The sequence below is a fragment of the Acanthopagrus latus genome, chromosome 9, assembly GCF_904848185.1.
Source record: "Acanthopagrus latus isolate v.2019 chromosome 9, fAcaLat1.1, whole genome shotgun sequence".
Lineage (NCBI taxonomy): Eukaryota > Metazoa > Chordata > Actinopteri > Spariformes > Sparidae > Acanthopagrus > Acanthopagrus latus.
This window is the reverse complement of record NC_051047.1, coordinates 18,822,426-18,966,604: the sequence shown is the minus strand read 5'-3', so window position 1 is coordinate 18,966,604 and position 144,179 is coordinate 18,822,426. Positions and strand designations below refer to the sequence as shown.

Sequence of the window (144,179 nt, the reverse complement as noted above, 5' to 3'; positions counted from 1 at the left end):
CTGGCACTCAGTGAGCCCTCTCCCCCCCGTGAAAAGCTCTTCAGGCACAACAAGAACCTATTGAAGCACGAAATTGCCCTCTTGACTTTCCTTTGAGACCAAAGTTAAAAAAAGCCATCGTCAGCCATGCTGGAAGTGGACAAGGGGAAAGATATGGAGGGAGGGAGACAGAAGTAAACAGAGTTAGTAGAAAAAAAAGAAGTATTAAGAGTTGGTGAGTTTATTCTAGAGAGTGGTCGGCTTGCATAAACTGAGGAAACCTTTGTGTTACATTGGGGATATTAGACTGAGCTGACACAAGTAACTCAGCCTAGTGTCAAGACGCCTGGAAGAGATTTTCTGTTGTTGAAGTCTCTCCGTGTCATCAGCTTAAATCAATATGTTGTGCTGCAGTAGAGAGGGGATTAGATCAAATGGAGCTCTGGTATGAAGCATGGACATAAACAAAAAGAGACAAATCCAAAGTTATAGGATGACTGAGTCTCGGAGATACACTCAATAAAATGGAGGTCCACGAATGAAATAACTAGCATTTTAGCACTAAATGCAAACGTATCATTGTTATTTTATAAGATATTAAAGGAATTTAATATAAGCAATTTAAAGTTTTAAGCCTAAAGAGTTATTTATTGATTTTGCATAGCATTGTCAAACTCAAGGACAGAAAAAGTCCATTATAAAATGTTCAGGAAGGAGGAGGTTCATGAATCTGCCGCAGAGAATAAAGTTTTCCTCTGCACTTCATCTGAAACTCTTCTTCTCCTAAGTGGCGATAGAGCGTGTATGACCACCCTCAAGAAACTTGTTGACCATCTTTGTGCGTGCTTTTGTTCTGTCTTTGTTCTCTGTGGCTTTTAAAGTTTTTCACTAATCAAAATGCAATAGCTATATATTGTTTTTAACTTAGTGATATTGTTCAGAAGAATTAAAGATGTACCGACCAATCTTAACTGTCTTGAAGACACATTGCAAGTTCATCATCAAATGTTATCCCATTGCTCGCCAAGAGCTTTCTTAAGTGGTGTTTTGCTTCATTTCTTTGCTGCTATATGTGGTTCCTTGCCAGGAGTGGGTAGGTAGAATATGTCCTCATTGCACCACTACTTCGTCATCTTCTCATGTTGGACTGAGGGCAGACTTGACCCTACAGTGACTCACAATTACCTCTTGCAATAAAAAGTGTGATTACGAGACGGAACAGGCCGAGGTTAGCTGGTTAGCATGCGAACAGCAGATATGTCTGTACCACAATACACGCCATCATTTTTCGATGTATTTTTTTTAATAAATAAAACAATGATAAATAAAAAGGTATGAAAATATATCTCTATTGATAAACTGTGTTTTGGATTCAGCTTTGTTTGGTTAGATTCAGTTAGATCATGTGTCGGGGAAAAAAAAACATTGGCTTTTATGATCAGCCACGTCACAGCCTTCATTTCCTTTTACACTGGAGGCTTCAGACAGACATGCTGCCGGCATCTGAATTGCATTGGGACCAAAATCAGTGGCCCACCAGTCTGTTGCTATGGTAACCCCTCGCTTTACACCATTTTGGGTTGCCGGCTGGTGTCGTACCAAACGGCACTCCTGCTCTCTCCGTGCCCTCTCAGTCCGTCTGTGTGTGTGTATGTGTGAGAGAGTGTGTGTTTGTGTGGCTGTGTGTTGACTCAGGGCTTCCAGTCGTAGTCTCTGCTTAGAGAGGGAGCGTCCTCAGCTTCAGTCTGCTTGTCATACAGGTAATACGTGCTTTTACTTAATCGGTAGAGTGTGTCTGTGTGAATGAAAATACGCAGATGTGATGTAACCGTTCTGAAAATCGGCGTAGCTTTTTGTGCGTGTGGTTTATTTTCCTGTCAAAGCCAATGAAAGGCGGTCTGCTTTGTCATTTGACATCACTCTGTTTCAGAAATGCTGAGACAGACCAGACAAGGCTAGTGTCATTACAGCCAGCTAGTTCTGTGGACGTGACAAGGTCATTTTTTACAGTGCTTTTGTGTGGCTATTGTGCGTTTTTCTGAATTGGTTCGGAAGATTAAAAATCCACAATGTCTCGTTGAACCCCGTGCCCTCGCTGTCTCGTTTGAATGTCCCTGCATGTGTCTGTCTGGAGGAGACTGCAGTCTGTTTTTATCCTCTCAAGGCGTATGCATGAAGCCTGTGGGGCAGTTCTCCCTTGTTCTCCTTTTTTAAAAAACATTTATCTTCCGATACAACTTGGAGACTAAAACACGTTAGTCTTGAATATATTGTTCATTTATAAAGTATTTATTATTCTCTCATCCATCCAGACTCAATTCACCAGAATGACCAAGCAAAAACATGCAGCTGATGAAAAAGATATTTGCATATCAGCAAAACGGCATGCCACGAGGTCGAAGGAGCTGCCTGAAGAGCTCAGGGACAAGATTGTGTCGAGACACAAGCCAATGCAGATGGAAAAAATTGTAAATTCTGAAAATCTAGATCAAAATCCAGACATGAGACTGTAACCTCAAGACGACTTGAACAAAGAAAACATTTTCAGAACACAGTGAGTCAGGATCAGTTCTTAACCAGCCACATATTTTCTCTCTTTAAACAAAATCTATCTTGAGTCTGAAAACATTTAAAGATAAAATAGATTAAAGCTGCAAGCAGCGATGAACAGACCCCCGCAGTCCACGCGCATTGGGCATGCTGCTGTCGGGGCTTGTTCATGCAACACCTTCCATTTAGGAAGATGGTACTTTATCATTTGGTGTTCTGCTCCTGCCGGTATTGAATAATGTATGCTGAAGTCAGAAGCACTCCCTGTAAGCTACATAAAAAACAAATAATGAGAGGACTACACTGTGTGACCCTACAGACTCGAAAACAGAGATTTGTATTCTTTAGCAAGGCAGCACTGCCCTCTGGTGGAGAAAGCCTGAATGTACAATGAAAAGACAGTGAAGCTGTTCTTTCGTCATTTAGCAATAAAAGCGCAATTCTTTTGATAACTTTTTGTCAGGGATGTCCACAGACGCTTCATGCAAAGTTTAGTGCAAATCGATCAAATTGTCTAGGAGGAGTTTGAAAAAGTTTTTCATTTTTCGCGATTTTGCGAATTGAAACTAAACTGAAACAAAATTGGGCATGGCCTACATCACACAATTCAGCTGAATTTAGGGAATATGTAGACATGAGGTTTAAAAATGTGCCAGTTACTTGCCAAAAATGCTTTTGTGTTGATTATAGCGTCACCTTGTGGTAATTTTTGGTGTGTGCGTTACAGGGGCCAGTCTATACCGCCCCATAAATTTCATTCACATAAGTGTTATGGTGTGGGCACAGTGCCGAATATTTAATTAGACTGCCACCAGAGCGCCACCTAGTGGCGAATCAGTAATACCTTCATTAGCTGTCCTCAGGAGGGCATTAGCAATAAATGATGAACTGATGTAGAGATATTAACTATTTCCATTTAAAGAGCGCCACCTAGTGGTCATCAGCCAAATTTTGCACAGAGCCTCAGGGGTGCATGTGGAAAAAATCACCTGAGATTCATGTCAGTCGGAAAGACCAATGTGGAGATATGTAACACTTCCTGTTTTGAGCAAAATGTACAGGAAGTTGTTCTTTAATAACTTGAGTATTGCCCTGCTCGGGCCCTAATTAAAAAGACAGAGCATTTGAGCACACAGTACAACTCCTCCTCAAATGGCATAATGCTGCATTCACCTGCTCCTCGGCTGGTCACATTTCCCAAGTTGGAAAGCTGTTTCCAGTATTTGAGTACAAAAAAAGAAATGAAATCAGACAATTACTAGACAATACATGACTTTGGTCAATGTTTCTTACAAACAACCCAATGGTTATTTTTGTATGTGATGTTTCAGCGCCATATGACGTCGCCTTGGCAAGTTGTGTACCAAAATTTCTGACTTTCCAAGTAGTTGTTTTCTGACTATGGAGGGCGTTCATATAAAGTTTCAATTTCCCACATATATGCTATAATGTCGATGTAAATGTTGTAAGTGTGCATTGGCTGGGTAGCAGGACTCTCCCTTGTTGACCATTCCTATTCAAGACCCAAGGACAAGCACCAGGCTTTGAAGCAAATTGACATATTGTCCAGACTGTGTAATTGCAACGTCATGTGATGCACTCAGGCCCCAGAATAACTTTTCCCATAAGCGTATTTTTCATGATCACTATTTGATCCACATGGTCCAACAACAATTACCAAGTCTAGAAGAGCCTCATGATTTAATCATTTGAAACCTAGTCAAGTTAAACCCTGAAGTTAGCTGGCTCAACTAGCAGAAGTTTCTAGAGTGGGTGCCACAAGTGATGTAATGTATTTTAACTTCATTCTTTATCTTTTTTTTCCGCAATTGTGTGCTAATTTTAGAAATTGCCTCACCATGTGTTTACTTCTCGCTTTAAAAAATGTGTGAGACATATTATCGACATCCTAACATGAGTCCACCAGTGAAGCATCAGTTTTAAAACAACAAAACAAATGCTTTTCAGGGTTGAAGACCATCTGAACCGCAAAAGATCTTGAAGCCATTTGGTCTACCCACAGACAAGGCATTCATTTTTGTCATGTTGAACTGAACTGTACACACATGTCTGCAGGGTTATCTGAACCTAGGTTTGTCTGAGGTCACAACCATTTCCTGCGTTTGGCAGTGGCCCCTTAAGCCGCTCTATATTCCAGGATGAAAGAAAGGGGTTTTGCCTTAAAGCAGTGAATAGGTGCTCCACATTCATTGCACTTTGCTGTTGAAAATTGGAAATGGCTGCATTTGGTAGGTGAGTGGGTTGTGTTAAGTGTTCCCGGAAGAAGTGTGTATGTGTGTAATTGCATGTGTGTATGGCAGCCAGCTTGTTTGTGCTGATATGTGGGCGACGCTGGATAGAAAGAAGGTCCTGAAACAACAGCAGAAAAGCATCACACTGCCACCCGATCCGACATAACCACTGATTCTATGCAAATGGAGGGTGGTTTGATTAGGACTCTACGGTCCCTCCTTGCATGTGAGGCAATATTTGAAATAATTCATACATACAGATGAAACTTTATTGTTGTCCCTGCTTTGCTGATGACCCTGCTTGGCTTCAAATTTGGGGGAAAATCCACAGAAAAAGCTACCTACTGTTTGCTCTGAGTAGTTATCAGTTTGAGCCTGAAAAATTAGATCTTTCCCCAGCACTGCTGGACAGTGGATTTCTTTGTGAAGGACTCGGGTCAGATGTTCTGCGACAGTCCAAAGGATGGGACTTTATGCACGTTCTCGAGTGCCTCGTCTCAGTGCCTCCCTCCGCTAACAGTGGCTAATGTTTGTTTAGACATGCAGTCTGCTAACACGAACTAATGATAAGCTTCCAGTGCAACACAGACGTTCCATGGAGCCCTGAGAAGGCAATGAAAGAAGATGATTACCACGAGTCTCTTCCAGTAAGCTAGGTTAGCTACGATGGATTGCTATATTACCTTAATGTTTGTCAATATACTGAGATCTTTTCACCTAATTAGGAGAAACTGTAACATGTACACTGTGTGTGTAATTTTGCACTTCCATTTAGTATGTACATAATTATTTGGTCAGTAAATCCGGCATTCTCAGAAGCATTGAGTCCATCTCTTTACAGATCAAAAAGAAAATGTCTGATTTTTTTTTATCACACACTTTTATTTAGTCCAGGTGTAATTTTTAGTCTTCACTTGTTTAGGAATGCTGAGTTTCCATGGTGACACTCAGCCTCCTCCAGCAACCATAGCATCCCCGCAGTTATGGAAACAATTTCTGCTCCCTCATACTGGCCTCCATCTCAGGTTTTGATGACATGATTCTAAGGTACATTCATATAAAATAGATGGAAGATGAAATTTCATCGATAAATTTCAAAAGTGTTGACTGCGCCAAATTCTATCCCACAGCTTCTCATTCTCACACAGTGATTTCACAGATTGAAACCTGGAAGGTGCCCATTACAACCACAGTGCCCTAATGCACTATAGCATCTGGGGATCTGCTGCACCTTTTCTTCCAGCCGATTTTGAGATTTAATTCAAATTAATTCTTGGAACTTTCCAGCTTTGGCCTATTCTTTAAAGGAATGTTTAATAATCTTAAAGTTGACTTTGCGTGTGTTTGTGTGTTCAGAGCAAGTGTCGGCGCGGATTGTACAGGAAGTGACAGCAGAGGCAGTTGCAGTGCTGAAGGGCGAACAGGAGACTCAAAGGCTGCCATCAGGTAAACCATGCAACACACACACACACACACACACACACACACACACACATACACACACACTCTCTCTCTCTCTCTCTCACTTTACCTCTACCGGGAGGCTGGGGCTTGTCTTAGCTTTGCGTTTGAGATGGTACATTCTGGATACATGACTGATGCTGAATTGCTGCAGATGCTCAAAATCTTTTACATTGTTGATTTATATGACTTGTAATGTTTTGTCCTTTTGCAGTTGAAGACACCACAAATTTGCCTCCTTCTCCACCCCCGTCGCCTGCTGCGGAGCACTTTGGTCCTCTGGAACGAGGTAGGCCAAGAATATAAGTGTGCTTATAAGAGTTTTTTGTCTCTGGTGGAGGAGAGTGTGCTTTCCTTCTTTTCCATGACTGAGGCTTCTGGACTTTTGTGATCGCCACCACATCGGGGTACTGATGTGGGTTTGCTCTGGGTGTACTCTTTAATCCCCCCTCTCAGGACATACACCACCTACAGGGACAAACCACAGAGTGGTGCCCATTCAAGAAACCTGTACACACCAGAGTTGCTAAAAGCAGGAACATGTTCTCCATTTTTCAGACATCCGTTTGTTCTAAAATCCTGCTTCCTCCTCCTCATGTACACCTGGAACAGATACAATCTGTATCTTCATCATCATCGACCATTTATCTCTAAAAGAAAAATGCTCACCTGCATGACCACCTTGTTACAAACAAGTGTGCTCTTTTTTATCATCCTCTTCTTCCATTTCCCTTTCTAATGTCCACACATCGCTGTCCTCCCACACACTAATATGACAGCCAATTTAGGTAACCCTCCAACTTCTTGTTGTTTGTCTCTTTTGTTGGATTATGTCTTTAGTTTTGCACGTCTGATCATGGTGTTGTGTTTTCTTGTCATTGTCCACTGTCAGTCTTTTTTGTATGTGTTTGCCTGTGGCTACAGATCAGAGGTTTAGCTTTATCAGCATCACAAGAGGACATGGCTGCATTCAAGCTAAAGTCAGCATTTTGTATGAAGCCAGGTTACAATAAAAGTTAAGTTGAAAACAGAAATTTGCCAATATGATGAACCTACTGCAAATTGATTGATAAGCTAGATAGCTGACCTCCAGACTCAAACAAACGGATACTAATATAGCTAAGTGTTAGCTAGCCATCTGATGTAACAATGATGCTATGCTCATAATTTACTGAAAACATCAATAATGCAGAGTTAACATACACAACACAGCACAGGTCGGCAAATTTCATGGCAAGGATGTTGTAATTAACAAGCAATATATATGAAAATTCTTTGAAAGAAGAAAGAAGGAATTAAACAGCTGATAATGAACTGGTTTCTGCTCAACATCATGCCATTTATTTTCGCACAAGTTTTTGTCAAGTTAAAAGTGCACTATGTAACATTTTTACCAACTTAAAAACAGAGAGAGTGCTCTCAGGACAGTTTGCACGCACTAACATGAGTTAAATATGTACTTTAAAGCCATATCTTTAATATGTATGTGTGAAAATCAGAGCAAACAAGCTTATATTTTGACGTGTTATCGGATTTGGGAACAAAAACAGCACGTTGCCCATCTGCAAGTCCTTTAGTTCAACAATAAAGGTCTCAGAAAAAGTTATGTAGTGCCCCTTAAGCTGGCATGATCATCAGATATTAGTCAGAACGTTGTTGGAAAAACAGCTGCAACAACTCACTGTAATTTAGTGGCCTGCTGAGAGGAAGAAAGACAGAAACTGATCGAAATTAATATTACATGACCAGCAGTTAAACAGAAACCAGTTAGAAAATGTTTTTATTAACTGCTTGTAGGAGAATAGCTGAATATCATTATTAGAAAATGTTGGTTATTTCCAGTACATTTTGTTGTAATCATTGTGGTAATTTTCTGGTTTTGTCCCCTTAGCACTTTGATCCAGTTCGGTTCTTCAAGTTTGACTTTGATTGCTTTTGATTTGATTTTGCTTAGAGCAATGTAGGGATTTCTGTGCAGCTGCCTGTAAAAACGGTTGACAGTGTAACGACATCAGTGTGCTTCATGCTTGTCCTTTGTTTACATGTCTGCTCGGTCTGAAGTGGCTGGAATGTAATGAGGAGAGTGTGTAGGTGGGCCAGCCATGCACCAAACACAGATGGTCAGTTTTGTTAAGAAGTGAGTTGAGGTCACAGGAGTTCCTCCAGAAGGTGACTGTGTTCTTGACCATGTAGAGTGGTTAGAGATGGTGAAAATATTACTTTTTGCTCCAAAATGATGATTAGTTGGTGGGTTTCACTTGGTCCAGAGGTTTGGTTAAGAGGTGGTATGAGGGTTAGTTTGTGTAGTGGCAATGGCAAAATCACACTCTGCTACAATTACTGCTTTATTAGTAGTATAAATGGTGTAAGAAAGATATTTTAAATTACTTTTTGCGTTGTATGTCTCCTACTTTAGTATTGATACCTTCCTCAAATGCAGGATGTCAGTTTTGTTTGTTTCAGAGTATGGCTGGCCCCCAGAGCTTTGTCATCTTTGAGTTGCTTGTCACTGTCTCCTTGTCAGTGTCCTGTGTGTTATGTTTCTCTTGCTCTCGATCAAGCTTTGTCCTTTTCCTGCATTCCCCTCTCTGGTGACTCTCTCTGTTAATTTGTCGTCTCTTTTTTGTTCTCCTCAAGCTTTATCTCCCTTTTCACAGCAAAAAATTACCATCTTAAAAAGTCAATTAAAGATTTATATCATAAAGAACATTTGATTATTTGCTTTAAAGAAATGACAGAAAACAGCTGCCCTCCAATCAGTCAAGCATTATAGTTATATAGTTATGAATTCCAAGGTAAAAATAAATAAATAAATAAGATAAATGTATTATTTCGTTGTCCCAATATACAATATACTATGTTACCATGATGCAACATTTGTTTGCTTTCTTCTTCTTTGAAAATCACAGAACCCCACAGATAAGTTATAAAATGTTAAATCACCTTTAAGATGGGCATTCTTTGGTGAGTTTTCCATCATCTTTTCTTCCTTCTTTTCCTTTATTTTCTTCCTCCTCTTCACTCTCTCTTTCAGTCCGTGTGTCCAGATTTCCCTGCAGTTCTTCTCCTTGTGTCTGTCTTGTTTGTAGATGTAGGGGATGAGGAGGAGGCGGGGCCTCTCCGCCGCTTCCAAAATTCTCGGGAGAGGTGCAAGTTCCTCGCCCCCTCCATCTCAGTTTCCGTGCCCGAGGACGACCCCTACCACTCCGACGAGGAGTACTATGAGCACCCATTGTTCAGCCCAGAGTGGACGCACTCGGGCTCTCGCCCCACAGGGCAGGCCGTGGCCTTTAGACAGATTGAAGGTGAACCACGCATGGTTCCTCTTTGCCATTTCCCTCCCTCCATTCCTCTCTCTCTCACACTCTTTTTCTCTCCTTTCTCTTTTTAACACCAATTTCCTTCCCTCCTCTGTGATTTGACCTCCTCCCTCCATCTCTCCCTCCCTCCGTTCCTCCGTCTCTTCGTCCGTCAGTTCCTTCTTCGTCCGTCAGTTCGTCTCTTCGTCTTTGTGTGTGTTTGTCTGTCCATGTGATGTTCGTTTGCTCAAAATCTGGGCAATTTCATTATTGTTTAACAGTCATATTTCTTTTTTCCATTTATTTCACCCAAAGCCATTACTACCAGTGGTTGCCATGCCGTAAAGTCCAACACATAGCAGTGATGTCTCTACAAAAGGACAATGCTGTAATTGTCATTCACCCAATGGACATAACACACATAACGTACAGTTGACATTAGTCACCAAGACTTCTGGGACATGGGTTGAGGTCCAGATGGCTTTCATGATTATCTAAGAGATACTGCATGATTGATGATCTCCATGCACAAGTATCCTCTATACCAGTCACCTTCCAGAGTTGAGTTCATTCCTCAAGATGGCCCCTCACCATGTCAGACCCCCTACAATCACCCTAAACTTGGCTCACACATTCACTATGGCAACTAGGAAGACTTTCATCTCCACACACTCCACAAACAAGCACAGAACCTTCCATGTTATTGTCTTCAGTAGCACAAGATACCGTTTCTTTTAAAAAGTGTTAAACCAAATATGTGGAGGAAACCTAGGCCCTCAATATAGTCACTTTAAGGAAATTCCAACACTTAACATAGCCTGCTATGTTACCCATAAAAATAAAGCCTTTGGCTAGTCTGCTTTGACAGTGGACATTTAGGGCCCGTGTCCACATAATGTTTATGTGGCAGTGTGATTAGATGCTCTTGAGAGACGAGGAAAAAAAGATGCTATGTTGGCATTGACTGACATTGGCTAATGCCATGGTAACAGAGGGCTGGCTACACAGCTTACAGTGGGTAGAGTGATAAAAGCACAACACGCAACAGCAACATTCAGTGTCCAGCAGTGTCTGACAAATTGACATTTCTGTCTCTGTTCAGTTTCTATCTGATAAAGTTCAAGATAAACAAACACAGCCAGAACAAGCTTCTCCAGTATTTTCTTGTTTTCCCAGGTGACAGGTGACAAGTCCTGCCCAAGCTAATATATGTTTGGTTGCCTGAAAAAGAGTGTTGGTGATGCCACCCGTGTCTTTCTGAAAAGTTGAGAGATTTTCAGCCAGAAGCAGTTGGATGGGCCGAGCAATAAAAGGCGGACTACCCTGAAAAATGATGCTGGGTATATTACTGCTATGCTGTCTTGTCATTGGCAACAACGGAAAAAAGACACTGGCACCCAGAAAAGAAACGTTACATTGATACAGATCCTTATACCACAGCTTTCTCCGAAAGCATAACCTGGTAGAATTTAATCATTCAAATTCTTCTGTTTCTGCACAATTGAAAACCATGATGTGGATGAGACTTAAGATGCAAAGATGTATTAATCAATCTCTAAATAGCTTTTTAAAAGTTTTTATTCAATTAAAGCAATGACAAAGAGGAGATAAAAAGCATTAGTCTTGAACTGTATGAATTCCATAAATCAAATGGAAACAGCTATGTCACACACAGCAACAAATAGAATTTGTGTAACCTAAGCAAGAGCATAAACTCATACACAGCAATGGCTCCTGAAGAGCAAAGCTTCACTTCATTGACTGTTACATGGTCAAAAAACCAGTCCATGCAGTTTTGAGAATCTGAGGCACTCTGCTTTTAACTGTACTGGACTGAAACACTTCATGGTCTCCTTTTCTAAAGAGCCAGAGATTTCAGACGTGCTCTTAGTAGAAGTGCTTCTACATGAGCGCAAGGTTCAGCCTTGAAGTGTTGCTGCTTCATTGATGTTGCCATTTTCCTGAAACAAACTCAGTCATCAATGATGGTAGGTCAGTCTGGGTTACAGGCATGGTGTGTGAAATAGAAAGTGGAAATGATAATGTTTCAGAAATATACAGATGGTATTGAAATCGAAAAAAAAAACAAAAAACAATCTAACCAATAAATCCTACAGTTTCCTAGCATACTGGATATACTTAGCACCTAAAGTAGAAACAAGCAGAACTAAAAACCACATACACAACACTCTACTGTATGTGTAATGTACCTATATGTGTGAACAGACATACACTTTAGGTCATCTTTTAGCAGAGCTGAAAGTGTCCCATCATAAATTGTGTTCTCACATAGCCCAAGTCTGTGTTGCCTGTAGTCTTAATGTGTCCCCCTCTCACCCTGTTTTTGAGAAGAAGAGACCATGGAGGCTCTTACAGCTGAATACGAGGAGGAGGAGGAGGTGGAAGAGGAGGAGGAGGATGAGGAGGAGGAGGAGAGTGCAGAGGCAGCAGAGTCCGAGGCAGCTCTTGATGAGCAGCAGTGGAGCGGGGAAGAGCCTGAGCTGGACAGCCCCCAAGCTGAGCCCTTAGAGCAGGCAGAGGGCGTAGACGAGGCCCAGGATCTAGACCTGGAGCCGGCTGAAGCAGCTAGTGCTGCTGCAGAGAGCTCTCTGGAAAGAGAGGAGGAGGAAGCAGAGGGTGAGGAGAGCCCTGAGACAGGTGTGTCCTGCCCTCTGCTCTCCCTGCCTGCATGTTACTGCATTGTACACCCTATAAGAATGCCAGATGTGTCAAAAGGAACTCACATAACATTAGCATTATAATCCAGGTGGAATGGCAAGTAATCCTCCCCGCGCTCTGCTGTGGCTGCAAGGCAACACAGGCTTGTTGGTGAAAAGAGTCACATTCTTTTAACAGAACCTGGTTTTATTCTGCTATCTTTGCGCTTGTATCTTCTTTTTTGTGCTGTGGTTTTCTGGGCCGGCCATTTTGTATTGGTATGATGAAGTGAAGTGTTGCTGAACATGAAAGCGCTTCTGTTTACCGGCTAGGAGCTAACAGGTTTCTTATTATGTTTGCACATGGCTTGGTGCTGATGTATCGGTGCTATGCACTTTTTTGTAACCATGAATCATACCGACTTAACATGGATCTCTCATATTTTTGTCTTTAATTGTGTTTCCTAATTTGCAGGGGATTTTGTGTTGGCTGTCTCATGTTAAGTGTGGTGTAGTGGTCTCATCAAATGCATCATTTTATCGAATTTAAATTCATTGGTTTCTCGTATGTTCCGACACTTTTAGTGGCATTTCTCTGTCATTTACATATAAGCTATATTGGTGTAAATATTTTGTGTATTATGCAAGAATAATATTAAGATCGAAACATAATTGGATGTTAATGAAACTTTTTGAATTTGGTAGATTTGAGACTTTTTTGCCAAATTCTCTTCACATTTTACAAAGAATGACAGAAATGCTATTCTTTTTGTATCTGATGTTCTCAAGAGTCGCATGTGTATCCATCCCATCTATTATTGCTTGTTTCCCATAAATCAGCATCACAGTTGCCTCATGCCGGTTCCGTCACATACCATGTCATACTATCATCCATCTGTGACTTGGTGAACTCAAACCCGCCGTACTTCTTCAGTGATGGCCGTATCATTGTGCCGTAAGTTTCCGAGGCTTTCCCAGTCCCTGGCTTATTAAAGATCTCACTCGCAGCATGCCAAAGCATTACTTCTCTGTGGTGATCAAAACAGCCAACTTACAGATGTTCTTTCAGCTTTGAAGATGGACTCAGACAAGCAGGGCAGCGAGAAAAGTGGTTCCATGAGCCCAGACAGCATTGGATCGGAGAAACGCCCAGAGGAGTTTTTTGAGCCCCAGGTCCAAGGGTTCTTTGCTGGGGAACGAGTTGTGCCAGAGAGCCCCACCATGGATATGCCATCATTTGTACCGCCTAGTGTTGAAAACCAAGCCAAAAAATCCCCCACCAAATCACTCACACTTCAGCCTACGTACGGTGAGCCGATCACGGTGTCAGAGAAACAGGCTTCAGTCGAGGTGGTTGAGTTCAGCAGCATTGGATCTCCATGTGATTTCTCTGCAATGGGAGACAAAGTTCAAGGAGGAGACTCAACGAGAGATGCAAGAGACAGATCTGGAATGTCGGCATATTTTGAAACATCAGCCATGGAGGTTGATGAAGCTCCTCCATGTAAGGGTGAGGGTTATTATGAACTGAGCAGAGCTGGTGACGAGAAGAGTGCAGTTGATTCCAGATCTCAGGAGATCAGCTACAGCACACTAACTGAAGCCCAGGATAAACCAGAAACAACAAAAGACACTAGAGTGTTCACAGTCCCTGACAGGAGTAATGACTGCAGGCTTTCTCCTGGTAAACTTGCCTTAGAACAGAGGAGTTACTCACTTAACATCACTATTGGAGCACTGGATCAAAGTGGCCAAGGCAGACCTAGGAACTTCTCCCCACTAGCCACAGATATCATGTCATACACTAGTGGAAGTTTAGATGAGTCAGCAGACTACCTCCCAGTCACTACACCCTCTGTTGATAAGCCTCCATCCTTCCCTCCCCTGATCTTAGAGACTGCAGCTTCCGTCACTTCAGATTCATCATCTCCTCCTAGGACCACTGAGCCAGTGTCGAAACCCAGCCCTGAACCAGCATCACCAGAATCACCACAGCCTAATAAGGGCACATATAAAAATGGCACAGTGATGGCACAAGACTTACCTGAGATGCTGGACCTTGCTGGCACCCGTTCCAGACTTGCATCAGAAAACAATGACCCAGAAATTACCAGAAGAAAGTCGATTCAAGCTGATGCTCCTGCCTTCGCCGATGACCCACTGGCTGGCCTTGTTTCAGGGGAACAGAGTCCCAGAAAGAGTGACAGCCAGCTGGAAGAAATGGGCTATTGTGTCTTCAGTGAATATTCAGGGCCAATGCCTTCTCCTGCAGATGTGTTCAGCCCCACAGACACTTCTGCACAGGTCTTCAAACACTCTGTCTTGGAGGAGAAAGTGGCTGAGCAGGCCAGGAAATTAGCGGTCAGAGACACATCTGTGGAGGACAACATCCAGCCATCAGGAGTAACTGATGTCAGTGAGGAGAAGGACCAGAAACAAGCAGAGAGAAAAGACTCTGAAGTTGAAGAAAAGGGCAAAGAGGTTGTGGATGATCAGCTGAATAAAACTGTAATTGAGATGCCAACTGTTCAGCCGAGTGAGACATTTGTAACACCAACAGTCACTGTGACTCTAGAAGAAGGCGGGAGGTCAGATAGTGAGACTCAGCGACAGGCCAGCGGGGAAGGCTCAGCGTCAGAAACTGAGATTGCCGACTATGAGAGGCAGATCCGCAAATTGGAGATGGAGGGCAGGCCTCTCAGTTTGGAGGAGGAGAGAGAATTGCAGGAGCTCAGAGAGAAGGTGAAACTGGTCCACCAGGAGGCCTATGAGGAAGTGGATGCAGAGGATGTGTACCAGCTGACTGGCGTGGCCAAGGACCGAATTGCCAGGCCTGTCAAAACATCACCTGCTTCGTCCGTGGAGAGCAACATTGATGATGACAAGCTTCTCTCCCCAGTGCTCTCACCTTCCAAGCTTAAACAAAGAGAAGTCTATGGCTCCCCCAAAAGAACACCCTCACCTGTGTTAGGAATAAACAAAGAGGAAAAAGAGAAAGAGGAGTCAGAAAGAAAGATGAGGGAAGCGCAAGAAAAGGAAGCAGCCGAGAAGAAACTGAAAGAAGAGAAAGAAGAGGCTGAGAGGAAAGAAAAGGAAGTGAAAGAGAGAGAAGAGAAAGAAAGGAAGGAGAAAGAGGAGGCAGAGAGAATACTGAGGGAAGAAAAAGAAAGGAAGGAGAAAGAACAGAAAGAGCAGGAAATTAAAGAGAAGGCAGAGAAAGAGGAGAGAGAGAGGAAAGAGAAAGAAGAGAGAGAGAAGAAGGAAAGAGAAGAGCGGGAAAAAATGGAGCAAGAGGAGAGAGAGAGGAAATCACGGGAGGAAAAAGAAAGAATAGAGAAGGAGTTGAGAGAGAAGGAAGAGAAAGAAAAGCTAGAAAATGAACTTAAAGAGAAGGAGGCGAAAGAAAAGCTAGAAAATGAACTAAAAGAAAAGGAAGAGAAAGAGAAGATAGAGAAGGAACAAAAAGAGAAGGAAGAGAAGGAGAAAATAGAGAAGGAACGAAAAGAAAAAGAGGAGAAAGAACGTAAAGAGAAGGAGGAGAAAGAGAAGACGGAAAAGGAGCAAAAAGAAAAGGAGGAAAAAGAGAGGATGGAGAAGGAACGTAAAGAGAGGGAGGAGAAGGAGAAGATAGAGAAGGAATTGAAAGAAAAAGAGGAGAGAGAGAAAGTGGCCGAGATGGACAAAAAGGTTGCTGACAAGCCTGTTGAGAAAGAGGAGCAAGAGGAAGACATGTTGGATAAAGCAGGGGCAGCAAAGGAGATCCTAGAGACTCGTGCTGCCATTGAATCAGTGGTGACGGTCGAAGATGATTTTATCACTGTGGTCCAGACCATCGACGAAGCAGACGAGCCGGGACACAGCGTTCGTTTCTCTGCTCCACCTGAGGCTGTAGCCCTTTGCGCCACTGCCCAGAAAGAGGAGGAAGAGGAAGAGGAGGAGTCTGTGGAGTTGGCCCAAGAAGCAGACATGGAGGCTGCAAGTCTAGAGGAGGTGGGTGATGTTCCTGAGACCTCTGCCTCCCCCGAGAAAGAGGCTCAAACCGTAGAAACTGAAGAGCCAACAGAAAGCTATGATAGAGATGAAACCACGATGGATGACTCCATCCTGGACAGCTCCTGGGTCGACACACAAGGTGAGACAGTTTGTTCTGTGATACTGTTCTTTTCCCTCACCTGCGTCAAATTAACACATGTAATGTTTGACACACATGTTGTTCATGTCCTATTTTTGCCACACTGCAGATGATGATAAGAGTATGTTAACGGAGCAGATTGAGCCTTTGCCCAAGGTGTCGAGCCCAGCACAAAAGTCCACCGTAGTCCAGAAAAAGCAGACACAACAGAAGAAGATGGAGAAACAGGAGAAGCCAGTGAAACCAAAGGCCAAAGGAGGGAGGCCCAAAGGCCGAATCTCCACACCAGAGCGCAAACCTGTTCGCAAAGAGCCTGTCTATATCCCTAGAGAGGAAGTCAAGAAGAAAAAAGGTTTGTACGATTTTCTTTTTCTGCTGATGCACAATATCTGACTTATAGAAATCTATGGTTGATTTTTAAAGGTCACATAATTTAAAAAGAGTTTTTTAATATAAGAAAAGAAATAGAAATGCATATAGCCCCTATTTGGAGCCTGTGGCCTTTAATATCCTTTATTATTCTTTTAGTCTCCATCTTGTTGGCACATTTCAAGTGCCTAATTGGGGCACTCTGCTGTTCTAACTTCACTAAAAGCATCTTGTGATTTATTGCTTATCTCTTTAGCTGTTTGTGTCAAAAAATGTGCAGTCTTATTAACTAACTGACACCTTGATTTGAGTCAGCCTTTTTTTTTCTTGCTCAACAAATATGACTAAAGACAGGGAATTTTTAACCCTCAGCATTTCATATTTTAACATGTCTGTAAATGCACATTGTTGTGTCTCAATGGCCTTGTCTCCTCTGATAATTTAGCTGTGATAAGGAAGACTGAACTCACCAAAAAGATGGATACTCAGTCTCAGTCTCCAGTCAGGAGGAGCGTGGTGAAACCAGCTGTTCGCCAGACCCGCCCTACCCAGCACCACTCCTGTCCTAGAAGGAGAACCACAGGTGACACTTTGTCTTGGCCACCAGAACACCAGTTCCCACCAATCATACCTCCACTGTCAGCATCTGTTTACTTTTGGAATCCATTCTGTGTTATTGGTTACAGTGTTTTTTTTTGTTGTTTTTGTCACGTGTGTCTTCGTTTTTATCTCAATAAAGATGAACTGCCATACACGTTTCATTCAGCTTCTTTTGTTTTTGGTGTTTGTGCATTTTCTGTCTTTATTCTTTTGAGAGCAGCTTAACACCAGAGTAAGAGCATCGTTTTCACCTACTTTTTGGACCAAGTTTTTGATTTCACCGAACACTTTCCAATTAAATTTCTGTCACTACAGCAAGGTCAGCAAAAACAAGATGTTCAGATGGTGTTAAGTTTCTCTATAAGTGCATGCTTCATTTACAGCCAAGTGTTTTAATGTTCTTGGAGAACTGTTCTTAGTCTAATATTTTGTCCTTTTAATATTTCATTCCAAATATGTGATGATAGCTGGCAAGTTGTTAATTGTGAAAATCCTATATGCTCCTGACCTCTCTGGTCTGTTAATTCTTACATATCTACTTTAGTTTTTTCGTTCTATGGTTGCCAGGCAACTAGTAACCATTGTTTTGCTCTATGGACCTGATAACATAAAGACTGATTTGATGCTGATGCTGCTCTCTCCCAGAGGCAGTTTGCACTTCATTTTCCCCCGACGTACTGGATTCTGTGTCACTGATGATGAAAGCCCTGTACACCGCTGCATTGCCCCAATTAAATTATTTTCCAGGGTTGCCTTACATAATGCAAAATCCCCCATTCTCTGTGATATCTTGCCAAATCTTTGCAGAAAAGAGCACCCAAGGGGCCGCAACCCAGTCCAACAGACATTCGATTTGTCATATAGCTTGTCATGCCAGGTTTGAAAATTCAAAAATGTATTTTGGTATTTCTGTTGGACCCCTTCTGAGCGTTGAAGGTCAAAGCATGAATACTGTCCGTGTGTTTTAATTTTTCTGTTTCTGTCTCTCAGAGGCCCTACCAGACGGTCGTCAGCCTCTCAGTGTGGCCAGACAGTCTCGAGACAGAGCATCAGTGAGTATCCTCCACCGGCCTGACGCTGGCATGACCTCTGGCACTGAAACCACTCAGAGAAATACCATATCAAAGCTTTCTTGAAAAACACTCAGAGCAAATTGACTCTGATGGTAGAAACCAAAGCAGCAGGGACTGATTGCGCCATCTCCTGAAACCAGAACTGACCAACTTTAGATCTGCTGTCATCCCTTTGTGGTTCTTTGCTATAAAGAGTATTAGAGTTTACTGAAACCGTATTAAAGTATGTCATTAATGCATAATTACATTGAAACAGATCTCAAACCTTTACCTCACACACACAAGTTGCCTAGTGAATCTTCAGGCGTGCATGCAGACATGGGGGGGAAAAACACAGAAATTAGAAAGATGAATTTTCAGTAGAATTAAGACTTATTAAGAAGCTGCTACATAATGTCTCCTGTGACTTCCAGGGCAACCTAATCATCTATCCATTCAGATCAACAACATTACATACTGAACGCTGTCTGTCCTGATGCTATCCAGGCCCTAATCACTGTATGAAAAACAGTGCTCTGTATTTATAACGCCACTGTTAGCTGTTCTTTGCGTTTTATTAAAAAAGATATTCATGTGTGTTGGTTTTTGTTAAACGTTGGCTATTGTTGCCTTGTTTAATAGCTTTTTGCGCAAGTAGAGAAGACGGATCCACTTAGAGAGGTTTTTTTTTTTTTTTTCACTGAGTGGGTGTTGAATCACCCCATGACATTTCTCCAGCGACTGTGGTCGTGACTCCATTTTACTCCTCCACCATGGTAATGACAGTTATTGCATCTAAAATAAAACAGTTACTGCATTTCTTGAATGTCATGTCATTACAGCATACAGTAAGTCTGTTCACTTTGAGCCCACATTATATTTCACTTTTGATTTAAAGTCTTTTATACATTCGTTACAACAGTCTTCATGTGTTAAACAAGATTCCTCACAATATTGTTTTTTGTTTAGCATTTTGATTTCATACATTTTTAATTTCTTTGCTGACATGTTCAAAATTAATGCACATGAATGGGTGATCATTAAATGCTAAAGACACACAAGATCTGATGCTAATATCTCAGTCTTCATCTCACAAATGATGAGTGATTGGTGTCAGACCTTGAGCAACAATAATGCACGTAAATGTCACTTTTGTCATCCTGTGTCCTTTATGGTGCCATGCTTCTCACCCACTGGGCCTCATCGTTGTACCATCTCAGTGCCGTGCTCAGCGTTTGCCACTAACAAAGATCCCTACCTCCACATCCAGAGTGGCTGTCTCATTAGATAGACATCGGCCATCTTCAGTAGAGCCTCAGGGCTCCCCAGTATTACAGAGGTTCATAGCTAAGGTAGGTGAATGATAGAGTAGCACTGTAGCTGGGAGAGTTCTGTAGATATATTACCAACCCAAACTTGTTTCAGCTTTCAGTTAATATCAATCACTGACCTAAGGATGTCCATGCTGTCTGTGACGTTTGTGTCCCATCAGGACGGTGGCTCATGGAGCCCAGACAAGAGGTCTTCTCTGCCACGGCATGCCATTCTGAGTCGCCGTGGATACCATGACCAGGAGGACAGCTCCACTTCCATTACAAGTTCGGGTTCCACGGCTCCTCGCAGACCCACATGTAAGCTGAAGTTCCTCTTATCTGCTCACTTCGCAAAGAAATCGGTATAAAGTGGTACTAGGTACTCGAACACCAACTGTGTTGGCCTTCTAACTCTAAAACCTTTCCTCTTTTGCCCTCTGCAGCGTTTCGCACAGAGATGAGGGCAGAGCACAGGACAGGACGAGCTCCTAGTATGACAGGTAGACAGCATTCTCTCTCATTTCATCATTAATTTGGGGAAAATAATAGATTCTAGAGTTACTATATGTTTCAGTTTAATAGAGTACTCTTTATCTGTAAACTTCTTGTTGCACAGGGTCAACAAGCCTATCACAGTTCAATCGCACAAGAAAGGCTATTTGTTAGCCTTTAATCAGTACAGGAAATGGCTCTTCTGTATGATGATGTAGTTAATATTTTAATTTCCTGTTTTAAACACAGAAATGACCAATGTCAAAAATATTTCTCTAGAAATTAAGTGATAGAACATCCAACCCTCATGTTTATATTCATTCCCATTAGTTACAGAAACAGTGCGCTCCCGTTCAGCTCGTAGTGGCCACTCCACCCCCCGCACCCCTGGCTCCACAGCCATCACTCCAGGAACCCCTCCCAGCTACTCATCATCCTCAAGGACCCCTGGTACCCCACGCTCCCTCAGCTTGATCTCCCAGGAGAGGAAGGTGGCCGTGGTACGCACCCCACCCAAGTCACCCGCAACAACACCCAAACAGCTGCGCATCATCAACCAGCCACTGCCTGACTTCAAGAATGTCAGGTCCAAGATTGGTTCCACAGAGAATATCAAGTACCAGCCGAAAGGAGGACAGGTGATGATCTTCTCCTTAATTTCCACCAAAAATGTGTAGCTTTGTAATACTTATTTCTTTTTTATCTCTGCAATGTTGCGTTTTTGCTGGTTTCATGTTTGTGTTTGTTCCTGTGTCTCGGACAGAGGAACAGAATAGAGTTTATTTATTTTATTTCTACACGTCACACAGAAAAAAAACAATCAGTCCACCTTATTTCCATATAACAACCTTGCCATATCATTGTGTGTGTATGTATATATATATATATATATATATATAGATAGATAGATAGATAGATAGATATAGATATGTAAAACAAATCAGTAGAATTTATGTGATTGGGGCGTACAAAGCCAATAGTTAACGTGCTGGTAAGAACTGTTTTTAAAATGTGCTTTCGTCTAACACCTTTTTCTCTGCTTTGATATGTATATTTACACATACATGTACCACTCCTTCCTACCTCCTCACACTCCTTTTTTGTTTAGTCTCTCAGCTACCTCTTCCCACTGTTAGTCCTTCAGTCATCCTGCTGACTCACCAGTGAAAAAGAATGCTGACATTGTAAAGAATGGTGTGTTGTTTGAAGGATGCATTTGAATTCTCACAAACATTTAACATACAAAGAATTAACGTTCATCAGACCTTAAAACAAACGCACATTTAGCCTGACTTAAAATGCAAACAATTCAAATGCTACAGCCTAAGAAAAAGGTTATCCAAAAACTTAAATCAATTAAGCTTTAAATGTTTAAGTGAACTACTAGTTTGTGGTCACCATTAGTTAGCTTCGTTCTTTGCAGTTTTACCCACTTTCATTTCACCTGTTAAAATTGTTGACTCCCATTAGTGGCCCTTTATTTAACTATAGGCAACCACTCCTGATAAGTGCTTTCACACATGATTATGTTCTTCCTGCCTTTTGTAAAATGACAGAGAGACAGGTTAAATGTACCTATGAAGTGAGTTGAGTGTGTAACAGGACTGAGAAAAAAATCAGAAATTTCACATGGCACGGAAGAGGACTCAAAAGGGATGTCCATGTCGTATTGAATCTATACAGTAGACAGTTGTTTTAGAGCACATTTGTTATTGTTAAATTGATATGGACTGGTAAAGAACTGCTTAAATTCTCCTTTAACATCATTCAAATGTTAAAAAACACCCAATTTATGGTTAAGCTTTCTGACTTTCTTGTCATCCTTGGATAAATACCACTGATTCTGAGGTTTTAAAATGTGATATCTTTAAAATTATGTCATCATACTATTTAAGTTGACAGGATAAACATTCAGATCTGTAGATATATTTGAGACAGGATGCCATCCTCCCTTGTTAATAATATGACAAAAAACATCAACCCCCCTCTCCATCTTCTGTTAGCAGAGCGAATACAGAGGAACTGGGGTTGTTTAGTTTAAGGACCCTTACACACCAGGCTGACAGTCGGCCAGTGGTGGCCAATTTCGGGGTCATCAGTGTGCATCTCTTGCCCAAGCGTCTGTGTCAATCACCGTCTGTGTCAATCACCGCTCACACTAGTCGGCCCTCGTTGGTGACTTTTTGGCACCTTGAGTGTTTTGAGGGGGTCACTTACTCAAATGGAAAGCCCTTTGAGCCTGTCATCGTAGTCTCCATGATTTCACCTATTTAGGAAAGTCATGACTACAGATGGATGGATTAGACGGCTAGTCTAAGCTGTAAACGTTACAATTCTGATGCCCCAAATTTCAGTGAACAGAAAAGTGACCTGCCTTTGACTTCTCATTGAGTGTTGTTTTGTTGAACAGTGTTTGTCCCTTCACTTTTTTTCTCTAGGCTCTATGAACTGAGAACGGCCAACAGCCACGTTTCTGCATTTCAAATCATGTTACTGCTACTGCACACAATTGGCATTAGCGAGGGTGCAAGTGTTTACCCCACAGTCTCACAAATATCATGTTCCAGCATGAGCGCAAAGCACAATGTCAGCTACAACAGGAAGAACAGTGATGAAAACAGCAGTGTGTCTGTAGCCATCTCCTTTTACAAGCCTCCACTGATGACCTGATTAGGAGTCTAAGCGTTTGGCTGACATCTTTATGACTTGCTAGGTCCCTGCGCTGCTCTGTTCAGCCAACCACAAAATAGGGAGGGATCGTGCTCCAAACGCCTGCCTGTCGTCAGCAGGAGACATGGCTGGGTCATTATCGGTTACTACGCTACATCAAGGCTGGCAGTGTTGTTTTGAACATGCAAGTCTCGTTTGGAGTGGAGGTGTCTGCAGGCTGTGTAGAGAGGGTGACAGTACAGAACTTGCCTTAGGAGGACTTGTGAGAGGTTGCCATCAAACCATATATTGGAATGCAGACTTTATTGGTTATACTTGAGGGGGAATTTGAGCCCTTTTTCTTGTCATTTGGATGTGAATACATCACACTATTTTACATCTGTTATCTGTCACATAGGGTGTCCTGCACGAGGGTTATTTGCACATTAGATACAGTACAGGGTCATTTATTAAAAGATTTATTATGTCAATACTCAGCTGAGAATATGTACAGAAATCTTTTCCTCACAAAAATGATGATTCAGCATGTTGCAGAGTTAAAAGCTGGTACAGGAAAATGTAGGGCTATGACTTATTTCTTGCCACAAATTCAGTCTCTAGAGGTTAATGTAGATGTAAAACTCCAAGGCACTGCTTTCGTACTATCGAAGTGCACATATTGTCACGGCATGGTCATGTTGGACCTTAAAAACGTGAAAACATATAAATATGTTATCTCTGTGCCTAGACTAGGAAGAAGTGTGTGACAAAATTTCTTTATAATTTCATGACTTCAGCTGTCATGCTTTCTTCAAGATCAAAACATATCTCTTGATATGTTGTATATGCACGTCTACAAAAGTTGATTGTAAGAAGAAAAGGGTTTAACATTCATACAAATCAATTCATTTAGTATTTTAAGTAGTTGTCACTCACTGTAAAATCTTCAATAACTCTACCCACAGTGCACGTGTGAGTGTGTGTCAGTGTGTGTGTCACCCCCCTGGTGACACAGGGTGTCTCCTGTTAGACACAAAACAGTGATGGCAGCTTTCGTCTAAACACATGGGTGAATGGCTGGGCAGACGGATTGCCCTGATTCCCTGGCCTCTCTTTTGGCCACAAGCTGCCAGACACCAAGTTAAAATTTAATCTGCCTCTTGAGGGAACAGTTTTATGATCTCTGTATGAGAAAGAGTTTAAAGGAATACGTGTGTTTAATGAGAGTCAGGAAGACGTGTCAAGCAAACACTTTGCCTAAACGCTGCTTTTTGTGTCACAGGTGGGTTTAACAAAATCACCTAAGAGAGGGATTAATAACTACTTAGTGTGATTTATATATAATAGGGTAGAGCAAAAAATGTACAAATTATATTTTTATATTAATGTATTCTCAATGTGTTCCCTCGCTGTTACTGTTGGACTGCTATGCTTTATACTAGCAGAACGTTACCAACCCGAACTAGACCACCTTGGGATGGGAGCACAAATAGGGAATTGGTGTATATGGTGCAAGACGTTTCATAGCAGAGAAACGAGTTTGGCAAGCAGCTGAACTGTGCCAGATTTATTCAATATGTTCATCCATCCTCACACAGTCAACTTTAACCCATGTTACGAGTTCATTTAACATGTGTTTTACTGAAATATTCCTTTGTTTGACAGAGATTGTACAACATTAAACATGGCAAAGTTCATCCGTTTCAACAAACTCACTTCTCTTGTATCGTTTGTGTTTGATTCCACCGTACACTCTGATTTTGCTTTGCGGCTATATGACCTCATTAACCCAGTAAATGTTTGAAACTGGGATACCAGCCAGCCACAATGTAAACTGAATGTGGGCCAGGGGGCATAAAGTGGGGGCCAGTGCCTGCTGCCCCACTTCCTACCCTTCTACTTGCTTAGACACCCATCTTAAACTCAGCCGTTAATTTGGTCTCAACCACACAGCAGTAACACCATATGAACACCTGACCAAGTACTCAAAACTGCTTCTGTGGTAGTTCTTACTTCAATGGGGCTTCCAGGAGCACATTGTGCCATGACACACACACAGACATAAACACACTGGGAGCTGCTGTAGTTAACCTCGAATAGGGGCCTGCCGAATGTTTGAAATATGATTTTATTTTGTGAGGTAAAATGCTCTGTATATATGTAGGATTCTTGATTATATATTATTTTTCATTATCTGAGCATGGCAGTGACACTTCTGGCCTGAAATTCTAACCCAAGGCTGTATTTGAGAACCTTGGAATGAGACTCAACAAGCAAATATCTTTCTCTAGAATCTCCTTCCCTACCTTTAAGGTGATTTGGGATCTTAATACCATTACTAAGCACCGTAGTTTTCAGTTTTGGCCCTCCAAGGGAAAAAGTGGGGGCTACCCTTATCTAGAGATTTTTACTCTGTTGCCACTGTATCAGTATGTAAGGACAACTTTTACATTTCCTCAACAGTAGACTACTTGAAAGTATATAATGAAAGGCATTTAAAGTTTCTGCCAACTCAGTCAGCAAATCTTGGAATGAAAACACTGGTTCTGAACCCACTTGTCTGTCCTGTGGCCCCTGTGACTGAACTACCCTTCTGTAGCACATAGCTTAAGCAGTGAGTTTCCATTTCCCCACTGTCAGAACCAAAATCATGCCCTCATGTTTCAGGCTGAGTTCCCCAAATTTTTTCAGTATTCTGGTGGGTTTTGTTCGGCCTTTATTAACTCAGGGATAGTAGATCCTCTACTGGCTATAGTAAAACTTTCCACATTACTGCAATACACTCCTCTCCTGACCTTTATAAGTTCCTTGCAGCTCCACGGTCCAAGTAGTTCTAATTTCCAAGCGGCTTTAGTAGCCTCCCCCAGCCCCACACCAGGCCTCTGCCCGGCCACTGACCTGTCCAATGATTGTCCTCATAGAAGCACAAGGACCAAAATGGGCCGTCAGAGGCCAAACACAGGGCCTCTTGGATCTGGAAGTCTGTGCTGCGCCTCATCTCAGTCACTCTGTGTCTGTCAGCGGCACACAGTGTGACCTGGACCCAGGACCTACTGGTACACCTCAGTACTGTTAATTATGTGTTTTACAGAGCCTGGATAGGAGTGCACCACTCAAATGATTCAAATTCCTCACACTGTTTGGTATTAATCAATTATTACAGTGATACATTTGAAAGACTAGTTTTGATTGATTGAATTAGCATTTTAATGAGGCATTAATAAAGTCAGAGTCAAACAAAATACATCAAATGTGATCATTTGATTGGCTAATTAAGAATTCTCAATTTTTTGCATGATGAATAGATATTTGAATGTTGAATATGAAAGTCTAGCCACCACAGAGCAGCTGCAAGAGCTGTTTGATCAGCTGTCGAGGGGAGGAGTCATGTGTGATCTGCTGCTCTGTCGGGTGAAACTTTGATATATTACATCTATATGAGCATACATACCTTTAAGTTCAAGAAGTCAGTCTTTTAATAATCTGCTTGTTAAATAGAAACTGTAAATGTTGAAGTCGACATAAAATTAATGTAAGCCAAGATTGTAATTTCTAAATCCAGTATTTTTTAACTTTTTTTGAACTGATTTTTCAATTGGTATCTAAGAAATAACTTTATTATATATATATATATATATATTATTTTTTTAATTAATCAATGTATTGTTGATTATAATTTATTTATTTAGGTAACACACTGCAGACTCCAAAGTTTTACAACCAAGAATCTCTTTAAAGGAATTCACAAAGTTTCTGGCCTCTCGAAAATGCATGTTTAAAACTTGCATTTTAGTGAATAGGACAAATATGTTCCCATACAGAAATGTGAGAGGCAGTGAGTAAAAAATAAAATCTGGTCGGAGTGAAAAAGACTTTGCCAGGGTAATCCGCCTAAATGTATTAATTTTATTGTCAGGGTCACTCACTTCAGACCAAAATAGATGAACAAGTGACATATGAGTCGGCATGTAAGTTGTATTGATAGATATTAACAGTGACACATGGCACAGTGGTGCACTCCTGCCCCTGGTGGCCGAAATTAATATTACACAACAAAAATATTAAACAAAAATAGGACTTACCAAATAAAAATGCACAAGAATCTTAGAGAGATTATCCTGGCAAGAACCACTTTCATCATAAACCCAGGGAAGAGAAGAGATTTAGACCAGACCTCTGAGCGCTGTTGTATTATATGCATGTTCATGTAAAAAGATATATCAAAATTAAAATCTGTCTACATCAGCTGGATTAGATAAGTGGTATTTTTTAATTTGAGGAACTGATAAGAAAATAATATTTAAAATACAGCTGTTATAATGCGCAGTTTTACCGCAGAGAACTAGAGCAAATGATTGAAGTGATGTTTCGGGTCTTTATATGTGTGGTTGTATGAAGTTCTTCTCCCTAGTCAGTGTATTACCTGCAGTAGATGACCGTCAGCTCTCCCCGTGTGGAGAAGCAGCATGCAGCACCAACAGGAAAGCAGAGCATTGTGCTGCTAAACAGGACTGACAGCAAGATGTATTTGTCATCTTCCCAATAGACCCGAACTATCACTTCAACTGGTGTTTATGATTTGTGGGACGACTTTCCAAAAACTTGGTGTATTCGCTTTTTCATTTAACAACAAGGCCACACAAAAAATCGTGAGTGCACATTCCCTTGAGCTCCAACACTTAGTTCCTAATGAATCATACAACATGCACCAGTATCTCCTATAGTCTCTTTTCCCAGTGGTGTTTTAAAAGCCTTTATTCCCATCCCACACAAAGAAGGAGGCCTATAATGTCTCTGTATTTCTCCATAGATTCATATTTTAAACACGAAGCTGGACTTCAGTCACATGCTGTCAAAATACAGCTCCAAGGATAATCTGAAGCCCTCTCCCCGTGGAGGAAATGTATGTACCCTTTTGCCATGACCGACTGGTCTCCTCCCTGTTAATCCTTCTATGGAGGAACTTTATATTTAACTCTAGTTTGTCCTCAGTTTTAGTCCAATTAGTGACATGTAAACTTTTTTTTTTGGTTGTTGTGCTGTGCAAATCTGGATACACGGCTAGCTTGATGGCCTCGTATTATATTGCACTAGTTTGTCATTTTCCAACACCTTGTATGTAGTCCATTTTGCCCCCACCTTTGAGCAGGCAGTAGAAACACAGCAACTTGTCTGACAACCTCTGCCCTCTTGCTGTGAAAGCAGAGCCATAAAACTCAAAATAACCCAACTATCTGGTACCATGGTGGCCTGGTGGTTAGAGAAAGCCAGCTGACCAAAGCCATATGCTGGAGAACGTCTCACTCTAAGTCCAGCCAGCTTCATCCAACACCTGTGGCTTGACCTCCCATTAGGAGGGTGGCCAAATAAGAAGGAAGTTATGCCAACAGAAATCACTGTCTTCATTTATCGTTGGTTATTTACCCAATTGATTCTGCAATATTGTACACATCAGGTCATGTGTTTGGTAGTCGACTCGTTGCAACTGTTCTAGATGTCGTCAAAGCCGACATCTGGAACACCGGTGAATTCCTGCATACACTTCTCTCCTATAGATTTATTTAAAAAGGTCAATGCTTGGTCACAAAGAGATGTTGTCTCATGAGAGAGGTCTTCGTGACTGAGGCATTGACCCTTTTTTAGTAAATCCATCAATACTAAGGTGAAAAGTGTGCATGTTGGAATATACTGTTTCTATTGTAGATGTACTTAGAGGCTCTGGAGTGTCTGCTACTCAGTTTATAGCTTCCCCCGTTCTTGGTAGTGGCTCTAGCAGTGGTGATAATTTGCCTCATAGAAAAGGTTTGATGCTGGACATCAACCAAATGAAAAATCACATTTATGGTGAGATTTTGTTTGACCCCGAGCCCTATTCTGTGTCTCCCCCCCAATCATATCCCAAGATTCGCTGTACTTTGAGGTTTTATGGGTTTGGGTTATAATGGCAACAAATGTCATTTTTCTTTCTTTTTTTTTTTTGGCCGTAATTTTTCAAGTAGACTGAATATTCTGCTGTCATTGTTGTCACAGCGCTGCACTGTGGACGGGTTCCAGTTAAAAGACAGAGTTAATTTGGAAGAGATGATAAAACATCAGCACTAATTAATTATCATAAAGAAATGAGGAGCGTTTCTCCGGAACATGAAACAACTCAAAGAGCAGTTTCACTTCTGCTTTTTTAACATTTCATTAACATGAAAAAATTGTGTACCTGTCATGTCGAACTGAGCGCACTTTGTTTAACTGTTCGTGCAAACAGTTTAATTTTGACAACAGTTTATTCCGTACGTTTGTTCTCCTAGTATAGAGCAGAACGACCCACTTATTATCAGTCAACTCATTGTGTATTTTATTTGCATGTCACCATTTCATACAAGAGCAGTTTGAAGGTCTTTACACAATAGCAGTGAATAAACAAAAACATCCCTGCATACAGACACATACATACATCGAGACACATATTGTACAAGTACAGTGTGTTTATTTAAGGAAATGCTTGACTGAAAGGGGAAGGTCTGTAGTTTACTTTGTGCTTACTCAAGTAAAGGCAACAGTAAAGAACCTGCTAACTGCTCAGTAAAACAAACCCTCTTTCAAAACTGAAGCGTCCTCTTGTTCTTTACATGTTCCAGTTTTTCAAAGCTTTTTGAAGTATCGCTTTGGTCCGCTCAAACTCTCTCCCCTCCTTTAGACCTCTTTAGTCCTTTCCCAACAGAATCTGTTCAACATGTATGTTTCTGTGTCCCGGTGTAGTTCCCATTGCTTTTACTGTGCTGCTTGGATGAAATGTATTTATTGTGATTCTGCTGTGTCTGCATCTCACTCCTGCTTTCTCTCCTTGCAGCTACAGAGAGCCATTTACCATCGCATATTTTATCACCCTCACACCCTTAAACTAATGCACTTCAGTGTTCACTGCTTTTATTTTGCATCTTGAATGAATGCAGGAAGCGGCAAAACCTTCAGCAGTGTATTAAAGTACGGTCTGGAGGAGTGTGATGTAAGAGATTTCCTGTAGGTTTCGCATTTCTATTATGGAATCCAAGTGTGTCAGAAAACAAATTAATCCCAGCGATATCTAAGAACTATTTTAGCACTATACAGAATATCTTTTTTTTTTTTTTTTACGTTTGAACCTTTTTTGAGGTTTTACAAATGAAGCGTTTAGTCAAATTAAAGCTGCTGTAAGTGTTTAAGCTAACTTCATGTCCATTTTGCAGTTAGCAATCCCCTCCCTCCTCTCCACCTCACCACACTTACACAACTCTTTTCTCTTTTGTGGAGGCAGCTCACTTTGCCTCTTTTTCTTCAATAGTTTTTTTCCATTGCTTGGCCCGTTTGGTGGTAAAAGCCATCACCAAGAGCGCTAGAACTGTTGGCTTTCCCTGTTTCGGCAGGCAGAATTTTTGAAATTATATCTTTTTTTCCGATATATTTCTTCCTTTTTGACTTGATAATGCTCTTGATTTATTGGAAATGTTTGGATCACACGTGTCAAGAAGAATCCGTCCCTGACACCGCTTGGAATAGTATTCTCAAAAATTGCGTAGTAGCTATAATGTTGATTTAGCCTAACCGTGCAGAAAAACAAGATTTAAACAGAACAAATAAGAGCACAGTAAACAATGAATGTTGATTTAAAGCACAGATGTCACTGTTATGTCCAGCTTTTTGATACAGCCCTAAAGACTTGATGATATCCTACAGACAAACCATTTATTTCCTGGCTGAAAGACTCAATAGATCTGGCTTCAACTGGAAAAATATGTTGCACATAATCCATTTGCTCTTAAAGTTCTCGACGAGTTAAAAGTATCAAGGCGTAGACGACACCTAAGGCCAGCTTTGTAGGTAAAGCCAGGCTGACACAAAGGGTCACAGCTCATGCAGTGAGATGAATCTGTCTTGCCTGTGAGCCCGACGTCCACTGAATGAGTGTTTGTCCAGAGCAACAAGGGAACCTCCAGGTCAAATATCACTGTCTACATCACAGTCAAACAAGCTCTGAAGTCCAGGACAGAGTATATAAACAAGATGTTTTTAGAGAAAAAATGAAGCGCCATGCCAGAAAAGCCTGAGCCTTCTCCCGCCTCATTCCTCACCTCCGCCCCTGCAGGTTCTCATCCCCAGTGTTAAGCTGGACTATAGCCATGTTCAGTCTAGGTGTGGGTCCTTGGACAGGCGGGGCTACTCGGCAGGAGGTGGAAACGTGAGTCCTGTGCTGCAACTCCATTGTCTCAGTGTTCATGTCTCATGTCGTGTTGTGTTCTTCTTATGTGTCCTTGTTTTTCGTCATCCTGCTTTACAACTTCCCAGATCGTCACGTCACTACCTCATTAAAACAGCAGTTCATCGGCACGAGATTCTCCAGCAGTGGTTTGTGTCCTGCGAAGGAATTATAATACTGAAAGGCTGAATATTTCCTCCTCCGGTGCTTTATAACATTCAAGACAGGCGCTGTCGTTTTGGTATCTTTTTTTTAAGGCTTGATGATTGTTTTTTCTTCGCCTGTGTGTCGTCGGTTAGTAGAGGAGAGGCACATTAGGAGAAGAGTCGCTGGTAATCCAGCAGTGCTCTGTAATTTAAGTGTCAAGATTAACTGCGTTTTGCAGCATCTACGTCATTGCTCCCATGTTCTGTGGTATTTAATTTTACTGTTGCTGGTGGAGGCTTAAAGGTTCAAAAGAATAACAAAAACGAGAAGCGAGAAAGTAGACAATCCAAAAGCTTATTAAAAGACTGTTTCTTACACAACAGGCACTGCAGTGCACCGCTCGAATAACTTCCCCATTTAGTTGATTAACTCCAATTACAGCCATCTGACGGTGGCAGGTACAGTGTGTTCTCCATCTGATTAGAGTATTGCACATTACCAAAGCAGTTATGCAAAACCCGATGGTTACAAAAGGACAATTAAAACTTGTCTCTTCACTTTAAATCACTTCCCTAGTAAGTGTCTCATAACTCTTGGTTACTAAGGAAACACAGACGAGATCATCTTCCTTCCAAGAGGTTAAAAGATCATTTTTTCAACAACTGTAATCGCTAAGGGATACATCTAATTCCTTGATTTGTATTAAAATGTGTTGGTTTAAGTTTCAGTCAAATTGAAAACAAACCCAAAACACTATCAGTCTGTAGAGCCAAAACTAATACCAGTAAAAAAAGATGAGATCTTTATCACCACAAGAGTGAAAGATTCCAACTGCACAGTAAACAGATTCCGTAAAGATGTGATTGCTGGAGAGACGGGCCGTCCTGCAGCCTAACGTTCACCCACGCTGACACAAACCACATCTCACCTCTGTCTTGTCACTCACACTGTATGTCTGTGATAGTTTAGTGCATGTGAAGGACTCCCGGCAGATGAGCAGGCGAAGTTGGTGCATACTTTGTGCTCATGGTGTTGTGGTGCGTAATGTGGCTCACGACCTGCATTGTTCATCATCATCTCACTTTCCCTGTTGTTTTTTTTTTAATCCTCTCAGGCCTCGCAAGCAAGTGAAAGAGAAAAATGAACACCCAAATCATTGGTTACAAAAGGCGCATCAGCTAAATCAGTGACCTGGCAAAGTGACTGCTGACCACAGGCGTGTCTCTGTGATTCATCTCGGGACGTCATGTCTAAAGCGTTACAGCTCCGCTCTGTTCGCCGTCTCATCTGTTAACTCCTTAAATATTTCTCTGTGGTGTTCCCCTCAGATCCCCGGGGTGTGTCACATAACCACATATCCTTATCGCCTCCCCGCCTGTGGCCGCTTCCTACTGTGCATTCCTACTTTTGCTGTCTCGCACTGAATTCTCACTGTTATGATGCATATTTGACAGGTTTTCTGAATGTGCCAAAACACTTTTAGCACATACACAGTTACATCATATGTCAATTCCTTCAAACAGCAGCTACAGTTTCAGTACAGATCAGACAAGCTGTGTCATTTTCTACCTCGTTTTGGGAAAGGGAAGATACTATTTGGATCATCTGTCTGAGGATCAGCAGGAGTTTTTTAACCTCTTGGCGAGCTCTGACCTTGTCTTCTCCTGACTTTGCTTCTTCCAGGTGCTGATACAGAACAAGAAGATCGACTTGAGCCACGTGACCTCCAAGTGTGGCTCTTTAGACAACATCCATCATAGGCCAGGTAACAGTAAGCCTGGTTACTCATTCAGGGGGAATTTAAAGGGAACAGAGTCTATAGGGGAACCATCAGCAGATCTCTAACCCTCATTTCTTCCCTGAAACTATAACTTACATTAAGGCAATTATTTTTTGTTTTGTTTTTTCCTATTCATTTTATGTTTTATCATGCAAATGAGAAATCTGAATCGAAACATGAAAGACTTTTTTATGGAAGCAAAATAGCTAAAAATCTCAAATCAGTCAGTGTGTGAAAAACAACCTTTTCCCCTGTAGCGTGAGCCTGAACGCTACAAGTAGTAGCTGTAGTTCACAAGTCGTTCCTCGCAAACAGAAATGTAAAGAATGTGAAATTTGTAATTGCAATTGTCCGTGGATCAGATGTCGTTACCCACATACAGATCACAGGTTAACTTAAGGAGTTCGTCGACGTGTGTGAGAGCAAGCCATGAAATCTAATGCACTGCTGCCATTTGTCAACTGGCAACCAAGTACGATCTAATTTAAATAATAAATGTAATTTCCAGTTTATATTTAACTCCTGATAACAGTCCAGTCAGATGAGGCTCAAACACTGATCAGTGGAAACATTCAGATTGACAGCTCGATGGATCCGTCCACAGGCAGCCGACTGTGGGAGGTGTTGTGATTCCCGATGGCCTTGTTGTGTTCAGTGTGTTTCTACTCTGAGTGGAGCGGGATGTTGATTAATTGCTGGTGAATGGTATTAGGTCACATCTGGAGAGAGTTATATATCCAATTTGGATTTTCTTTTTCTTTTTGTCAAATCACCCACTGTAAAACTGAAAAAAAGAAGAAAAAAAAAAGACTCTTTCAGAAAAAGATCTGGTACATGACTGTTTTAGTCAAGACCACCTAAACCGAGACCGAGCCATGAGTAAGACCAGAGGCGAGACAAAGGCGTCGAGTGGTTGAGAAACAGTCAAGTCAAAGGTCAAGGCACGGTGCGAGCGAATCAAGACCCAGTGCGAGTCTCAAACATGAGTTCCCTAAAAACACTCACAGAAAATGGATAAACCCCGAATCGCCTGAGATGAGAGAGTTTTGATGATTACACTAAGTAAAAGGACATTGTTTTGTGGAAGTTGCCAAAGTTTTGTAAAATTAAGTATCCACATTACATAAAAAACAGTGGTATTTGGCAAAATGTTTGGGTGAATTGGATATGTGCAGATTTCTGGGACTACTTGCTGTTTTGCTGTGAGGTGTGAAAACCCTTGTCCTCTCCCAGATGGTGTTGTGGTGACGACTTCAGGTCCTGCAGCGCCATCTGCTGGGCCCTCGCTGCCTCTGCTTCTATTTCCTAACCCTCACTAGCTGAGGGATTGATGAGCAAACAAACTCTTTCAGTACAGCGTTACACATTCACCTTCCAAATGAAATCTGCTTCAACACACCAGGTTTTAAGAGCATACTTTCCAATCACATCTGCTCATTTGTCACCTACAGACAGCTGCTCCCTCGACCTGATTAGATACACTATATGGCAAAAAAGTCTGTGGACACCCCCTTTAATTATCTAGTTCAGATGTTTCAGCCACACCTACTTCTAACAGATGCTTAAAACCCAGCACATAGCTGTGAAATCTCCTGAAAAACATTAAGAATTTAGAGCACAGTGTCTCTTGAGTGCTGTCATAGGATGCCACAAGTCTCTGCGCCACACAGTCTTTCATAGTCAAATCTAAGTGCTATTATTGTGAAGCAGAAGCATGTAGGAGCAACAGCACCTCAGCCATGAAGAGGCATATCGTGCAACGAGTTCTGAAGCTGAACTGCGTCTGGAAGCAACATCAGCCCCACAAATTGTGCATCTGGAGCTTCATGAATTGGGTTTTCCATGGCTGAGCAGATGCTCACAGGCCTCACATCACCGTATGCAGTGCCAAGTGTCTGCTGGGATGGTGTAAAGCAAGCCACAACTGGATACTGGAGCAGTGGAGACATGTTCTTTGGAGTGATGAATCACATTTCACCATCTGGCAGTCTGAACGCTACCTACCGGAGCAATTGTGTCTGGTAGTAGGGGGATAATAGTTTGAAATAGGTTTTCTCAGGGTTTGGACGAGGCCTCTTGGTTCCAGTGAGAGTCTTCTGAATGCCCCAGAAAATTAACACATTTTAGCCAGTTTGGTGCGTTTGGTGTATTTGTGCCAGCAGTTATGTGAAGGCCCTTTGCTGTTCCAGTATGACTGTGAGGTCTATTGTTTGAGGAGTTTGGTGTGGAGGAACTCGTTAGACCCTTTTCACGGCAGATACTTTAGCTTGTCAATGCAGGAAAAGCAGCTATGTGACCTGTTACATAAACAATGGCTCCATTCCATTAAGTGCCCCAGTAAGCTATGTCAGGGAGAGAGCATGCACAACACCAGAGCCCTGGAAGCAGCTCAACAAAATGGGAAGAAGCCATCATTAATGTAAGAAATTCCACTTGAGCTTTTCCTACTTGGCCAGTCAAAGTATCTGCAGTGAAAACATTGCAGGGAGTGATTAGAACGATTCTGAGCCAGGCCACCGTGTCCAACGTCGGTGTCTGACCTAACAAATTCTCTTTGGCTGAATGGGCACAAACTCCCACAGATGTGCTCCAAAATCTTCTGAGAGGCTGTTGTAGCAACAAAAGGGTGTCCAACGCCATATTAGTGCTCATTGTGTTTAGGTGATGGTCTGGTGTCCACTGACTTTTGGCCATATATTGTACCTCATGCCTCAACACTCTGTACACTTTCCACACTCATCTAACATGGATTTTTTTTATTTCCTCCAGGGGGCGGTCACGTGCGTATAGAGACTGTGAAGTTGGACTTCAAAGACAAGGCCCAAGCCAAGGTGGGTTCCCTGGATAATGCTCACCACACTCCTGGTGGAGGCCACGTCATGGTGAGTGTCAGCTCCATGCTCCCAACCCATGATTTAAAGGAAAACAAAAGTTTTTGAAAAATTGTCTTAGTAGAAGATTTCGACAAAAGCTTACAAGCAAATTTAGACTTTAGCTTTCATAGACATGATTTTTTGCTTCCTTTATGAGTGTGATTTCCTATCCAAGTCATACTGTGCAGGCTTTTCAGTTGCCTTAATTTGTTAATTATTAATGTCAAGTGAGGAGGATGTAGGTTGTTAACATAACTGTAATCATAAAAAGTAGATGCATAGTCTGATAAATAGTGGTAGAGGGTAAAACAGTAAATGTTTAAATATAATTGGATCAAGTTATCAATGCAAATGTGTTTAACAAGCCAATCTTCCAAAAACTTGTTGTATTCCTTTATCGGCCTGAGAAGGTGAAGGTATAGTATCCACCAGTATCAGTAACTAACGTAGAATTGAACCCGAACACCCTGAGTTTTGCACACAGGACAAAGTACAGTGAGTACGGTTCTTAAGAGTTCTCTAAACGTTAGTATTCTTCAATTTGCACTTGTTCTAGAGCTGACTCAAGATGATTCATAAAAATATTTTACCGTCCACATGATGTGAAAATGACCAACGCTTCCTCCCCATCCTCATCTCACATCATCACTCCGCCCGCCTGTTAGATCGAGAGCCACCGGCTGACGTTCCGCGACAACGCCAAGGCGCGAGTGGACCACGGAGCCGAGATCGTCGTCCAGTCTCCTGGCCTGTCTGGCTCGGTGTCTCCGCAGCGCCACCGGGACAGCCACCTATCCTCCTCCGGCAGTCTCAACATGATGGATTCGCCACAGTTAGCCACCCTGGCGGAGGACGTCACTGCAGCTCTGGCCAAGCAGGGCTTGTGAACACTGGGTCTCTGGATTCCCGCTCTGCACCCGAGGCGTCCTCGCCCTGATCCCTTTGAACTTCTCTGCCCACTTCTGCCACCCTGAGGGCCGACCTCAGATAAACCACAGCCTCTTAACATCTCCTCAGACCCAACATTCAACTTTTAAGTAGAGACTCGAATTAGGAGCTACTGTACGGTTCTCTTTATTTCCTGTCTATTTTAAATCCAAGTATGTGCTATTTCTTATTCATTTCGTTGGCCTCTCTCTTTTTTGAATGATGTTGCATAGAATAGTTCAGTCTGAGCACTGGTCCTAGATTAAGTGGTTTACACAAAGTAGAGACCAGGTATTGGCTTGACTGGTCCTGGATCAGTGTTCTGAAGAAGCTACAGCCTTTTTTTCTACATTAATTAAGAAGTAATGCGGCCAAGCGCACCACACAGCACGTGTTGTTCTTGCTCAGTAAAAAGTGCATGGACGCCAAACCCCCCCTTAACGAACCAAGCATCCTTACTGCAAGTCATTCTTGTCATCCAATATATAATATATTTAACAAATATATATAGAAACGTGTATAAAAATACAAGTTCTTCGCCATCTACATGTCCTGAAAACATTTTAAAAGGAAGCGACAATATGGCTATAAAATATACCTGTAAAATTGCATTACTGCAAGAACTAGGTCATGTTATGACAAGCATGTATTGATTCTAATATTAAAAGAGGCTATTTTGTAATCTAAAAAAAAAGGATTTTAGTAAGTTATTTCCTCAATTATTGGATAAAGGTAAAAACAAGTTCATGTTTTGTAGTTATTAGTTGTTTACAGTGTAATGCTTGGTGACAGTGTCAGACTGCTGAATCGGTGTTGCTAAGGAATGCATCTCAGTCCTGTTGAAGAGAATCACACACTTGTACCTGCTCAGTAGTTCAATATAGACGCCTGTTTATACATTAAAAACAGTTATAAACACCGGAGCTCACTCCACAGACCTCCGACCATGAAGGAAAAACAAGTATCTTGTCGTTACAGCTGCAGATATTCGGCTCACGTGAATGAACAGTACAGACACTTCCTCCTCTAACGCAGGCTGATGATGCGCTGTTGTTCGACTGATGTGTCGAACCACCGAGGACGACGCTTCGAACGCGGCCTGAGATTGAGCAGAAGATGCAGCTACTCTGAAATCTGTCTGTGTGTGCGTTTTTTGGTGCAGATCCCATGCCGTTTTACGACGTATGCTACCGTATCTGGATGTTTCGTTGCAATATGTGGGAGAAGAACGTGGACTTAAAAAAAAAAAAAATATTTTGAAAAATCCATTAAAAAGACAATTCATGGAGAAAAATTTTAAAAAAAAACAGCCGAGGGGAACTCGGATCCTGTTACATCTGTTAGGAAACCAAGTGTTTGGGTGATCTAGTTTCTTTTTTCAGACACCGTTTGTGGTATATCCTGCCTCCTGCCTAATTACTGCCCTCACCTGCGACTGTTTGTTTGCTTCTGTGTTTTTTCTGCATACCCCATCTCCGTGTGCCCCCTTCCCACCTCCCCGCTCCACCCTACAGCAACTGTAAATGTATTTAAAAGGTCAAGTAGATGTACGCAGTTTTTCTCTTGTTGATATGACACCAATTACAGTAATTAATGACAATAAAAAGGACAAAAAGTGATACCTGAGGGCTGTCTTCTGTTCGCATAACAAGACACACTGTGCAGCTAGAGGTCCAGCTTGTCTTGTTGTTAAACATGCCGTCGTCTCCAGTTGCTAATTCGTATCTTAGCTTTTGTTCAGCTAGCAGTCTAACATGCAGGTGTTGCAGGTGCAGCATGCATAGTTTTAATTTTTCATTTCTTCAGCAAATGTATTGTATAAGCTGCATTACTCCTTACTTATGTCACTGTTTAACCTACAAAAACAGGGGACTGACGGGAGAGTGGTATCAGTATTTTCATCTAACGAGATACAGCTGTTTACTTTTGCATGCATCTGGCAGAGTCATGTATGCAAATGATCGGCATCAAACAAAAAGAGTCAAAAATGTGGCAGTAAAATGGGAGTTTGTGAAAAGTTTATTGTGAAATGGCAGAGGATACAATAAGTTAAGACCTAGGGATGGGTTTGGGCGAGGAGTGGATTCATTTTTGATGGCCAGTCCTGGTCAAAACCAGTCACTTCGCTGGCAGATAGAGAGCTAGCCAGACAGTAAGTGACGGGAGGGGATGGTCATGAATATCCCACGGTCCCCTCCATCACTGTTCCACTGAGAAAACAAGTGACGATGAAAAAGAACAAAAAAACGAAAAAAAAACGAAAAAAAAAGAAACACTGAGAGGGAAACTTGGATGACGATGAAGAAACAACTTGTGGGAAAATCGGGTCGGCTTTCCGTAGGGTGGGATGGAGGAGGAGGAGGAGGAGGAGGAGGAGGAGGAGAGGGGAAGAAAAGCACCAGTTGGACAAAAAAAAAAAAAGGTGTAGAACAAAACAAAAGGATTCAGGAAATGACATCTCATAGTCCTTTGTTCCCCCTGCTTCCTCAGGTGGTACAGGAAACAGTGAGTGGATGTCGCGACACCATGGGGTCTGCGCTTATACGATGCTCACCACCGCAGTGGCAGGGTCCTTAAACAGACATGATGTGCTTGACAAAGGCTGCAGGTGGAGACCAGGGGGGCAGCAGACAGGGTGGAGAGAAGAGAGGGGAGATGAGTGAGCGAGGAGAGGAAGGTGGACAGACTTTACTTTGAGCATGAAACAGTTGAGATCGTCACAATAACACAAGAAAACAGACTTGGTCAGGTTTACAAAATTCTCTCTTTATATATACTTTATAGGGAAATTGGCACCTCACTTTCCGGGTGAGGTGATCATTTAGATGGGCAGTCTAAATATTTAGTTACAGACTTCCATAAAGTAGAGCTACTGGAGTGAACTGGGAGTGAAATACAGCCCTGGGATTTTCTTTTTATCATTATTTGGCCTGAGCCTCTCATGCCTGCTCCCTTTTCTTTCTACATTTCACAGCTCCTCCTTTAGTTTTCACATTTTCAACTGATCTTGCTGTTAGGTTGTTAATGCAACAGGGAGGCAAGCGAGGCCATTGGTCCAACAACTTTCCCAACATGCCTTCCTCGGTAACTTTTGGGAAGAAAGCTTAAATAAATGGTGGCCTACACACTGTGTTTTATTCGTGATAACACAGTGAAGTAAAACCACAGAAGCTGGTACAGACAGCTGCTAACTTGGCGTTCATTTTAGAGATTGATGCATATTGGAGCTTTTCATCCAGTTATGTGATGATAATGATTGATAGAAAGGTCGGGCCGGTGAAGAGAAAAGCAAATGACCAGCCCAAAAATGCGACGGCCCAGCGGGATCCGTCCTGGTTTACCATGCACACCACCGCAGAGTTGATCGACGGAAAATCACACACGGCTCTTCTGACAGTGTGGTATATTGTCGTTAAGTAAACTGGTAACCCATGACTGAGTTACATATTTTACAGATATTTATTTAAAATAAGTTCTTACACCCCTTAAAATTCAGAAGACCTTCACCCTGTGAGGCTTTGGCGACCCGTAGTGGGAGTCCAAACCCCCTGGGTGGGAATCACTGTGTTTAATTAATACACAACCAGTGTGGAATCTAACAGACTGTTAAGTACAATACAGCCCACAGAGCCCTTAATGTTCTATATGGTTCTTATCTCAATGTTCTTGATGTCGTGTTGTGTCTCACCCTCGTAGTTGACACAGCCGTTCTCGTCCTCCTGTCCTGCCATGAGAGCATCAATCTCAGCCTCAGTCATCTTCTCTCCTGTAGGGGGAGGCAGAGGATGACAAGTATGAATAACACACACACACACACACACACACACACACACACACAGTACACGCACACAAACATACACAGAGAGACACACAAGCGCCCCCGGCCTGACTCACCCAGTGTTGACAGAACGATACGCAGCTCAGCACCCATCACTGTGCCGTTGCCCTCCTTGTCGAAGACACGCAGACCCTCAACGTAGTCCTCAAATCCGGCCTTGTTGGGGCTGTTGATGATGGTCTGGAGCATGGGCAGGAAGCCATCGAAGTCTACTCTCTTGGAAACCATGTCTGCGGGAAAGAGAGCAGGAGCGACAGTCAGCTAGGTGCAGAGGTGGACGAGCCCGGCAGGTTGGAGACAACAGCTGCCACGTGGACACATTTTTCAGCACTGATGACATACCACCAACTGTCCACGACGGATTCCTGTTTAGTTTCTCTCTGTGTTTCCCGTATATTTGGTACTACGTGCGACAGTCTTGACTGTGCCGAGTGAGGCACAGTGTCAGTTATCATCACATGGCGTGCAGATGAGAGGCGCACATCAAAAGTACCCGATAAAATCACACAGTATGAGGACCACCGGACCCATTTATGAATAAAAGATAAAGCTACAAGATGTCTTGCATGTCTGACCTCACCAAACATCCCAGCAGGGTGTGGAAAGAGCACTGTGATGTACCTCGCGGTGCCATGGGCATTCCAACCACGAACTGGCAGCTCAAGCGTGATATTCAGCCCTGTTGACTACGTGCGCGTTCAAGATATGTATGGGCTTCGTTCCTGAGACATGTTTGCAATCAGTTCCACAGCACTTTAAAGTTCTGACTCATTTCAAAGAAAAGGAGAGCATGTTATTCGATGGATCACGACTGATTACAGCCACAAAAGCAGCTATTTTTTTTTTTATTTCTTCTTCCACAGATATACCCACCGCCATCGAAACAAAAACATCACCCTCTGCTCTGATCTGCTGATCGGTTATAGCAAGATTTGTTCGAATGTGTTGCTCATAACGCCGGACGCTACAGGTCATGTTGACATCCATACAATAGTCTTTTGTGTCATTTTATCACTATCATTAATAAAACAATGGCAGTCCCTTGTCTGCAGTAGCCTTTCACTCCCAAGAAGAGTAAAATCATTTATAAACATCCAAATGACCTATAAAACCCTGCCATAATCATGACCATTGCGATCATCGCGTCTCTTACCGTCGGCGGTGGGGTTTCCCAGCAGCTTGTTCACCTCCTTGTTGGTGGGGTTCTGTCCCAGGGCGCGCATGATGTCGGCGATCTGGTTGTAAGCCACCTTGCTGTCGCCCACCCTGTCGAACAGGCCGAAGGCCTCCCTGTAGTCTGCAGAGAGGAGGGACGAGAGGACATCATCACCTTCATGAAGCCGGCGTCCTCACATTTATCAGCATGTCTCTGTTTGTAAACTGTTCAGCAGTGAATGAACAGTATCTTCTCTTTGTACAGTTAAATTTGTATGAAATTGCTTGAGGGACAAACTGCTGTCAGCCTCTGTTGGTTTTATTCTCTTATTTGTTTGTGTTACTTTTTTACTGTGACTTTGCCCGGCTCATCGCTTTGACTCCTTTTAATCGTAATTACTCATGATGACATTTGGTGTTCTGCCTTCTTTGCTTCAGCTCTCCTCACGCTCGGCCTCCTTGTGTTTGGCTCGACTGTGTGAGTGCTCATTCTGTAATATCGTCTTCCTGAATTTCCTGCTTTTGCTTGTTTGTCAAAGCACTTTGTTCACACTGTTTCTACAGGTGCTACATAAATACAAAAAAAAAAAAAATTATAATTATGCAACATGGTAATTGCTTTGGAAAGCGATAGGTCCTGTATAAAGTTAAACCAGTCCGATTGGAGGGTATTTCTTATTTTATTTTTTATTTGTGTACTGTTAATTACAGCACAGAGTTAAAACAATAATTGTGGTTTTAAAATATTTGTCCTTATATTTATGATATTAAAGTACTGCACTAGAGTTTCATCCACAGCTCAAAAACTCTGAAGCCAGCAGTGGATCAATTTGTGTATTTTTGATGTTGACGTCCTTTAAAATGTTTATTTATTTGCCTTCATGTCCAATTTTAATGATCCAATTAATACCGTTGAACCAATTTTAATCGACACTGCCGTAACTTTAAAATGTTGTGTATTGTTTCATACTGAATCCTTCCATGTCCTACAGTATGTGTAGTATGTATTTTTCCAAACAGCTGGGGCTGTAACACCTGCCAGCAGGTGGAGGCAGCTCCTCTGCGACCTGTCAGCAGAAACGTATAACAAGGGCGAGATGTCTCCATAGGTTGTGGTATTTTGGGCTGAATGGGACCGACTCCTGTCGAGCTCCGTCACCCTGCGTACTATTTCTATCTCAGCTGTCTCCCCCTCTCTCTCTCTCTCTCTCTCTCTCTCTCTCTCTCTCTCTCTCTCTCTCTGTGGACCCTTTTAAAAGACCACCTTGGAATTGATAAACATAGCTGAGAATATGAGCCCCCTCCTTTTAAAGGCAAGACCCCTCTGTGGGCGAGCGGAGTAAAAGTAGGGAATGCTGACTGCAGCGTAACGAGCAGCCGGCCAGGAACGGTCTGCTCCGATCCAGTCCCCGGGGGGGCCGGAGGGGGACCAGCGGGGCCCATTCTTTTTGTTTACGTGAAAGGCGTAACTGCCCTGAAGTATCCTCGCGTAATCCCTGAAATGAGCTGCTAGAAATGACTTCCTCTGGAAACACTTTAAAAAAGTTTGATATCACTGATCTATTTACACGGAGTCACTTTCCAACAGCAGCGAGCGGCCAACAGACACTCTGCAGTTCATGTCAGGACGCAGGGATTGGCTGGATTGATTTGTGACACTCGGGGCCCCCCCACTTATTATAAATGAAGCCCCTCACATCCAGCTCATCAACGCTTTTTAACCAGAAACAAGCTGATTTACTGGATTCATTTCACCTGCTCTGGTTGGAGGAGACGATTAGCACAATAAGTTACTGTTTTGCTTTTTATTCACTCTTACTTGCAAAATGATCAAAAAAAAAAAAAAATCCCAAACACCTGACAGCCACGACACTTAATGTGGATATTTTTCTCATTTTTCTTTCCTCTTCTTTTCAAATATAAATATCAATGCATTCAGCCAATGAACTATGACTCTGTGTTTTTGTGACACGTTCAAGTTCCCTTTAAATGTGCGGGACACTCGTGTGCTTCTTTTGCTTCCGGACTATCAGGTTTCACAAGACAGAAGTGACAGAGGTGACCATTTGTTATGTGACCTGTCAGACCCTGCACCACGTCTGTGGCAGGCTGGCATTGATCTCACCTTTGGTAGTCTAAGTTTTTACTCTCTAATGTTAAAGACCCCCCCTCTGAAGTGATTTTTTTTTCTCCCCCAGACAGGAGGTTCAAGATGATGTTGAGTTGGAGGTGAGTTGGATGGTTTGGAGGTGTACTCACCATCAATCTGGTCTGCGCTGAACTCGATCTGGAAGCCAATACAAAGCAGCCATGTTAATACAGGACATATTCACATGCCATTTTCATCATCAACGCGACCGCTTTGATTGGTGGAGGACTAACTGGGCACCTCCACTCAATCAGGACTAATTAATCGGGTCTGCACAGGGATTAAACTTTGTCTCTTTGCCAAAATTAGCTTCGCGTGGTGGCACCCGATCTGTGGAGGTCCATCTTTAGCTACATTAACATGTCCACATTTGGTGTCACCCTGCATTGCCATCACTCACTAGTCACCAGTGTGTCAGTCCAATCCAGAGGACGGGGGGGGGCGTGGTCTGAACCATGGTGAGCTATCCATGGTTCTAGTCTTATTCCACAGTTCCCCCTCTGTGCAGCTCTGGAGTGTGGTCATTCAAACCCGCAGCTGCTTCCTCTCATTTACTCACTATCACTATACCGTGCTGCATATGAATATAACATACGTGTGTGCTGACTATGATCTGCGTTAAAACAGAGTCCCAGTTTAATCAGACTTTTGCCCGAAAGACGACAACAACACAATCAGTTCGTTCTAGATCTCATGCATGCGCCATTAGGCTGCATGTGGACACGTTGGCGCCTATGATCAAAGCAGTCCTCTGTTATTCTAAAGAAAAAAGAAGAAGAAGAAAAAAAAGAAAATCATTCCTCGAGGAGAACTCTCAGAACCGCTAAAAAAAGTCAAATCCCAGCTCCAGCTGAGCAGCCATCCTCCTATCTCCATCCCTCCCCACGGCAGAGCTCATGCGTTCACCGGTCATTGTACCTTGACTGCGGACAGGTCGACGGCGGGTGCGGCAGGAGCAGGGGCGGGCTCGGGTGCGGGTGCGGGTGCTGGTGCGGGTTCGGCCTTCTTGGCGGGAGCCTTAACGTCCTTCTTGGGTGCCATCTCAGCTGATAGTAGAAACTACTTTGATCCTGAAGCACAGACAATTCCCGGTGCGGGTGACAACACAAGGAGTGTAGAACAGAGTGGAGGGGACTCGGAGCAAGAAATCACCGTTCGGGTGTATATATATGAGGCTATTTTTCCTCTTGACCCCCGTCAGCGCTGTCCCCGTGTGAGGATTGGATAGCTGATGGGAGGGGTGTGCGTGTGTGTGGAGGGGGGCCTCTCTAAACATGGAATATGGAGCTGCGGGCCAGGCGGTGTTTATTTGGGTCATATATCGATAATCAAAAATGAAAACATCGGAAGCCACGTCGAGGGGTTCACCTGGGGCCACGTGCGCGACTTCCTGTTCCGAAGGGAACGGTTCCAATTTTACGCACAGCCTTGCGCGCCATTACGCACAACCTGGAGGCATCCGAGGGAACATTCTCGACTACTTGTGGATCGTGTTAGTGAGTTAGGATTTACGAGGCACGTCATTTTGCATTTTTTTTTAATGTCATGTGACAAAAAAACAGTATGGCATCTCTGGGAAAACGAGGTATTAGAGACCAAACTGTGGAAGTGCATAACATCCTTATAAATCTGGTAAACAGCAGGCTCGGTTCAGGCAGAAGTTTATGTTTCAATGCATGGTCAGAGCTGGAAATAGGGCGAGGAGGGTTTCCCAGAAATGAAAAAGGAGTTCGTAGTCATATTCCCTAAGCGCAGGAGTGTCGAGGTGTGTGTGTGTGTGTGTGTGTGTGTGTGTGTGTGTGTGTGTGTGTGTGTGTGTGTGTGTGTGTTGAGGGTAAATTCTGTTTACTTATTGTCTAGTTTCAGGACTTCATCTACCTTTACGTCTTCAGGGTCTCACATTGCCAGCCAACATCATGATCAGTTTCAACAGGGTGGTGGTTACTCTTAAAAAAACTGTTGCCTTATGATTGGACACTTTTTTTTTTTAATCCACCATGATATCACTGATGATGTGTGAGTGACTCATCTGTAGCCGCAGCTCCGCCGAACTCATCAATGGCTCCATCTTGACTCGCTGTGTGCCCAAGCATTGCGCTGTGCTTTATTTGAAATACGGCGCGGCTCCGAAAAACATAATCAGCCTACACGAGGGTGAATTTGGGGTAAATGTGTATGAAATGATGCACAGCATATCTAGAATATCCGTAATGGTGCAGCCATAGGAGCGTGGCATATTGGGAAGAATATTTCACTCAGTGTGAGCATCTTACATCCGCTGAAACAAACACATTTAGAAAATAAATACGTGGAAAAGTTTTTGGCGAGGAAGCCCATCGAACTTGTGCAAATGTGGGCCGGTGGAACTGTCAAAGGAGCCAGCCTTTAGGTGGCGGACAGGTGGTGGAAGAGGCGTCTTTCAGATCTAATAATGAGCTCTTGTTTATTTCTAGTCTCTGACAATGTGTGTCACAGCACCTGTGTTCAATTTAGGGCTCTTTGTTGGGGGGCCGAGCGCTCCCAAACACTCCAGGGGAGGATGTGACGTAAAAAGCTCGGGGAGATGAAGACCTAGTGGCACTTTCAGCTGCTGATGCCAGTAACCCAGACAAGGCTAAGAGTGCAAATTCTGTCTCCTTAATTCTTGTCTATATCTGTCTCCCAGTGCCGGCGGTGCAGCCCTGCCCCCGCCGCCTGCGACAGGGCCCTGATGACGAAGGAACCGCATAAATTCCTCCACCGTCCCCAGCCCCCACTTGCTTTCACTGACCCCATCTCGGCGAGGGCAAGCCAGAGAAAGCCTCAGTCCCTCAGCTGTCATCTGGGCTCACCCCCGGCACCCCACTGCACCTTCTTTGAGTCTAACTTCCCTTCACTCCCTCCCCCTATAGAAACTCTGCCCCAGTCCTTGCACCTGTGCTGCAGTCCAGAGTGAGCTCCACTATAGAATCTTAATGGGTTCGGCAGCCTGGCGGAGCGGGGCTTTATTAGGACGTGATAGCAGGTTCAGCTTGAGGAGACAAGCTCAAGATCATTAAGCCGTCAGGGAAGATTTATAGTGTGTATTGTATGTATAGAGCACTGAGTTGCATGTGACATTTAGGGGATATTTAGGTATCGATTTAAAAAAAAAAAAAAATCAAATGTGAGTTAGTGTGCGTGTGTGAGCAGCGTTAAACAACACAGCCTGCAGTCTTTCCGCTTTTGTCCGGGGCCAATTTGCCAGTTTCCATGACAAACATCAAAAATAACCTTTCAGTGTGGTTAACGTTCCCTCCGGCAGCTCCAACAAATAGGTTTCTAAATACGTATTAGCGTGCTGTTACCGAGTCCCTCTAAGTATCACATAAGGGAAGATAAACGATCTCCTTCTGAATAAACATGTAACACTTTACTTATTCATCATCGGTGCCCAGCTCCTCTGGGGTATGAGGTCAGGTCTTATGAGGGGGGGGAGGGCGGGGGGTCCTCAGCTGAGCAGTGACGCACGCCAGGTGAAGATCAATTTCAGCGACCACCCTTGGTGACCAATAGTGCCGACTGTGATGGCAGAACGATGAACGAGGAAGCGGGAACTCAAAAGTCCCACACGAGATTAATCTTCGTCTTTATGCCGGTCAGGCGCACATCTTGAGTTAAAACATGTCCAGAGCAGTACAGATCAAGGAGACACACAAGCCGACTTGCTTGACAGAAATATCAACGCCTTATTAATGCACTTTTATCCAAGTGATTGGTGTTTTATCTCTGCAAACACTTCTCAGAGGCAGAGATATTATGAAAAAAGAGGGTGTTGAGTTGTGTGCAGTGCATTTGGGGAGATTATTTCAAGTCTTGCGTCGCCGGCCTTCCTCAATAAACAAAAATACAGCGACAAATATAGAAGCTTGAGTAATTAAAGGGCCTCTACGTAACATTTTATAGTAAATCACATGTATTATCAGCTTTTTTTTTTTTGGTCATATGTGAGCAGATTGTAACGTGACATGAAAAACGAGATCTTCCCCGTCCCGCTTTTTTCCCTTTACAAGCCTGCGGGCGATTCATTTAAGGTGCTCAGTGCTGCTGGACTGTGGATTCCTTTGTGAAGGAACTCGGGTCGGATTGTCAGCGACGGTCCAAAGGATGTTACTTTATGCACGTTCTCCAGTGCCCTGTCTCAGTGCCTCTCTCTGCTCCGCTAACAGAGAGCAACAGTAGCTGACCTTTAGTTCAGAAATTGAGTCCGCAAGCCTGAACTTACTAAGCGCTGGCTCACAGCACAACACAGAAGTTCCACAGAGCCCCTTTAACCACAACTACAGTATGGCTACACTTTCTGTAGGACTCTACAGTTGTGCTCTGTCTGACTGTACTTACCACCTACTGGCCCTGCAGCAGTTTTCTGAACTTAGAGCTTAAGTCAGCATGTTGAGATGCTAAGAAAGACAGCGCTAACACGTTGCTGTTTAGCAGGTATAATGTTTACCGTCACCATCCCGGTTTGGTGTGTCGTGTAGCGCTCCGTGCAAAGCACACCTGAGGTCTGATGGGAATGTGAGTCATCTTGCAGGTGTTTAGACATAACTTAAAACATTGGACAGACATTTTGATCTGCTGGTGGTGGCGCTATCACAAATTCATCATTAGGATTCACCTTTTGGGCATCACTGATATCTGTACAATGATGGAAATCATCCAATAGTTATCAAAACATTTCGAGAAACAAGTCTTGAGGCTTCATCTTCTGGGGAACATGTACAGAAGTTAATATGTAGAATAGTTTTTGAGATATTGAATCTGGAGCAAAACGGAGGAGCAGCCCACTGGCCGAAAGTCTCGCCGGCCCTAAAGCCACATTGCTGGCACGGCTAAGAATGTTGTGTGATCCATTACATTTACAGTTACATTTAGGGCATTAAGCATACGCTTTTGTCCAAAACGAATTACAGTACCTATCAGGACCAGTTTGGGGTTCATTACTTGTCCAAGGACACTTCAAGATGCAGAGCAGGGGAATCGAACCAGCTACTTTCCAATAACGAGGTGCTGAGCCACGACCTGTAACTTAAATACACCTTATCACCTGGGAGTTGTTCCTCCAGTTTGATTGTACAAAGAATGTGCAAATTGACATCTATTAACTGTATAAAACAAAATGTACTAAGGGAAGAAGACATGAACATTTTGATGATGATCAGTGACATTAAACTAAAGCGCAGCGGAAAAAAACTAAACAAGTGATGAAGTAGTTTTATGTGAGAAATTTGAATCAGAACTGACTAAACAAACTAAGTACTCGCTTCGTTTTCATGTCTGAATGAACTGAATAAACACACTGACCTCAAAGGACAATGCTGTTTCATACTATACTTCATACGGTGTTTTTGGGACCTTACTTTTCTCTGAGAACAGCTTGTTTATTCAGTAATGAAGAAAATGCTTTGTTTTATTACCTCATTAACATTGTAAATATCAAAGTTCTCTAAAACTACATAGTGCCCCTTTAAAATGAGGGTGAGGCTTATATTAATGTGAAAACAGAACAATTCATGCATGATGCTGGTCTCTGGTTAGCCTGCCGTCTTCCACGCTCAAACAATACTGAGCTATAAATATCCCAGTTAGGGCAAAGACCATAAATGCCAACTGCCAGACCTACTGACTTTTTCTTTTTTTAACATGACCTGTGATGCTTTTTTTGGCACTCTGGTCTTCCAGTTGGCCGACTTGTGGTCTGAAAGAGTCGTTCTTTGACCCTTTTTCTAATTCAACCAGTCACCTGTGAATTTACCATTAGAGAAGTAACTCTAAAGGTAAAACGGTAATTGTCACACTCAAAAGGTTTGAGGTTGGTCAGTGTCTTTCTCCCAACACAGCCGTGTTTCAAACATTAGCATACATTTTATTCGGCGCCGGTGGGATAATTGGGATGTTTAAGCACCAGCAAACAGTAATGAGGAGCAACAACCACAGTGGTGCTCGAAATGGAAGAGAACAAAAGGGGTGCATTTAAAACAAAACACCATTATTAGCCCGATGCTTCATTTTATTTAAATCGTTTCACCCAATTTGCATGAGCATTCTGGAGTGATATTAGCGTCGAGAGGGGGATGCTGCGGGCTACGAGAGCTCGCACGCAGGGATACAAAATATGTTAATTGAATAAAGCGGAGACCGTGGCAGGCTTGGTTTTCGTCAGCTAAGACAAAGAGGCTTCCTTGGGATTGTGATGGAATCGGTTTCGGGAAGGAATTGAATCTATTCTTTCTGTGTCACCTCCTCACCCTCTTGCTTCGCCCTTGCGGGAGGACAAGCAGGGCATTTCATAATATCAACTCCAGGTTTGCTTCAGGACAGGCGCTATAACTGTCTCCTCTCAGGAATGATGGCGTGCTCTTGTGCTCTTATGCTTATGCATCCGTAGTAACCTCTTAAATTCCCCCCTGAGTTCACAGTGTTTCCTATTTGCATCCCAAACTGCTTGAACTCCCCCATGAAGACGAGAATAAGGATTCTTAGACGGAGGCACTGATTTTAAGACACAGCACCTGTCCAAGCCGTGTTGTCCTCCTACACTAAGCATGATTAATGAAATGTGAAGAACCTGATCTTGAGGGGGAAAAAAAATAAAAAATCATGCGATGAGTGCTGTGTGGTGTGAGATTCCGAAGATGGTGGATGCTCCCGAGGTCAATGGCATCCTGCCACTGCTGGGAGTTGGAGCGTTGAGAGGGTTTCTGTTTAGAAGGAAATGACAGAGTGAACCGATGGACTTCCTTTGCTGCAAAACATGCGGCAGAGGTCACCCAACCATCTGCGATGACTAGAGAGTAGGCTTTGGACTCGAGTTCTGCCCCTTTACCCCTCCTCCTCCCTTTTCCAGCACCGAGCGCTTCCTTCCCTGCCCTCCAACCATGCCAAAAGGAATGAGGCTGTAACTGAGCCCGGGGGCACAGATGGAGCCTATTTATAGTCCCCACAGAGAGGTGTGAAGTTTCTTGGGATTTCTAAGAGCGGGGGCCACGGCTCCTTAAGGGGGCTGATGCAGCCTCTGTGGCCCGTATGCTCTCTGTCCCTCTCTCGCTCCCCCTTTGAAAGCCCTCCACTGGCCACACAGGAATTAGATGGGGTTCAGGCTAAACAAAGCCACTCGCTGCCCATTTTTACTGCGGACACTACATCACCACAGAGGGAGGGAATCTGATACTGTCCGTAAAGAGGGATCGTCTCCTTCTGCTTTTTCTTTGGCGGATCCCTCGGTCTTCCTTTAACACTGTGGAGGCTGAGGTTGCAAGACAATCACTTACATCTTTCTATCTTAATATCATGATGCCATCTCCTAAAACAAGAACACCGTGCAACACCGAATCTGGACGACAGGCAAAGCACAGCTCTAAAGATGGTGATACTACTGCACACGTTAGAATTAACTCTCCAAAAGCAGAATTTGACACAAAACCAAGTGTGCACATCTTCAGATCACCAGAATGAATGAAAATGGAAGAAATAGCAATGTACATATCTACAAACATGGTTCGGTATAGGCACGAAAAACAAATGGTTAGGGTTAGGAAGACATCATGTTTTGAAATAAAATAGCCAGCGTTGTTGCCACAAACACGGCTGATGTCTTGTTAAAAGTATTCAGTGGTTTCACGCTTACAAATGTTCAAATGCTGTTTCTAACAGAAAAAAACACCCATCCTTCTCCAGCTCATATATGTCATCTGGATGTGAACTGACAACTGTTGATATGATTCGTAAATGTACAAATTCAACATATATGGTTTGCAGAAGTGCAAAATGCAGATGTTTTATTCCGGCAACTGGCCAAAATACCAAACCACCAACTGCATACACCAACAAAACAGTACTGAGTTATCACTTGCTTCCTGACTGTCTTTTATGTACCATCACTGGTGGTGCGCATACCAAAGTTGGGGGATGACTGTAGTAGGTTATTCATTATCTGCAATTCATTACCAAGAAAGCTGATCATACATTTCTCAACTTGGTTAATACTATGCTCAGCTCTGCCTCGTTACTGCCACGTCACTAGTACCACTGATGCATGTGTTAAGTCCAGAATGACATCAGGTTCAAACAACACTAAAGGTAGTTCTCTAAAGTTTATTTTTTACACTAGCTTGCTGTTAAATACTGCAATCAGTTCCTATGATTCATAGAATGATTAAGGGCCAAAATACATTCCTCATCTTCTGCCACATTTTTGTATTTGAATCAAATTATTTACACGAGTGCTTACGTCTATGTATAAAAATAACTGTGTGTGTTGCATTATACTGTATATAGTATCCGCAGCTGTACCACCAGACTACAGAGCAGCTTCAGTCCTCCTGAATTTATCTGCCTCACTCCGCCGTATAAAATTGTTTGTTTTTGTTTGTTTTTTTCATTTTTCTGTGATGTACCTAAAAGGGAAAGGACTACTGTTATATTTGTGATATTCTAAATGTAATTACCTACGTGTATGTTCTATTTGTATGAAGGAGACTACACGCTTTGATTTCATTGTGCGGCCCAGTGTTGTACAAGGACGAATAAATTACCTTAATCTGCGATAATTAACTATCCAGACTTTTCCAGTCACATGTCCCCAGAGTCAAAACATAGAAAAGTCTGTTCTAGAAGTCTCTCATTGCTTATAAAACAAGCTTTAAAACGTTTGCTGGTAACTATTCATTGAGTTAAACGCGGAACGTTTCTGACTTATACGTTGTAACTGCGCTGTGGCATTTTTCAACCTGTTTGATGTGTTTATGTCCTGATGTTGAAAGATGCTGTACAAATAAAATTGTCTTGCCCCGGCAGAGAAATATATAACACGCCCATACAGCATCTTCACACTGGTATATCCCTCTAATCCTGCGCTGAACAAACATCCTCGAGGATCCTTGAGACAGCCATCTCTTCTTTCTGTCATCTCAGGGCCACGACTGTACTTGGAAACCTGGCAGAGCGAGCGGGCGAGGGAGCCTGCCTGTCTATTCACGTCCTCTTTTAAGCTCCGTCACCCTCTGAAACGCACACTTGAAACCGCAGACAATGTGGGGACCCTCCACCGAGGACAGACACTGGAACTCATTAGGCCTCGCCCCCAACCAATCAGCAAAGGAATTTTGAAAGGCAGCTAATCACAGCCCTCCCTGTATTAAAGCGCCATACAGTACATTGCACAGGCGTCTCATGTTCTCACAATCATCACCTTGCAATTTTCCATTGTCGGTGATTCTGTCATTACTGAGGGGAAGAAGCCAGGGCATCACTGTTTGAAAACAGTGACAGTTCGCAGGAAATAGGAGATGTAGAATGAAACACAACAGAAAAACTGCTAAAGCAAGCTTATGCACTGAGTTTAGAGACAGCATTCTTTTACTTACCAAGAAGGCTTTACATGATATATTTTGAGTAATTATAACCAGAATAATGCTGTTTAAATGTGTATAACGTGGAGATAAACTCTGCTTTGCAGATATAAGAGGCTGTTCATCTTACAACTGCTGTTTTCACAGAAAATAAGATGTTTGATTGTCTGCACTAAAACTGTTTCCTGGGATGGTGAGATGGTTGCCAACACTCTTAGCGAGGACCATTGTTTCAGTTGTGTTTATGATTTATTTTACTGCGGGAAACAACTCTTTATTTTAGATGGTGACAAGGTAATAAAGTTACTACCTTGTTAGGTGTTGAGCGGCTTCATGTTCTCGCCGTCTGAAAATACTAACACCGGCTAACAGATCTGCTTCACGATCTGACAACTTTTAATGGGATCATGATAAATGGCTGTTAATGGAGGAAGTGAGGAAACAGTGAGGTCTGTTTTCTAAATGAGTGGGTAAGCTGCATGCTGGGTAATATCTGTTTGTAAACTGTCCATAATGACTCTAACATTGCACTCCTGAGAACAGTGTTTTAGACATGCAATAGACCAAAATAGTGTTTTTAAAAACTGGCTTCTACATTACCCACAATGCATACTTAGCTACTGAGTGACATCACTGGAAGTAATTTATCAGATGACATGCAGCTTCCTCTGAAGCCACAAAAGACTTTATACTACTTTTTTCACATATGCAGTAGTACACACCAAAACCTGTAAACACACTTTAATGTTTAAAAAATGGCAGAGTTACCCTTTAAGCGTCACTTGCACAACTTTCTTCATTTTTCAAAGAGTAGTGATCATAAGTGTACTATGTGGTCACAGAAAATGAGTAAAGTTATCAAATAAATCTAGTGGCGTAAAAAGGGCAGTACATTTCTCCAAAATGTAGCTGAGTTGAAGTACAAAGTAGCACCAGTATCTTAAAAGTACAGAAATTAGTTACATTCCATCCCTGCGGTCAGTCTGGTGACACAGTCTAGACTTTATTGGATCCATTTTTTTTTTTAGAACAAGCTTTAATTTTTTGAGTCTCTAAGCAGGCAGAAAATGATCTGTTACATTTCTATAATTGTGTCCGACTGCTTTAATTAACTTACAAACCTTCTGTTGAGCTTTATGTCCAACACAAAGTTGCCCACTGCTGCAAGAGTTGTACACTGTTGGACACAGAGAACCAGTCCAGGCTCTTCGGCTGTTTTACATCGAAACGAGCCGCGATGCTTTGTGGAGGGAACACATCTTGTAGTGTATATATACTGACGAGTCCTGTACTTGAATGCAGCACTTCCTACATTACATAGATATAATCTGCGGTCTCCATAAAGACTAATGTAGGTGTCATGTCAGCTGTAAAGCTTTTACAGGCTGGCAGCTAAATGATCCCGGAGGCCTCTCAGTTGTTACTATAACTCATATAAATATAGAGCTGCACTGTCACCTACACATGAAGCGTGCCACTACAACACTGTTTACTGACTCTGAGTCCCACTGCAGCTTTATTGCAAATCTCACCACTGGATGTCACCAGTGCTCCACAGCAGGAGCACTCCCTGAAGTTGGACTGCGAGGGGAACATGAGCCGTAGTTAACCAGAGAGGATGACTTTGGACAAACGCAGAGGATCTACACAAAGTATACCAACTTCAGACTGTATTTCTACGAGTAGGTATGTGTGAGGAAATTAAGCAACACACTGAAGCATTTTAGTGATGAAGATTTGCAAATGGCATTGCACCTTTTACCCATTTACAAAGAGAGCAAAGTCTATATTGTTCCGAGTCCAATTTCTGGAGAGTGGAGGTATTTCCTGATCTACACAGGTCCTATTACTCACACCCACTTTGTTCAGACTGCTGAACCCAGCAGAGTGGCAGTCAGGCAGCCTTCCCCACAGAGGACCGGTCTTGCAGTGATCAGCAAATACAACACAGACCACTCTAATCCCACCACCATGCAGCCAGTCCACGGCTAGTTTGGCTGTTCTTTTTTCTTTTTTCTTTTTTTTTTTTGCAGGCAACTGGCCTCAAAGAAAAAAGGCTGTGAAGAGTTTGTTGCACTGAAAGCACTATTCACAAGTTTGCTGTAAGCAGGTGGATTCACTCTCAGTCAGCATGCTGTTCCTTTCTTTCAGTTCCTTTCCAATGCCTGAAAATGTTTGCTATTTAAGTAATCAATATTTCCTCATGCGTAGACATTTCGAAAGTTGTCAGTGTGGCACTTTTTCGTTCATATCATCAATATGGAAACTGAATGAGAGACATGGCTGTTGAAATGGAGAATTTCTACTGCCTTTCTTCATTTTCTCCAAAAGAGTTATTTCAGGTTTTGAGTTAGCCTTGGTAAATGTGTTCAAACCCTACAAAAACTTGGTAAAATGTAGTAATGATATAAAATAAATAATCAGCACTCTAACCAGTACTGTTAAAAGTACCCAAACAGTCAGTAAAAGTAAAGCTATTGTGTTAAAATATTAATTTGGTAAAAGTGAAACTCATCCTTTGAACAGTACTTGAGTAAAAGTCCTCAAGTAGTTGATATCAAATGTACCTATGTATCAAAAGTGCTAATAAAAGTATATCATTAATCGTATTTACACGTATATACTGTGAGTGGAGTGATTATTGGCCAGGGTGAATCAGTGTTGTTCTCTATGTAATAGGTTGGTAATGAAAAACATTCATCTTAAAATGTGCTTTGGCTCTTATGCAGCATTTAATCTGCAAAGTAACTACTAACTAAATTAGTTAACTAAGTTAAATAAAGGTAGTAAATGTAGAGTGCACATAAGTCAAATTTCAAACACTTGACTTGAGTATTTACTTTTCATGCCACTTCCACTTCACTACACTTAGGAGGCAAATACTGTACTTTTTACTCACACATATATCTAATATCGTTGGTTACTAGTTATGCAACAGGTGAGATGCTGCACCTGAGTCAAAACAGCACATCATCATCATGACCCACAGTATACATATATGTTAATTAACATATAATTTATTTTTAGATGTATTTTTGGTACTCAGGTACACTTAGTGCCAGAAAACTGCTTTTGATGCTGAAGCACATTTAATATAAAATACTTTAAAGGTGCAATATGAAAGAATCAGCCACCTGTTCAATTCATACTCCCAACAAATTGGATCAGCATTTCACCAGCGTAACTGCTAATTGTATTTGCCTTAGACATCCATGGCTCTAGCTATTGTTAGCTTGTTAGCTGAGTTAGCCTTGCAACTAGCTGAACTACTAAGGGTGAGCTGGGGAGCAAGAGGAACAAAATAATTACACTTGAACGTGCTTTAATCTGTCAAAGCGGTGTCTGTCATTCTGTCAAGTAAGCTGTCAAGTGTTTGTGCTCTCTCTGCTTTGTTTGTATTCATGTGATGTGCAGTATCTTCCACCACACAGAGGATTGTGGGTCACAATATGCAGAAAAGCATGCTGGCCTCCATATCATAAAATACGACTGGATGTAGTAGGACAAGTATTTCTGGATGCATATTGCATTTCACATACTTCATGTTGAGACACTGAATCTTTTCCTGGCACACTTAATAGTATGGTGGTATGAGTATTGGAGTGCAGGGTTGGTGTTTCACTAGTTATCTCTGCAGCATCATACACAGCCATCTTTGTCAAAACTTCCAAACTGTTGTTTCATTACATTTCACTGATTAGTTAATTTATGAATGTTTCTTACACATAAAACTCTTACTCAAGCACTGTTGGTATGGTTTTACTTTGACCAAAGGAATGCTTTACCACACAGTCTTTACTTTTACTCAAGTATAATTTCTAATTTTTTTATTTTTTATTTTTACAGCATTATTGGAGATTAGATTAACATTTTGATGCAGCAGAAACGTTTAAAATTCCTTAGCTTGCAGAACCACACGAACGTCACAACTACTATCGTGTGGGTTTAAACAGATGTAAGCCACAGGTTCAATCCCTCTTATTCGACAGAAAGTAGGCGTTTTTTTCCTTCAGACCAATCAAAAACCTGAGCGCTTCACGCGGTGAGTAAAACAACACCGCCGACGACCAATCACGACAGACTTTCCCAGCGCCGGTTGAACTTTCTGTTTAGCACGAGGGGGAGGCCCTGAATCTCAGTCACTCATCTTTCTCCAAAGGGAATTCGCGCATAGTTGGAAAGTTAGCAGTCTGAGCGGCAGTGTTTTCATTTAATTGTTTTCATATCCGATAACTTCTCATTCACGTCCTTGCGAGTTTACCAACGAGGTAAGCGAGGCTAACATGACAAAAATCCTGTTAGCTTACAGCGTTGTTAAATCCCTGAGACAAGGATGTGCGCTGGGCAGGAGAGTGGGGAACACGTCGCCCTGGCTGAGACTTCAAACTACTCGGCATTTCAGTGTGAAGGTAAGAAAGAAAAACCATGTGCGAGTCAAAACACTCGCTTGACTTTTAAGTTGAAACTTTCCCAGAAGTGCTGCCCAAATCAGCGGTAACACCGCCATATGCCTCTGGGCTTAAAGCCGAAGCCCGTTGAAAAAATCTATTAACTCTGGGGTGATTTGCCAGCACACACATTTTGAAATGTAAAAAGTTGTTAAAGCTTTTTTCGTAACAGCAGTTTTAACAACAGCCTACGTTCGGCGCAGTTTCCACACACAAAAGTTTATATTTTAACACAATCGCTCTTGCATCAGAAGTAACGCTGCAGCATGGTGTGCGGAATGCAGCAGCGTGAGACAAGTTGAAACGCTGGAATTGCATTGAAATAAATCCTTTCTGACGGACTGTCATTAACCCCGAATTGACAGATAGCCGCATTTGATTCAGTTGAACATAGGAAGTAACTTATCTGACACATGTGCTCATGCCATTAAGAAAGCATGCAGGAAATTGCCCGTTTTTCAGTGCAGTTTGGAACAGTGAAACTTTGTACGTGTCACTTAAGGAAACAAAAAACAAATAAAAACGTGACATTTTCAGAATCGTGTCCCAGATAATGTGTAGCATGGATGCTGGACTTGGGTGCATCATGTGTGTTCATCATAGAGAAAATTGCATCATGCAGGAGATCCGCCCTGATTGCAACATCTTTTCTTTATCACTCTTCCCAGAAAAGGATGCATTTTGTGGTAATGGTGGTGGATGGTTTTGTTTCACTTTCCAAACCTTTTCAAAGGCTAGAATTCACTCAGCCATTGAGCCTGAAAAACATATTCATCTCAGTGCATTCTATACATCACCACTGTATTTATCAGTATATATACTAAATTATATATCTGTGATTAGTCTTTTGTAAGACAGACAACGCTTACTAATGATGGCCACTGGCTGGAGGTCATACAGGGTTACCAACCTTTATATTCGCATGTTTAACTCACACACACACACACACACACACACACACACACACACACACATACACACAGAGAACAGAAGAACAGATTTGTCGGTCTCAGCATTCACAGCACAATTCACACTGGCCTGCAAGTTCAGCATGAACTCCCAGAAGCTCACTGGTGGCCAACACTCCTAAATTCAAAGTCTACAACACATCCTTTTCAAAGTTTTGCCTTTGGTCTGTCCAAACGTGCTTCATAAAAAGAGAATGTATTATTCTTGGGTGAGATTTGGCTCTGCATCTGTATCCTCTCTTTGTACTCCCAGGCCCAGACAGCTCACCTGGTCTTGGAGGATGGCACCAGGATGAAAGGGTTTTCCTTTGGGCACGATTCCTCTGTAGCCGGGGAGCTGGTCTTCAATACTGGACTGGTGGGGTAAGAAATGACACATGCTGACCTGAGAAAAACTACATTAGATTTTAGACATGATAGTGCACTTGAACAAGCAAAGGTCGGATTTCAGGACACCAAAATATCAACTTTGTTTCAAGCCTGACAACTTTGCATCTAAAGGGACGATGCGCTTCATTACTACATCACAGTATTCTCCCATATTTATCCGGCTGTTTCCCCACTTTAGGTACCCCGAGGCTCTGACTGACCCCAGCTACAGAGGGCAGATCCTCACCCTAACCTACCCAATTGTCGGAAACTATGGGGTACCAAACACCCAGGAGCTGGATGAGCTCGGCCTGAGAAAATATGTGGAGTCAGAGCGCATCCAGGTAGGAATGTTTGCAGTGGTTTAAGGGTTTTGGGTCCCCAAAATGTCTTCAAAATGTATTGGTGTTCCATATAAGTAACACATAATAACAGCAAAATCTTAAGTATTAGACAAATGGTTAATAAACAGAAAATGAAAAAAACATCAATTGATTTAAGCTGCAGAGCTCCCATCTGTTGCTATTAAACAACTGACCCAACAATATCCAACTAATTGAGCTACTTAATGGTTTAAATGGCTAGTAAGTGGCTAAGATGTAACTGACAAAGTACTACAAGTATTTTGGATTTTATGTTGATACATTTGTAACAAGATACTTCATCAGATGTTATAAAGCTGTCCCCTGCTCTGGCATCGCACTCCTATAACACTGTTGGTCTCATTATGGACTGTTTAAAAACAAATGATCAAAACTGATACAGCAGAGTTACCAGACGTAACGCTTATTTTATTCCACGCCTTCTTTTCCTTTCAAAGCCTGGCGGCCTACATTACCCACAGTGCAACTTAGCCACTGAGTGACATCACTGGAGGTAATTAAATGTCGCTTCCTGTGGAGCCACAAATGGCTTCATCCTCCAGTACTTTTTTCACATATGTGGTCGCACTCCACTAGACCTGTAAACACACTTTAATGGTGGACTCACCCTTTAATTGTTGCTGACGTGCACATGGATCTGTTTTCACACACGAGCACGAGCTGCCTGTTAAGAATGATTGGCATTTTTAACTGTTTTCATAGACATTTTATAGACTGTAAGATATCCAAATAAATAATATTTCTTTAAGGCTGGTGTTGTGTTTTGGTGTTAAGGTATCTGGTCTCCTGGTTCAAGACTACAGCCATGAGTACAGCCACTGGAACTCTGTAAAGTCATTGGGACAATGGCTACAAGAAGAGAAGGTTGGAGTTCAAATCACCAAACATCCTCCTGCTCCTCTTAGAGTCAGACTCAGCTGCCGGTAAATTTAAACATATCACTTTTTCTTCTGTGAAGGTTCCTGCACTGTTTGGAATAGACACCCGGATGCTGACCAAGGTCATCAGAGACAAGGTAAGTACAAAAAATCTGACATGCTACATCTTTTACAAATAGATTTGTTGATCACTCAGTGTTGTTTTGCTTGGGATTTCTCCTCAGGGCACAGTTTTGGGGAAGATTGAGTTTGATGGGCAGCCTGTCGAGATATCTGACCCCAACCAGAAAAACCTGGTAGCAGAGGTCTCAACCAAGGTAACAGCTGCCATGTAAAATAGACAAACTCAGACTAACCCTAACCCTAACCCATATTTACATTGTCTTCAAATGTTATTGTTTGGTGCTGTATTTCATTGTTAATTGAAACAATGACAATAAACATCTCTTCTGTTCTATTCTAACCTCTCTTTGCTGTGTTTCCCCGCCCTTTCAGGAAACCAAGGTTTTTGGAAAAGGAAACCCAATAAAGGTGGTGGCGGTTGATTGTGGTATTAAACATAACATCATTCGACTGTTGGTTAAGGTGAGAATGAAGTACTTTAGTGTCCATCATCGAGAAAAAGTTATAATTAACTTTATAACTCAACTAATATAACTTTTCTACAGTGGCTGAAGCTGAAGTTTGTAGCACAAAATATATTACAGCAAAACGTCTGCAAACATGCTCCATGTGTCTCTTTGTGCAGAGGGGTGCAGAGGTCCACCTCGTACCGTGGAATCAGGACTTGGTGAGTCTAGAATACGACGGCCTGTTCATCTCCAACGGACCAGGAGATCCATCTCTGGCCAACACGCTTGTGGAAAATGTCCGCAAGGTAGGACGTGGTGCTGTTTGAATATTTTGAGATTGTGAGATTTGAGGTTGTTCTTTATAGTGCTACAGGTTATATTCTTTGCTCAAGACTCGGCTGCTTTATATTTCCTCTCCACCTCATTTATTTGATACATTTAGTTACTAGTTACTTTGCAGATTCAGATTATCTGGTGTTTATAGATTATTGATTGTGACGTGTTGCCAGGGCCGAACATTGTGTTAGAAGAAGTTGCATCAGAGCCAAAGTAGCAGAGTTTTAGATTTGGTCTAAGTTAATGGGACTGAATAATTCCATGAGGGATGGGTCATGAATATTAGCAGACATGAAAGCATGATAAATATTCATTCGTATACAAGAAAATGAGGATCATTGTAGATCATGTCATGGTCTCCAGCGTACCTTCTAACTGATTTATTCCGTGTGTGTTTTGTCCCGTGAAGGTTCTGGAGGTCGATCGTCCCCAGCCAGTGTTTGGGATATGTATGGGTAACCAGATAACTGCTCTGGCTGCAGGAGCAAAATCATATAAGCTACCCATGGGCAACAGGTGAACTCAGACAAGACAAGACACAATATTAACACTCTTTAAGCATCCTTATTAAGATTTAAAAAGGCCCTGTAGAGTGAACAAACAAATCTTATGTTTGCATCCAGTGTTAGGGACCAAAACGTGTTGTGTGTATCCTAAAATCATGTGTTGAATTGGTGCATTGCAGCTTTATCAGTGGAAAAGTATGACACCATTATCACAGCCCACTCACTGAAAAAGCTCCATAGTGTGACAAGAGGTCTAAACCTCCACAGGGAACTGTTAAGTCTCGCTGTACATCACACTGTTTTTATCAAGGTTTTGCCTGGTTTCAGTGCTTTTTTAAAACTCTGTTTCCCTTTCAGAAATCATGAATACATTTTGTGCTTTATGCATTTCTGTGGTTCCCCAGAGGGCAGAACCAGCCGGTGCTGAATGTGATGACAGGTCAGGCCTTCATTACGGCACAGAACCACGGCTACGGCATAGACAGCGAGTCCCTGCCCCCGGGGTGGAGTCCGCTTTTCGTCAACGCCAATGATGGCACCAACGAGGTTGATTTCTCTCTTTCGAAAACAATAGAGCACTTTGACATTTTTGTTCTCTTTCGGCTGAAAAGCACTAATTTTCCTTACAAATTGAATCTAGTCACACACATAATAAAGACTTTTCTTTATAAAATAACATTTTACCAAACTGGAGCTCTGAAAAGTTAACAAATGAAATGCAGAACACAGTCAGCTCTAGTTTAGTTTCCTTATATCCCTTCTGCATATTTTGCAGGGCATCATGCACAACACTAAGCCTGTCTTCACTGCCCAGTTCCACCCGGAGGCTAAAGGTGGTCCCACTGACACAGAGGTAATTAAAGACTTTGCTATAGAAGGTACCTGAATGCTTTACTGTACTTAAGTACAGGCATCTTTACAGGATGCAACTTAACAGTTGAAGTCTTCCAATAAAAAAAGGACTTGTTTAAGTCTAGAGTAGTGTTCACGTGGCTGTGAATGTAATTTGTTTTAGTGTGTATTTAATGGTATACCAGACATATGGTAAACCAGACTATTGGTATAAAAATGATGGATCGTATAACCAGGGGCTACATCACTGTCAGTGAAAGATGTAATCATCTGTGATGCCTGATGTTTGACTGCAGCAGGGCCACAGGTGTTTAGGGAGACCACTGTCTGCCTGTTTCCGTCTCTACAATAAAGCGTTGATGATTCCGTGCTACAGTTCCTGTCTCCCACATGGCAGCCAAGGACTGTAGTTCAAGTCTCGGTCAAAGTATGTTGCAACCTCTGTCACACTAAAGCAGAATAATGACAAGTGTCATCTTGACAGCTCTGTGGGAGAATTCTTACCTTCCACCTGGGTTAGACGTTTCTGGGGGCTTCACAAAGAAGGAACTTTTCTGCCTAAAAAAACTGATTCATATGCACCTTGAGGCCAGTGTCAGTATATTAAAAGAATGTTGCAATTTATTTTATTTTCTAATGGCTTTAAATGATAGCATGATTAAGATGTCAGTGTTTTCATTTATGTGTGTTTTTTATGTAGCTATATTGGTAAATGCTTTGTAGGAAAGAACATTTTAATGCCAGTTTCCTGAAGGCATGTCAGAAGTACACAAAAGGAACCTTGGGTGTCAAATGGTTTAGAGAAATCTATCCAAAAGCAAAACCATGAACCCTCAGGCACAGCTTGATCTTTATATCAACCACCAGGCTGTTTTGACTACATAAAGTAGTGAAAAAAACTGATGTTATTCTGGCATTTGTCTTGTTGTTTCCACAGTTCCTCTTTGATACCTTCATATCTTTGATCAAGAAAGGAAAAGATGCAAACATCATGTCTGTCATGCCCAAGAAACCAGACCTCCCTCCCAGAGCCAAGGTACTGTACATCTAACAGGTGCAGCAGATTCAACTACAACTTTATTTGTAGCACAGGATTGAGGTTTACCAGGACTTTGATTAACTCTTGGAGCGTATCAAAGGTTGTCAGAGAATTTATCCACGTTTCACTTTCTAGGAAAACTGGAGTTGAGATCCAGACTACACAACAACATTACAGTGATTTATAAGTAACTTAAATGCCATTTTACATCAAGTCAGACACATTAAAGTCAATTAATATTTTGGTATTTCATTGAAAATTGAGTTTCATGCTGCGTGTTTGCTGTTAGTTATTGTATTACATGCTGTTTACTGTGTGAATGCAGGTGTCAAAGGTGCTTGTTCTGGGCTCTGGTGGTCTTTCTATTGGTCAGGCTGGAGAGTTTGACTACTCTGGGTCTCAAGCCATTAAGGCCATGAAGGTAAGGAATAAAAAACACATTTCTCCGTAGCCCACAAAATCAAAAGCGTCATCATCGCCATGACACCTCAGCATGCAGTTTAGAGATGTTCTGATTGTGATACAAGTGTCAGAGCTGCCGATAATGCAGGTATCGGTATTGGCGAGTATGTGATTGTGAACACTGATCCGATTCTGCGTAATTTAGAAACGAGACCCTGTTACTTCCCAGTGAGGCTGATAACTCGGCGTAGTGCTACACACATGAAATGTATTATTCTTTGCTGCTTTAAAAGCCAACACAGGAAGTTGTGCTGTGCTGCCCCTGGCAACTACAATTTTAGAGTGGCGAGGAACAAGTTGATTTCACATCAGAGGGAGCAAGCATCATGTCAGCTATTCTGCAGCACTTTACTCTAGATATGTTAATCATGCAAGGATGGAATTTCGAGGGGGTTTCACAAGCCTTATAAAGCATTTGAAGACGCATCACATGAAAGATGAATTATTGTTCCTAGATTCATTGAAGCGGGTGTAACACTACTGTTTTTAAACTGTTCTATTTAAAAAGTGGCTGCACTTTAACAGTTTTCAAAATTAAGTGTTATTTATTCCTAGATTTCTTTGTGTTCTTTAAGATTAAGATTATAAAAGAATGCTGCATGGAAATCATTCTCTGCAAGGTTTTACCCGAGCCAGGCCATACAACAGTGATAGCAATCATATCCGTACAGGGTTAGTAGTATATACAACTGTTGATATTTGTTTTTTATTATACACACTGGTATCGGGTGCTACAACGATTGAGTTTGTTTTGATAAGTCTTAGAAGCCATGACTTAACTGAACTGATTGTTGGTTTTTGTTGACAGAAGCAGAAAAACATTCTTCAACATTTAATTAGAACACAGTTTGTGAGATCTTTCCTACTTGCCAAGTTTGAGTTCCTTGGTGTAGATACAGTATGCTACCAATTCTTCATTTGTTTTTGTAGGAGGAGAACCTGAAAACAGTGCTTATGAACCCAAACATTGCCTCAGTTCAGACCAATGAGGTGGGCACCAAGCAGGCGGATTCCGTCTACTTCCTGCCTGTCACCCCAGACTTTGTGACTGAAGTCATCAAGACCGAGCGTCCGGACGGCATCCTGCTGTCCATGGGTGGTCAGACTGCACTCAACTGTGGTGAGATGTGTACAGTTGTTGGCATCAAGGAGGGGAAAACATAGATTGTGTTTCAGTGATTTTCGACTAACTTGTGCATTGAAGTTTTTCTTTTTAGCTGCCTGTATACTTAACCATGCATCTGTGTGAACTGGTGTATGTGTGCGGTGGCCAGGAGTCGAATTATTCCAGCGTGGCGTCCTGGAGAAATATGGTGTAAAGGTCCTAGGAACCCCAGTGGAGTCCATTATGGCCACAGAGGACAGACAACTTTTTGCTGACAAGCTGATGGAGATCAACGAGAAGATTGCACCCAGTATCGCTGTGGAATCGGTAAGGGACCATTACAAACAAAGAAAAATTCTTTCTATGAACTAAAGGGAATTGCAGTAGCTGAATTTTGCATTGTGTGTGTTTAAATCGTGTGTTAACAGTTTAGATTTTGTGAATCTTTCAGGTATCTGATGCCTTGAAAGCGGCAGAGAAGATTGGTTACCCAGTGATGTTACGATCAGCCTATGCCCTGGGAGGTCTGGGCTCTGGTTTGTGTGCCAACAAAGAAAAGCTGGAAGAAACCGCCCACAAGGTCAGAAAAACTGGTGTTGAGTTGGGACAATGTTTGTGCAATTACTGTATGATGGTTATGTGTAATTTTTTTCCCCCTTTGCTTCTGATTGTACAAATCAGAAATTGAAACATTTTACCCAGACTTTCACTGACAAACTTTAGTTTTATACCTTCTCCCCATGTTTACAGCGTTAACCTGAACCGAGATGAAAGCTTTGAAATGGTTTGGAAATGTTTCTTTGGTGCGTCGCAAGGAAAGGAATAGTTTGCTGTTGCCAAGCAACATTCTTTTGTGCTCGTCCAGTATCCAGCATTATGTCTGACAGCTCAGTTGGTTCTAATCTGTGATCACAGGCTGCAAAATGAACTCACTGTTCTGCAGCGTTTCAGAGTGCGTATTTTTTGTATCAGTGGCAAATATTTCTTTGCAGGTTAGGTTCAGTGGTAGTCCCACTGGTTTGTACCAGGTACAGGGCAGAGATGGAGTTCTAATCTTTGACACATATACAAAAGGAAAACAAAAGAACATCACATGTCCGTTATCAAAAGGGGTATTTTGTTCTATTTCTACTCATAGCATATGTACCACCAGGATAAGCCTTTGGTACATGTGAGTATAAATCAAGTTAACACTTGTTGTTGTTGTTGTTGTTGTTTAATTTAACAAATCAACACAAGTCTCAGCAAATGTTGAGAACAACCTTTTCTTAGAAATACAAAAATGTTAAGTCATCAGTTATCTTATTGTTATTGTCCATAAGAAGCAGGTAATGATGATTATCGTATCGGCTAAAAAAAATTGAGGTTGTGTATCCCTGGTTATTTTCTTGTGAGTACGTTTCAGATCGTTTATCTGACTCAGTTAGTGTAGGGGATGTGTGTGTTTTCATGCGGGTTTATGGGGAATTTTATTTCTAATGATTGTAAGCTTTCCAATGGCAGTATTTACACTGCAGAGCTATTGTGTTGAATGATATTGTACGGATCTTTTTTTTGGTGTGGCGCCCACCTTCTGTGTAAAGGTTAACGTTGACACACAGCGTTTACTAAATTGGTTATTTTCTGTGAAGGCTCTGGCCATGAGCAGTCAGATCCTGGTGGAGAAGTCTCTGCTGGGCTGGAAGGAGGTGGAATATGAAGTGGTGAGAGATGTGGCTGATAACTGCGTCACCGTCTGCAACATGGAGAACTTCGACCCACTGGGCATTCACACAGGTACTGACACGTGGTCTGAAGGACACATCAGTACACAGCTTCTTTATTTATTTATTTGTTTACTGTACCCTGTTCCATTGTGTTTGATTCAGTTCTGTTTGCTTTTGTTTTATTCTGTTCTCAAACAAACACACAGACTACCTCTCTCTCTGTCTCTCTCTGGAGAGGCTGCTACAAGCATGTTTTCTTTTTGCTCTTTTCAGATGGAGAAGGTTGCTCATGTTGACCAAATGTTATTGTGTGCCTGGATATGGATGTATCGGTGTTTTTGAAAGCTGTTGTCCTCATTTTAGTTTTTTGTCTTGTTTCTGTAGCTCAAGAAAAGCATTGAAAATCAATACTTGAACAGCAAACTTAAGCTTTTGGGTTTAGTTTAATTCTCATAGCCAACATCCAGAACAGACACACACTTGAAGTGTACAAGGTGAAGTGTGGTTAGAGGGCTCGTTATCAGTTCCAATGGACAAAAGTGCAAAGTGTGTTTTGTCTCATCTAAAACCATGTGCTTCTTCTGTGTAACTGTTCCTTTACTTCACAGGTTTTGATGTTTTTTTTTAATAAAGTGATAAACAGTATTCCTGTTTCCTGTTTCCTCTGCATCTTTCTCCAGCTCCATCTCTCTAACCAAAACAAAGACTGTTAACACTGTTTTGAAGCAGATTTTTGTCCTGACTCTTCCTCTTCTTCTTCTTCTTCTGATTAAGGTGATTCCATAGTGGTGGCACCAAGCCAGACACTTTCCAACGAGGAGTACCACATGCTCCGAGAGACGGCCATCAAAGTTGTTCGTCACCTTGGCATCGTAGGCGAATGCAACATCCAGTACGCGCTGCACCCCTCGTCCCTGGAGTACTGCATCATTGAGGTTAACGCCCGGCTCTCCAGAAGCTCCGCTCTGGCGTCCAAAGCCACTGGGTGAGAGAATACATGCATGCAAGACTAATTAGTTGGCCAGATCAGCTGAGCTCAGGCATGAGGGTTTTTGGTCTGGCTATTTGACTCGTACAAACTATGGTTGTTGTGCAGTGGTGCAATAAGGGAAACGCATCCTTTGCTATGAATATAGAATTTGTTGTCAAGTATTTTTAGATTAATATTATTCCCTCGATCTGTAATCAATCAGTCACCAACTGTAGGAAAATTGTAAAAACAGGTGAATTTCTTTTAGAGCATTTTGGTTTTCATGGTAAATCAAAATGTCAAAATGAGACTGGCATGTGGTCGGGCTATGCTGTGATCAATTAAAAGATGTAGATGTTTATTAAAAGATAAAAAATGAAATAGATTTACATGTAGAGAATTGATTTCTACAGTTGTTTAACATCAACAGCAGCTCTTCAGTAAGATGAAATGTAGTAGTCAATACAACATCATTTATAAAGATATACAGTTGTAAACAGTTCATAAACACAAGCGAGAAAAGCAATTTAGATTTTGACTTGAAAATGCTCACCCCTCAGGGCTTCCGTAAATAAGACAAAATAACTAAAAGAAAAGAACATCCCATAATATTAGAGCGTTTTTTCATGCTTATACAAAGAAGGGACAGTCCTACTTGTCCTTGATGTGCTGTAACACTGTGTACCACATACTGAAACCATAATAGTTTGTGTCTCAGTCTTTCAAAATGCAAAATGCCCTCCAATTCCTATAAACAGGTCTCAAACTGGTGGTCTGAGACAGATTATCACAGAAACAAACTTCTTCTCTTGGTAACTATCATGCCATACACAGAGGCCTTGTGGGATTGTGGAGTTGAGCATTATTAGTTTGATCACACAGTAGTGAATTTAATCAATAACTGTGATGTTGTCTGACCTTGAAACTGCTCATTTACTTGATTTTGCTCCCTGTCCTTTGGTCAATGTCTAACAGGTATCCCTTGGCTTTCGTTGCTGCTAAGCTGGCTCTGGGCATCCCCCTGCCTGAGATCAAGAACGCTGTATCGCAGAAGACCACGGCCTGCTTTGAGCCCAGTCTGGACTACATCGTCACCAAGATCCCCCGCTGGGACCTGGACCGCTTTCAGGGCATGTCCCATGAAATAGGCAGTGCCATGAAGAGTGTTGGAGAGGTGCGGGGAGGAGCCACGATTAAATGCTCTTTAATTTGCTTATTCACTATCCTCACACATGTTTTTCTCTCATGCATCTCCGTCTTCTGCATTCAGGTGATGGCAGTGGGTCGGACCTTTGAGGAAAGCATGCAGAAGGCCCTGAGGATGTGTCACCCATCAGTGGATGGCTTTATGCCCCGGCTGCCACTCAAGAAAGCCTGGGCCGACACCCAGGACCTGCAACAGGAACTTGCTGTGCCCTCCAGCACCCGCATCTTCTCCATCGCCAAGGTACACTCACCTTTCATAACATTAATAATGAATGACACCAACTCCAGTTTTCTCATTAAAATCACATTTTGAAGTATAACAGAAAAATTGTCATAAAAACAAATCAGGAAATGCGGCGCAAAATGTGTCCCTGACCCGCCTGCGTGACAAGCTGTGAATACTTAATTATGCCGTCTTTGAAATGTTGATTTAGTTTGATAGATGCACTCGAGTTATAATACTTGGAAACACATAAAGTATGAGTGCTTTATTACTTTAACTGAAATGTGGCCTTTTCAAATATGTTCAAATGTAGGGGAAGATGAAACAAAATCACATAATCTGAAATATGTTATAGTTATGTACCCTGTGTAATCCTGTTCTTTCTCCTCACTGAATCAGGTGAAGGTGAAACAGCGCTTGAATATACACATTAAGACACAGGGTCAAGAGATGTTCTATGAACTTTTGTTAGATCAAAATATTGACAGGTCTAGCACTTCAACAGTCTTTTATAACCAGCTGAGAAAAGAGCAGAACAAGGTCAAAACCTCCAACTCTATGTGCTTGGAGTCCCAACACTGAAGACATAAGCAACTCAGAAAAAGATATATAGATAAAATAAATATCTTGGGGGAAAATTGTATTTGATGTTTACTGTGAGTGTGGAGGTGGAGGTGGTGCAGGTTATGACTGACTGCAGTGAGCCAGCAGAGGGTGATGGAGCTGTTTCGGCTTTCACTATTGGGAAGCTGCCATGTTGTCCATCTCTTTATAAAGTCAATTGTCTAGACTAGGGCTGAGTGATATAGCTTAACTACTGTGTCTATGTATATCTTTATTGCACTTTGTAAATGCTGGGATTGAATGTACAGTTTCAGCTGACAAGCTGTTTTTGACCAGAAACCAGTGTTTGTTTTAAAACAATATCATTGGGATGACTATTGTTAGTATTGGAGACTTTTCAGCAGTTACTATCAGTAATGTGGATATAGTGATATAATGTGGGTGAAGGCAAATATTAGAACACTCTGGTAAGTTCAGAAAATTACATCAATTTGCTGTTATACTGCTTTAGAAAAAACTCTTAAGCCATCCTGACATCCTGACAGATGTTATTCATGATCAGTCAGGGGGTTACAATTTTAATTTTCACTTAAAAAACATTTTTTGGAGTCTGTTCCATACAAAAATGTTTTCTTTCATCTGGAAAACAAGATATGTAGGTCAGAATATCTCTACAGAACTACAGTACTTAATAAACTAAAGAAAAATAAAGAAATTAAATAAAAATCGCAGCTTCTGCAATTTGAATATTGCACTTGGCCATATTGCTATTTTTAAAATAATTGCATTAATTGAGCAACCCTAGGCTCATATCACGATAATGATACAATATTGATACACTCCCCAGCCCAAGTCCAGATGATTAGAGACGATATTACATTTTTAATTGTGCGGAAAGCATTCATATTTAAACAGCCATGTCATAAGACACACCCACCCTCATAGACAGTCATCCAGATAATCAGGTTCGATATGTTATGAGGAGGCAAGATACTGTTGGAAAATGGATTCGATGTGTCTCGAGCATCATCAACACTCAGAAACTTTTTAGTAAGATTTAACATGTGTTACGTATTGTAATTTTTTACAGCAAGTATATCTTCAATCACATCAAACATTAAAAAGCTCCACTGAGAGTCTCAGTTAATAGCCTCTTGCAGCTTGACAAGCAGCTCTCATGGCAGGTTACAGAGTCTGTTGAGCCTCCTGAGTAAAAATCCTCCCACACCAACCTGGAATCGTTTCTCTGGTCAGACATCTTATATAAAATTAATGAAACATATTTACTAAGCTGTCAGAGCCCAACCTCATTCATATTACAGGTTGATGACACAGACGGGCTTCTAATTAAAGTAATATGTTGTTCCTGCAGTAGGTTTTACTCAAAGCAGTTGTCTCTTAACTCCTTAAGAGAGTTTTCACTGACTGATTTGCACCATGATTTTAATCACAAGCCATTGATTATAGAATCTGTTGAAACTTTGTGAAACCTTTTTGAAGTCTGCTTTCAGAATGCTCCAGTAGGAGCCATGGATGATGATCTTGACGATAATGAATAATGAATATAACATCCAATCTGTTTCATGTCTCTACTTTTAAGTCCCTCCACAGTGGAATGAGTGTCGATCAGATCCACCAGCTGACAGCCATAGACAAGTGGTTCCTCCACAAGCTCCGTGGGATAACACAGCTGGAGCAGCACCTGGCAAACTACAGGAGGTAAAACACAAATAACACACATGTGCAGCCTGGTAGAGCAAAGGCACTTTTTGGTCACTTTTTATATTCCTATGACGTGCTGGTTGATTAATGTGAAATCAAAAATTTTGACGAACATAAAGTGCCTGTATACGAGGGTGTGTGCAGCGTGTAAATTGCTTTGCGACATCCTCAAGAACTAGAGTAAAAGTGACTCTCTGCCTCTCTTGACTGGTTGGAAATATCTGATGAAGTGGAACCATCCCCTCTGAAGAACAGTATGTCCATCCATCTATAAGGTTGCAGTCCGTTACACCACTGGAAGGGACCTCATGGATTATTATCATTTTATGGAATATATTTAAATTCATGTTGTAGCTCCCAAACTAGCTTGGTTGCCATCGGTCTCACCTCTCTGTCAAATACATTTATCTCCTTGTTACCTGTTAATTATTTCCTCCCTAGATGTTTCAGTTTGCAGGTTAGTATCGACCCTGTGGCACAGACATGTTATCATGCTGATTTATATTGAGAGTAATTGTAAAATTAATGCAGTTTAATTCATGAAATAAAATCAGACCATACCCATTTTACTGTATTATGTAGTTAAGTAGACTACAAAGTACAACATGTAGTCAGGATAAACTTGACTTTTGGGCCTGATACTGATATTAGAAAGTGAAAAAAAATCAATATATAGGCTGATGAACACACATTTTTGCAACATCCCTTTAAAATGTGGTTAATAAACGTGTGAGGGAAAATAAAGAACTGGGAGGGTTTATTTTTTATTTACAATAAATTATATTGTCTGAAATGGCAGCAGAAACGGTAAACTTACTGGTAATGTAATTATTATCCATTACCCCAAGCATCTTTTTCTATATTATACTGTCTAAAATCATAATACAAATATACAGTATGATGATAGAAATATATCTATTCTGCAAAAGGCCCTGATATGTCGTTAATATCTCAACTTTTCTATGTGATTTCTACCTGTGCATTTTTATAAAAGAAAAAAAAAACATTAAATCTGTATTAAGTAGCTGAATCCAACAAGTGTTTGAGATTTTGTTTGAAAAATAGACTTAATGATTTATTGAATATCAAAATAGTTGGCATTCATTTTCTTTTGATCAGTTTGTCAGCTAATTGTTACAGCTCTGACTGTGTGGACATTGTTGCTTAATGTTTCCATTAGCTTGATGCTTGTCAGTGCAGAAGTGTTTTTCAATCCTTCACTCGCCCTGCAGGTTCTTGGACTCAAATATACCATATAATACTACCCACAAAACTGTTTGTGCATTGGAGAGCACTCGCAGCTGGTGCCTACAGGAATTAGAAAAAGATAAACGTGTAAGAAACCAAGATAGACATTTGGGTTGTTTCCTGAAATGACTATTCTTCAATCGTAAATCAGATGGACCCCAGTCCCTTCACGTCCCAGTTTCTTTCTCTCTTGTGGTTCGCCTCCTCCCTGCCCGTCTCTGCCCTCGGGCTCTTACCTGGACAGCCACTGTGAATTTTCACAGCTCAGCCACAGGTTACTTGCTGCCTTCTTCTGACTCTGCTGTTTAATAATTAATGGCTGGCCGTCTGGTGGGCGCCCGCCGCAACACGCTGACACATGGACGGCTGTTGTAGTCTCCACTGCCTCTGGAGCAGGGGACACTGGGATGGGCACACAACAATAGGCTGCTGCCAGACTGATGGAGCGTATAGAGCTGGGTGCAGGTGCGCTTCAGGCTCTGCTGGTCACCAGGCTCAGTGTTTCTCTGCATAAGAGTCTCATATTGAACTTCTATAGGACTAAAGGATATTTATTGAAAAAAGATGAGAAGAGCCTTTTTAAAATGAGAAGATTGTATTCTTTATGTTCTTTGTAGAGTTAATATCAGATAACTAGCTCTGACTAACATGGACTACTCACTTTCATTGACCGTGTTTTCACTTAGTTGTTAAGCAGTCGTTTGTTAAAGATGTTGGTTGAAGTATGAGTAACAATTAGTAATTTGTCCTGTCATTTATGTCACAGATTATATTGTATATAGAAATTGGATTTCGAAAATGTGAAAAAAGTGTTAGTTTGTCCTTTGTTTCGCCGGCTTTAGGAATCACCATGATGTAGGCTACAGTCTTCTATCAGATGAGGACAGATGGCAACAAAATGTAACAGGCTGCTCCACATCATAGCATACCAACAAGGTCTTTTGAGGGGGACTACAACATAACACTACGCTGCTTGTTTATATGATAGCCTAGGACGACGGACAGAATACCTAAGCAAATAATACACAGATGAATACAACAACTTGGTATTCATCATGCAGTATTGCAGTTGTATTTATTTATTTATTTATGAATTTATTTATTGTATATTTGATAGGTAAAACAGCTGTCAGCTGCTAGTTTGCATCCCCCATGGTCATCCTTGTGTGTCTTAAACCCTTTTGGTGACACTTGTGACACCTTTTTGGTCCAGTGTCTGTATGTGTTGGTGTTAAACAATATTCAGCTTAAAAAGGGTGTAAATGGTGCGTGGACCCCTTTTTTTTCTCCTTCTGGTTGTCTTCTTTTACTTATTAAAACAAGTCTGAGCTTCTTCAGTTGTTAAGGAGAATGCTGTGAAGCTCCAGAACTGTTTTGTGGAACAGAAAACTTCATCTGACTTTGGCATAACTCCATCGGCATGGTGGTATGTAGATCATGTATCAATTTTACTTTTTTGGCAAACTTCTCCTTTAAATGAAGTCTATAAAATCAAAAAATAGTGAAAAAATGCCATTAGAATTTCCTGAATCTCAAGATAACTAAGTCCAAAACCCAAAAGATAAAAAGCTGCAAATCCACACATTGCTGGAACAAGAGATTATTTGACATTTTTACTGGAATATTCACTGAAACAACTTATCGGTCATCAAAATCTATGTTACAAGAATATGCCACCTTTTTTCCATGTTCTGTATTATTTGTATCATTTTAAAATGGAATATGATCAACAACACTTATAGATATAAATGCACCAAATCTGTGTTTTTTTTTTTTTTCAGTCTTTTAAACTCAGATTTTGTTTCCAAAGCCAGTTATCTACTGAGCTCTAGATGCACCTCATGAGGCTTGGTGAATAGCTAAACATTTTGATCCCTTCAAGTTTGATTACACAAAGCTGAACTCGGAATACGACAACATGGCAATACACCTGCGTATCAGGACGGAGATAATGAGGTATATAAGCTCTGTGCATGACATGAATTACAATTAAAGGACTCACTGAGTTTGTAAGGAAAGCAATTATACAACACAGGAACAGGTCATTCTCATAGTTTGAAGTTTCAAACTTCACTAAGTGAAAAATTAACTAAAATGAAAAGTGTTGAAATCCAGAAAATCAGTTGGTCTCAGTGTGTTTTAGTAGAAATTTGTGAGAATATCCGTCAGCCCCTTTTCCATACTCTTCACACACGCACTCAAACACACCACAAATGTCATGATGTGCTTCTCATGTTTTGGTTGCATGTGAAGGCGTATGTGAATGAGATGATGGCGGACAAAGGATTTCCCTCCCACTTTAAACTGCTCTCCCAAAGAGGATAATTGTACATAAGACAAACTGAGCTCTCAGATCACATTTTTTCCCTTCCTGTGATTCTGACTCTGAGCTCACGCTGCTCTCTTCTCTGGTTGTTATTTTTCAACCCGGCTCTGTGCAGTGGGAGTTAAAACACACTTGACATTTCCAATATTGTTACGCTACAAGGTCATAAATAATTCAGATAAGGAGCGGGGAGAGCAAGTCGTGGTTTGCTAGAAATTAGAATTCCCTTTGTCTGTACCTGGGGTTAAAGGAATACCGTGACATTATTGAAAATAACAGTTGTTGCTTTCATAGTGGGAGTTCATGAAAAGATCAATATCAGTTTCATCACTGTGCATCCATGTGTTCAGTTTAGCTTGGCATTAAAAAAAAAAACAGAAAGCAAAGGGAGACCATCAGTTGAGCTCACACACTGTTGATGTAAAATAATCAAAGATAGAAAAACATTTAAATGTGGTTTTAATAAGCAGATATTGTGTTTTCTGGCCCAATCAGTTACTGCATCAGCATCTCACATGCTCTGTCCCTTCACTATGAAGCTGCCGACACACACTTGCCAGCAAACCCCTAGCTGACTCTTCGATGTATTGTAGAAAACATGATACAACATGGAACATAACTTTCCACTTATGGCCAAGTCCACTTATTCCCTGCCTCCCTACTTTGTGCTAAGATACATTTTCTGGACAAAATCCCAATACTCTCTCACTCACAATCTCTCCAAAAATGTAAGTGTCCTCTTTGTTTGATGATGTGCTGACTCTGTTGTAGCAATCTGATTCTTCATATTTGAATATGAGAAGAAAAGCAAAACCTATTTTATTTTAAAAAGATTAACCAGTACAGTAAATTATGCAGTCCTAAGTATGTTGTCTTACCTACCATAATTTGCTTTAAACTGAACCTCGCAGTTAGATGAAATCCTAACCATTAAGAAATTGACACATACACAGTTTTTATGAAGCGGTCCAGTGGCTCCACTTCAGAATCACCTCTTGAAACCCAACTTTATTTCTGCAAGTATTTTTCTGTTTAACCTCACCGCACACATTAAAGTTTTATTGATTCAGAACGGGTTTTAAATGGCTACACTTGCAAGCCTGGTTCTCTGACACCATGGCATCTTGTTTGTTGACGTGTTATTGATCGCCCTGAAAATGGGCTGGTCCCTGCTGTCCACTCTGGTGGGTAGACGGGCTGGTCATGACACACTTGTTGGATTGACCCTCTTAGTTCAGTGGACTTGAAATACACAGATATCTGAGAGAACATTAAAAAAATGAAGTCACTTGTCAGTTTTGTTCACCTACTTCACTTTTTTTCCTCTCCACCACTTTCATGTCAGGCATGTTGAGCTCTAAACTTTTCAGCTTAACAGATGGCTGACAGACTCTGCCGTCCTCAGCTGCAGAGGTGACAGACTGTGGTAAAGAAAATGGATCTAACACTGAATTGTGCACTTTTTATTCGGTATTAATTTGGTTATGGCATGAAAATGCGACAGCCATGTTGTTCCTGTGCAAACGGAGTGAAACGTTTTTTGGCAATGATCCTGATGTCAACATTACGTTGTTTCATAGAGTGTCGGTGTCTGAATGGTTGGCTGAACATCTGTATAACAAACATTACTTATTGTCTTCTCGCGCAGTGGTGCAGTACCTGATGGTCTGCTGCTGAGGGCCAAGCAGGACGGCTTCTCAGATCGGCAGGTTGGTCAGATTCTGGGCTCTAATGAGAGAGCAGCCAGAGAGCTGAGGCTCAGTCACGGCATCAAACCCTGGGTCAAACAGGTGAGCATGAGTGGGCATAGGTCAGATGGACACAGATAACTGCCCCTGCCTGATCAATACATGGAGGAGTAAGAAAAATATGTTGAGGCTATAAGGTTAAAGTTATGATCGATTGTCTTTCCACCTTTCCAGTATTGACATGTGTTTTGTTCAGATGGTAATACCAAACTGTCCAAAGCATGCAATAATTTAGTCTGAGATAGTTTGTTCATATAATTTCCTCTGTAAGTCTATCCTGTAGATAACAATTTCACCTGCTGAGAACGTATATGGATAGTATATTTGAATGACATTTATCTCTTCAGCTCTTTTATTATTAGTTTTTGGATAACAGTTCTTTGTTTAGAAGAAGTAAAGCTTTTTTCTTGGATGTATTTGTGATTTAAATAACAACAGTACTACCACACTGGAACGATATCCAGCTCAAGTAGCGGCATCGTGTTTACTTACATTTACTTAACTGAATGTACAGAAGAATCGGCCGCCAAGTGTACAAGAAATATATAAATGAAATGTACTTGGTAGGTGGTATTGCTCCTTTGACTCCGTTGGTGTATAGATTATTACAAATTAGCACTGTTGCCTAACAACAAGAAGGTCTAGGCTCTGTCTAAATCAGGGGTGTCAAACTGATCCAGTAAAGGGCCGTGTGGCTGCAGGTTTTCATTCCAACCAAGCAAGAACACGCCTGATTTGGATCAGGCAGGTTTTCATTCCAACCAAGCAAGAACACGCCTGATTTGGATCAGGCAGGTTTTCATTCCAACCAAGCAAGAACACGCCTGATTTGGATCAGGTGTGTTCTTGCTTGGTTGGAATGAAAACCTGCAGCCACATGGCCCTTTACTGGATCAGTTTGACACCCCTGGTCTAAATGACCCATTTTAACCTCTTTTTCTCTGCTGCCTCTTTTCAGATTGATACCTTGGCTGCAGAGTATCCAGCCATGACCAACTACCTGTACTGTACTTATCACGGTCAGGTATGTATCACAGTCTATGACATGTGCAGCCAATTCAGTCACTGTCTAATAGGAAATGCAGTTCACTAGTTAAAATATTTTTTGAGTGCATCATGAACTAACTTTTTGCTAATTCATACCTCAGGAGCATGATCTGGAGTTTAATGACCAGGGAATCATGGTTCTTGGTTGTGGGCCGTATCATATTGGTGAGTCTGAGATTAAAAGTTTTCATATAATTTTTATGCTGTTCAAATAAAAGTTTTGCTGTACTCCCTCGAATAAAAGCAGGTTGTCAGACAAGAGCAGGGTCTCAGCTAAAGGTTGTCGGGGTTCATCCAACCAAAACACTGTTTTTCCAGTGCCTGCACTTGTCCAAGGAGACAACACCATGAGCCTGTTGCATAATAGACTTCCTAACAAAACATAATGTACATTTCTACTGATTTAATTTAGGACACTCAACAACCTTATCAGGCTATTTCAAAACTATGTTTTTCTGGTATATTAATCTTCAGTATTCTGGCCCTGTATAAATCATTGCGAGTGTTCATGTGTAAATGTCTTTGCTAAACTATATTTTGCAGTGGTATAATGACCACAGGATGGCAGTAGCAACATTTGAAGTACATTTTCTTGCAAATTTTTTTTAACAATGAATTGATTCAAATTGAAGGGATTCTGTTCACTGACAATCCAGAGTCCTTTTAATTAAACAGGATGCCAGCAGATCACAAAATAAGGACTTTGTACTAAAATATGAGCAAATATACCTCATCAAATATACATCTTGGTTACTTCATACAGAGGGATTCGAAATAAAGGCTTGTCTTTAATAAGCTTGCTTTTAATGAAAGGCCTGTAACCCTCTGCAGCTGAGGTTAATATAGGCCTGGGCCACTATTTGAGGAAACATGATGTGCAAAATCGCTGGACAGAAAACATGTATTTTTTGGCCCCACAAATTCTTAATGTTTTTGTGCTGAATGAGCCGGCGACTTCACTTTGAATAGCAAAATTACAATGGCTGGTTATTTTCAAGGGTTTTTTGTCAGCTGCGATACCTTAACATTGCCTAAGAAGTAAAAGTGGTCATTGAAAATCCAGTCTAAACACAAAATCACACACATGGCAAGTTCAATCAAATTAACAGAAGGCAGAATATATTTTGCACTGAGAGTGTTGCTGCCATGCGTTTGTCTTTATGGCCAACGTACTCAAATGAATCTTTTCTTCGATCCATCAGGGAGCAGTGTTGAGTTTGACTGGTGTGCGGTGTCCAGCATCAGAGCTCTGAGACAGATGGGCAAGAAGACGGTGGTGGTCAACCACAACCCTGAGACTGTCAGCACTGACTTTGACGAGTGTGACCGCCTTTACTTCGAAGAGCTGACCCTGGAGCGCATCCTGGACATCACCCAACAGGAGGTCAGGACACTCACACTAACGTGCCATTTCTTATATTTGACAAAATGGAAACACAGTATACAGCATTACACATACATCTTCTTTTTATCATTGAAGATATTTTTATATTGTCAGGAGACTGAATTATTTTACTCGGACAAGACACAACTGCAACCATTGTTGTACCACTGATCTTATCAATGATCAGTGATCCACACACAGCCCACATGCACTGGGAGAGGCACAAGGCACTCTAGGAGAGGTTGCCGATCTATAACAGGATCATATCAGTGATAATATCTAATTATATATTCAAAGGTATTGAGTGAAATCTGATTGAAATAAAATATTGTGATCGATTCAAGGTTTCTTCTAGTATTGATCAGTTACACAATGCATATATAATGATAAAAGAAATCAATCATGTCAAGCAGGTCAGAGGTGGTAAACTAGTGGAATTTATTCAAAAACAATATTTGTCTAATCTTGGCTCACAGCATACCTATAACGTCATGATGATTTATCTAACTAAACTCTGACTTTGATTGGTTTTGAGTAATTCTTTATTGAAAAAGCAGAAAGTAAACATTAGCAGCATAACTGACTTATTTATCATGGCATTCCCACTGTGATGGGGAAACAAAATATTCCCTGCTCAGAGTGGCATTTATGAAACATAGATGAAATATCCAAAACCTGTCTCCAAAAATCTGTTTTGTTCAGATTTATATTTAGTGTAAACACATGTATATACAAGTGTGTTAAGAGTGCGGCTTTCTCTGCCTTATACTCATGGTCTTCACCATTTAAAAAAGCAGCCACACTGGAGCCCTCTCCCTCGTTCTCTATCTAACAGAAACTGGGAAAACTCTGAATGAGTCCTAATTGGGACATTTATTATGCAGCAGCACAGGCTCATTGAAGATTTAAGAGCTTCAGTTTGTATAGTTGCAGGTGTGCACACTTTTTTTATGGCTATTCAAGGTTTCCTGACCTCTCTGTAAGACTGATAGTTCATGTGGTCGTGCTTACTAAATAGTGTTTTGGGTAAATAAATTATTAGGAAGTCATTTTACATCATTGTGTAGCATTCGCGTGATTTTATGAGGATAAATGTTTGTAGACGTTCCTTGACAAAAGGTATATTTTATTTACAGCAACTGTGAAAATGCCTCCTTTAGCATATGTAGCATATTCAGATTGAGACGTGTAATATGTGGATATTATTCAGGTCTTAGGAGCATTCTGTGGACAAGTACACAATGTATTTGGCATATGTGTCTCATTTGGGGTTTTACTGCAGTTTGTGGCATACTGCCTCTTGCTTATTTATAGTCATCCTGTGCTCTGTCATTGCTTGCAAGGCATTGGTAGAGAAACACATCTGTTACTGTCATAAGGGTGTTTAAAAGCCATGTTTTCTATAAAAAATGCCATTTAACACCACTGGGTATAACCGGAAACTATATGAATAAAAAAAGGAATTTGTCAGATTTTCAAATAGCCGATGATACTTGAACTAACCATGTACTATGAACGCTGTGGGCAGGAAAGGGAAAAAATTCTTTACTTGAAATAATGTTTATTGCATAAAAAATCACTTATGTGCTCTAGCCGTGATTATGATGTAAAAAAACAACAAGTCTTTGGTGATTAAATATGTGACATGAGCATAAAATGCCAGGGTTTTTTTTTTAATGTTGGTAAATATCTCAATGCCAACCTTTTGGAAAACAGTGGTTGAAGGAATAAAAGAGGGAGGCTGTGGTCACTGGTAGAAAACTTGGAAAACATATCATACTTGCTGCTCAAGTTGTTCCACTTGTCCATATTTTGATGTGCTAAACATCATGTTAGGGCACCTTAATAAGAGTAAAAACAGGAGTACTAGTCTAATAAATTCCATTAGCTATGTAAACAGCTGAGTAGGAATCGTGTCAACAGCAAGAACAGGAATATTTTCTGCCTTCAAATATTGTCAGTGATAATGAGTATTTGTAGTGATTAGCATTTGAGTTGTATGAAACATGATTTCAACATTAGGCTCCTATCATGTTCATCCAATTTTAGTCAAGGTGAGATTTCATATATATGACCAGACCTGATGCATTATATCATGTATATAATGAACGATAATTTCCACCTTATTGCTCAGTGCTGCAGTGGAGCCCAGCTGACCCTGACTGCTTCGTTCTCCTGTGTTCATGTTTGTTGGTGTCTGTGTATTAATGCTGTGTTGTGTGTTCGTGCACTAATGTCCATTGACTTTCCCCTGCAGAGGAATTGTAATCCAGTTAAAGTTGCGATGGGATCAGAGTGTGATTAAGTGTTTGTTTGTTTGGGGTGATAGCATTACCATCAATCCCTCTCTCACGGCTACAGTCCCCTCCTGCTTTCTGTGTGTGTGTGTGTGTGTGTGTGTGTGTGTGTGTGTGTGTGTGTGTGTGTGTGTGTGTGTGTGTGTGTGTGTGTGTGTGTGTGTGTGTGTGTGTGTGTGTGTGTGTGAGATAAATATGGCATTAGAGCATGGAGATAAACCCTGGACAGAAGCAGGAGAGCAGGCCCATGAATAATGAAGAGATACAACCTGCCATTGCCATGGAAACAGCATCCCCTCTGGATTAGCTAGACAGGATAGAGGTTGCATGTTGTTATTAAAAGGAGAACACATGCTTATTCATACACACACACACACACATACACACACTGTCCCTGGTGATAACTAAACCTGTGGCTTGACCGAGATCAACTGTTTTCGGTCGGTTTGTCGCATATTTTCACCGTGTGATCAGTGGCCAGAATAATGGCCAGTGGCCACAGGTTTCAGACTGTTAATCTTGGCTGATACGCTTCTGACAGGAGTATCTCTCCTCCGTCTTCCCATTCTCCTTTTTTTTATTCTACCTGCTGTTCTATTCTCTTTTCTTCCATCCTCTCCTCGGCAGGGTTGCTCCGGCAGCATTGTTTCAGTCGGTGGGCAGATTCCAAACAACCTGGCCGCCCCGTTGCACCTGAACGGGGTGAAGATTCTGGGGACGAGCCCCCTGCAGATCGACCGGGCTGAGGAGCGCTCCGTCTTTTCCAGTATACTCGATGACCTCGGGGTGGCTCAAGCTCCATGGAGGGCCCTCAGCTCCCTGGTGAGAGGAAACAAAATAATCATGTATAGTAAAAGCATAAAATGATGTATTATATCACAACATTGTGTGCTGTATTGTGACGATATTGTAGAAAAATCTCGGCCCTAAAGTTTTTGTTGATGATAATGTTCCACCTAACCAGTGAGCTAAGTTCAGTTGCTTGTACAGGCAGCTACAGTGAAAGAACGACTTCCCTAAGTGACCGTTTTAGGGTTTCCTCCAGAAAAATGAGTTGGCAGAGATATTGAGCTCAAGGTGTTTGGAGAATGTTTGCTCATGCAAATGACGTTTGCTTTAGAAAGCCATTCCCATCTTTGTTAATTTTTCTGCTGTAATTTAGTTTTGTGTACATATGGATCTTCTAAAGAAAGTCTAATATTTGCATTTTACACAGAAAACCCATTAGAAACAATTTTGGTTGGGAAAGTAGCATCTTTTTGGATTACTCTGTGCTCTATTCTTATGTACAAAATCGTGTTTAGTTTTGTTTTGACCTCCTCACAGAAAACACACATCACATTACCTTTAGTTTACAGCCCTGTAACATTGTCTGTTTGGCCCTCTCAACTCGCTCTTGGCTGCTTCTGAACAAAGCACCGGCGGGCCCCTCTGTGGAACATGTGGAGCGCTGAAATGTGTCGGCAGTCAGCGCTGAAATATGTCTCTTCCATTACCATCGTTCATGTATTCAGATATCACAGAGGAGCGATTAGCCGGCACGCGCAGATAAAGTTCTGCGTCTCTCCCGAGCCTGCACACACACAATCTATTTCCCTGTTGATCGTGAAGAAACGGTTCGTTTTTATTGGGCTGGAATAACTCCAGTAGAGCCATGGGGAGTTGGTTCTTCTGCATCTCTGGGAAGCTATTTTCTGTTTGTTAATGGTACTCCACCTGGCGAGTGAACAGTGGGTAATGATGGAGAGAAAAAGGGAAGATGTGCAGAGAGATGAAGAGGCGATAGCCATGATGATAATGATGATAAGGAGGAGGATGAGGACATGCAGCCTCTCTCTCACTGCTGGACTCCTTCCGCGATTCTTTCTTCTCTCTTTCCTCTCGTGATCTGAATAAAAGAAAAGAAAATCAAAAGGGAAATGAATCGAAGCCCCTCTTTCTGACTGTCTGGGCACTTATACTCCCTTTTTACCCTTTGATTAGTTTTGTGTGGGTGTGGTTCAATTGGTTGTATGAGAGGGTTGTTAGTACGAGTGCAAACACACACCCTTGATTTTATATTGATTCTTATTCTCCATACAGCTTTCTAACATTATATACGTCTAGATACAAATCTCACAAAAAGAAAATGATTACTACATAATGTTGCTATTGTGACCATGAGGAAAAAGATATGACATGTCTTCATGCCTGGACTGCTTCCGATTTTGTGACACTGACCATTCCTGATGATTCCTGACATCGTTATCATGACATAACGTTCTTTTATCTTTTTAAAAATGATGAATAAAAATGACAGCGGTCTGCTTTTTTCTCTCCCTTCGCAGGAAGATGCTTTTACCTTTGCCAATGAGGTGGGCTACCCTTGTCTGCTGCGCCCCTCCTATGTTCTCAGGTCAGTTTTAACGCACATGTCGGCTAACACATGCTGGAGTTGTTGTAGATCATCTGCACATTTTGTGTATTTTGTCCAAAATTTGATACAAAATGCAACTGCTGTATTATGTATTTGTAGCCAATAAAGTATATTAACAAAGAAAGGACAGAGGACAGTGAAGTCTTGGTTGACTAAGTCTCAGACCTATTGATAACCAGGTAAAATATTTTAGTCCTGAGGATTAATGAACCTTACTGAAACCACAGCTCATTACAATCTGCAGTGACACTTTTGTCCAGCAGATGTCGTGATGAGACCCTTTAATCCAGCAGGATGTTGTCACTGAGAATAAACTTGTGTATAAGGGAGTTTTGGGAGACTTTTATGGTTTTTACTTGCAAGCTGTGATGTTGTTAAAAAAAGGGGAATCTGTCTGTGCTTGTTTGGCATGGTGGAAAACCATAAGCATGATGCACGGGGTCACATTTAAAACTACCAAGTCAGAGGGGAGATTCATCAGAGGAAAGTCCTCCAATATTAAAGAGAGTTGATCTGATTATATAGATTGTATTGCCTCCGTGGGATACTGTTAATGAGGAAGCCTCTCCTCTCCTCTCCTCTCCTCTCCTCTCCTCTCCTCTCCTCTCCTCTCCATCCCTCTCCTCTCCATTCCTCATCTCCCCTCTCTTCACTTCTCCTCTCCTCTCCTCTGTCGTCAGTGTCAGATGAACACTCTCTGATCTTTTCCTATCCCAAAAGCATTTTCACTCTCCCCTCACTTGTTAATGGTTTTTGAACGTTCTCCTCAGCCTCACTACATATGCACGAAGTCACACATTTACACACCAAACACTTTCTTCCTTGTCAGATTCATATTTTTATAATGGTGAAATGCACGCACATGAAGTATTTAGCCCTCAAATATATTCATGTAATAACTCAAAAGCAAGACTCTAACCCTTGTCTTACTTGCATACTTTAAATCCATCATTCCTTTTAATTCTGAAAAACATTTTACTACGCAGTATAACGACTACGACCTGCCAGCACTGCCTGATAACGGCTGTGCAAAAATTATACAGTATGCATAAACACTTTTCACGTTTCTGGTTTTTGCTATGTTAGCTAAGTGACGTTTTTTGAATAAGTAAAATGACTTCCAAAATGTCAATCCAAAGCCTAAATATTTGGAAACTATCTCATTTCTTCACTGTTTACACATGCTGCAAAAGCCAATGTCGGCAAGACGGACTGAAATGCAAACGCACGCTAGTTCTATGGACTTTCTGTCTGTGTGAAAGCAAACCCGTGTGGGTGTCCCAGTCAGACCTAAGTGTTAAACCCAAGCATGAAAATTACCGTAATCACTTTTCTAGAAATCCATCAGGTGAATTTATTGTGATGCCATTGTTTTATAATAGTTTTATCTGTTCAATTATCCTTCACCCTGGGGACGGTGTTGGAAGATGAAATTAAATCAAACGTGATGAATAAATGTGTCAGACTAGGGTTGCCAGATTCAGGGGATATTTAAGTTGGAAAGTTTCTATGGGAATTAACAGGAAATTATGGGAAATGACGGGAATAAAATGGATAAAATAACGCTCATTTGACAAGTTTTATTTACCACGCCATATGCAGATAGAAACAAACATCTCACCATATCATAAGGAAATGTAATTGGAAATGCTTCTTGTACTGTAGAATTGTGATTTAAAAGAATCGTCAGCTGACTTGAACTTTAAAGGTGCAATGTGTCATTTTGGTGGCAAGTTCTTACATATTGACTTCAACAAGACCACTGATCACTTGAAACGCATCCATTTGCCTGCCTAAGCTAAGCTACATCTCACATGGTAACAACCTGCTAGCAAAGTCAAGAAAAAGGTATTTGCTTTAAGCTTTTATCTGTGGGCAAACATTTTAATATATGATTAAAAAATAAGTGACAATCAAGTTATTTGGCTCAGACAGTGCAGTAGTACTATGAGATGCTGAAAAATTACCTGTACATGTTATGGAATAGTGTGCTGCTGCTGCTGAATCCAGTGCATGTTTACAATTCAATTATATGGGCATAATTTAAGCCAAATATGCCCCTAGGCTCAGTATTGGCTCTTTATTTGTATATTCCCCCCCAAAATAAATGTACTGTTTAAGGTTACAATAATCATTGTGCTGAATTCTCAAGTTGTACTTTCCTTAAAAAATCCTGAGGAAATATTCTAACCCTTTACAACTCAATTGCTATAGTGGGTTTATTTTCCTCCTGTGATCAGCCTTCAATAACTTTAAATAAATAACCACTCACAGACTGGCAGGAACAAGACACAGAAGAACTGAAGACTATTCTTCGGACTGAAGAAAATAGAAAGTCTGGAATAAGAAGGGATTCAGAATATGAGACAACAATATTTCTCCTTGATTGCCACCATGGTGTTTGATTTTCATTAGGACAGCTTCACCTGACCTCACTTCCTTTAAATTCTTCCCTCCTTCTGCAGACAGGGAACAAGGGGTTTGTCTTCAAGAAAAAAACATTTCACAAAGGTTTTCTCATTGTGCACTCTTAGAAGAGCATAAATTTGACTGTTGGTTCAGGCAAGCAAGATAAGATAAAAACAGTGTTCGTGTTACTACCATGACTACAACCATGAGTGTTTGTGATTTTGCTACCACTGGAAGTATAAGCTGAACTGATTGAAAGCACATTTATGCATACTCATTTTGCTCTCAGAAGAGGCTTCAGTCAGAGTGCTGACTCACTTTTCTCAAGGACCAAAAATGGAACGAGATGTGATCTTTTTTTCTTTAAGCTGATGCAGACTTGTGTCAAAAAAGTGTCTTCCTAATTACTGCATTCATGTGAGACTCCAGTGAACAATCAAGCAGAAACTAGATGGCATCCAAGTCGCGGATATGCCTGAATGTAGATGCATATCGCTGAAATCAAGGGTCAGTATTCATTTGGGTTCTTAACATATGTCTGCCTCCGAGCAGCAGAGAGCTAAGGAATAAAGATCCTGACCCGAGCCTGTGGCCTTTCTCTGTCCTGTTTCTCTCAGTCTCTCCTTCTCAGACAGGAGGATAGCCCAGCTAGCTGTCTAAAATAAAAAAAACAACAACAACCACAACAAAACTAGCCTAAATCTGTTGTTTTTTAATGACTAAGTTCTGAACTCCTTTTCAAGAGCCTGGAGTGCTTTTCGACCTAAATAGCTGTGCTTCTTCCTCTCTTTCTCTCCCCCTCTTTTCTCTCTCTCTCTCCCCTTACTTTGACTGTTTCCAGACCTTGTTCCCGGTGGTAATAGTGATGCAACGGAGAGATAATGAGTGTTTTGAGCGATCATTTGAAGCTTGTATATTCTCCTGTTTGCTTGCCTCTCTTCCTCTCCTGTGGCCTTTTGTTTTTTCTCTGCCTCACTCTCTCCCTCTCTCTGTCTTTCTCCCGCTCGCATCACACCAGTGGTTCTGCTATGAACGTTGCGTACGGAGAGGAGGAGATGAAACGCTTTTTGGAAGAGGCCGCGCAGGTGTCTCAGGTGAGACCAGTGTTAACTCTGTGTGCACATGTGAGACATGTCACCTCCATAGATGAATCCTTTTTCTCACGCACGCACACACACACACACACACACACACACACACACACACACACACACACACGCCGGTCGGAGACTTTTTCATAGATTGTTCTCCCTCTGCTTTCAATTAACTAATGCTACCAGCTGGCATGGCTGTTGGCTAATATTGTGTGCTCATCCTTACTCCACTGAATGCCCAGGTGGCCCGGGGGCACTTGAGCATTCCTGGGGCTAGAACCAACACTATTTGAACAGTGGCACCTTTTTTGTACTAAATTAATGACATTCAGCTTTAAATCAAGGATGTCATAATCAGATGGATTAATGATTCATATTTTGGTTCGCTGGAGAGGCTTTGCCAGGCCTACGTTGGAGCCATCTTCACTCTCTGCGTGCATTTTGTTTTCTTAGCAAGTGACTCCCGCATTGAGTTGGATTGGGGTCAGGTAACAAACTAGTAAAGAACATTAAATAGTTTAGTCCTTAAAAGAACTCAGTGGTTGCCTTAGGGGAGGGAGATCAAGATGTCTAACCTGACAAATGACCTCATGTGGTTTGTTCTTATTCCTGGAAATGTATGTAAAATTATCTGAAAAGCATAATCCAGTGTAGGCCGAAGTAAATTCAAAGCTGTTGATGTACCATTTGGAGCACAGACATGGTTTTGGGCTCTTTTTGAAAGGTTATAAGCTGAAAGAGAGGAGAAAGAAGAAACAGTGGGTCACTTGTCTACACACTCACTCATTGGCTGTTTAAGGCTCTGGGGCGGGCGTAGACGGTATCATCTGCTGCCATCTCAGGATCTCTCGGTCTTTTGACAGATAAAAGCATGAATAAAGGATCTGCAATCGCTTTTTTTTTTTTTTTTTAACCATTTTCTAACCGTTGCTGCTGTGTTTTTGACTAGGTATGTTACTGAACTGTATCTACTGGACATTTTGGAATAAGAGAAGGCAATTTCGTTGGATTCTGATGCTGACTCACTTGAACACTTAATTGGTGAAAAACAATGTACATGCTAGTTGATGATTGTTGGTTGTATCTTGTCATCTCCTCTCCTTTTGGTCAAGAGAAAAAGGTGTTGATGAACAAGTTTTTGCTCACAAAATGAACTCAGGATTGAGGAACTTGTGGAACAAAACAATCTCTTTTATTTAATGTTGTTTCCTAATGCTACAGATGGATACATCACAGGCTATTTGTTTTTCTAAGTCTAGCTGTAGTCTGCAGGGCATTTCAAAGTTGAGACAAAATTTCACAATTCAGTTTGTGGATAGTGACTGTGATTAAATAGATTGTGATATTATTCTTTGACAAGATTTCCCACCCCTGGGTTGCCTCAGCTGAGCAGAAAAGATTTCTCTGTATTTATGTCAACACCCTCAAATAACAAGTTTACTTTAAACTGAAGATTTAATTTCAAATCTACTGTGTCGGAGCTCAGAGTCCAAATAACAAGATTTTCACTCACAAAAATCTACACACACTGCACACCATGTCAGCTTTGATTCACTGATAGAATAACCGTCTTTCCTCCAGGAGCATCCAGTGGTCATCACCAAGTTCATCCGCGGTGCCAGGGAAGTGGAGGTTGACGCTGTGGCCAAGGGTGGGAAGGTGAGACATTACTGATATGTTGCAAAAGAGAAACATGACCTTAATGCCATGGTGCTTCCACCCAGCATACATGAAGATGGCTTAGACTCAAGGCCTCGCCACTTCAATATACATGTGATAATTATATAAGTAATGTCAAACATGGATGTGTTTTTGTTTAAAATACTGCTTTTGAGGAGACTATACATCTCCTACATAATGTAACATGATTTTATACAGCATACCCGCCCAGAAAACAATATTATTTGCCCCTCTTTTATTTGCATTGACTCCCTGTTTGACCATATTCTCATATATAACAGTATCATTGTTATTCATATGTGTAGCTTGGCATTATTCAGTCCTCAGCTATTTTTCTCTTTAAATGGAGAGGTAGGACAGATATTGAGCACAGCAGATGAATAAAGTGGAAGTAATCTCATTCATCTTCTGTGAAAAGACATTACAGACACATCTGATTGGGAGAATGGAATACATTAAAACCAAAATGCAGAGTGAAAGTGGTGATACTAAATTAATTTTTCTCTTTAGATTAGATTGGTTTGGGGCCAGGGTTTTCCCTGTTTTTTTTTTTTTTTCTTCAGACAAAGGTGGCAAAAGCTGGAGAAGCTTAAGGGGCTGTTTATGAGACGGTGGTTTGGGCTGTTGCTTCAAATGACAAAGTGCGACACCACCCTAATTTGCGTATACGTATTATATTTTCAGCCTAATGCTACAAGAACAATGGCAGACTATTGAGCTTTCTTTGTGTTGCTGACTCTATTGGTTTTATTGACACTCTTCCAGGAGAGTGAAGATTTGCTGCACCTACACCTGTGATGTGGTGGCTCCACTGCTCTGTAGAAGAAAGTGTTTTATGTGCAGGGGTGTAGTGTTAGTCTATAGTATTCAATTGCAAAAAACACCTACTGGCCTGGCATGCCTACTACAGTATTTTCGTTTTTGTAGATCCATGTGCTCTAGGATTGTTTTCACAACCTTTGGGTTAAAGCGAAACGTTATTAGGTATAAACACTTCAGTATTTAGTAAAACTTTTGTCATGTAAACGGGATGTAAAAGGCCCATGAGCTTAATTGAAAAAGTCAGGAGGAGGGGAATGGGTCAAAAGGACACAGAAGCTGATGAAAAAGCTAAAAGACAAGAATGATGAAGGAAAAGAGCTCTCTGCAGTTAGCAATGAACAGATGTCAACAGGTGTTTGTGACAGATGGTCATGACTCGGAAACATTTGAAAAAAAGCTGAATTTTGAGAAGAATTTACTTATTAATGCTGCAGTTTGGAGTTTTAAGAAAAAAAGTGGACTTAGTCAGAAAATTTGAACGTGCACAACTCCCAGGTTCCTCCTTCTTCCTCTCTGCTGTGCTGCAGCCCTGCCCCCAGAGCCCTTCCCCACAAATGATGGCACATTCAAAATAACAACATAAGCCCATTTCTGATCAATACAACTAAATTACAACTATGCGTGCCTTATGCCAATCACTGTAGATATCCAGAGTACCAAACAATATTCCTCACATTGCGGCAGACGGAGTTACCAGGTAAACATTACCTGGTGCAATGCCATGCTGTCTTTCTGAAGCATGAGTTACATTATATCTCTAAACCAATTCAACCACTTCAGAGCATACTGAACACAAACTAACATTGTAACGGCCACTTGAAACACACAAAGAGGGCAATGGTGGGGCATTTTTCGTCTCTATTGTTGTTGTCTGTTCTCCGCCATCGTTTACAGGTTGAGCTTGAATGTATCTGACCAGGTAAGAGCAGGAACTGTGCCTGTGCGAGGGAGGGGGGCTGCCAGCAGGGTATGCACGAGAATGATTGACACTTCTCAGACACTTCCCATTTACTCTGATTGGTTGTATTGACCTGGGAGCTTTGGATTCTTGCAAATCAAATTACAGTCACTGGGTGGAGCCACAGACAGTGGATTTTTACACAGCAGACCTGTATCTTATTCTACTGTCAGATCATAATGACACTTTTAGCAAATATAACCAAAAAATAGTTACAGACAGCTTTAAAGAATCACTGAAATAAAAAAAAACAGGTGTTTCTTAATTGTGTGTTATGTAGTTATACAATTCAGTATTTTGAGGCACTAACTTACTTGAATGATGACCAGTTCAGTATTTTTTTAATCATCATTTTCAATAACAGTAATTTATTGACGGTAATGAAATCCCTTTTTTTAACAGGTTCACACAAAAATGAAAATTCAGTTTTTCTATTCACACCCATGATGATTGAAAGTTGGGTGAAGTTTTGTAATGAGAAAAAAATAAATGTGTCTTCAGCCGACTTTCCATCAGCATGGGGGTGAGTAGATAATGACTGAGCTTTCTTGTTTGAGTGAACTTAACCTTTTAAGAGCAACGGTTGGTGGTGAACTATTGTCCTCTTGATTTGCGATTTAAATGTGCTTCTTGCTCTCCTCTGTGAGGTCGTTCCTCAGCAGGACTCATCTCCTGTCGCCGCTTGAATTTGTGTTGATCTCACAGCAAGTCCAGTGATTCAATGGGAAAGACTCTTTCCATCTTCAAGTCCTCCTCCACTTACATTTTTAGCAAACTGTTTTAATATTTTGTGGTAAAACCATACTAGACTGTGTACTGAGTTCAAGATAAACCAGACACAGATTATTCAAGGCAGAGTATTGTCATATGTCTTACATCTGGAGGGGATATTTAAATTAATCGGAATATAGTTGGTTTACTTGCATACTGTCATGAATGTAGGACGAAAATCCACAGTGTGAATTTATGCACACAATCTGTTTAATCTTTTCTTTGGATTGTTGGGAAACTACCAAAAGAAATACTAGATGGTGCAGATAGGGAGGACACAGAAAAAAATCCTGGATGTCCACATGACACACCACAGTCTGATGATTCCTGTAGGTTACAGTTTGACATCAATAGTCACTTCACTTTAACTTTTAAAAACTTACATAACAATATAATTGTTGGGGTTTTAAGTTGCGTCAGGCGACAGAGCCACCAAGGTTCTTGTCATGAATGCCCTGTCTGTTTTTCTATTGTTTAGGCGGTGGGAGACATTTCAAGGGTGTCAGTTTGAACGTGGGCAATTCACTTGTATGGCAGATTTTCCCTCTCTACTTTCCCTCTATTTTGAATGCAGCCCCTCCATTATCTTCAGTATCACATTAACAAGCTGTCCATTCATTGAATACCAAACAGGCCTCATTATTCCCGGCCAGGCTGCGTGTGTGTATAAGTGTGTGTGAGTATATGTGTGGGAGAGAGGAAAAGTCAGAGATAATACGTATTAATTACAGGCTCTATCTGAAGAGTGCTAATGAATGTTGTGGTTAGCAGCAGTTTAAATGAGCTAATGACACGGCAGCTCATTATCACACACATACACACACTTGCGCCGAGTTGCTTAGTGATACAAATCTCCTTTCCTTGCGGGTGAAATGTGGGAAGTTATTCTTTTGACACTGCATATCGAAAATACATTGTTTCTGAACTAGTCCGTCAACAAAAACAGGCCCCCCAGTCCAGAATAGATTTTCAATGAGCGTTCCTGCAAATACACTCGTTGACACTGCATTTATGTATGCTGTTTCACAATGTGACATATTGTAGGTATAATAAACACATCATGTCTGGAGGCCATCTGCCTCTTAGTCTGAAAAATTCTCATCAGAGAAAGGAGCAAGGCTGCAAAACGATGAGTTGCCTTGAGTGGGGATTTATCAGAGAGCTGATCTGCATGCAAATACCGTCAGTGTGACTTTATCATGGTGCGTCCGTCCAGGTTCTGGTCCATGCCATAACAGAGCATGTGGAAGATGCCGGGGTTCACTCCGGAGATGCAACTCTGATGCTTCCAACCCAGAAGATTAGCCAGGGGGCGCTAGAAAAGGTCAGTAAAGTCACCCTCAGCATTCAGTTATATTTTGATTTATTTAATGAGCCAATTGATATTCCACTAATATGCTGTGTGCATTTAAACCAGAACAAAATAACACATTGTTGTATATTCTCTACTCGTACAATGTAGCATGACAGACATCTGCTTTTCACAGCTCTCATTTATATATATTGATGGTATATATATTTTTTTGAATACAGGGTTTTGGCATATGTTATCATTTTGTAGGTGTTTTTGACCAGTGAGTTTAGCCTATCAGCTAGCCTAGCTGGCCTCCTGCAACACTCTCCATATACACAATAGTAGAAACAGTTGCCCTTCTCTCAGATTAGTGATTTTAAGTCCCTTATCCAGCAATGACATTGGAGCTTTAACACTTGATTTCATGAGACAGTGTATGTCAGTCACTTTGATTTTTGGCAGCTCTTCCAAGCACACAAGCATTAGAGACCTAATGTTAGCACTTGGCTAGCTAAGTTATCTGTATATTTACAGTATGTGTCTTAAGTTATCTCTGTGCTTTTTCATCCATAACTGAGTTAAACTACTTCACTTTTTTCAGTACTTTCACTTTTACTTGCTTAGTAGATATTGTGATATGTATATAAGAATACAGGTTTTTTTGTGTGTGTTTGGTGTTTTGAACAGATTTGATCCTTTAGATAGCCTAGATTTTCCATCAGGTGCTTTGAAGGGCTGCCAAAAACCAAAGTGACTGATGTACACCAATCTCGTGAAAACAAGCCATACAGCTCCAACCTTACAGCTGAATAAGGACTTTAAATCACAAATCAGAGAGAGGGTGACTGTTTCTAGTATTATATGTATATGCAGAACTTTTTAGGAAGCCAGCTAGGCTAGCTGACAGGCTAATCTCACAAGTGAGGAACACAGATCATCTAATTTATCAAAAATGTTAACAACATTAAACAAACAAACAGTAAACTATTAACAATATATACAAAGTGAACTGTGAAAAGTATTTTAACTCTGTCACGGATGAAATAGTACAGAGATTGCTAAAGACGTTTACTGGAGAGTTGGCACTGGATGCAAAAGGATTTGCAGATTTTAAAGTGGATATATGTCACACTACATTGTGCAAGTGGAGAGCAGATATTGTGGTGTGAAACTGTTCATGACAGCTTCATATATATTGATATGTGGGTGTTTGTCTTCCTTCCATTCAGGTTAAGATTGCCACTCAGAAAATCGCGCAAGCATTTGAAATTTCAGGGCCCTTTAACACTCAATTTCTGGTTAAAGGCAATGATGTCATGGTAAGTAATACTCCCTCAGGGTATGACTATATGATATATCAGTATTTTCACACCTAGTTGCATTAAATGCAATTCACTCTCGAAATCACCTTGTGTTAAATAATTTGCAGACCTGGATGGATATTTTGATCAATGTTGCCTTTAGTTTTGATTTTATAGCTGCAGAACAGAAACAGGAAATGTGTGCGTAGACAATCTGACCATGTGCAAAATATATATGACCATTGACTATTAATGGATCTGCATTGAATGTGTTTGTCTTTTGATTATTTTTTACCCCTTTAAGGTGATTGAGTGTAATCTGCGTGCATCACGCTCCTTCCCTTTTGTCTCGAAAACGATCGGTGTGGACTTCATCAATGTCGCAACCAAAGTGATGGTGGGAGAGCCTTTGGATGAGGCCAGCCTGCCCTCACTGCAGAAACCCATCATTCCTGTTGACTTTGTCGGCATCAAGGTGAGAAGGGAGACTGAAATAACTGTTTTGAGTTTTTATATAGCACATGTAGAGAGAATGGATTCATGTATGGATATTTGATAGCCTTATAAGTGGGTGCAGATTTTCCGACTTGTGGCTTCATCAAAAGCATGCTATACAATGAGCTGCCCTTTAAAATGTCTTAGGTAAGAGCTTAGGTAAGCAGGGCTCTGATGCAGTAATAAGTACCAGAGATAATAATCCTGGCAGACTAGTGTGACATGTCAAAATGTCTTCTGTGAAGTACAAAAAAAGGGTTTGCACACCCAAAATAATTATATTCTCTTTTTTGTCCATATTCAACATAGGTTTTGGATTAGCACTATGTTATTTCTTTTATGACATGTCACAGTAGGAAAAGCATGGATGGAAATGATAAAATAAATTATGATTCAGGGTCCTGGTGTCCTGCAGAATGAAGCCATCTTTAAGGTTATTAGAAACACCTGCACTTTTCCTGCTCTGTTGTGAAGAGGGCCTATTCTCCTGTCAACCTACTTTCTTTGCCACACTGCCCAACTAAAAGTTCGACAATACTGTAAATTGTTGCCATAAACCTGTATAATAACGTATAATGGAATGATCCATCACTGCTGGCCCTCTTAAACTTTCACATAATAGGAACCCAGCAGCCAAAATGGGCTCACGATTTAAGAAATTGACATTAAAGGAGACAAAGTTGCCTATTTAAAGGTTCATACTTTTATTTTAGGTTACTGCTAGACCAGATTTACATCCAATATTCAAAAAATCCCTTTTCTCAAACTGTCAAGCCTGTTCTCAAGCTGGAGGTGGAAGTTACTCATATTGGTGGTGGTGATTTTCAACTTGACGTGATTAAAGTGGTAATGAAAAGATAAATCAGAAGCATCCTAAGTGTCACTTTGGGCAGCCCGAGTAACACCTGATCAAGAGCCCCTTGGCCATTTAACCACGTGCTGTTTTAGTGAGCCCCAATACATATTTGGTCAGCCCATGACTTATGTTTAGTCCCAAGTACTCACCAAATGACCTTCTGGTCGACAAATGTGACCCTGGGTCAGCCAAGTTGCTGCCCAAGTATCTCTGCGGTCAGCACAAGTGTCTCACTGATGACTACAAGTGTTGCTCTGCTAGGGGTTAAATTTAATCCACACACTGGACACCGTGATGCTCCAATGAAATTTTAGCTCCTGCCCATGAGAGAGTCTCTACATATCACTCTAATGGAGGATTTAACCATGTCTTCAATATGCATCATATTTTTTACTCTCAAATTTTACAGGCCTGTGTCGTACTTAAACTTCAATGTAAATATAGAGAATTGTGAGTTCAGAGACAATGGTTAATTTCTCTGACACCACCTAATACCCATGTGTCTGAACCTCTTACAGTCTAATGAAGAAGGTATGTTGGACAATTATTTCATATGTAAAGAGCCCTACATGTATGATCTCTTAATTGGTACTGCAGGTTACGATTATACCGCTTCTGCTGGATCACATAACAAAGACAGCAATTACTTCTTCATCCCTCTACCTAGGCATGATGGGGGGGAGTAGTAGGTGCTTTCTCATACCGGCTGGGAGGCTTACTTCTTAGATTGGATGTGAGAGAGTTTACGTGTCGCCAGCTGTTCCAAAGCTATTTTTTCCAAAGTAATTTCTCCCTCTAATTACAACAGAGCTGCTGTAACAATGGCTGTAGTTTGGAGCCAATCACGCAGGCATAATCCCCCACTCTCCCCCACCACCTAAAGTTTTCAATTTCTAGTCTGCATAGTGGTGAGGAATATTAATCAGAGCTCTGAATACTCCAGGCGCCAGGCTTAACAGACTTCCAGAGTTTACTTGGAGTCTATGATACAGACTTCATACCCCCTGACTAATACAGCCTTGCTAGAAACCCTGCCAGAATACACGACAATTGCCTAATGAAATTGTGCGACTGTAGTTAATTTCTTCCTGTTTAACGCATAAGCACACGGTGATGTATCCAGCCTCCATAGCCCGAAGTGTGTGCCATCAGAATACACTCTATCTCTGCCCTCATCCTCCCCGTCCTCATTGTATCGTCACAAGGCACAAGTCATTGCAATCCAGAGAGACGGTCTTCATTTATCCGTCTCATTTCTCCTCAACCTCACTCTGTTGCTCCGGCTGTCTCTGTTTTCTGTCAAACTCTCCCTCGTTTGAGGTTGCAATGTTTTCTTTTCACTAACAAGTCCCCTTTGTGTAATTTCTGTCTCTACATACAAACTCATAGGAACAATAACACAGTTGTATTTATGACACTGAGAGGAAGAGAAGAAACAAAAACAACATTTGAGGAGGGGGAAGGGGGTTTGGTGGTTTGGTGTCTCTCCCCGGTGCACACTTATCGTCTGAAGAAAAATAACTTCCTTCATTGGATGTTTTGTCCCCTTGACCATGGTGTGAAGGACAGTATGTGACTTTCGGAAATGGAGACATTCTTGTGAACCCGTACACTCAAGGAAAAACATTTGCTAGAATAATCTTACTGGCCTTATTTTTCTGTAAAAGCTTTAACGTGAGGAGGTCATGACAATACCACCCACAAGTTACCTGAACAAAAGCAGAAGTGTCCGCCTGTTTATCTGTTGATTGACTTAATGTAATAGTGAATGCACCCTCTCTAATGGAATGCTTTTTACTTGACTTTTTTTTCAATGCACACTGTTAGAAAATCTCCCCTAGTTTTTGCATATCTGCCAATGTTCTCCCACACAAACATACTATATGATACAATGAACAATACAGCTCACTGATATGTTGCTTTGACTTTTGGTGGCAGTTTCTTGTATAGTTTTAGAAATGTGCAATTACACTTCTGTTCCCCATAGAGAAAATTGGAGTAATTTGACTGAATTTTAACTCCAGCCAATTCCACTTTTAAATTGTTCACCAAACTTTATAGCTTCAAATAATGTTTAAGTTTAAACTTTTTGAGGTTTACTTTTAGTTTTTCTTGGCTTTTTGGGATTTATTTTTCAGAATACTTTTCCAGTATAGTGGAGGTGTTAATGGAGAAGTCAACAAAACATGATTGTAAAAAACTATTTAAACTGCTTTATATCCCAATTTGTCTTTGTAGTATGTGAGAACAAGTGTCAGAGAAGAAGCACCAGATCAATTAATATTAATCAAAGTTAATCTGTCACGTGATCGTATAAAGGTACACTTACATTTAAATGGTATTCCACCAATTCCCTCATAGCTACTGCTAGTGGCACTTGTGCTAGCATTAGCACTACTTCTGTTGTGGACTTGCATAGTACACAAACAAACTAATCAGAATCACCATAGTATAGACTGAATCAATTCTTATGCTAACAGCACAAGTACCCGAGTGCCAAAGTACTTTGAGGCTACTCTTGCCACTTGGCAGCCATCTTGGCAATTCCAACAGGCAGTTATTCTACCAAAGACCAGGCTCCTTTATAAATGAACGGGGAGAGAGCCAGAACTACATTTTCAATGTTCACTTTAATCTTAGATGTGTAGAATCACCAGTCAATGTTGATAGAACCTCTTAAAGTTAAGCATCTGCCCCCAAATAAAGTGTGAAAACATGTTTCTTCCACGGGTTATACTTTTACTACACATCTTTTGACTTCTTCTACGGCTCAATCAAGAGTGCCCTGACGTGATTTCATCAGCTCATTCCACCACAGCAATTGAACAAATGTTGGTTAAATAGCTATTGTTTGGATCCTTCCCTCACATGCCTTCAAGAACACAACACATTTGGTTGACATGTTTTCCATATCGGCAGTAATAAAGTAAATGACTGGCTTTTGAGGGAGGGACTGTCAAACCACCACGTTCTCTGGCTTCACACTTGAGCACTGCCAAAATAACCTACCTGTGGCGCCCTAGCGGCTACCTAGAACCAAGCTAAACAACCTATAGCTAGCTATTTACAACATAGGATACCCACCACAGCACTAGTAACCACTTATCAGCTTGATGTAGAAACCACCTTGCAATGTCTTACTGTTGACCTACAATACCAATCTTCTAGCTGTCCTTGTACACCAATTGTTAGTGAAACTGAGCCTTTCCTAGATTTTGTTACAATGTAAAATATTCATCATTTGCAGCGTCAGAAAAAAAAATGGAATTGCCATTCACAACGCTGTACAAATGTTGTTAGTTAAATACAGCTGCAAACATAAAGACATTTACACAGGTGCCACTTCCGCCTCCAACAAGAACGACAGCGGGCGACAATGTTATGTGGAAATGTCTCACTTTATTTATTTCCTTCTCCACTGGAGCTCAGCTGGTGCCCCAAGATAACATTGTTCATGTTGCAGAGCTTCACAATTCTGCAGTCTCTTAGGAGTGGGCGGTCGGTGTGGGACAGGGAGATGGGGAAAGTAGTGTTTGTGTGTGTGTGTGTTAGGGTGATGTAGTTACAGAGCTCCAGTTATTGTGACGGTCACAGACATTCTGTCGCAGAGACACACTGTTGCAATTGGAGGACAACGATTCTGACTGAGACCAATGAGGTTTTCATAATGCTGCTCATGAAGGCTTGTGTCCACTTTCTGTGTATTTCATGTGCGGCTCTTGTTGATGGTTGTTTCCACTTCCTTGCTAAATTTTAAGTGGCCACTCTGGATCTGGTTCTAAAGTTAGTAGAGGGGTTCCTTACTTTAATGGAATATTTTGCAATTCCACTTTATTTACCTACTTTGTGTCATTCACTTTCTGTATTTTCCAAATTCTCTTCTCATTCTTTTAGTTTCTTGTCTCTGTCATTTTCAAAAGTTCCCTCTCACGGTTATTCGCTCTCCTCTCCCTCTGTTTCATTTTCTGTCTTGGTTACATTCGGCCATTTTATCTCTGCACACTTCTCCGTCTTTTTCCCTGACTCTTTGAACAAAGCCGTGATAAGCGATGCTGGTTCCCCGTCTGCATTCCCTGCTCTTCGTCCCTCCTTACATTAGTATGCGAACATTACATCCAGCTGATTAGATAGCCCGCTTCAAGGATGAATACCCCCCTAGTGGCCCTTTGCCTCTATATGTGTGTGTGCGTACACATTAACCACACAATGCCACACCATCTCGCTCTCTCTCTTTCGCTCTCCCTCTTCTCAAGGTAATGGGAGTTGTCTGTTTTTTAAATGGAGAAATAAGAATGGCTTTGAACATGGCACCCCACTATTCTTAATTTGTCTGTAATAAAATAACAAGGAGCTGTTTTCTGTTCCTGTACAGACGGTTTCCTTTTAATCATTCTCTTCTCTCCATCGCTACTTGTATACTTTTATCTTTCTTTCCCTCTCATTCCCTCTATTCATTTATTCACTTTCCCTTTAATTGCTCAGTTTATTTCTCCCGTCTATACATTCATTCCTTTATTCTCATTGCTTTCATTTCATCTCTTCCTCTTCTTTGCTCCTATTCAAATAATTTTATTCAGTCGTCTCTTATTTTTTCTCTCCTCTTTGTCAACTCTCGCTCTGTATTTGTCTTCTGCTTTCTCCCCTGGCTTTATCACTCGGGGCCTCCTTCTTCTCGGTGTTGAGGCTGTTAAAGTGACTGGTGGCCTGCAGTTTGGAAGCCTTGTTTCTTTTCACATTTTCCCCTTTTTAGTCCATCCACACCGACCGTTGTATTACCAACATCTTTAACTTTTTATGTTACTGTACCTCTCCCTCTTTTCTCTGATGTGCCCTTAAAGTTTCATAGTTAGACTCGAATGCCCTCCGAGAGGCAATTTGTGCTATGGCACAGAACATATAGACATTAAAAATACATCAGATACACAAAACCACAACACAGCCACATTGTCTGTCGTGGCTGTCGTCAGTGTCATCACAGTCAAGGCAGTCATTTTAAAGTGCATGTCAACAAATGTCATGAAATTACAAAGTTAGTATACTGCACATTCCCTGTACTGTAGATCCATGTTTCCTCCTCAGACCCATATAGCTCTCACATCTTGTTTAATTGAATCCATGGGAATAAATAAATAAATAAATAAAAAAGATATATATATATATATAATAATATATCTTTTTGCTTGGTTGCAGGAGATGAAATGAAATGACTGGGAGAAAACACTTCATTCATTACTAAAGATCTGTCACAGGCTTAGTTCACCTGTTACTTTCTAAAGGAATGCAAGCTTTGTGTCACCTCTTGGTGGCAGCAGTGTTGTAAAATCCCTAAAATTATTCCAGTGGACTGCTGCTATTTATGTAGGAAAGGATTCTCTATTGATGGCCACTCACTTTTCGGTATTTATTAGTTTGTACTATCCCAAATGTTCTGGTAAAAAGTATTTTTTTCAACCTGAATCTGTATGTACACAACAGTCATAGAAAATGGTTCACTGTCATGAAAGCTGCCTTTTTGGTGACCACATGGTGACTTGAGGTAACTACTGTTTACAGCTGAACAAGGGGATGTAGTATTAAAACAAATCCTTCCCTCTTCTCTTTTGTCACCAGGCCCCCATGTTCTCCTGGCCACGGCTGAGGGATGCAGACCCCGTGCTTCGCTGCGAGATGGCCTCAACTGGAGAAGTAAGTCCCTCAGAAATACACAACTCCATTTTTGTGCAATTTTTTGTCATAACTTGAAGTAAGTCACTTGTGTCTATTTGTGTGTTTTATTGCAGGTAGCGTGTTTTGGACCAAACATTTATTCAGCCTTCCTGAAGGCTATGCTCTCCACAGGCTTCAAGTTACCGCAGAAGGGCATCCTGATTGGGATTCAGGTAAGACTATAGCCATCTGGAAGTCCACTTGCCTCCTGTTTGTGTTTCCTTTTGGTGCCTCCTGCCCGCAAGACAACAAATGCGAGGTGTCTTCTGAACAGATGGCCCAAATCTTTTAGGCTATCCGCTTCTTACGACGCCAGTCTGGCACTTTTCAGTTTGTTTCACACCAAATCACACCTTGATTCATGCCATACCTAACAACTCTTGTGAGACAAAGACAACAGTTCTAAAGTGAGCCACAGATATTAACATGTTATCAGGCAATGCCCCTCATGCAACACCTGAATGGAAAAAAAAGAAATACACAAAGAGGAGCATCTCCCAAAAAATGACAAAATAAGTTTAGTACAAAAACAAGCTCTGTCAAAAGACGGTTAGTCACCATCCCTTGATAAACTTCCTGCAAAAAAAAACCAACCCAAAACACTTCCCCTCTCCTTTCTAAGCTGCAGAAAAGTACAAAATGTGAGCCTGAGCACTTCACTGTTTAATGATTTCACATTACATGAGTTTTGGTAATTAAGTCATGCTGCCACCCTGGGTTGCCAAACTGCCGGTTTGACTAATGCAGCTCTAACAAAGCACTCACAACACTAGCTGTATAATTGGTGCTCTTGGGGAACGCGTCCACTTCAAGGCAAGTACCTGAGGTCACATGTGCACCGTAATGTGGCTGACAAGCAGAAATCCTTTAGGCTGACAGGACCAGAACACGCAGCAACACCGATATGATTTATCTCCACTTTGTTTAAGAAAGATCGTGCTTGGAAGACTGAAACAGACTTTATACCATTTACTTTATTTTGTAGTACGCGGACTCCCTTGTAGTAGACTGTTGCCATGGTACAGTGCTTCTCCTGCAAATTTAGCTAATGGCTACGTACGCTATATTTGAACAAGCACAGAGACACTTTTGTTCTGTGTTTCTCTTTTCTCTTGGTGCAGTTGTCCTGTATTGGAAATGTCTGTCTGTCAGGGGTCTATAATTGTTACCCTCTGTTCCAGTTGACCATTCCAGTTGGCAAAATACCTCTACCAATTCATTGGTTGTCCAGCCATAGCCAAGCAACCATTTTCTAGGCTTTTCTAGGGAGCCTTCAACATTTCCAAACAGGCTTTTCCAATTTTTACCCCTACCCCTCATTTTTGATTGCCTCTTTGCCCCTCAGGACAAAGTTACAAGGAGTAATGGTTGAAATCTCCCCCTATGGAATGGGACAACCCTTCAAGGCCAACACATGTCATCAGCCGAAGGCATTTATGTAAACAGATGTGACAGATCATTTCCACTTTGCTGTCTTCAATGGTGGTGATTTCTCTTGTGTTGCTGCAGACATCCTGGTGTTATCACAATGCCCAAATCAGATTTAGATAGAAAAACATTAAAGTTTGCAATATGTTCACAACTTCACGCTATCAATCAAGTCATCAAATGATATGATGAAATGATAAAGAACGGTGCTTCATTATATGACTTCGGTAGAGCTCCACAGCATGTAAACTTGCTTAATGCTATCTGCCCAGTACCATAAAGGAAACCAACACAGGTAGCAGCTTGGAGCACTTAGCTGTTTAAGAGTCAGACATTTGCCACAGGACATTGTGGAGAACAAAACAGACATAAAACTAGCTTAGATTTAATAAGTAGCCCAAAATACGACTCCAAATGAATGTTAATGTTGTAAAAATAAGCTGCCATTTGCTAAATAAGTAAAATTATCAAGTAAGTAAGTCAGTTTTTTGCTCACAGAACATCACACTCTTCACTAAAAGCAAAAATGCCAAGTATGGCTCATGGTGTATGTATATTGTACATGGAGCCACAATCTCAGTTGTTGCTGTCTAAACTAGTGTCTTCCAACTCTTGTCAAAGTCTCTCTCTCTGTCACACTCACCCGAATTCTCACTGTTCGCCTCTGTCTTTTAATTAGAGGCACCTTTTTCCGTTCCAATACCCAGGCTCTGTGTCAAAATTGAAAACCAAATTCGAAAACTGTGTGGATATATAAGACTTATTAAGGTAGGCTGCAAGAGATATCAAACCACATCACAGCGATTCTTGGTGAGACAGCAGTAATTTTAGCAAGCGTATTGTTTACAAAGCTGAAGGGCACCCAGTTTGAGCATAATCAGTTGCAAATTAGCTGCGAAAAACTCACAAAGCAGCTTTCAGCACTTTTCGGTGTGTTTGCTTGAATCCATAAAATGGGTCGGGTCATTTAAATGTCTAACAACATAAATTGATTTCCTATTCGTTCTTTGCATCCTGTCTTGTTTGTGAGACAAATATAATATTTGAAATTATTACCTTAAAAACTGTCACAAAGCCAAAATCAACTCTTGGATTTACGTTCCAGCAATATAAAACAGACCGTATTAGTTAGTCTGTACAAGCTATAGGTTAGCTACGGTATCTTTAGACATAACATAGATTTCTTCAAATTTTTGCACATGGTTTTATGTTCATATAGGGCTGATTTAAAGCCTTCATCTTTCTTTTTGTTGACATGATAATAAAGCCATAAAAATGCCCCTCAAATGCATATAAAATAATATCCAGTAATTGAAATACTCATCATAAAAGGAAAACAGAAAATAAAAAAGGAAATTTTGGAAACTCATTTGAAAAGCAGAATCACTGCAGTCTTGGCACACTCCAACTGTAATGTTGGAGTGGCTTCAGGGTCAATCTCTAAAGCCCTCGAGTGGCCCAGTAAAAAACCTGCACTCGAATTAACCTTGCTGAAAATCTGAGACAGCCTGGGAGATTTTAATCAGTTCTCCAAGTCAACTTAGTGTAGGCAGAAATGGAGAAATTTGTGCAAAGCTGGTAGAGGCATTCCCAGGAAGATATGGAACTGTTAATTCCAGGTCAAAAACATTTTGTAAAAAGTCCAACACTAGGGATGTGATGATACAACACATTTCAAAGCTAGGAAACTAAAGAACAAGTTGTTGTTATCAGTGATGATCAGCCACACCGAGCTCAGATAGAACATAAAGTTGGAGTTAGATTATGATGACAGCCTTAACATAAACCTCCAATACCAGAGCTTGATTTGACAAACATTCTTTTAAAACTATAGTCTACACCAAAACCAGCTTTCTGCAGCAAATGCTGTCATTCAGCTTTATTTGACATGCAGTGATGAAGCGACACTTAGAGAGTCAGTGAAGGAACGCAGGGGGAGGCAAACAGTGCAGATCTACACTGGACAACTAGAACTCGATCTCGTCATCTTCCTTCACCCTTCTTCCCTTTTATTTACTTCACTGTTAGTGTCATTGAAACTTTTACCAGAGCTCCGGGAGGTAGGTTGACCCAGAAAATGGAATTCAGTCATTTACTCAACCTTGTGCATATAGAATGTTGGTTGAAGTTTCATTGTCCACAAAAAAAATTCTGGAGCTTCACAGCAAAACTGCGTTTCAGCATTCTCTATCTACCATAGTCTTGCATCTACTGCTGATGCATGGGATGACTGAATATTTTCATTTTTGGGTGAACTTATCCTTTAAATGTGAGCAGATTTAGAATAAATATAAATGGTGCAACTGCCAAGTTGTTGTTGATTTCTTGTGTTCAGTGGGACAACAGAGGGTCCAGATTTAGAAAAGCTGCTCCATCAGACTCAGTCCACATCACTCATGCTTCATTTGGGAACCTATTAATACGATTTTCAACACGTACTTCTATCTGTCTTTGCTCCACACTGGCTACCATTGTATTTTGTGTCATAAAATCATATCCATTATGCTACAACATTATCCAACAAAAAGTGAGGGGGGTCTGATTGTGTCCTGGAGCTGATGTTTAAGCACCTCTAATCACATGCCAAGAACACTGTTCAAATTGTTAGAGGTGTTTTTGAGTCGAGTTGGAGGTGTTGGTGGTGTTCTCTTTTGTTCCAACTAACCAATCGCATTTTAAAATGTGACTTGGGAAAGAGACATGGTAGAAGCCTTTCTAACACGTGGTTAATAGAAAAGGGCAAACTTCAGCCCTTTCCCTGAACCTAAGTAGATATCCAGGTTGAGACAGACAACTGAAGAAAAACACAAACCTTTGTATCCTAAGAGAAGGCAAAGATGGTCCTTGATCATATTGACTGTGGCATTACAGACATTAAGTATTTTTTACTTTGTCTATAAACTAAGTTTTAGTCTGTAATGGTTACCTAACACACACGTACAGCAGTCATGAATCTATATTTCTAATTACCATCATGCTACAATGCGTCATGATTGCACCGTATGACTAATGATTTAAAAAGAGGAAATTTAAAGCAAACCTTTCATGATGAACTCTACAAAATGCATCTTGGCTCAGTATTTATAAGGCTGCATTTTGTTTCTTTGTCTTTCTGCTCCCCTCACGTCATCCCAGCTTTCGTTCCGACCCAATTTCCTGGCTACAGCCCACCAGCTGAAAGAGGAGGGATTCAAGGTGAGTAAGCACTGAAAGCTTGCATGTTGCAAAGGCTACAAACCAGACTTGTCACTGAAAATAAGACAGATTTTCCTCTACGGTTGATGAAGCTGCCTGTTCTTGTTCTTCCACCCTTATTAGAGAAAGATGTTCCTTCATTTTGTTTATGACATTCTGAATATGTTGTGATGTTGCCTCACTTCTGTTTTCTAGCTCTATGCTACTGAAGCCACGTCTGCCTGGCTGTGTGCCAATGATGTGCCTGCTTCTCCTGTCGCCTGGCCCTCTCAGAAGGGAGGGGAAACCAGTTTGCCCGGCATTCAGAGGTTCGGGAAATATTTATTTCGACATTAAATGGATGTTTTTGTTTGACACATTCACAAACATGGAAAAGCAGCTAACATAAAACTCTGAGGTGAAGACTTTCTTTGGGTTTCCTGAGGCAAGGCTTAAGTTATACATAAATTGCAAATCATTAGATTCAGAATTAGGATATCTTATCTAATATCTAATCAGATACTGCCTTAAGATCTAAGGGCATAGCCCCTTCATTATCTCTGTAATATGCTGATAAGATCAAAGACGATGTAGCAGACTTAGAAGTCCAGAGCCATTGCATTAGCCAGAAATAGGACTTGAACAAGGAGGATGAAGAAAGTCTTATGTCAGATCAATGCCAAGTCAAATTTAGGGATATCATAAAAGCAGCTGAAGCATCTTGGGTTTTTAGCTGGGCCCACAAATTAAAACAAAAATATAAGGAATACTTCCTCAGCATTCAAAAACTAGGACGACATTAGTTATCATCTTAGTCGACCGCACTTCAAGTGAAGCTGACTGCATTTCTGCCAGTTTTTGTTGAGAGGAAAGAATAGTTTTACAACAGAGACCTTCAGCTGTGAGAGGTACAACACCTCTCGAAACGTTCTTGCGTGAAACTTAAGCTAATTGTAGCAGGCAGTGTGTGACTGCAATTCTGAGGTAATGATTCCACAAACAAGTCATGATCATGTTACAATGGAGCCATCTGGAGCATATGTCTGGAAATCATCTGGTGAAGACGGGGACTTAAAAGGAATGTAATAGGCGTACACCTGAGCAACACACACACACTCATACATAAACACATATACACAAAGGCTGGCTGGCATCAGCTGTGCGAGGTGGCATAGAGGCCAATTCTTTATAGAGACGAACATGACCTTTGTTGTCACTGTTGTCTGTCCTCCACATTTTGTATTAGAATTCAGCTCTAATTCGAGGCTGTCTGTCAAAGGCCTTCGGATGAAAAAAGGTGACAGAGAAGCCAGGGCTATACTGTGTGTGTGTGTGTGTGTGTGTGTGTGTGTGTGTGTGTGTGTGTGTGTGTGTGTGTAAAACAAAATATATTCAAATATGGCAGCAGTCATGGGCTGCTAGAGGATTAAAGCCCCTTTTTTGTGAGGTGTTCAAATTTGTTTTCCAAGTTAGTGTGGCAAAAACTAAACTTTCATGCCATTTAAAGCTCTGTCTGTTCTAAAATTGTGTCTATTTTAACGAAGGCCATGTTTGTGCTTTTAGCTGTTGACTCTCATTGGGATCAAGATTAGAGGCAACTTCATCCAGTGACAGGAGTTTGTTTAATTCAATTATATTAGTTTTTAAATTACATTGATTTGTAATGCTTTTATCATTTGTTTTATGTATACTTTATCTGTATACTTCATTGATGTTGTTGTTGTTTGTTTGTTGTTTTCTTTTCATTCCTGTATTGCCTGATATTCCCAAGTGTTCTTGGGTGACCTGAAAGGTGCTTATAAATAAAATGTATTATTATTATTATTATTATTATTATTATTATTATTATTATTATTATTATTATTAATATTATTATTATCACAAATATCAAACAGAGTTCTTAAAAGGGTCACTATGTAGAACACTGTTTGAAGCTAGAGAGGTAGCAGCGTCCACCACCTGTAAACAATGTAAAACGATATGAAATTGTGTCCCTTAAGATCAGTTTTTCTTCTGATTAGAATTTCTTCCCCAAAACTACATAGTGCACCTTTACATTGTTAATATTTAATGCTCTGATTGAATAACTCTGATTTTATTTGTTTTCACAGACTGATCACCGAGGGTCATATCGACCTGGTGGTGAACTTGCCCAATAACAACACTCGCCACATAAAGGACAACTTCGCTATTCGCAGAATGGCTATCGACCATGGCGTTCCCCTCATCACCAATTACCAGGTCAGTAAACATCGCACAGGTGATGTTTTCGGTTAGTATTTACATACGTAGTGTCTCTGCTTCAGCTCAATGTTTTTGTTTCTGTGCATTATCAGGTGGTCAAGATGTTTGCAGAAGCTATTCGCTACGCGGGTGAGCTCGACACCACAAGCCTCTTCCACTACCGGCAGAAAGATGACGAGCAAAGACGGGCCAGCCAGCCGAGCTAAAGTTTCTTTACCGGCCCTTTGTAAAACAGACTTATTTCAGTGGCAGGAGATGCAGTCTGACAGGAGTTACCTCTACCAAATCACATAAATGAATTATAGACCATTAACAAACAACTTTGGGGCTGCCAGGTTGAACACCTGATTAATGACAACACATAGTTGTAATGGTTGAGTTAGTACAGTAATTAAAGTCTGGAAACGTAAATATGAATACGTTACTAAAAACTGTAATTCAGACCGGACGCTCTGCAGATATTTCATGGAAGGTCAGAGGTCAAACAGTCTTTCCAGAAACCTCCTTAACAACTAACACAGAAAAAAATGTCATGCAATAGTATCAATCAGAAATGTTTAACAACCTGGTAAACCAACAGTTATCCATATTAATGGCTTATAAAATGAGCTGTAAAGCATTAAAGACCTTCAGTTATAACTTGTACCTCTCTTATGAAGGCTGACCAGTTAGGGTATTTACACAGCTGGTGTTAACAATGTTTTTATCTGTTGATTATGATCAGTGTTTTATTTTATTTTTTTAAGGTCCTCTGTGAATATGATGAAAGTTTTTAACTCTCTCTTTCTCAGCACTCTCATAATACCAAACGTTGGGCCAAATGCCTTTTTTAAAAAAAAAAAAAAAAATGAATTGTTTTCAAATCAAATATTTCTGTTTTAAATTTAAAATGTCAAAACTCTACATCATAGTGAAAGTGTACTATATGCCTGGCTCTAGATGACAAATGTTGATAAGGTTGCTGTAATGAGGGAAAGACTTTTTTTTTATGAGAAGACGAGTCGTAGCCTGAAGCCCTGGAGCTTTAAAGTTTGAGGTTGATGACAGCTGATCTGTTTATTTATATTTAGATTTGTGTGTGTGTGTGTGTGTGTGTGTGTGTGTGTGTGTGTGTGTGTGTGTGTGTGTGCTGGATGTCTCAAACTGAGTGTGTTTGAACCTGCTCTGCATTTTAAAATGGTGCATTTAATTCTGTATAGCAATAATCCCCAACTCTTACAGTCTGCTGCACATGTTTATGTTTTTGTAAGAATTTATTGACACACAATGAAGTTTTCTCTTGGTCACATGGTGTCTGCTCGCTCTCTCTCTCTCTCTCTCGCTCGCTCTCTGTGTGTGTGTGTGTGTGTGTGTGTGTATACACATGTATACACCTCATTACGTCTTCCTGGGACACAAGATAGTGTACTGTAAGGTACAAAATCAAACAGTTTGGTACCAGAGGTTATCAGAAAATCTACCACATTGACTCTGAAACAGGAAATTGTGTTTACCGTAGTGTAGTTGTATATATTGGCAACAGTACACTTTCAGAAATACCAACAAAAGAACAGAAATATGGAGCCAAGTAAGCTTAACTGCGGTATGTACCTTTTCACTTAAATTGGGGTGTCAAAGCGTTACATGTACACCTAAGAAAGTGAAGAATGTCTGTGGTACTGTCTGCTTCTGTCAAATCAGAAGCAATGCCATTCTTATCAGGAGAAATTTATGGTTGCCCTGAGAGCTCGACAGCTTGAGCAGCAACTTAAGACCGAAGCGAATTAATTCAACAAAATGTAACTTCCTGGAGTAGGATGAATGAAGACGTTCAATCTCAAATACTGACGCTTTGGATGAGACTCACCGATCACTTGTCTTTCTCCAGGAAATTGCTGCCTTCAGAAAACACCACCAATTTGGCAACAATTGTGCATCAAGCCAGGAACATTTCTTAACAAAGTGTACTGCATTACTCATTTTAAATGTACTGGTTGTTACGCCCAGGGAAGAAGGAGATCATTTTGGATTTCTTTTAAAATAAAATACTAACGATTCGAGGAAGTTGTATAAGATTGACTGTAAGACTTCAGCTCTCGATAATAACTTTTATAAACTGGCAGGTAAGACACATATGAACTTCGATTGCATTTCCATGGAGTAATAATCACACATTTTCATCCTTGGGCTGCGGAACTCTACTGCACTCGGTAATCGACTTGCAGCGCTTCCCCACAACAGGAAGCTGCTGCAGGTAAGTGGTGAGCTGTGTTCACTGAGCATTATTTGTGGCTTTTTGATGGCAGTTTGTTGGTGGAGTTATATACTTCAGTGTACTCTTATTGTGCTGTAATTTCTGAGGTTGCTAAAACTACATGAACTAGCAGTCTGCAAACTTGATCTCTTGGGGGGGGGGGTCTTACTTAGAGTCACGGTGTGTTAGACCATGGATTAAACTTACATCAGAATATCCCTTTAAGTTGCAGGGGGCTCAACTCTCTGCTACTGCTAAGACCTTTTAAAGCTCCATTAAACTCTGTTAAAGTGGCATTTAAACCTTTTCGGATCTTTAATACATCATATGTATGATGGTGCCATTGGTGCTTATCATGGTACACAGCTAATGCCAGGAACACAGTACAAAATGAGCCCACCACCCTTCCTATTTTACTAGGCCGGAATGTAGGCCGATGCTATTATGAGTAATTTTGTTATATAGCATACTGTAACTTCAGGTTCCGTTTACAGACTCTCTAAAGACTGCCAGTATTGATCAATCCGCCAGCTATCTGACCTGAGTTTACCAGCCTCACTCCTCCGCTTAAGCATTTTTCTTCGATTAAGCAACACTTTCCTATAGCAATGCGAGATCCAGAAAAAGCACATCGTTCAGGCTGCGGAGTAAAGTCTGTGAGATTAAAAAGGTAGAAGGGGCAGTTCCTATCTATGCGGCAAATGTGGTTCCTACTGTTATTGTACCGTGATCATTACTGCCACTCAGTGGTTGTGATGTAACATCCAGCACAGGAGCCCTGAGGATAGTTTCATAATTCAGAAACGTATCGAAACCACTGTGTCGGTGCTTGTTCGCTTCTGACCTGCAAAAAGTCATGTAACAGCCAACTGCTGCATTCTGTCTGAACACATGAGCGGTGTGAACCTGCTGCCTTTTTTAAATGTTTTTTTTTTTTGGTCTTTGAAGGCACCGGCATGGGTTAACGTAATAAACCTCCACGTGGTTGACGTTTATTGTGTGAGGGTGGACTGCATGTGCCAAAGCAAGCTTTTCCTTGGATCATTCACTTCCTAACAGAACACAAACACAAAACTAACACAAAACATGCGGGGTGAGTTTTGGTCGCCTCCACACAAGCTACAGCGTCACCCTAAAGGTCAACGTGCTGTGAGGAGTCATTCTTCATATGCTTACATTCATAAATACAGCTGAGGGATGTTTTCCTTCTTAGTAAATAAGTAAAACGGCCACGACTGATATAAACCGATGCGAAAAACATGGAGAAAATGTGCACTATGAAAAAAAAAAAAAGTGTAATCAATGTAATGTTAGCTAGGAAGCTGTTGAATGCTAACATCAGCTAACAAGCCATGAAATACGTTGTTTTATCTTGAAATATGGCCAAATGTGCTTCAAGATAAAATTACAGTTGGTTCGAGAACCTACTTTTATACAACTTGCTACCTGGAAAACAGCAGTCTCACATTTCCCAGCATTCAAGTTTACCACCCTGACTGCTGACGGGGAAGCATAAACATGTATAGTTTCAAGTAAATCACTTTTGTGCTTTTTTTTTTGTGCAACTTCTTGGGTACAACCGTGAAAAGAGGATGACAGGAAATTGGTGCAAGTGTGAAATCTAAATATATTCCAGATTCCTTGTTGTGCTCCTCTTGAGCAAGAACACAAAAGGAAAAAAAAAATTTTTCAACTGGTTCTGAGGGACACAAAATATCAAATTCTGTCTCAAATCCTGTTCAGTTGAGCTAATTCTACCTCAGCAGCCCAAGGCCATCAGAGTCACGATTCACTGCAGGCACAGTAACCAAGCAACAGGGCTGCTTGTGGTGTTCGCTGCTGACAGTAACTCCAGGGTAGACCCCTCTGTCTTGAGCAGTACGTCTGCAAATCCCACTTTGATTAAAGTGTGCCGTTGTTAAATTTAACCTTACTTTGTTATTATGAAAAACCGATGCTGTTTCGGGTGTGCTGACCTCGAATCCACCAGGAGTACACCCAAGGGCTCGGATCCTTTGCGAGCTTTCCTTCAGTAAGAAAAATTAGACTTTACAGAGGCTGGCTGAAAAAAAGGAAGAGGATCTGGGGTGGGGGGAATAGAAACTGGAATTCCTGTAAGATTTGAAATTACACAGATCTATAGTGTGCCACATACAGCGCAGTCATCTCTGTAAACTGCAGTCGGGCGAGAATAATGGGGGCTACTGGGTTTGTGATTCCAGGAAGTCACAGCAGGTTAAAGCAGGGGGGGTCAAGTCTCCGTCCAACAAGGACAGAAAATATCATGAATACTGAGTGAATACTCATGAAATACACATTCTTATGCAAAACAGTCAAGAGAAAGTGGTATTTTATTTAATGCAGAAGCTCACCATCATCACACCAGATCCTCAGTAAATTAAAGAGACTTTGAAAAAGCTACATGCCCAACAAGTAGTTCACTCCTTTTTGTTTTCAGTTATATAGTTAATAAACTGGTGTCAGTCGTGTACTGGTGTACGCTGGAATATTGGTTTTCTTTTTTTAAAATTTAAATTAAATGTTAACTAATACTCCTCTTTCAAGCGAAACTTTTGCTGAAATCCTAGGCAGCCAAGGCTTTTTAACAACTTGCGTTAGCAGATGTTTCCTCCGCTCGCCGCCGTCCTGTCAACCCAGAAGTGTCGATCTCTGAATGTGACGTAACATGGACGAGAGTTAACGTGGACCGCTCCTAAAGCTTAGTTCCATATAAATGCACAGATAATTCATTGTTTTGACATTAGTGAAAACCATACTGACCTTGAAGTTGAAAAAAGAGCCTCATATAAAAAAAAACAATACTAAAACTGTCTATGCGCCACGCACACTCAACATACTCAATCAATCAACTTTTATTTCCAGACTCGTAGTCCAATAAATACACAAACCAATAAAAACAACAGCACATACACAAACAACAAATACTGATATCAAGATCACTAATATTTGCGTTTGGCAGTGGTGACTACGACTTTAATGTGGACGTGGATTACGGCTGTTGGAAACAACGGTGTGGATCGATCTGTCTCAGCTGTGTCTGCTTGTGATGGAGTGAGCTTTCTCTCTGTACTCATTCTGATTTATCTACAGTACACATATCGTGCACAAGGACTGGTTTCCATTTTATTCTTTTTTTAATTTTTAAATGTTGACTGGAACAAATGTGTAATCATCGGTGGTATTGTTGGTGTCATTACACACTCAGACAGATGGGGAAAGAGGGATCCAGTTCCCTTGAAGAGCCTCGGTAATTACATTCAGCAGCCAATGTTGATACGTAGAACTGAGTGCTTGTAAAGCAGTAATGGAGAGAGCAGTTAATCACGTGCGTACACAGCAGGCAAAATCTGAGAATCTTTCCCCACAAATAAAAAAAAAAAAAAAAAAAAGGAAGCTATGCCCGTTTTAAATCAAACAGAATAATTGACACTGTCAGACTTTGTTCTTGCCTTTTTTTTCCCTTCTTTTTTCATACGGAGAATGAGGCCGTGTAGTCTGAGCCAACCAGTGTCCAGATAGTTTAAATAATGCACTGTTTCACTACATTCTCCTCCGGCTGGCATGAAGAGAGAGAGAGACCCGCTGTTTTTTCCATCGGAGGAAAAAAAATAAAAAAATAAACCTGGCTAATTGACATGCGTTTTCCATGCTGGGCTAAATGAATTATTTATGGAGGGCGAGGAGCAAGCGGGGCTCAGAAGACGGCGCATCCTTGTGGGTTGAGTCCCATAGTTGTCGGAGGCCGATTGCCATGTGTGCGAACGTGCACGACGGGACGTTAAAGGCCCGATCATATTATTTAACCATATAACATGTGTTCTGCTGATTAATAAAACACAAGTTTCAGCCTACAAAGTCTGTGTATCGGACTAGCGCAGTAATAAGGTCACATCTTTACTTACCTTGGCGCGTCCGGACTCCCGCCACCATGCACACAAACAATCGCGCACTCAAATTAACACATGCCTTCTTCGTCTGCCCTGTTTCAGTGTGTGGTAAATGGCATTCTGACAGCAAGACGCCACCCCATTAGCCGTCGGAGTATCTCATTCCAATAGTCACTGCGCAGCTTAATTGTTTCTCAGTCCATCAAACACTTTGGGTTGCCATCTGTAAAGACGCGATTGCCATAATGTATTTCCACGCTGCTACAACACAGTCACCTGTTGTTTTACAGCCTCTGTTCACCTCATGAGTTTCGGAGTCGTTTAAACCGAGTTATCCCGCCCTCAGTGATGGATAGACTTCAGCAGGCTTCACACGTATGTGATCCTGCAATGTGAACGGCAGAATGTTTCAGCAAAACCCTGGATATGCTTCAGTTTTCAGTGTTAAGTTGTAACAACTTTGTGCTTGTGGTCTGTTGAGGGTTAGGCACACAAACCACTTGATTAGCAAAAGATCATGTTTCTCATTACTGGTTCTGTTGCCACGAATTCAAGGTCCTATTGTAAATACGAAGTTTTCGTCACAACATGTCGTCAAAAAATATCTGTTTTTTCTCGCCGCCATCACAGCTGGAAAAATTCGAGAAGTCTCGTTAAAATTATCCAGTGGTTTGGCACGTACGTATGCTGAAACCCCTTCACAGCTGTTTCTACTGTCTGTCGTGCCATCATCCTCCTCCTCCTTCTACTGACATGAAAGTCAGCTCAAAGACACGTGTTCTGTGAACTTGATATGTTCACATTGAAATGTCATGATATGTATGAAACAAATCTCTCCTATCTGTTTGCAGAAATATACAACGCCAACATTGTATTCTTTCGACCGTGCCTGGAGGGGAAAAAAGGATTGCCTCCGTTTCAATTCAAGATAGTCAGTCGGCTCATTAATATACTGCTGATGATGACATGCTCGAGTTAATGGAATGATGATTAAAATGATTTTTAAAATTATCTTGTTGTCATTCACTCATTCATCATTGTTGGGAATTGGGTGCATGGCTGCCTCACTTAATTTGATGGGACAAAGGAACTGCACATGTGCATAATGCGGTGGTTTTGGACATGTGTCTTTATTGTAGCTGCTGTTTCACATGCAGTCAGGAACAGTAAGAGAGGCTGCTTACACCATTCACACATATCCCGTGGTACATTTACTCAGACCATTAGTTTCAAGCAAACTCCTGCACACTGTGTAGCTTGCAAAAATGCATCCATTTGCTAGATCTTTATCAGGCAAAAATAAAATGTATATGAGATTTTGGCCTGATGAAGGTCTAGTATCGGAACATTGCTAATGTTGCTATGTATTTTTGCGAGTTAGACAATGTGCGGGAGTTGACTTGCAGCTACTCATCCCTCTCCTATTCACCTGGCTCATTAAATACATGTGCAGAGTAATTTTTTTCGTTTTACATTCACTCAAGTTAAAATCCCTCATAATTCCCCTTCACAATACTTACATATTTCCATTTTCTTCTACTGTACTTTCACGCGACTACACTACGTAGAAGAATGTTTTTCACTCCACCTTATCTAAGGGTTGTGGTCGAGTTCTAATTGTTATGATTGAATTGCGCAAGACTTAGCGAGATGAACCTTGGACACTTACGTCACTGCATTGCTGTTAACACATTTTTGCATTATTTAACATAGACCAATAAATGAAATGTGTAATGATCTGAAAACTGTCAGGGACCATTTTGCTGTAGAATTAATATTGTTTTGATACAAAGTAAACGTCTCTATAAAATCGGATCAAATGTGGCAGTATATTTACATAACTGTATTGCTATGTTTAGCTCGGATCTGAACCCGTCTGTCAGTGCAGCAGATATTGATGGTCTTTGACATAGCATCTTGACTCCAGCTGAAGTCCAGTGTTTGAGTTGCAAATGGACCTTTTAAGTCCATTTAAATGTTCCCATCAAATTTTTTTCTCCTCTGTTTTACCTGCTTCTAATGTTTTTCATTTTATTTTTGTAATACTCATTTCATAGGGCCAGTGTGTTGATGGTTTCTGCTCACTATCTGTGTCTTAAATCGTAATTATCAGAAGCCGGCTTTTCTACATCTGTGTGTGTCTTAACAATGAAGAATCAGAGCTACGTGTACTAATTGCTCTACCCCTGAATCACACCAAATCCCCGCGTAAGCTCGCCTGATGAGCCCACTTAAATTACACCTTCTGATTTACTTCCTTGTTAACGTACAATTAGGAAACACTTTGCGAGAGAAACGCCAGTGATGGCAAATTCCCTTTTGTTATGTTTTTTTTTACCTCTGCAGGTTTCAGGGGAGGGTTTTAGAGAACGGAGATTTTTAAGAGTTGATCAGCATAACAAAACTTTCACTGGGCTCAATCACACCCCCTTGTTTATCGAGAGGGGGCGGCAATTAAATGACGAAAATGGCGGATCCGAGTTAGTATTCTGGTGATGAAGGGGATGTTTCCCCATACAGTCGGCGGGTGAAGGCTGTAACTCAGGCTTTGGGTAGAATACCAAAGACAAGGTGTGCTCCCCCAACAAATGCTCATGCAACTGTGTCTTAGAGAAAACCTGTGTAGCCTCTAAAACATGCACCAGGGAAGCCTCTACTCACAGTATCATAGGAATGTTTTAATACCTCTAACCGTTCTTCATTCCCCAGCATGGGTTCACTACTACATTTAGCAAATAAGAGTAAATCATGAGCAATTCAGAAGTGGGAGATAAGGTACTATAAATCCAGAATGATTGTGGTACATCAGTACAACTGCTTATCTAAACAAATGTTTTGTTACCACTGTTATTTGTCTTTTTCTGTAATCCTGTGAAAATTACCAGAAATATCTGTGTACGCAATGATAACATGCAGCTAATGATATAAGTAATAAACACATGACAGGGTGTCCCGAAAGAGACGCATCATAGACGAGGGCAAAGTCAGAAGATTCACACATTTCCTCAGAGGAAAACAAAGGCAGAAAAACAATCCAGACCTGCCGCCAGTTAGCCATATTCTTCATGAATAGAAGTGTTTTTCTCACAAGGGACAGCTGCCATATTTAGCTCGAGACAGGTCCGTCTAAAATGAAGAGGAGCAATAAGTGGATGAACTTGAGAAGGGCCTGCTAGCAAATTCAAGTCAGACAGCGATCTTTACAAGCCTGCCGCTGAAAAGTACCACTCAAAGAAAAACAGTGTCTTATAAAGTCAACATGTTCAGGACTTATTCAGTTAATTTACATAGCGAGTAGCATCATTACCTCCATTATTCTTCATGAAGGGGAAGCCGGCGAGGGGTTTTCCCTAGCTGCTGCATGAACAAGACTTACTGGTTTCTTGATGTGTCCGCGTGGAGATGCATCAAGTATTTGGGGTGTGAAGTTTAAATAGAACATGTGAAGTTATTCATATCTGCACAAAAACCCAGAGAATCCAGAAATGTAATTGCCTGAGTCTTTCAAGATAAGATCAAAATATGATGACATCCACAGTCATACTCTATAAAATCGTAAATTTTATATGTGGAGATATCAAACTCCTGTTACAGTCTGGACTTTAAAGTCATATTTGGACTGCATACAATAAAATGTATCTTTAACTATACTGAGTCCATATTTGACTTGACTTGGCACATCAGCAAAACGTAAGAATAGAAGAATGGTCTCCGTTCTCCAGAGAATCTCTGGAAGTTACACGATTCTATTTTTATCCAGGTTCACAGCTGTCATCGTTCGGCTCACTCATTCTACTGACTGAGGCTAAACACGATTTGTTTTATTGCCCGCCTGCACACAGCTGAAACAGCTGCAAATGAGATTAACAGTGCAGTTCATCCTGTCTGTTACTCGTTACGTGAGTTAAAAAGGTGACACACGTTAACTCACACATGCTTCACCAGTGGTGAAACAAAAGTATGGAAGAACCTTTTCCAGCATAAAGTTACAGATTATTCTTATAATTTATTTACTAACCCCAGACTCCATCTACAAGGACTTTGTTTCTCTTTATGGTGACTTACATTTCTTTTTTATGCGTGGTATTTGGATGCCTCTGCTCGCCATATAAGTTAATGGAAAGGATTGGCGTATCCTGCTTACAAAATTGGACTTTGGCATATGCACTTTTGTACTTTTATCCACTTCATTTATTTGCCAGTTTCAATGTGGTTTGGATTATACACATAATCCAAACCACATAAATATGGCATTTATACCACCAATGCTTTAAATGTATTGAAGATTTGTGTTTTGCTTTTTATACTGAAAGTAGTCGACACATGCGCTTGTGAAATCCGGTTGTTATCGTGTAGTGCTTTAATGTTTTGAAATATCATTGTCGGGGTTGTAACTGGTTTTTATACTGTAGTGTAGTGAGATGTTGTCTCTGTCTCCTGCCGAGGGACTGCAGATGTAAATTCACTTATAGTCAACTCTGGTACAGCTAAGAAGCAGTGCACCGTTCCTGTCAAATACATAAGAGATATAAATGAATGTTTTCTAATAATAAAAGATTCAGGCCCATGTTTTTAGGAAAGAAAAACAAGCCCCATTGAAATGGCTTTGAAAGACGAGCATGACTGAGATCAGTGTTGAAAGTTGTTTACAGCATCAAACAAATCGGATATATATATTTTTTAATGTAAATTCTTTAGAATTCTGCACCTGGGGGCAACTCTAACATCCTCCTTTGTGTTTGCGGCAAGGTTAGAAAGAGGATCCTTGATGACTGTGAGTAAAGTCAATCTCTGAACAGAGACTGACACAATAAAAGCACATTCTACAAAGTACAATCTCTTAAGCCACATTTCCACAGGATCCACAGGGCTTTATTAGTCTCAAAGCAACTCATCTTCTGCCACTTTGCCTTCAGTGACACAGACACGCGACCCCGGCAGAGAAAAGGCCTCAAAAACAGAATCAAAAAAGAGCCTGTCATGGAAATGACAGTTTTTTGTTGGATTATTAGGCTCATCAAAAAGCTCTACCACCGCGCTGAGTCTCTGGGTTTTATCCTCGCTGCCGTTCTCCGGCCCTGGGGTGCAGATCTGCACAGATGAATGCTGAGTGGGTTCCTTAAAGTGTGGGACTTAAAGACAGGCTACATGAATAGGGCTGGCGTGCTCGCAGCTAATTAGAGACATGCAGGAACAATGGCTCAGTGCTGCTCGTATCACCAAACAGTACCCGCCGAGTCAGGCCTCGTAGACATATGGAAGAAAACTTCCAACTTATTAGGGAGATGTGGAAGTCTGAATCACTTTGCATAATTAACAATAACAACAACATTGTGAAATCATTTGAAGCCATTCAGCAGATGGCATATTGGAGGATGAAGCCCGAGCCCAGTGTGACGTGACTCTGAAATTGATTGATTCAGTCGGTTTTCATATTCAGAGGACGGCGAGGGGACGGTTGCGTAAGAGGGAGGCTTTAAGAGCTCATTCTAAACGCCGCACATGTTTTGTACGAGGGGCGCGAGATGAACTCATTTAAAGACGAGCAAGGAGTGTAGGTCTCTCCAGTGTGCTCACAACAACACAACATTAATCATTTAACATTGGCTCTGTTGCATAAGTGGGTTTCTTTAAGCTCATTAGATATGAATCTAGGCCAAGTAAATATTTCACCATAGGCTACTGTTAAGTCTGATCCCTAGCCTCTCCTCTGTTTTTTGAGCCACATTGAAATTATGCCTCTACCTCTGCTGGTGAGGCTCAAAAAAAAAAAGGGTGAAAAAAAGCCCATAACCTCGAGATGCATTGCCAATTTTGACCCAGATCGCGTTAAGTACCTTTGTGGTATATTTTTGTTGATTTTTTTGACATAGCCTGATTTAACTTCCTATCGTGGATGCACGGCAGATCCATGAAACGCTCTGTGATACCAACCCTCCCTTTCCTGTCCAGTTCCTATAAAAGCTCACAGGCTAAACAGTGTGTGTGTGTGTGTGTGTGTGTGTGTGTGAGCGATAGAGAGAGTCTTGTTCTCTGGTGCGATGTCAGGGCAGCATGTAATGGCCGTTTCTCTCCCTGGCAAAGGGGGGAAACCAAAACATTTATCATGTTTGGCAAAGTGGGGCGAGCGGGAGAGCACGTCAGGTATGACAGTTCAGTACTGTAGCGGCAGCAGTGCCCAGCGGGATAATGGCTGCTGGAGGAGAGCGTGCTCATTGATTACCCCTTGTTACAAAACAGCTGATTCCCGTCTTTAATACTCCGTAGAGATTGCACGCCTCGCTCGCCACCTCCGTTTCCTCTCTTTTCAGACCACATGTGAGCTATTTGTTGGCGAACACCGAGATAATACGATACTGTGTGACAAACATCACAACTACCTCAACAACCAAGTCAAGGACAATAAATGCCTCAAGATAAAATTAAACAGATATTTGCTTGCATGGGTCACATGTTTATCGCAGGAAGCGGCTAGCCACAGCAGCTAGCATTAGTATCAAATTTGGCATCCAAAAGGGATTTCACCAGGCCTCATTCACAAAATGTAAATGAGTTTAGGACTAAATCTAATCCTGATTTATGATCTTATGTTGTGTGTGGGGCTGAGAAAATATTGTCGGCAGGATCTGAACATCTCTCTCAGGATCTCTTTTTTCATTCTTTCCACAAGCACCTGTCACTTACGTGGAAATGCCTTCCAGGTTCCAAATTGTATGCCATTATCTCTGCTTGAGAGATAGCATACCCGCGCTATTGGCAGTAGATTTCACCAAATTAGAAAAACGTGCAGCTGCGCCCATACTGTCACGTGTCTTCCACCGAGTCTATCGCCAAGATAGGTAAGGAGATGTCAGGCCATTTTGGTCATTCGGGTTCAAAGTTAAGTAATGTGTGATACATAAAACAATTAAATTATATATTTACAAATTAAAGGATGCAATAGAAGAAAAAATAAATAAAATAAATGCATTCAGATGTGAATTGTTATGCTGACAGAGCAATTCAGGGCAGAAAATAGCGAAACCAGTCAAGCAGTCAGTCTAATAAAATAGAGTGGCTGACTGTGTCAGAAGCCACAAAATCCAATAAAACCAACAGTGAGCAGTTCCCTTCATCAATGGTAAATACTATCTGGAAAAGTGCTGTTAAGTGCAGATAGATCTAAATTGGAAAGGTCTCAACATCAAAGTACTGACGGTAACATTTGGACGTTAAATGGTAACATTTTCAAGGAGAAGGATGAACATTAAGGTTTATTGGTCAGTGTGATCCCTGCATGTTTAAAACAGAACCACTGCTACCTTTTGGCCCTTTTAGACATTTTTTCTCTGTATGAAGTTAGTGAGATGTGGTCCAGACGTATCATCACTGCGTCACTGTAGCCCAGAGGGAAAATAAATCGTTCATGCTGATGGAGCAGTTTTATCCTCCTGACCTGGAACCTCCTCACATGTCCGAGTGGACTCTTCAGAGGGGTGAGGGGTCAATGACGTAATTGTCGACCTTCAGTATAAGTGCTTGACATCCTAGACTATTGAGATCTAAAACAGGCTTTTTGCCACTGCATTTTTCCATGTTCATTTTTTTCCTTCACAAGGTCACTTGGTATTTCACAGACTGATTTTGTTTCGTGATGTTTCCACTTCTCTCTGGTGTCTGGCTGGCTCTGCCTCTCAATCCCCGCCTCACTAAACCATGCTCTGCCCATGCGAACGCTCGTTTGAGAGCATCACAGCTGACACTGAGCTGACAGAAAGCGGGATGCATGTCTATTTAGGAATTGCTTATGGCCGCAGTTAAACACAATATGCATACAGTGCTTTACACATTCAAATGTTCTCATAATGCCAATGTTTAAAGCTGTGCAGTGCACTGACTATGGAAGTATTAAAACACTGAATCGGGCATGGTTATACCTGAATTAACCTCACAGCTGCAGCGGTTTCCTCATATAGATAAAGCAGGTGCTGTGTGAAAAAATATCCTTTAGAATAAATGTGAATGAAGCGGATTGAATTGAAAATCTGTGAACAGAATCCATGCGGGTGGTCTGAATGGTTTAATCCACTGGGCGGGCCCTCCATCCCCAAATCAGAACGCGAAGAAGCATTCGAGACGTAAAGACGCCTAAAAACCTTAAAGTGAAACTCTCGCCAAAATGCAACTTAGGCTTTTTTGTGAATGTATGAGTCAAACCTTTGTATGAACGCATAATTATGATGTGCTACGGGCACTTTAGCTATAGCATCAAAATCACTAAGAAGGCTCGACACAGCATGAAACTTCACTCGTAGTATCACCAGGGTCTCTACACATGAACACAAGCATTGTTTGTGTACACAGAGTTTATTAAAAAGAAGGTTTTTTGACGACTCACGTTAGCAGATGTTTCCTCCGCTCGCCGCCGTCCTGCCAGTGAGAAGTGTTGATTTCAGAATGCGACATAACCTGGAGGACAGTTAAGGTGGACCGCTCCTAAAGCTTAGTTCCTTATAAATGCATGGATAATTCTTTGTTTTGTCATTAGCAAAAAACAATAATGACCTTGAAGTTGAAAAAGGAGCTTCAAGACCTTCTTTTTAGTAAACTCTGTGTACACAAACAATGTTCTCAATGCTCTTGTTCATGTGTAGAGACCCTGGTGATGCTATGAGCAAAGTTTCATATTGTGTTGAGCCTTCTTAGTGATTTTGATGCTATCGCTAAAGTGCCCCTAGCACTTATAATTAGGCTTTTACACAAAGGTTTTACTTATATACATTCACAAAAAAAAGCCTAAGTTGCATTTTGGCGAGAGTTTCACTTTAAACCCAAACGTTGAAGAATAATGACAACACTACTGACACACCACGCCAAAATGGCGTCCCGGAACAGATCTCCCTGCCCTATTGGATTGATCAGATTAAATGAAGCAAATAATCTCATCACTCATTATTCGCAGCTGTGTGTAAAAGTACATCAGTTAATCACAAGAAATGAGGAAATTAGTCATTAATTAAAAAAAAAATAGAGAAGTCGAACCCTCAATGCTTTGAACTCGGTTTTTGCTATTTTCAGGTCTGTAGGTGAGAATGTGATGCAAGAAAGAAAAGGTGATTTTACACCTATGCACAAAAATCCTTGAATTTTTGAAAATTTGAAATATCTCTGCTACCGTCCAGCTTGCCACATGCCGAGGAGACATTTTGTCACGGTCAGCCAGGTTTGTCTTTTTTTGCCAACTTTGGGCCTGTTGCACCTGGAACACTGAGGAAATTTAGACCTCCGACTTTACTAGAATGCAGCAGTAGTCTCCGTGTCCTCTGAATCACATTCCAGTTGCACCGACGCGCACACGTGCAAGAAAATGTCAAAATAACTCTCCCACTTACCGACATTACACTAGCCTCCTTCACCGCCTATGCCCCCCCTGCTCACATCTGCTTCCCCCTGCCGTCCTCCCTCGCAGAGACGCTCCGCTTGCCGTTAATGAGTGTGGACGTGTCATCAGAGCGCAGAGAGCCACCTCGGCTCGCTTGCCGCCGCTATTTTCCCCCCGCAGTTAACGCTCTGCGTCGACTCTCAGCGCCTTCATAACTGCCACCATCGCAAAGGTCAACTGGAGAATTAGTCACACGATGAGAATATATACTGTAGGAAACGCAGGGGCTCGGTTGATTCAGAAGAACTCTAATGAAAAATAAATCAAAGCAGCTGTCGCGTTCAGATCAGATTTAACTGCGTGCTTACAGTTTGGGTTGTATCCTCCTCCGGGCCCTGAGCTTCTAACGGGGAAAAAAAAAATCTGAGAGTTGCAGCCTCAGTCACCTGCTCTGTTTCCCTGCAGAGGCCTTCAGGATCACTGCTGATTGAACTCAGCTGCGCTCTTAGCTTTGCAGGTGCAGGTAATTGCAGGGGTTGTCTCCATTCCCCTGAATATTCAGCGCGGCGAGACCTGTCGGCGGTGACGGCTCAAATTAGCAAATGAAAACGGCATTAAATAATTATGACTAGCGTTCGGCACGAGCCCGGTGTAGTGCTCTTCACGGCAGCAACTGATGTAGGGAGGTTCGCGTGCTTAAAGTAACAACTCGCTGGGAGGGGACTGTGATCTTGATAGCACAATAACACACAGTATCGATTACGTGCCCTGTGGCCAATTAGGCGACACTCCTTCGCCTCACTGCAACACGAGCAGAGTGTTGTAAAGGTTTGTTCATTCGCTGGAACAAAACAAAAAACAGTTCTTGCTAATAAGAGCCTTAATTTGGACAAGCCTGGTGAGAGCTCCTGCTTCATTGTTGTATAGAGTCCTGAGCTCCAGACCAGAAAGATAGTGAGCAATAACGTTTCTGCCTCTGAAAAATGTTGATCTTATGTTTCAAGTTTAGTTAATTCCAGAGAAGATCGGCCAGCTTCCTCGAGTGAACACCATCGTAAACACAGCTGAACTTTGTAGTGGAGAATGTCCTCTCGGAAACCTAGTTAAAAGCTGAGAAGAAGCGTGGCTTCGGGGTCATCCGAAGAGATGCCTTGTAGTTTTTGGTTCTCGAGGTCTGAGTCTGAGAGGGCTGCAGGCTTCTCCTCGATTTCTTTCAACTAACCTTGATGTAGTGGCGTCTTTGCTGCGCAAGAGGAATTCAGGCAATCTGAATCCCTGCGTCTTGTAAAATCTCAGATATTTTGATTCCTCTGCGACTCAGAAGTTTTTTTTTCACAGAAAACAGGTCCTGGACTGAGGAAGCTAACATGAAGAGCATTTTCCTGGTGAGTGCTTCAAAGATGGAGCTGTGCTGTCTTGTGGTTTGGGTATCCTGTGTATCGACACAGCATCAAAATACTTTGTTACTCATTATTGTGAGTTCTTGTTTTCATTCCCAGATGCTTAAAGGAAGTATTCAGGCGCATGAACGGGATGGTGGTTCAATATTGTCCCCTGCCTTCATGATTCAAGTTGTATTTTAGTAAAGTAACTACTGTGATGAGTCATGAGTCAGTTCACTTTAGAGTTCTTTTATGTCATGCCCATAGTGCAATGAATTGTGGGTAATTGAATAAGTGAAGTTCCTTGAAGTCTGCACCTCAAGCAAACGCACCTGGACATTTAGATGCAGCCACAGCAACGTGTAAGGAGCATTCTGAATTTAATCTAGAAATAACCTCTAACAATGTCAGATTTGTTTCTGCTAACTCACATTCTCGCTCTATTCCTGGAGAAATGTGGTATTCAGCACCATCAGACTGTATTGTATGGTCTGAAAAGTGAAGCCAATGTGGACATTCCTTAAACCTCTATTCTTTGTAATGGCCAGCGAGGGGCAATGTCTCTGCTTTCTAAAAGAAGTCACTTGATTTATTACCTTAATAAACGGGCTTCCTAATGAGTTTATGGTCTGAATCTCAAGTTTGCGGTCTTCTCCAACTCAGCATGATGCTTATTTAGTAAATTATGGTCCAGCTTGGGGAAAAGTAGATGATAGAACAGGGTTGGGTCTTCCCTTTTGTTTGACACATCATTACGATGACCATATCTGGAGCACCGATAACGTACGTAATGTGACACAGCTGACCAGGGGACTGCATCCACGTTTTACAACAATAACAAAAACAGCAACAAGTATCGTCATTAACATCGTCATCCTAACACTTCTATAGCAAGGTCAGATCAGCCTCCGAATGAAACAGAAATTCAGCAGGTTTTTTTTTTCTCTCTGTGAGGCAGCGGATGGCCAATACAAGGGGTGGCTGTGGCTCCTTGACCTGTGTGTGAGTGTGTGAATGGTTTTCACTCCTGGATCCATGAATCCTGTCTTGTATTGTTGTTGTTTGCTTGAAAAGCATTATATAAATCTAGTCCATTTACCATTCATTTGCCAGTCCCCCCCCCCCCCCAAACTCACCCAGCGCTGAAGTTCCTGTATTGTCAATACAAGTAGGTAAACAAGTCTGGCACGGTGGCTCCACCACTTCAGAGTATAAATGTGGCAGTTGGAATGACAAGGCAAAGGGCTCGCGATAAAGGTATTATTATATAACTGTAGTACAAACCAGATTTTGTTAAACAGGATTCATAAAAGTAAGTACAGATGATGAGTAGCTGGGTTCACCTTGGAGGAGATGCTTACTGACAGAAGGTCACACGGCTGCACCGCGCAGTGCCGCGTGCTCGTTTTCAATATAATAACGGTCTCGTCTGAGATATTTTCAACCAAGTGCTTCTCAAAAATCAAATAAAGACCAAAGAGAACCAATGTAAACACAGCGAATGAGATTAAAGCAATATTTTTTTTCCACACATTTTCCACCTGGCACCCGCTGAATGAGCAGCATTATTAGGCTGTTTTGAATTTCCCTAACTAATCACAGATCCTGCATTAGGGCTGTTTGGATTCTGAATGAAAGAGTTATTCATTGTATTCCTCGTTAAATTGTTAAAATTACAGCTTAATGTGTTTAGGTCCGCGCCACACACTCCAGCTATCGTTTAAAAGGGGGTGCTCAGGCACAGGCTCGTTGTTTATGGTTTTGTGTATCCCTCTAAAAGCTAGTCAAGCACAGCTAAAGGTGGGCCCATACTCCATATTTATGAAATTGGCTCTGTGTGAAATTGGTTTTTGCCTAATGGATCCCTGCATGGGTGCTCCGCCTGATACCTCAGCCACAGCTTATCGGCACTGGAGTCACACCGAGGACAGACAGACGGAACAGGAAAAGGGACAAATAAACAGTAACAATGCGACATCAGAATGAGGCTAAAATTAAAAAAAAACGGGGTGGGGGGGAGCAGGAGCATAATAATAGGAAATGATGGAGAACTGAAAATTGCAGCAGAACACACTCTTCCTATAAACTACGGTACATTGAGGGTCCAAATATATTGCTGACTGTGAGCCTCTACCTGAGTGTAAATTTGGCTGCTCCAACATTTTAACACAGATTTCGGCTGAGGTGCTGAAGCAGAACATCTACAATAGGGGGGATATAAGGTAAAAGGCTTAATTTCCTGGACCTCCACTGCCTCTCTCTCTCTCTCTCTTCTCGCTCTCCTGAGGACCAATCAGATGGCTAACGAGGCTGAGGTCGCTCACTGCAGCGCGACACTGAAAACCATCTCACATGAAGAGAGGGGGAAAAAAAAAAGAAAGTGCCTGGAATTTGATGGAATGAACCCGCACCTCTTTTTTTGTAAAGCAGTGCATCATTAAACAAGAAATAAAGGATTCAGCATTGTTAAGTCGCCAACCTCAAAAGGTTATAACTTGCGTTATGAACCGGAGGTTAGATCGGTACACGTTAGTATCTACATACTGGCCTTTTTTTTTTTTTTTACTCGTCATTATTTCTGGCACTGTACACCTCGGCTTTGGTGGCAGCGGCTGTTTTTTTTCCCCCCTCTAGTTTTCCCTCCAAATCCTCCTCTCGCTCCCCAACTGGATTGGGGATGTAAACACAGTGGGTCCTTAGCCTATTTTGAGGTCTGCACAAAATGATAAATGCAAACAAGAGTGGACACAATGAGAGTAACACAGAATCTTTGTAAACTGTTGTAAAAATGCTGTGCCGAGACTTACGTCGGCTGCGTTGCATCGACAACGAACATTGGCAAACGATTGAGTCTTTAAGTTATTGTCAATCTAAAGTCTAGAGATCCTTTACAAAGCCTTTTCCTGCATTTGTGTCCACTCTGGTGGCGACTGAATTAACTTAAATGCACAGTGCAGTGGTTTCATGGAGCCTGACTAACACACAGAAGGCATAAAATTTCATCAGCCATTAACGAAGAAGCGATTGGTGTTCATCAGCAACAAAGCAAGCGCCGGTGGCACATCATTTTGTGCACCAACAACTTAGAGTTCACGTTTTACAGCTTCTAGTCAGAGCAGAGCACTGAGTGTCGCCTCTCAAACAAAAAAAAACTATTTTACTAGATTATATTTTTAATGACCTATATTTGATTAGTTTTGTTGCAGATGATATGTTTTAGTATGTTGTTTCATGTGACATGATGACCTCAGTATCCTATTTTTAGCTAGGAAAAGTGGCAAAGATCCTTTTGTAGCTCTCAGTAAAAAAAAAAAAAAAAAAAGCCCAAGGATTTTAGGGGAGGCGCAGAGGGAGGGTGAGAGAGTGTGAGAGAGAGAGAAGCAGGAGGGAGGGAGGGAGGGAGGGTAGGGGGTGGAGGAGAGGGGGGTATGGACGGATGGATGGATGAAGGTTGGCTGGAGCTGTCAGTCTCATCTCTCTCCTGTCTCTCCTCATCCATCCTCGCCATGCTGACAGCAGTCTTCCAAGCAGAACACCGCCTGCCTGCCAGGTAATTCATATTCCCTACCTGCACAGCCACCACCTCCACCTCCACCACCAACACAAGGAGACAGAAATGCAGGGAGGGACTTTTGTGGGAGAGGAGAAAAGCAGTACGCTGCAATAGAGTAAAGAGTAGACAGCATGAGAGAGCAACATGCAATTGTAAATATGTTGGATAATTAATATGAGTAATAATTAAATAATTTACCGTTAATTGTAACTATTGTAAGCATGTGTAGTTTGATATAAAGAAACACACAATCCATAAGGAGGTACAGTACATCCACTAAATCACAATATAACAAACACCCGAGATCATATCTGGACAGTCTCACCTAAAGAACTGTTGTGTTTACTTATTACAGTGCAATTCTGAACTCTACCTCCCGAATCCAGAACATATCCCTGCATTTATGCAACATGTGATATAAATAAATTGGTGTGTGGTCTATGTGTATTGTTGTTGTGAACCGAGCCTTGTTACCAAGCAGTGGTGGGAAGAACTTTTCTCTCGGGCTCTGGTTATGTGGTCATTAAAGCTCAACAGCAACACTGTGAAGCCGCAGTGTCCAGTAATGAAGCGTTAACCAGCTGTTCGCCACAACAGTGTCTGTGCGGTGAGGTCATTATATCTTTTGATTATCAAGAGACTCACAGGCCGTCAGAGTGTTGTTGCTTTGGACAAATTGTCTCCCATGTAATGTAAATGGGAAGGACAGCCCTGATGTCAGGTTGACCCTCTGAGCAAAAAACATGTCCAGAAGATGTCAGTTCAACACCTTTGCCCATGTTGAAAAGACATCCGGTGGAGAGCCAGAACGAGTGTTCTTTTGACGTTTTTAGACGCCTTGTCAATGTTCACCAGTGATGTCCTAGTACAGGGTTCAAAATTAGTTTCTGCAATGTAGTTTTAGACATATTTTCAACTTCAGTTACAGACATCTAAAGGAACTTCTTGCGGTTGTGGCTAAATTTGACTCCCATCCTGCAAAAGAGTGGACTTAAACCCTGAGTCAGAACCTCAGTAGCCTGCATGAGGCATACACTTTACCAGGTGAGTTGTTTATCAGCTTTAATGAGCACTATGTTTTGGTCACCCAACATTCATAAGGCAGGGTAATACTCCATACATAAATTCTTAATCGCCCCCACCCTAGTCAACTGATTGGCTCGATACAGGGCAACTTGGATGTACCCAGATTATTTTCGAGCATCTTAGTTAAAGGATGCAGCTTCCAGCTCTGGTTTTTGAATGATGCTTCCACTAATCATATTGTTGTGTTAACCTCAGCTCATGTAATTAACTTTGTGCAGCTACAGTGTTCAAAGGCCAAATGCTTTCTATGTTGTTCTTGTCTTCCAGGAACAAAGGTGATGTGGCGTGATTGTAATATTAGTGCTACAAAAGGAGGCGTTTAAGATGATGAATGGGTCAATGGAGAATGTTAACTCAGGGCCTCAACATAACAGAAGTCGTCCTGCATATGGGTAAGTCAAATCACACAATTTTGTTCCGAGGCATTTTGGTTTGAGTACCTTTGTGTTGTTCTCACTCTCCAGGTAAATGCAATGGAAAAGGCTCAGAAATAAAACCCTGACATGTGCACTTCACAGTTAGACTAGATGGAATGACACCTGTGCTGTAATCTAATCAGCTGCAATCAGAAACTTGCACTCGGTGTCTCTCTCTCTCTCTCTCTTTTTTAAATTTTTTTTATCTGCTCTTGCTGTGTCTCTCCTCGTCTCACTATTCGTCCTTTGCCATTCAGGAGACATCACAAAGAAATCTCAACCATCGGATGAGGACAGATTGTGGGCCTCTGTAGCGTAGCGTAACCGATAGGTGATTGGATTGAGAATGATTCCCTCTAATGACGAGGCCGGCTCAAGGCTGTTAGTGGTAATGAGAACACGGTACGTGCACAGAACCAGACTGCCTTGCCTCCCAATGCACCACTGGGGGCCAGGATACACACATACACACTCGGGTAGAGACGAGTATGCACCCCAATACAAGGACAAGCACACACTGGCATAACACTGGTGAGTTGTACCTCACTAAACATTTAGCAGTCAACTGAAGCAAGGAATCACACACCTGATACAAAAAAACAAAATGTGAGAATGTACACTGGCGCAGTGAAGCGATACAAGAGAAGAAAATAAGCTGGTTGATTTTTATGAAGTTTCAATTATTTGGATGCTGTAAAATGCATTTGCATTTTGCTCTTAAAAACTGAGCATCTCAAAAAAAAAATTAAAAATGTAACATTTAAATAACGTATGAAGTTTTAGTAACTTTTTTCATATTTCATTAAGGATTAGCTAAAGCCCACATGTTTTGTAATTTTTTTTATTGATGACACAAAGTAAATACTTACTATTGTTTACAGTGTTTTTTTTTTTTTTTAACTTGCACAACCTTTTAGTTTAGGTTGTGCAGATGTAAGGTAAATAAAGCACCTGCAGACACACCAAGAAATGCCAACACCATATGCAAAAAAAATACCAACGTAGGCTCTGGTGGACTTTATCGGACAGTTCACTCCTCCCACCCAAAAAAATGAAGGCCTATATTTCATTGTTAGTCTTATTTTGAAGTGAAAAAAAACACAAAACCTTTTTGCTTTACATCTTTTCTTCGTTCTTAAGACACGTTCCCTAACACTGCCAATGAAGTGAAAGGAGGTAGAATTATGCTGAATTGTGTTTATCCTTTTTTATGTTTTTATATAGATTATCCCCTCAGATTTGTAGTGCCGTGATCTAACAGTGCGGTTGGTTTTTCGTTGAGAATACTTGAGTAAACATTGCTTGGATGAGTGAAGGACATTCACATCAACCTACAAGTGGCTGCCGCTCTGCCCTGAATGAGCCCCATGGCGCTGGAAGGAGATTGGCGTGGCTCCACTCGGATGCCTGGTGCTACTAACTGGCACATACCATTGGTGTGTTGCAAACCACCTACCGGGCACACATGTTACATGTATGTTGCCAAGAACGGCATTTCCGCACCCCTGCCGCACATAGTGTGAACGCAGCAGGGCGTCCCTCTGTCTACCTGTGTCTCCCCGCCATTCCTACATGCACACACGGTAACACACACCTGCAAAGCTTCAACGCACGCGCTCGCTCACTCACACTCGAGGAAACACAACTCCAGACACATGCAGGTAGAGCAGGCCAAAAAAGCTCACTAAATGACAGATGCTCGTGTGCAGGCTCACACACACACACACACACACACACACACACACACACACACACACACACACACACATACAAGAGGACATGCAAATAAACACTCGCCCACACACACACATATATATGTACCTTCACAATCACATAACAGTGGGCAGATTGTGTACTGTAGTATTGGGAGTCGAACCAAATGATGCATGGCGTTGGTTCTGTAATCATAAAACTAATCCACTGTCCCTTGTGTGGGAGTCACAGCAGAGTATGTGAAATAGTAGCACTTCAGATGCAGTGCATAATGACGGACCGCCAGATGCTCAATGGAATGCTCAATGGAGCCGATCACTGCCGAGTGTGATCATGAAGCTCCCCATGTACCTACTGTTCCCACCTCCGCTGGCAGGGAGGCGACCACCGGTAGCAGTCAAGCAGGTCGTTTCAGTCTCCAGAGCCGAGCGAGAGGACAGATGCTGATCTCTTCATAAACACTCGATTGTTCTTCAGGTTTGTTTTTAACGGGGATGGGACTTAATGTACACTCCTGTTCAGCAGCTCAGAGGCGCTGCTTTATTTCTAATTCAAGTTTTTTATTACAGCCCTCACAGACTAATAGCAACAGCAGCACATTTAAATTAAGAGTGATTAAACTCAAACACATCATGATTTAGTGTATTTACAGGTCTAACATTTCCACATTGTGCTGGTGTCTGGTGTCTTGTTCACAGAAATGGAACACAAGTGCTAAAATCTAACCTCACCATGACCGGAGTTGGAGAGGAAAAAAAATGTTGTTTGTGCCCTAAATCCAGCAGGGGGAGCTATTGCAGCTCCTCTAGTCTCAAAAAGAGCCCATTGGCTGAGGAGTTGTTGAGTTACAATTGTATAAAACACTCACTACAGACACACCTGAGCACAGTAGTTAAATAAAATAAAAAATGAGTCATACTAAAAAGAACTTGAACTAAAAAAAAATGTCAGATTGACCCAGAAATGTGCTGTGAATCAGCAGCAACAAGTGAACTTGGCCAGTAAAATCTGGAGAGGAGCGCAAATATCGTCGATGGGACTGAATTCAGTTTCAAGTCAGCGGTCTGAATATTGTCACAATCTGTTTAAAAGAAAAGTATTCCTGTCTCTCGTCTAGTACTTTTGCAGCTTTCCTCTGTGCATTATAGTTTAATGTTTAATTTCGAGGGCTTTGCTTTAGCATACAAAGCAGAAATGAAGTGTCATTCTGCCTGCTACGCTCAGATTATGAACAGAGATTAATAATTCATAATCCTACATGTTTAAAGGGACCTTTTACCTTGCAATAAATCAAACAGCATAAACAGTGATTTATAATCCAAAATGCTTTATACTAAGGTTCTCGTAATGAGCATCAGTAATAGTAAAAGGCCCTTATAAGATGCTCATTAACAGTAATAAGACTAATTAAGTGTAATCATAGCACAATTAACACATTTATTGATCTGTTGTGAAACATTTGTAAGACATTTTTAAGCACAAAACTGAACAGTATAGATGTATAATAATGTTAACAAAAGCCTTATGGTTATTCTGATTGTCTGTAACAGCACTGCAGGTACATTTATCGAGTTTAAATGACTTGCGTATAATGTTGTTAATAAACCTTTACAAAGCTGTTTTTGGTTGCTTTGCTGAGATTAATACATATATTATTATGCATTTATGAAGCATTAACATTTTTTTTATGCATCTACGTTTCTCCTAAGGGCTTACATCTAATAAATAAACGTGTTCGAATTCTATAAAGATGTTCAAGGGCTTTATTACCCACTAAGTAGCACGCATTGCCATGGCCTTAACATAAAGAGTTACACCGATATATATGGTGTTCCCCAGTGTGTTTTATTAGCCTGGAATCTCCAGGAGCACACAGCTAAAGAAGATGTAGGTGACATAAATTACTTCTGAAGAGTCGGAGGATTTTCTAAAGATGCAAATTTCTATATGTAAAGGTCCGAAGGTGCTTCTCTGTACATATAAAATCAAGTGAGCTCCAGATCATCCGTCTCGCCTCATGCACATGCACGTGCACTAATAAGGTATCTGAATATTCACTCTGTATCAATATGTATCTATGGCATCTGAAAAAAAAGAAGAGTTGAAAGAGGATGAGGAGTCTGAAAACATCAGTCTCTGTTGTGCCTCGTTCCACAAGTCAGCTCCGGGTGTCGGCCGCAGATGATTGAATTAATTCACAATTATGAGCCATCCTCATCATCCATCCACCTGCTGCGGCGGTGATGAGAAGCAGATAGTGCTTCTACCCATAGTCATATTTAGTAAACATATGATGAATGCCTAATGGGAGGCAAACTGCTACAATCAAACTCATCTCAGCTTGTTGCCATCCTAATGCCGACGCTTGTATCACTGCAATTGATAGCCACCTAATAATATTCTGCTCTCTCAACAAAACCACTTCCTCATGGCTTTCATTAGTAAACAATGGCTGGGAAAACAATATAGCATGTCGACTGCGCATCCATTAATCACTGCCTTCGTTAGAGTCAGGTTAAAGACGAATCACATTATCGCATTTTCAAACTACAGTGGAAATCCAGTCCGTATCGGGGGAAACAATGTGCACAAGTTCTCCGGCGCCACAGTTGGTATCAGCTTCCGTGATTATTCATTGCTCTCCTGCAGCAGTGTCTGATCTGTACTAAGTCACTGCTCCTGCAAAACTTAACTGTCCCACTGCTTCACACTGAAAACATTCAACTGGCATACACTGGTGTGGCTTTAATTGTGAAACAGTCTTCTGCGCCTGCGACCGAGGGCTGCATAGTTAATCAAAATATTATGAAATCGCAATGTTATTAAATTGCAGGGTGTGAGAGAAACTTCTCGATGAAAGTAAAATGTGTCACAAGATACCATTTTAAATGAGACACTGTGGCGCTACAGAGATGCTCATGCCTACATAATTCATATATCACATATATATACATACATTAAGAAAACATGCTTGATAGGTACAGCAGACGACAATAATCACATCATCAGTAAGGGAGACTAATATTTTTACATTTTTTAAGCATTTTAGCTCTTACAACCTTAATTGAATTGTGTACCTTACTTAGTTACTCTGAGGTAATTGGTTTCCAGACTGGGTTTTCTCAAGTGAAAAGGGAAAGCAAAAATTACCATTCTCACTAAAATTGGGGCTCAGTTGTATCCGTCTAAATAATCACATTGTCATCTTTTTTTGTATATCATTTAGCCCTCAACACGATTGCAATGTCCTTGATTGAAACATCTACATAACAGAGACCAAGATATGGACAAGATATGTGAAAACCAGCACACATCTGACATGTCATCAATGTAAACAACTCATTTATCTGCGCTGTTGAGTTTAAAAGCTCACCACTTCATTTAAAACAGTGTGAGCTTGTTTGGCTGCACAGTAAACGGGGAAGAAGAGCTTGTTGCTCTTCGCATGTCGCCTGACTGTCTGGCTTTTGGAGGACATTTACAATCTATTTTTGTCGAGAAAATTAGGGGTCTTGCCAACTTCAGGGGTGGCGATATGGGACAGTCCCTGTTCCAGAAACCCACAGTTCAACCACAGTCCAGAGAGCCCGCAGACCATCCGAGGATTAGAGTCCGTTTCTGTCCACAACCTCCTGCATGTTAATTCAGCCACTGATGATTTTTCTATAAGAGTCTACAAAAGGAGCAGAAAATGAATTGACTGTTTGCAGTACCCCATACATGGAATGCAATTCCACAAATAATAGCTCCGAGCTTTGTTTGATAAGTTTGTCCTCACACAGATGCATGCATCTCAGCAAACAAAGGAAGAAAGACAGGCCTTTCACGCTCAATTTTTAATAACAAAAAATCTCAACTTGATGGGATAAAAAGAGACGTGTTGACGATGCTTGTCAATCAGGCTCCATAGTCTGCCTGTTCTCCTCGACAGAGTCTCCTAACGATGACAACTGACAGCAGCCAAACCCTGTCTGGTCCAGTGTGTATATGCTACTGTACAATATCTCCGATAGTGTGTGTGTGTGTGTGTGTGTGTGTGTGTGTGCTGTACTGGAAACAATCTTCAACAACTGAGCTTCATGGCCATTCAAATTGAACCAAACCTATACACGCATAGTTGCATGCATACACATAAATGTATGTATACTGGACGTGTTATTCTCATGTATTTGCTTGTGTCCCCGCCCATTCATCAACCCACCTACTCTCATTCAGGGTGACATGACAGCAGGGCTATGCCAGTTTCACTTAACAGTCCCTATGGGTCACAGAGGTTTCGCGACTTTTCTATATCAAAAGGAAATGATCAAAATCAAAGTGAGACAGGCGATTCTCCACTTTCAGTCCATCCTTGCTTGCTAACTCTAACCCTTGTCCAAAAAAAAAAAAAAAAAAAAAACCTAAACAAAAACAACACAGAAACATTTCTTGCAGGTGAGGGAACTGGAGTGTCACGTTAAATCTGACGATGTTTTTGTTCCTCCACCCTTCTTCAAGATCCACCATCTTAAAGGTCCCATATTATACTGTCAGAGGTCGATATGCATTGCCCCAAATCCATCTGTGGTCCTGAATTTCAGCCGTTTAAAAGTCGCTCAAGTGAGCCCTGCTGACCTCTCCTGACAGCAGTTTGTTTCTGTGCCTGCACCTTTAAATGCTAATGAGCTCTGTCTGTCAACGCCTACTTGGAGAGCCCTGCCTGCTACCTCACTCTCAGGGAGAGAAGCCCCTTGCATTAGCAGTAGCATGTGCTAATGTTTATGGTGGATGTATATATACATGTATCGCCAAGGCTCGCGGAGATTTTTCGTTCAACCATACCAGTTTGACCCAGAAGGAGAGGCTCCTGAAGAAGTACAGACTCTGAGGCTGCAGCAGGACGTTTCAGAATGGTCAGTGTGTCTGAATAATGTTTGTTTGTATGTCTTGTTACAGTTACTGCCATGAAGCTAATGGCTAACAGCTAGCGAAAGCTGTGTTTGTCTCCAACAGTCTCCAAGCTCTTGGACACTGTAAGCATCGTCTCTGTCTCCAGTCTGAACATGTTTCCAGACCTTTTCTGTGACCTTGTAATATTATTAACATTAAGCTAACTAGTTAGCCAGTTTCCAGCTGACTTCACCATACTTGTAGGCAACTGTAAATACTGTCAAACCACGGCGACACTTTTCGGTGGCTCAGGTGCAGTTGCTGGGTCCGGTATGGTTGGGACTGATCCTTTAACGAGGGTCGGTGTGGAGGCAAAGCCAGTTTTGTACTGACCCTCATTACTGGAGCAGTCCCATGTGAAGTGGTTAGCACACCCATACAAGCTAACACCAACCGCAGCTGGCACGTTGTCGTTAAAAAAATGAAACGCATTATTATTTACAGCCAACAATAGAGCAATTTGCGTGTCTAGCTCTGAGAGAAACACTGCTATCTTATCACTGGACACACCAAACTTCACCTCAAGGATGGTGTCCCCCTCTCAGATATCTCCTATCATCGTGCAGAGGAGGCCTGTCTATGTAAATGACTCCTTTTGTTACGTAACGTAAGGAGCTGAATCTGGACAGCCTGTAGGAGCGCCGTGTAACCAGTGGGTGGGCTGCAGAGACCATGCAGGACTCGTTTGTTTTCCTCATCCTGGGAGTTGGCAGGCTCAGGGAGGACCAGCTTATAGAGACCAGAGAAAACAGGCTTTTCATAATATGGGACCTTTAAAGAAGGGTGGAAATGTCATTACAGTCCTTGGTGTGTGTTACCTTGATCTGCCATTTACTGACCCTTCTTTTTGATTTTGTCATTAATAACTATTGTATTTTCATAGAAAATATTTAAATTTCACTATGCGGGCCAAAGTGGTTATATCACACTTACCATGAAGGAAGGAATACCAGGAAGGCATGATAGTCCAACAATAGCATAGCTATTGTATGAGTGATAAATGTGACAACTTGACCTCTGCCAAGTTAGATTTCTTTTGTACCTGGAAAACCAGCTATCCAACCACACTTTGAAAACAAAAAAGTCCTGTCTTGTGTAGTCTGCTGTTTGGTCAACTGACACTAAGTGAACAAATAATAATAGAAAAAATTAATATTTAAAGTCACTTTCACCAGGATTTTACTGAATTTTCACATGTGAGTTTGTAAATTCTGACAGGCCACCAAAATTTGGGATTTTGTCATATTAAGGGTTTTGATGGATTGGCACCCTGCTGAAGCTCATCACACTTCCTCATCAGCCACGCTTGCGTTTTATGACAGTTGTCGAGGGGTAAGCAAAAAACTTAATCTGTTGCCGGAGGCATCGCATATTAAAAAAACCTACTATGTCAATAAATGTTTATACATGAATGAGCAGGAGCTTATTTCAGCTCTAAGGTTTGGTTTTAATTGTGTTTATTTTTATTTTTTCATATTCTTCAGGGCTAAACAAAAGACACAACTATGAAATGATCACATTGAGAAAAGGCTAGTACATTATCAGGTCTGGATGAAAAACTAAAAAGGCATTTTTTGTGCTTATAGTGCAGAACAGCTCCTCTGACATGGGAACACGGCTAATGGAAGAATCTTGTATGCAACAAAAAATCGTTGTCAGGCACCGCTTACCAGACGACCAGTTCCTCGGTGGGTTTATTAAACGACAAGCAAATGTCTGCCCATATTTTTGGGATGAAGACCGTATTCAGTGACGTCAGTAACAACAGAAAAGCAAGATGCAAAAACATAGGAACGTCGATGATTTACCTAATTTATACAAGCAATTACATGCTCTTATAATCACTGAGAAAGTCGTACCCAATTGTTGTGGCAATACCCCTTGAAAGGGTAATTAGATAAGAGAGGAAGTGTGTTGTATTCCTGATGCTTAAAGCCTTTTTTTGCTCTCCATCTTAAAGGGCTGTCTTTTTGTAGATGCAAAGTTTTCGGTGCTCTGTGGATGTGCTTTGCTTTTAAAAAAGTGGTAAAAAAACTCAGATAAGGAGGCTGTGGGTAGGAAGATGAGAGACAGATTAAAGAAGAGTGTCCTCATCACTTGAACAAGAGGGATAATGAACATTTTTTGGGGGGCAAACACACACACACACACACATGCACGAGTTGCTCAACTTCAGGTGTTAGTCAGCATAGCTTTGCTGCTGAGTTTCTTTTTTCTCGCTGGGGCTGAAGAGGGTATTTTTATGTTAATTGCCCACTTTCTGCTGCACTGGTTGTTCTCTGGATGCACTGTTAGAGTCGCTTGTGTCTCTCTCAACCACCTGCCACACGGAGGAAGATGAAAAGATGAGTAGGGGGATAATGGGAGCGAGTGAAAACAGTGCGGCTGCACTCTCCGCCTCTTTTTTTGTCTTTTTGAAGAGAAATCCAGGAGTCACCTCAGCTGTCTCCACCAGCTTGGCACACAGGCCTGCCTGTCCACAGCCATCGCATTAACCAAGCGGAGATGATTATTAGCAGAATCCGCAATTGGCCCGCGATTCCAATCTCTGATGATATCCCGTTTGCTGCTTGACGCAGGAGTGCAAATAGGAAAGGGATTGTGAGAGCTGTTGCGGGGAAAGCAAAGGCGACCTCTTCCTCTATTTAAAATGAACCCTTATTAATATTTCAAAATGTTGGATATGCACGGGGCTTTGAAGAAATGAGCAGCCCCTTTTCCAGTCATTTGCCAGTGGAAAAAGGGGGAACCATGATTGGGAGCGGTGGCAAAAGAAAGGGAATTAAACAAAAGAGTGAAAAAAAGGCTCAGAATGGAGCCCTCTTTCATATTCAGCAGCTGAGCAGCATTTCGCCTGCACAGAGGAGAGCAGGAGAGCAGAGATGTGAAGTGGTTAAAAAGACATGGTAAAAAGGAAGAAAGGTAGCTGAAGGTACTCCTGCTGGTGTCTCTGTCATTACCCCTTCACTTTGCACGCTGCCAAGCCCATTACTTAATTTCCCTCGCCACCCTTCACTATGACAGAAGTTTAAGTGAGTTAAAAGCAAAAACCTGCAGAGGCACGCAGCCTCAGAGATCCGTGATGAGAAAAAACCCCAAATCAAACGGGATCATTTTTGAAACATGGTCAAAGATGCCGCTGCTTGTTGGACGTAATCGACTAAAAAAACCCCAAAGGATTCCACTTATAATACATCACACAGATAGTCACATTTTTACTTCTCCACACTCCTGGACTCCCACATTGTGTAGGGATACAGCACGCATTCACACACACACACACACACACACACACACACACACACACACACACACACACACACACACACACACACACACACACGCACACACACACACACACACTCACTCTGACATATTCGCATACAGAAACCATTTCTCTGCTATCTCAAAGATGCAGTGCTATGGCCTAAGAGATTTGTGAGCTAATTTGCAGGCACATTAAAGCCCCACTCACTCCAACTTGAAAAAATGCCTTTCGCCTTCTGACATTTTTTTTTTATTGTGGAAGTGCAAAACTAATTTCGGCAGTTGACACTTGGGTACAGATATCAGAGATACATGTATTTTTGGAGAGGCGCTGGTGCGTGGAAGGCAAGGTATGTCTGTAAATTGGATGTGCAAGCACTTTTGGTGCAGGATGTGTGGGGTTGTGGAGGGGGGGAGGGGGTAGAATATAAGCATGCCATTTTGCTGTAATGATGTAAACCAAAGTGTGTGTCATCTGTTACAGCAAGTAAGAAAAAAAACCTTCTGGAGTGTTTTCCTGTGGTAAAAGTCTAAGCAGATGCTTCAATGATGACCAAGAAAGGATGGTAATACACAAAAACAACAACAAAAAAACTTTTAGCAGCTTTACATCCAATTTTTCAGAATCTTCTCTCTGATGAAAAATGTGTTTTTCTGTGTTAAAAAACACTGTTGAAAGTGAGCTGGAAGTGTGTTTTTAACACACCAACAGACAAAATATTGCCGCTTTTGGATTAAGTATTTTTTTACTCACTGGCTTTGTTCGACCTACAGCAGCATTCTGAATTCATATGCTTTAAAAGCCCTCTTTTGCCAAGCAGCCAACAAATGATTAGCAGGGACAATTACCCAGGAAAGGCCTGCCAACCAAACAGGGTAAACAAAAAAGGCCCATTAGCTTGTGGAGTGCACCTCAGCTCCACTGGGGACCTGTTGTACTGGGCTGCTGGCAGACACATACAGACGTAATGGGATGTTTTTCATGTAGCCCCACATGTAAATGCAGTGCCTTGACGTGTTAAACAGCCAAGCGAGCTGACATGGTTGCTAATTAGCTGGAATCAAACAACCCTACAAAGAAATCCTGTTAACAGGATCCGTGCGATGTTGTAAAAGGAAGAGCATTGTTCAGAGGTTGCGCCTGATGTTCGATGGAAAGTGAGGAGAGGGAACATGTTATTCACAACAACAGGTGGTGCAAAGTGAACCAAAAGGTATGTTCTTGACAAATAATTGAATTTGCCTTTTCTGCTTCATAAAAAATGAAACTAGTGGCGCGGCGCTGCAGATTTTTTGTAGGCTGAGTTGGCCGGCAGAGCAGAGTGTTTCTGTGGCTGTGCTCCATTTGGCCGGGGAGCTGCTTGTTATGTAGCGACAAAGGTGGAGGGTTTGATGTTAAATCTCTCTTAGCTCATGATCAGACGGTAGCAGGTAGTCAAGATGCTGCTGTAATGAAAACAAACACAGATCGAGGTCGACTTGAAGCAGAGTAGGATCAAGCCCCTCCCAATCAGAAAAAAAGGACCTCATACTGTTGGTTGAATGTGGAAGCCCCTATTTACATTTCTTGTAAGGCGAAGACATCTTGTCGCACTAGTACTTATTATGTCAGGAGAGGAGTTCACACTGAACGTCACAGTGCTGTATTCTTGGTTGCCAGTCATTTGAAGGCAGGAATCTGACAAATTGTTATAATTTCCCCGCTTCTTGATGGATTGCCCACTGAAAAATGCTGCTGCATTACTAATTTTGAGCAGTGTGTTTCCCTTTTGTGCTACTTTGTGCTTCCCCTCCACTGCATGTATTTGATCAAGTTAGTGTACCACTACTTACTGTGCAGATTTAGATTATCCAATGTTTACAGGCTTTAATTGCATTCAATCAGACATTGTGGGTGGGACATGGTGTGAGAAGATGTTGCATCAGAGTAATCATTTTTTTTTTAATTAGGTAAAGATAAATTAGTTTGTTGGCAATCTGACACAAAAACCACCGATAACCGTAATTGGAAAATGCTGAATATCGGCCCTGATATTTGACTAAGCGACAATAATGGGTCTACACCTTTTGGTAACATTTGGGATGTTTGTATCACTTACAGTCGGGCTGGTCCATGTGGTTGTTTGTTTACTTGCCGCACAAGCCTTTGATTTAAGCCAGCATAAGCGGCATGTGCTGCGCTGAGAGCCAAATTGTAACAGAGTGATGCGAGAGGTTCCGTCTTTCTTGGATAAAAATCAGTGCTTCTTCTCTTGCGAACTCCTGAACTGTATTTCATAAACAATGCATCTCAATATTTACAGTGTTTTGACCCCAGTAGGCTGAGTCAGCACTCCTGTGGCGTTACCTTACAGGGAGTTACCTCACCGAAACACCCACTCACTCCCATCACCGCCCCGACAACCCCACCTACCACTTGAACCTCATTGGCTCATTGGGGGGGGGCGGGGGCCCAGGAGTGCTGCGTGTGTAATGTCACAGATATATTTTATTCATGTCGATGGAGTGTTTGGGTTGCCCTGTTTGAGACTGGGACACAATCTCTGCTGCCGGTAAACACCAATTTAATGGGCCTGGCTGGCTGGGAAGAGCTGTAACAGCTGGGGGAAGATGGCATGTATAAGAAATGAACAACAAGGATGTGTCAGACACGAGCAAAAAGCAGTGAGAGGGAAAAAGTGGCAGCGTAGCAAATGTCTCCGACTAGAAAAAAGGCTAAGGGGGATGACAATGTGCTGGCGTGAGCTCTTGCAGCTGCCCCAGGGTGTAGGTACTGCATGCTGAAATGCTCTGAAATGTTAGCGCTGGCCCACTTTGCCTGTCTGGCACAGTGATACAGACAGAGAATCATGTTGGATGCTTAACTCCAAAGTGACATACAGGTCTATGTCGGAGAGTCCTGGGAGGAGGTACACAAATATACAGTACGTGTGCACACGAGAGACGAGGACAGCTGTTCGTCTGAAGAGTTTAGGGTTATTCCACCGTTACAGAAACACGCAATGCTTAATAAACCATTTATGAAGCAATTATAAAGGTTTATGAACATTGGTCTCAACTTTATAATCTGAATGATATTTCAGAAAGTTCTCACTCCCAACGTGTCTAATACAGCAGCCTGGTTTTAGGCTGCATGCTTCAAAGTTTGACAGCGCAGGTACACCTCTTGCATCACTACTTGAAGGGCCCCTCTGGTGCAGCAGCATCAAGAGGTAGAAAAGGCGCCGGTCGAGTTGGTTGAATGGGTCACACAGGACCTGCTAGGATGGGTAGACTCGTGTTCACGTCCCCTTTGTGACCAAGAGAGACTTCTTTTTAATTCATGTAACAAAGGCACTCTGCGGATATGACCTAACTGATGTCACGTTTCTCCGTCTCTTACGTGACTTAGATTACAGGATTAAATGTAGTTATTTTAACCCAAAGTAAGCTCTGTTCCTTACGCCAACCAAGTAGGGTTTTTTTTTTTGTCTAAACCTAACAAAGTTGTTTTTATTTCTGCATACAACAAAACCATGGCTGTTTGATGTTGATAACATTGCAAAAGTCAAAAATATGTTATAACACATGAACGGTTTGTCAGCGCACTTTATTTTGAAAGTCTAACTGGACATTGCACATAACATATTAGTGCTAACGCACGCTGGGTAGGTAGAGCATTTAAGCATTTAAAGGCATGTGGAGTAGTTATACACAGACACAAAACAAGTCAGCATGTTAGTTACACAGACACAACACAAGTCAGATAGAACAAATAGACTAAATAAACAAAATAAGACATTCACAGTATTTACACAAGGTGCACAGTACACAGTGTTTCCAAAAGACATCTACATAAATATCAAGTTTGTGTCCTCGTATGTTCCATAGGAGCTTCATTAGTGCAAACGTATCATAGTTAAAAATGGAAGAATGGAATTGGGGAGTGGGAACGAGACAGCAGCTTGAGCTGAAAAGGCTGAAAAGTCGACGGAGCAAAGCAGAGCAGACAGTAACTCCCCACACAAATCAGCAGACAAGAAATGTCTGTGAATAGAAAAAAGGCTTTCACACAT

At 41.4% G+C, this 144,179-nt stretch overlaps 3 protein-coding genes and 2 long non-coding RNA genes across 6 annotated transcripts in view; 4 read left to right on the top strand and 1 right to left on the bottom strand.

Moving 5' to 3' along the window:
- map2 (microtubule-associated protein 2) overlaps positions 1–38,378 on the top strand; it is a 96,855-nt gene extending 58,477 nt beyond the window's left edge. The window contains exons 6-22 of the mRNA XM_037110084.1: positions 6,138–6,227; positions 6,457–6,531; positions 9,332–9,547; positions 11,894–12,199; positions 13,268–15,300; positions 15,748–16,330; positions 16,440–16,682; positions 17,145–17,282; positions 18,290–18,351; positions 19,572–19,703; positions 19,844–19,982; positions 20,108–20,164; positions 20,487–20,794; positions 30,922–31,014; positions 32,863–32,944; positions 35,729–35,841; positions 36,498–38,378. Coding sequence (XP_036965979.1) covers positions 6,138–6,227; positions 6,457–6,531; positions 9,332–9,547; positions 11,894–12,199; positions 13,268–15,300; positions 15,748–16,330; positions 16,440–16,682; positions 17,145–17,282; positions 18,290–18,351; positions 19,572–19,703; positions 19,844–19,982; positions 20,108–20,164; positions 20,487–20,794; positions 30,922–31,014; positions 32,863–32,944; positions 35,729–35,841; positions 36,498–36,719 — 4,892 coding nt within the window. The 3' untranslated portion in view covers positions 36,720–38,378. The remainder of the gene's footprint in view (positions 1–6,137; positions 6,228–6,456; positions 6,532–9,331; positions 9,548–11,893; positions 12,200–13,267; positions 15,301–15,747; positions 16,331–16,439; positions 16,683–17,144; positions 17,283–18,289; positions 18,352–19,571; positions 19,704–19,843; positions 19,983–20,107; positions 20,165–20,486; positions 20,795–30,921; positions 31,015–32,862; positions 32,945–35,728; positions 35,842–36,497) is intronic.
- A 382-nt stretch (positions 38,379–38,760) lies between these two features.
- On the bottom strand, positions 38,761–45,098 carry myl1 (myosin, light chain 1, alkali; skeletal, fast). The gene is made up of 6 exons (XM_037109811.1): positions 44,820–45,098; positions 44,012–44,039; positions 41,751–41,894; positions 40,654–40,827; positions 40,448–40,525; positions 38,761–39,361 (listed from the first exon to the last, which is right to left on the bottom strand). Exons 1-6 carry the CDS (start codon positions 44,940–44,942, stop codon positions 39,333–39,335), a joined length of 576 nt encoding a protein of 191 aa, XP_036965706.1. The 5' UTR covers positions 44,943–45,098; the 3' UTR covers positions 38,761–39,332.
- A 12,279-nt stretch (positions 45,099–57,377) lies between these two features.
- Positions 57,378–110,313, top strand: cps1 (carbamoyl-phosphate synthase 1, mitochondrial). Of its 2 annotated transcripts, XM_037109807.1 has the most exons (38): positions 57,378–57,678; positions 58,939–59,048; positions 59,254–59,398; positions 60,212–60,301; positions 60,396–60,452; positions 60,540–60,632; positions 60,811–60,900; positions 61,064–61,192; positions 61,633–61,739; positions 62,134–62,275; positions 62,505–62,582; positions 63,519–63,617; positions 63,946–64,041; positions 65,013–65,202; positions 65,357–65,514; positions 65,639–65,767; positions 66,819–66,963; positions 67,668–67,878; positions 68,839–69,037; positions 69,134–69,310; positions 71,457–71,575; positions 76,801–76,942; positions 77,859–77,924; positions 78,049–78,112; positions 79,150–79,331; positions 82,256–82,450; positions 83,956–84,023; positions 87,472–87,547; positions 89,129–89,206; positions 92,995–93,102; positions 94,302–94,391; positions 94,678–94,848; positions 101,335–101,409; positions 101,505–101,603; positions 105,994–106,053; positions 106,249–106,361; positions 108,144–108,273; positions 108,369–110,313. In XM_037109807.1, the coding sequence occupies exons 1-38, from the start codon at positions 57,553–57,555 to the stop codon at positions 108,480–108,482; spliced, it is 4,521 nt and encodes a 1,506-aa protein (XP_036965702.1). In that variant the 5' UTR covers positions 57,378–57,552; the 3' UTR covers positions 108,483–110,313. The 2 variants fall into 2 exon arrangements, with proteins under 2 accessions (XP_036965702.1, XP_036965703.1); XM_037109808.1 differs by lacking the exons at positions 57,378–57,678; positions 58,939–59,048 and adding an exon at positions 59,875–59,930 and having other exon boundaries at positions 59,260–59,398.
- A 2,716-nt stretch (positions 110,314–113,029) lies between these two features.
- Positions 113,030–115,428, top strand: LOC119025846. Its single transcript, XR_005076934.1, has 2 exons — positions 113,030–115,095; positions 115,269–115,428. It is a non-coding gene; the product is annotated as an uncharacterized LOC119025846 (long non-coding RNA).
- Positions 115,429–124,361: 8,933 nt separating this feature from the next.
- LOC119025845 lies at positions 124,362–125,377 on the top strand. The gene is made up of 3 exons (XR_005076933.1): positions 124,362–124,456; positions 125,117–125,163; positions 125,278–125,377. It is a non-coding gene; the product is annotated as an uncharacterized LOC119025845 (long non-coding RNA).
- Positions 125,378–144,179: the final 18,802 nt, after the last annotated feature.

Coding starts and splice junctions, on each gene's coding strand:
- myl1 (XM_037109811.1), bottom strand. CDS start 44,942: ATGGCACCCAAGAAGGACGTTAAGGCTCCCGCCAAGAAGGCCGAACCC. Junction 44,040..44,819: donor TCGACCTGTCCGCAGTCAAG/GTACAATGACCG, acceptor ATTGGCTTCCAG/ATCGAGTTCAGCGCAGACCA. Junction 41,895..44,011: donor CAGCGCAGACCAGATTGATG/GTGAGTACACCT, acceptor TCCTCTCTGCAG/ACTACAGGGAGGCCTTCGGC.
- cps1 (XM_037109807.1), top strand. CDS start 57,553: ATGACAAAAATCCTGTTAGCTTACAGCGTTGTTAAATCCCTGAGACAA. Junction 77,925..78,048: donor ACTGTACTTATCACGGTCAG/GTATGTATCACA, acceptor TTCATACCTCAG/GAGCATGATCTGGAGTTTAA. Junction 108,274..108,368: donor CCCTCATCACCAATTACCAG/GTCAGTAAACAT, acceptor GTGCATTATCAG/GTGGTCAAGATGTTTGCAGA.